The sequence below is a fragment of the Tetrao urogallus genome (assembly GCF_951394365.1).
Source record: "Tetrao urogallus genome assembly, chromosome: 7".
Classification (NCBI taxonomy): Eukaryota; Metazoa; Chordata; class Aves; order Galliformes; family Phasianidae; genus Tetrao; species Tetrao urogallus.
The window spans coordinates 8,657,484-8,801,662 of record NC_136820.1 but is presented as its reverse complement, the minus strand read 5'-3'; the positions used below and the strand labels follow the sequence as shown (position 1 = coordinate 8,801,662).

Below are 144,179 nucleotides of genomic sequence, written 5' to 3'. Positions count from 1 at the left end.
ACACCGCAACTTTCCGCCAGGACACGGGCAGCACTCCTCCTCCCAAACTCGCAGCAATACCCACTCGGAGCGCCTAACTTCCACCACCACCCCAACTCCCGCCTCGCTCGACCCCGTCCCCCGGCACCCCCGGATCGGGCGGGCCGCCCCTCCCGCGGCGGGGCCGGGCCATGAGGTAATGGCCGCCGGGGGTTGCGCCGCGGCCGCCCCTCGGTTGCCCGCCCACCGAAGACGCCGCGCGGCCCGGCTGCACGCCGCCGGCGGGAGGGGTTTGCGGCGGTCTGCGGGCGCCGCGCGAGCGCGGGCGGCCGGAGAGGCGAGGAGAGCCGGGAGCGGCGGAGGGCTCATGAGGCGCCGGCGGGCGGAGGGCGAAGCAGCAGCCGCAGCAGCGCGCCGGCCCCAGCAGCCCCCGCGCCCTGCCCGCGCCGCTGAGGGGCCGCGGGCCGCGGGCCGGCCGTGAGGGGCGAAGCGGCCCGGCGGTGGCCGCCGCCGGCAGCCGGGCTCCCCCCGCCGGCGGGGGCGCCGCCGCCTGCGTCCCGCCGCCCAGGGGGCCCGCAGAGGGGTGAGTGCGCGGGGCGCGGTGCGCGGCTGCAGCCGGTGGGGGGGGTGCGCGTTGAGCGCAGGTGAGCGAGCGGGAGTCGGAGGCGAGCGAGCGGGAGTCGGAGGCGAGCGCGCGGGGCCCGCTCCCTTGGCCGGGCGGCGAAGTGGGTCGCCGGGCGGGACGACGCGGCTCCCGCTCCCTGCAGCCCCCGGCGACCTTCACGGCCGGCCGGCTGGGAGCGGGCGGGAGCCGGGCTCTGTCGCTCGCGTGTGCTCTTTTGTCCCCTCCGGCCGCTGATGGAACGGGGCAGCCGGGTTCGGCTGCTCACCGAGGTCGGGGATCGCTCGCTAAACTGGATCTGTAAATTATCGACAGGTACGGCGCTGCTGCCGTCAGCCGGGAGGATCCCCCCTAGAGAGGGAGCTTTCCTAGCCGCTGAGGAGGACTTTAAATATTGACTTGGTTTCCTTAGTGTCGGGGATTACAGATAGCTTTCAGAGGTTCTGTTTAAAATGACTAAAATATTCCATTATATTTTTAGCAGGGCTGAAGTCTCAGCGTCCGCTGATTTGCAGCTGGCTGCTTTGAACTTCGTGTTTAGATAAGCTCGTGTTTTGTGTAAAATTAGGAAGCAGGAGGAAATGTACAAGGAATGAAGCATCTGTCAGTGGGTGGGAGGCCAGACTTCTCCTCCTGTGCTTGCATTTCTTTGTGAGAAGCTCCGTGTGGACGCTGCCTTGGCAGCTGTAGCCTTATTTGAACCGTTCAGTCCACTGAGATTAAATCACAGGCGTAAAGACCTTTGGAGAGCAACGATGACAAAAAACAACAGTTCTGATGATCAGGTGCATACTTTTACTGTTGTACATTACACAGTTTCATGTTTCGTGAGTGGGGCCCTTGCTTCTGTCCATACTGGAGTTGTTTAATGGCATGGAGCTGTGTCAGGAGAGGGTCAGGTGAGGAGGGTTAGGGACAGGTTCTGCATCAGAGGGCAGGGAGTGTGGAACAGGCTGCCCAGGGCAGTGGGCACAGCCCCAAATGCCGGAGTTCAGGGAGTGTTTAGATAATGCACTCAGACATTAGGTCTGAATTGTGGCTGGTGCTGTGTGGAGCCAGGGGTTGGACTCAGTGATCCATGTTGGTCCCTTCCCACTTGGGATATTCTGTGATCCTGCGTTGCTTCTGTTAACTGCTCTTCTGGAGTTTCCACAAGAAGTGTGGTGGAAGGTGTGTTCTTTCCCACCCCAGAAGCTGGATGCGCAAAGCTGTGCCTTCTCTTAGGCACTGTGACCTGTTACAATTAAGCCTGATGTCAACAGATAAGAATAATTTTAGCAGCACATATAATATTAAACCATGATTACAGCTGTTTGTCTTCTGTTTTCCAGTGAGCATCATTGTGGAGGAGCACATATTGTAAATATCGTAATGGAAGGCAGAGTTCTCAGCTCTTAGTGTGAGCCACTGTGTTAAGAGGAGCCCAGGCAGCTGAATACATGGATAGAGCTTGCCTTTCTGTTGAAGTAAAACAAAAGTTTCTGTCAGTTGCATGCATGGGTTCTCACTTAACAAAAGATTTAACCACGAGTTGGATGACAGCAGTAGAACTAACTCTCTGGATGTAGGGCGAAAAGCAAACCAATCAACAAAACTTCTTAGTGTGTTGAGACAGTGTTAACGTCATTTGGCGCAGGTGTAAACACCTTCGGTGTGCCTTGTTTGTGTATGCGTAAAGTCTCAGTAAAATGTGAAGCTATTGCTGCTGTGACCGATCATTGGACTGGTTTAATCCAGAGTTCTGGCTAGTGAAGCAATACTGGCATGTGATCTGCAAGTTTTGCCATGTATTTTAATGGATGTTAATTTGGCACTTTATCAGCTTCTGGAATGCATATGAGAGTTGGTGACGTTGCCTGTGGCAGAGAGCAAGATCAGATGGAAGACACGGTCAAGAGCATTTTGGATGTCCTGCCTGCAGGTTCCTGGTGTTCTCTGCTGCAGCTCACAGCTGAGCTCCTTGCTGCTTCATGTGTTCTCTGTCCTGTAGCAGTGCCAGCTGCTTTTGTAGCAGTAACTTGATCATAGCATTTCCATGTCCTCTAACAGTTCCTTTTGTGTTCTGAAATATCTAACCAATCCATGTAGGGATAGAAGAGTGAGATTAGAATTGGACAAATTAGTACAGGTTAAACATTTTTGGTCAAAACTGTGTTTTGTACTGTTTTCACTGTATGAGTATGAAGCAGTTAGAAGGAAAAATGCTGAAGCTTCCCACTGTATCTGCCATGGTAGTACATTAATGCAAGATTTATTGATTTTTAATAGTTTAGTAGAAAGCATTCTTAGAACGAGTGCTGTTGAGGCAGTATCTGCAACATTTAAAGGCAAGAAGTTAAAAACAAAGCTTTCACTCTCTGATAGCTGTATGTGTTTTTTCTTGATTATTTCCTATGTTCTTTAAACCTTCCCTTGGGAGTGGGGAAGAAATAGGGGGGAAGTAAAAGCGTAAGTTACATTTTTTTTTCTTGCTTTGCTTCCTTGTTTTTTTATAAATGCCTTTCTTTGCTGAGTCCTTAAAATATTTTTCTTTAACTTCCAAAATTGGGTGGTTTAGCACTCCTGCTACTAGCATCAGAAGTAGCATTTGTATCTCACCTTTTGTTCTGAGTTACCTGGATCTGGTACAGTGTGTGTGGTACTCAGGGTTAGGGGAGTGTTTCCTGTTTGTAAAAAACATTATTTGCTTCAAATTTTGGAAGAAACGTTTTTCCCTCTGACCCAGTAATACTATTCTGTTTACAAAAACTGCTTCCTCTAGTAAGTGTCCAATTCTAGGCCAGTGACATCACTGGTGTAACTTCAGGAATAACCCTATTTTAATTCTTACAAAACTTATCAGTAGCTTTTAGGTGCTGTTGTTTTTTTTTCATAAGGCAAGAACAGATACAGGAGGTCTCATTAAGCAGAACATGGAATTAGGAGCTGTATTTTAGTTGATCGGAGAACTATTACCTGTAGGCTTTTTTTTATAACTGATTGTTTCTCTTCTGAGCTGTTTTTGTTTTCAGATGTACAAGTTCTGCTGCTGTAGAAAGCTTAGCGATGCTACCACAATCACAGTTATATATAGGGAATAAATAATGCTCGGATTGCTTGTAAAGTGACCAAAGGCATAGTGCCATCTTCCTGTGTGATGATCGTACTGTTCCTCGTTTCTGCTTTGAATGAGACTCACTTCTGTGTTGTGTAAGGGCCATTAAGAGGAATAGACTCCAGACAAACAGCAGCTGTTTGCCAAGCATCTTTCAGGGCCATCGTAAAAATGTAACAGATAGGATAAATACTTTCTAGTCTTTATACACATTTGAGTTGCAGGCAGTGCACTTAATGTAGTCGGCTTTGTCATTCTGGGACTGTAGAACTGGTTTGTGATCTACCATGCCTGTGCAGTGAAGGTACATGTTTCTGAGTCATGTCTATGTCATTGAAATTCCATGAGCAATACCACTGCCTCCTTGGAATGCTGCTCTTGTGTGGAGGGATCAGCTTTGTGGATTCAGCTGTGGGATCAGGGTAACTGGGAGAGAGAAAAACATGGAAAACTAGCTTTCTGTTAATGTAGGTACCTCTTAGTGCCACGTGCTGACTTGAAGCTTGCCTGCCTGTCTGGATTGATTGAGATAACTAGGCAAGTTCACAAGCATTCTTATTTTACTTTATGGTGAGTAATGTGTTGTCAGCTAAATTAATTTCAGGTGTTCACCATTAATATTCTTTGTTTAAAAGTGTCCTTTATTTGAACTTTGATTCATCATTTATTTGCATTGATTACAGTGCAAAAAGTCATGCCCTATAGTCATCCTGCTTATGATTGTCTGGCTAAGAGGCTTATTGATAGCACGAACAGATTAGCTCAGAGTCTTAAATTCTATTATGTTGGCAGATTTGCTTGAGTTAAATTAGTTAGTGACTGGAGTCGATTCTTTGCCTTCTTACTGCGTCTCTGGACAGGATTGTTGTCTAACCTTGCAACTCGCAATCCATTAGATGCTCTAAACCCCAACAGTACTGTGACTTGTAGCTGTCCTATTTCCTTGAGAACTCTTTCTTTCCCTTTTTTCTCCTGCCCCCCCCCCCCCTTTTTTTTTTTTTTTAAAGTATTCTGATATATACTAGAGCTCTTTTGAGTCATAAAATCATAGAATAGCTTAGGTTGGAGGGGACCTTAAAGATCATCTAGTTCCAACCCCGGCTGTGGGCAGAGCTGCCAGTCATCTGCTCAGCTACCCAGGGCCTCATCCAGCCTGACCTTGAATGCCTCCAGGGATGAGGCATTCACAACCTCTCTGAGCAGCCTGTTTCAAATTGGTTTTGCTTGCATTTACGGCAGAATTTCAGAGCAGTGGAGGAGTCAGAGAAATAGAAGAAAATGTCAGAGGAGCTTGGTGTAAAAACTCTTGCAAAGTTTTGTTACCGGCTTATTGTGACACAAGACCATATTGCTGCCTATTGGGGCAATCTGACTGTAGATTCCCTTTCCTACCTCTTCCTGTATCACAGTGCTGGGAAGCAACTCCATGATTTAGTTGAGAACTGTTTTTTTGTTTGTTTTTTTTTTAAAGGTTAGTTTTTAATAGGATTGTCTATCTGATCTGATCCAATCCTTTGGGCAGCTGAGCACATCTTAGCAGTGAGGCAAAGGAAGCAATAAGTGGCTGAGGCTTTGGTGTCAGGTGAGAAAGCCTTCAGTGAGCATAAGCTGATTGTGAAACTGCTACACTCTGAGCTCTAATATAATCAAAACCAGTTACATGTTGGTAGGTAAGATTTTAGTTTTAGTGGCTGACATTAGCTAGCATGTGTTTGTGTGCTTATGAAGTAATCTTAGCTCCCAACACCTATCTGAACAGAAGGGGGAAATACTGAGCAGTTAAAGTTTTTAGGGTATACGTATGTATTTTCCTTTGTGATATGAAATAAGAACTTGAATATTTTAATTCCAGTAATTTTCGGTTCAGACTGTGTTTCTGAGTACCCTTTCCTGAGCAAGATGCCCACAAATTATATTCCCTGTTGTGAGTAATGTTGTCCTCTAACTTAATGTCTCAAATGTTTTTAGATGTTTGAAGTATATGCAAGCTAACTGAGAGACCAATTTCTTTATGCCTTCTTCATTTATTTGTTCTTAGCAAACTTATTTGGAAACATTTTTAAAAGTCAAACAAAACTGGCACAGCATTTTTCTTTAGTCTTATGGGGACGCAGCCAGCCCTGGGAACTAGCTGAAAGCAATTGCCCTGTGCAACAAGAAGGGATGGGACCTGGTCCCTCCCCTCGCTAAACCTCAAGTAAGGGCTGGCTGCCACACAGGAAAGATCCCTACCTGGACATCCTTATTTCTGGAGTATCTGGGGAGCCCTGATCCTTGGCATGGGTGTGCAGATGGTCACAGTCCAGTTAAAGAAAGAAACATCATCCTTTTTGGGGGTAATTTAGAACTGGTTATCTGCTATTGCCTTTCCTTACAAAGGTGTTATTGAAATCAGAGTAGACAATATCCACTTCTCTCTCATTATCTGGATTGTTTAATCTTAGATGCTAATCAAGTTGTTCAAGCGTGAGTTTCCCTTAGTGAATACGTGTTGATTACTACTAATGACTTTCTTGTTATTCATGTGCCTGGAAATGGTTCCCAGGATGAGCTGCTCCATCACCCTGCCAGGGATGCAAGTGGGGCTGGCAGGTCTGTAGTTCCCCACATCTTTCTCCTTGCCATTTGTGAACACGGGAGTGATAATGATCCATCAGAAATCATCAGGAGTGGCCTCTCTGTGTCGACTGCCAGCTCCTTCAGCTGCTTTGTTTTTCTGTGGCTGTTCAAAGTAATACTGGACTACCAGAAGCAGCTGTGTTTAGTCCTTCTGAAGTTAAGGGAAGTTTTCTGCTGATGGATTTCAGAAAAATATTATAAAGTGAAAGGCAGTCCTGAAAATGCTCCTTGAACAATATGTATAAACAATAGAGGGATGCAGAGAATGCCTAAGATTAGACTTAAAAATGTTAGTATTGTTCATTTATTTCTGTAGATAAACTTGTCATCTAGTTTTCTATCTCTATTACTAGCAGGAGAGGAACCACACTCCCCTCATCCTTCAGTGTAATAATTGCAGTGCTGCAGACAAAGCAGGGAAAAACCGCTTATTGTCAGTGTTCAGTGCAGTTCATAATAATGCTACATTGATTTATCTCATCCTTTATTAGAAACCAAAGGTTAGGAAATGTTCAGAAAGTGGAAACATTTATGGATTGTAGGGGAGAAACAGTGAAAACTGTGGATAAATTGAAATTCCCTATAATTCCCTGCACCTCTTTGGGGCAGTTGTGTAAATTGCTGTAAGTGGTGATCGCTCAGCACACGTCAGTGTTGCATGTTCATATCACCTGTCTTCCTTTTTAAATACAGGTGCTGGTAATGTCATACCGGACTGCAGCATCATGCAAATCAGGACTTTCCATGAGTTATGGTCACAGCAGCCATAATTTGTTGTCCTAGAGAATACTGAAGCGTGGTTGTGTTTAAGAGAAGGTTGTATTCTTAAAATGACTTCTTGTTAGTAAGTGTCCATGGCCTGTGGGTAATGGAGACTTTTCACTTACTGTTTGCAGAAGTGGAACTTGTGTTATTACTAATGAGTGCCATCCCAGGAAGGTTAGTTTGACTGTTGGACTCTGCACAGCCACGTGCTTTGCAAGAAGGGCACCGTCTGCCTGCTGCAGTGAACAGAAACACTGCAGTTCAAATCCCTAAAAGACATACTGCCCCAGTAGTACTTGCACAGTGAGCAGAGCTGGAAAACACCAGAATACTATCAGGATCCTCTAGTTATTTTTTGTTTTGTTTTGGACCTCTCTTGGATGGAATTTCCTTCTGTGCAGCTCTGACTGTCCGGAGTAGCTGTATTTCTGAGGGCTTATTGACATCGATGTAAGGTGATGGGGAGGAAATCAGCCTTTCTGATAGTGTCATTTCTTTTTCTGAAACTTCTGTAGCACAGTAGCCACAGATTGCTCTGCATTCACAAAGAGATGATAGACTTTTTTTTTCTTTCTGTAGTGATACAACACTGATGATCCTTTCCAGGAAGGAAACGAAGGCTTACTGCATGGAAGGGATGGCTATTGGTGTTTACCAAAACCATTGCTTTCTTTAAGGCCTTTAAGGCCTACATGATCCTGTAAGAAATTCTGTACACCCTCACATGTGAAGGTCGTAGCAAGAGCAGTGCTTTTATAGCTGCATTTCCTGAGTGTTATGTAATCTCATCAGGTGGTAGATAAGCACTTGTGGTTTGACCTGGTGACTTGTGGCTGATCTGAGAGCCATAAATTTCCAGTGTAAGTGATTTGAACTGAAAATATTTCTTCTGACTGTTTGAAATGTTTGTAACCTTTGATTATTTTCATATTCCTTCCTTGTATATTAGTCCATAGCAGCTCTCTTTGAAGTCATGTTTTGCAAGGTAACTTCTTTCTTAGAACAAAAAGACTGAGAAAGGTTGGATGCTTCACTCATGAGGTAGAATAAAATACAGTCCCGTCCCAAAGTCCAAAGCAGTTGCTACTGTAATCCTGTTGGGTATTTGTTATGCTGTCATTTTTTCTTTAGGGAACATGAAGTTCTCTGGCAGTCACTTGTACTGATTTTATCAACTAAAGGAGATTTCATTTAGAAACAGTTGCAACTTAAATACTTTGTCCTATTGCATTGTGTAAGCTACAAAGTATTCAACTTAAACTTCTAATGAATTGAGTTTTGTTTACTCACAGGTCAACAAAGTGAGTCTTCTCTCTCTTTGCAAAGAATGATGGGGTCAGCAAGATCAAAACACTTGACCAAGGTCATTCAGGAGTCAGTGCCAGTAAGAGATGTAAATCCGGTTCTTGTGAGCCTCTGTTCTGAGCCTACTAGTCACCTAGATCAGTGTGTTGGCATGTTCTGCTGTTAGCACTGCTGGACCTGTCAAAGGGGACTGTCTGAGCCAGGCAGCCTCAAGGGACAAGAGCTACACCTGCCTTTTTATAACACTAGTGAAATTGGTAGTGTGTGTTACTAATTCCTCCTACAACAGAAAAACTCTGGGTAGGCCAGGCTCTTCTCTGAAGAGCGTACGAGTTGTTCAAGCAATGGAATGCATTTTACAAAAGCTTGAAACAACTCATTTTCTTTGGGAAAAGGCAGTGCTTGTATAACAGTAGTGGTTTGAGTGAAATTTATGTGGGAAGCTAACCTGGGTGTATTGCTCCAAAAAAGACCAGTGTTCCAAATGAGAGGCTGGGATTTTCAGATGCTGAGAATGCAGCACAGCCAGGACAGAGTGCCATCTTGCTTTGCTCACTGTTGGCTGTTCTGTGTAAATCAGCCTCATAGCTTTTTTGGCCTTGTTATCTCTCCCCTCCAGAGTAAACACTGCACTCATTCTGCTCCATTCTATTTATTAGCTTCTGGAGGATACCTGCTATAAGTTGACATTATAACAAAGCTTGCAATTTTATTTCATTTAATGTCTTCCTGCACTTATGTGCAGCATAGGAGGAAAGAGAAGAAGGGATTTTGTTTTTCACTTGAAGTATCTGCTTCATGTAAAAAAGCTAAATGTCTGAGCCTTGGCTGAGCAGGCAGCTTGATGCCATTATGGGTGTGGATGCTAAATATAACCCCTGAAAATAGAGTGGACTTCTTAAATTCAACATTCATTGCTTTATTATGATCTTAGCTCATTCACTGGGAGTTATTTGGATTCTTATTCTGTTCCCAGGTTATTGTTGATACTTGATGACAGAAAGCCTATACTAGTATACACTTAAATGTGTTTTTTTTAATTGAAAAAAATAGTAGGGATGCAACATGTTACTCTGTGTGAACAGAGTAGGAATTAAGAACTGGAATCAATTTCACATATTTACAAATGTAAAATGGATTGCTCTTCAATATTTTTTTCACATTGCTTGTCATCTGGTATTTAGACAGAAGTTGCAAAATTAACATGGACAAAGAACAGTTCTTTTTGTTCATCATAAGAAGTTTTTTTCCCTTCAAGAAAGAAACTCAAAACACTTGGAGTTAAAGTTCATCTTTCTTCCTTTGTGCCAGCTTCCAACTGTGCCATTTCTTGAATCTGTAGGTCTAGCACAGCTTCTTTACCAGCACATATGTATTCAGCAAAAACAAAATCTCTCTCTACTTGTCAGCTGCCTGTCAGTTTCATGTGACAAAATCATCTGGTTGAATTGAAAGCATGGTCTCCTCGTATCTCTGGAAGAGGTCATTGCTTTCAAGCCTGGGCTTAATGCTTGTGTAGATCCTGTGAATTCTGGCTGTACTGACTCACCTGGTGCTTCCCCTCAGCCCTGTAGTGCCATATGTAAGCACTCAGAGTGCTTAACATGCATGCTGATGATTCCATCCCACCGGGGATTTCTATTCTCTTGGCAGTTAAGTGTGGAAGATAACACTGCAGCAGCACCAACATGAAAATCCTTCACATAAACTTTGGGAGGTGACTGTCTAGGAAAAGAAAGAAGCAAAGCCAAGAGTGGTTTAGACACTGGACTCTTAAGAATTGTGGTTTCCTGGTAAGCTATGGAAGCTGCAGAAGAGGGCTGCTTCTTTCTTCCCCATCCACACTACTCCTTTAAGCACTGGTTCCTGTATGGCCGTGCAGTGGGCCAGCTCAGGAAGCTGAGTTAGCTGAAAACTGCTTTAAACCAGCAAAAAGCATGGTTTGCTTTCTGCCTTCTTCCCATTTCAACCAGGTTCTTTCATTCACAAGCACTAGTGTTTGTATGGGGAAAAAGGAACAGTGGGAATATATGGCTTAAGGATAGGTGTTTGGTAGGGCAGGGGTGTGCCTTCAGGACAGCCTGAGATGGCTGGGGAAGCGTGTGCAAGAGAGAGGCTGTGCCTGCAGCTGGGTCAGCCTGGTGTGACAGCTTGCTGCCTCTGCTCAGGATAGTCCTGCCCTCCTCTGTCCCTTTACTGCTTCGTCCTCACATCGTAGTGCTGACTGTTACCAATGCCTGTGTGCTTATATGCACGTGTGTTTGAGTATATATACAGACACATATAAGAATGCAGTAAACATCATCTTAATAATCTTGATTAGCAGAATTCCCCAGGGAAAATTGAATACCTGGCCCCATTTCTGTTATGTGAGATAGTAGACTAGGACTAATTACCTCATCAAGAAGGCTGAAGAGGAAATTCCTAAGTACACCTAGCAGCAGGCTTATTGTTTGGATCTTGTGACCAACGGGAAGGACTTGATGATAAAGGCATGATATAATATCATAGCAAGAGAAATGAGTAAGAGGAAATAGGAGGGGCTGCATGGTCAGGATTGGCTCATAGTGTAGTCTGTTCTAGCAGGTGGAGTGCTGTGTTCTGTTTGTTTCTCAGACTTTTATCTGAAAAAGAGAGGATAAGCAAGCAGTTGTTTCAATGTGGGTAGTAAAAGATTTCTTTTGACTTAGCAAACTCTTAGACTGAACAGCTATAGAATACTTATTTCTAACTGCAGAAATCTGGAAAGCTTGAGATAAACGGCTTCAGCCTGTTCTGGTTCTGATTTGAATCAGAATTCTGCTGAATCCTGCAGCAGGTAATTCATTTTTTGTCTGAAGAGGAGTTGGTTGTTACTGATTGTCCTGATTTCTAACTGGAAACTGTTGTTTGTTTCATGGCAAAAAGCTAATAATGCAGTGGTGTGGCAACTTGGAACTGGCTGTACATGAAGCTAAGGAATAGACCTGTTTTTGTCACTGTGTTGTTCAGTGGTTTTTGTCAGTTATCACTGAAGATGTAAAAGGACTTTGAGATCTTACATTGTCTAACTGAATGTCAATTATGAGGAGCAGAAGACAGCCCTGTAACTCAGGAATGGTTCCTTGAGTAAATTCGAGATCGTGGGGTTGTGTATTACCAGAAACATTTATTTGTTTGTTCTTGATTTTTGAGTCTTCACGCCTGCCTTTTGGAAACTGACTGCAGGAGCCAACCAAATGAATTTGCACTCTAGAAGAGAAAAAGCAGGTTTTGAATCACAGTGAATCACTCGGTTGCTACTTGTTTCTTTTTATGTGGAGATCAACCATAATGTGCCTGCTGTGAAAAGGCTGGAGAAGGAAAAAGAAATGTAGTCAAAATTGGTGGTGGTGGGTTTGTTTTTTTTTTTCAGGGAGTGGAATTTAGGGAGATCTATTACATTATAAAGTTGTGACATTTGTATCAGAATGGTTGGGGTTTTGTCTAGGAAACCTTTAATGCATATCTGGGCTGTTCTACTTTTTAATTTTTTAAAAAACCAACTCATTTGCTGTTGCTAGATACAGTAATGCGTCTGGCTAAATATAGTTAGTATCTACTGTGCCTCAGCTGTGGAGGCAGAAGAGTCTGGAATCCCTGATGCCTTGGATGTATCTCTAAATTGCAGCGCCTTGGATCTTGCACCCTGCAATGCACGGACCCGATCAAAATGTCAGCAGCTGTTTGCACATTTGTAGCGCTGACAATATGACCTTCAGGTTAAGAGATCTCCACTGACCTGAGCTCTGCCCAGGGGATGTTTGTTTTGCTCTGTATGGAGCTTTTGTACTTGCGTTCCTCCAGGTGACCACAAAGCAAATGAGAGTATGAAACAACTGAAACAACTCTGCTTTGTGCACTTATGAATGGCTGTTGTAGGATTCCTGTACTGAGCTTGTGCTTTTTCATGGTGCCCTGGGCTATGGTAATTTGTGGTAAAGTATGCGGACAACTGAAATGAGAAGAAAGCATGAACAGGAGGAAATGCATTTCTTAACAGCGCCAACACTTGTTGGATCAGCTTCTGGTTGCACCTGGATGGGGGGGTTTGCAAACGTGGGAGTTTGCTTAGGAGATGGTGTAGATAGGAGGGCAGAGTTGGTCTGTCAGTCTGTCTCGTCTCATTGCTGGTAAACGCAGTTAAGCATAGCGATGCTGTCTTGGATATTTTGTCCAAGTTTTGCCTCTTGTCTACAGAGCATGGCCAGCTCAGAAATCAGTACAAAGCTGTAACAATGTGAACGTGCTCAGCACTTCTGTTAAATATTGCTCTGATATTTTTTCAAGATGATAGCATCAGAGAGCATGGACTCATAGTAAAATAGCTGATTAATAACTCATAGGGTTTGTTACTCTAAGTTTAGCCAAGTGACTTGAACTAGAGCCTATCAACTCTTAATGTAAGTGCTCAGCTGATGTGAATCAAACTGCAGCAGCTCTGAATATTAAGGTTCTGTAAGGGGGAACTTTCCTGTAACCACGCTTAGTTGCAGCTTGGAAGGCCGCTGGACTACTCTGGCTGCACATGCTTGTGATCTGGTGTGATTTATGAGCTTTGTGATTACAGCATTCAGACTGCTCCCACGTCCACCCTCAGTCATCCACGTGTGGAGGAAAAGACAACATTTTGGCAGTGCTGTTGGTGAGGTACGTTCACAAAAACGGGAATTGTGCCAAGCCGCAGTTATTGCAGGTTACGGTAACTCTATCTATCAATGACTGTACTTTGCAGTTATACAGTGTTTGCATTGTCTGTCTTTGTTCCCTTACGTATTTGTCTTGCATGCCAACCTTCTGATTTTTCAGTTTCCTGAGTAACAAATGGCAAGTTCTATCAGGACAGCAGCTGAATAAGGTGTATGTTAAAATACTTTGGAAGGGAAGCTTTTTTCTCAGAAAATGTAAAATCATAGAGATGGTCTGGAATGTGGGCAGGTTGAGATTCCTGGTATCTTCCAATCAATGCCTTCGTCCTGTAAGTGAAATAAAGCTGATATTTGTAAACTGTACAAAGACTTTGTTGTACTAAGTGAAATAATGCGAGTACAGTGTAGATGGTTAAGCGCAGTTGCAGCCTCTTTGAAATGTGAAAGTGCTAAACCACTTAAAAGGACTTCTTATTTTTACCCACCTTCTCCCACATGGGTTTTGATGGAGCTACTGCATGTGGTACCAGAGAGAAGGGAAAAGAGCTGGGACCTATTGGAAGCAAGGAAATAGTTGTGTCCACTCTGAGCCAGAAAGTGTGAGCTGTCTTAGAACTTTTTTTCTGCACACTATGCCTGAGACGTTATGGAATCATGAGTTGTTAGAGCTGGGAGGGACCTTTAAAAGTCATCTGGTCCAATTCCCCTGTGTCTGCAGTAAGATCATGTTGCTCAGAGCCCTGTCCAGCCTGACCTTGAACATTTCCAGGGATGGGGCACCCACCACCTCTCTGGGCAACCTGTTCTGTGCCTCACCACCCTTATTGGAGAAGAACAAAACAAAAACAAGCAAACAAGAAACTTAGGTCCAATCTATTTTTCCCCTTTTTTAGTTTAAAACTGTTTCCCCTTGTCCTGTCACAATAGACTCTACTAAAGAGTCTGTTCCCCTCTTTCTTACAGCCCCCCTTTGGTTACTGAAAGGTCACTCTGAGGTCTCCCCAGAACCTTCTCTTCTCCAGGCTGATCAGCCCCAGCTCTCTCAACCTGTCCTCACAGGAGAAGTGTTTCATCCCTTGGATCATTTTTGTGGCCCTCCTCTGGATGCGCTCCAGCAGGTCCGTGTCTCTCCTGCACTGAGGACTCCACATCTGGATGCAGTACTCCAGGTGAGGCCTCACCAGCACAGAGCAGAGGGGCAGGATCACCTCCCTCGCCCTGCTGGCCATGCTTCTTTGGATGCAGCCCAGGATACAGTTGGCCTTCTGGGCTGTGAGGGCACACTGCTGGCTCATGTCCAGCTTGCCATCCACCGGTGCCTGCAAGTCCTTTTTGGCAGGGCTGTGCTCCATCCTTTTGTTCGTCAGTCAGTATTGATAGTGAGGTTGCTGCAACCCAGGTGCAAGACCTTGCTCTTGAGGGAACTATTCAGAAAAATCTGCCCTTTACTAAAGAAGCAGAGTTGAAGGGCATCAGGTATCTTATTTGTGGTTACTGTTACACAAGCAGCAGCACAGCTACAGACTTCTTAAATGTGTCTGATGTCAAATTTATTTTTAAAAAGCCATGTCTGGTGCCAGACTATGCTCCAGCCAGACTCAACGCTTGTGATGCAGCTTTTGCTGCTGTGGCTCCTAATTGCAGTTTAAGATTGAGATGAAATGGTTTTCCCTCACTTGTTCTGTCAGAACTCTACAGTATGACACGTTCAGTGTTCTGTGAAGGTCTAGAACTAGACAGTGGTGTTGTGCGACTTCTGGTATTGTTATAAATGTTAAACTTTGGATGAAAAGGTAGGAATTTACTTAGTTCCTTGAAATGTTTTTGTTTTGTTTTTCAATATGAAGTCAGAAATAAGAGTGTATGTTTAATAAACTTACTTGTGAGACTCATTAAATATTAGGTAGAGGGCACATGACTGTCAGTATGTATGTCACAGCCAAACTGACTGCTGTAATGGGAACTGACCTTCTGTATTAGCCTTGTTCAGATCTCAGTGCTTCATACAAACCAAAAAGTAACTCGTTCTGTATTTTCAATTATTTTTCCCTTTGTTGTTCAGTGATGTGATGAAAATTAAGTTATCTGCCAAATGGCTCTTACTTTAAAATAAGCCAATATTGTTGGATAGTGTGGGAATATATCTGCCTCTGTGTTTGTCCCCTCTGCCCCTTCTGGGAAACAAGAATGAAAACATTCTTAAAGGAGGATGTTAGTGTCACATATGGGTGTTTTATAGTAAACTGATCAAATGAGTTAGACTTGGAATTTGGAGCTCGGTATTCAGCCTCTTGTTACTGTGGATACAGCAGTTTTCTTCTTTCTTTTTAACATTTTCCGTATGTCACCATTGCTAAAGCTGCTGTTAGTTCCTAACTTACAGCTCAGCATTATTTTATGAAACCAGCAGGGTAACAGGGGTGGCTTTTTTTGTTTGTTTGTTAATTGGGAATGATTTGCATCTTCAGCTTCAGTCTCTGGTGGGGAGGAAATGAATTTACTGAAGTGTGATGATAGCTTTGGGGTGTTTTTGTTGTTTGGCTTGTGTTTCTTTCAGGAAAAAAAAAATCAGATCACTCCAACTATAGGATCTTGTGCCTGTGTGCAGTTAGAGAATTCAGAGGGATACAAGAAGTTGGTGTAGCAGTGTGCTTTGTGAAGCCTACTAGCCTTTTAGTTTCTGATGCACATTGTATCAAAAAGTAGTTGCAAATTTTATGTTATGCCTAAGCAAAGAATCTAGAGCTTGATTCTTATAGATAACTATGAAGCTGGTGTTAGAATCGTTGCTTATGCTTCCTTTTGAGAGACAAAATGCAGATCAATCTGAGATGTCACCATTAAAGGAATGAATGAATGAATGACTAAAAGGACATGACAACTAAAAAAGTTAATGATTTAAACATTTGATTTCCAGAACCGTTAAATAAATAAATAGATAAAAGGACCTGAGAATGGAGGAGGTGTTTTACTCAAACATCTTTCCAGACCTGTCTGTGAGCTCCCAACTCATGAACCTATAACTGGTGCTGCCGTCCCCGCTGCCTGCAGTGGGTCCCACCTGGGGTGCCGGCCCGTCCCCTGCCTGTGCCCGGTGAGAGCTGCAGGTGCCATTGGGGCAGGACGGGGCTGCCCCTGCACGGCTGCTGCGAGGGATGAGGTGAGGAGGGCCCGAGGAGCTGCCGCTCTGCTGCCTGTGGGTGCTGGGGAAGCTCTGCTGCCTGTGGGTGCTGTGCTGGGCCGGGTGTAAATTTGGGACTTGTGTGAGGTGGAGGAGCAGAGGCAGCAGCTGAGGGAGGGGGCCAGAGGCTGGCACGTTTCCTCTGTGCTTCTGCAGCAGGTCTGGCAGGATTGCAGCAGCACTGGCGTGGATGGTGGCTTGAGATGCTGGGTTTGCTCTCTGCAAAAGAAAAGTGAGGGAAACATTTGGTTTGTTCGCCATCAGAAGAATCTAGCAAATCCTTTTCTTCCTTTATCTATGCTAGAGCAGAGTCCCAAATTGTTTCTTTTCATCCTGTGCTGGAGGATGAGGACAAGGGGAGCCTCAAGGACTCAAACAGATTCTCTGGCTCAGAAACAGAAGACCTTTCTGATTCATACGTCTCAATTTTAACTTTTCTTGTCTCGATTTGACGGAAGTTCTCACATGGAGGCACTTCTGTGAGCCAGTCTTTGCCCTGCCCTGTTCTGTAGATGGGAAATCTGTTTTCCAAGCAACATTAACGAAAGAAAATGGCAATGTCTTCCCAATGTGTCTGCATTTCTTGCATATGCTCCATGATTTCAATATCATGGTTTCCACAAGGCAGTAGCTGCATACCCAGGTGGTGCTCTGCCATGTCAGCTCTCCCAGAGGCTGCTCTGTAGGTGAGATGGGGGTTAGGGGAAGGTTCTGTACCAGAGGATGGTGGGCATGGCTCCAAGTGCTGGAGTACAATAAAGCATTTGAACAGTGCTCTCAGGCACAGGGTTTGAATTTTGGGTGGTGCTGTGTGGAGTCAGGACTTGGACTCGATGATCCTTGTGAGTCTCTTCCAGCTTGAGACGTTCAGTTGCTCAGGCAGCACTCCCTTGTACTTGCCCAAAGACTGAACTTGTCTGCAGAATGCTTGTGCTCCTCTTGGTGCTTGGTAGAGGTGGTCAGTTAATATGTCAGGTTACCCTTTCATGGGTGGACCTGCACACATTGTATTAATTAATAAACTGAACACATGCCTGTTGACTGCAGGAATCTACCAACATCTGTGTATATGAAAGAGTAACGAGGACATAGGGTGGATAGAAGTGTAATGCATGTAGCAGGCACCCCACCCCCAGCAAGAAATTGCTTTCTTTGTTCCCACCTTCAAGCCCTGCATATTATTTGCTAGCTGCACCCTTTGGCGTTAGCAATCCTCAGATTGTTCCTTATAGCATCTGCATGATAAATGTCTATTAATGCCCACTGCTGGCTTGGTGTGAGCTAAAATGGAGTTCAGTTTCCTGAGTTCCTTTCTGTAAGAATTTTTCTTCTTCCTTGTAATACAGCTTTTATCCTCTGTAAAACAGCTTTTGAACATCCTTAAAAGAAGGCAGTTAGAAATATTGGTTTTGAAGTTAACTGAATGTACAGGAACAGAGGGCAGTCTATGAGTTTAAAGGAGTGGATGGAACAGATAACAGCTCTGTAATACAGTTAGGTGCAATTAAAGCATTTTGTTTCTCACCCTACATCACTGAGATTGCAGTTGTTATCTTGAGTAGCTTCATTTTCTGCAATACGAAGCGCTCCATCAAACTGGAGCATAATGAAAGGAGCATGGGAAAATCCGATGGAAATGGTGGCTGTTGTTAAGCTACTTGAAACATAAGCATTTGAGCTTGCTTTCTGAGTTCATCTGTGAAATGCAAATTGAGTTGAGAATGAATGAAGGTGTCCAACTGTGGAGCATTTCTGGGCTCAGGCTGGGCTGGGGGCAGTGTCAGGAATGTCACATGAGTCTGTGCTGAGGTCATTAGACTGGGGACACCAGCTGTGCTATTATTAGGGGTTTTAAAGTCTGTGGCAGATGTTCCTAGGCTCTATTCCAGTCTCCAAATGAGGTGCAGTGGAATACATGGAAAAAGAAACATCCGACTAATTGTTTTTCCATGCAACAAACAGATTTTCTTCCCATGCCGCCGAGCAAGATATTTTACATTAACTTGCGTGTATCAAAAATAGTTTGAAGTGTTTGAAGCAGAGGAATGAAAAAAGTGATCCTACGAAAATAAATACAAGTGCTGTGTTTGGAGAGTATGACTCAGGGGACTAGCGAGGACTCAAGTTCTTAGGTGTGCATGATCTACCACTTGTGTTTGTTTTTCTTTCCTTTGGGTCTCCTGTTTAGGTTGGGGCCATTGTTGTGTTGCATTTTCTATTATGCATACGTGATAAGATGTAAGATGAAATGTAATGTGTACAGGGAAAGAGGTATTAACAATGTTGTGATTAAAATATGTATACAGAACTGCTGTTACGGTGATACGAACGTTTCCCTGATTGCTATATGCTGTGTTTGTGTGTGGTAGGAAAGCTATATGGGTGTCGTGTTTCATTTGTCCCCTCTGGAAGCCAGTTAAACAGTTTAAAAACCCTGGGAATACAAGTCCCAGGCTGCCATCCATTGTATGGATTTCTGATGCACTTGGTGTTGTAGAGAGTGCAAAAGGAAGGTATCTATCAAAGAGATAGGCTGATTAAATGGCAAAATGAAGATACATGAAAATGAAGAATGCCAATATTTTCTCATAGGTAACAACTATGTCCCTCTGTTTCTAGTATTATGGATTGCTTTGACCCTGTAGGCACGTTGTTACTAACCATGACAGTGTATGTTTAGAGAGTTCCCCAGCATCATCTTTTCTTTTTTATCTTTAGAGTTTGTGGGTATTTTTGAGCTGAAACAGCTCAGTGGTGTCCTGTGTTAATCATGAAATCTTGTTTTCTTCTCTTTGTATGTCTTATATATCCTATCTCAAATCAGAATTCTCTCATACAGAGATTTATTATTTTTTTTTGTATGATTACAAACAATAGTACTCAATGAAGTAACTTGGATTCTTGTTGAGGCTCACATGTTTTTTTCCATGTGTTTTTGGTAGGCACGTTCCTTTCTGGTTGTTGCAGGTACAGATCATTCAGTTGATCTGAATATCTGAATACTCATTTTCTATCTTTTATCTGATAAAAAACAATGATGCAAACCTAGTTTTTTTCTTTTTCTTCTTTAAGACAGTGAATTGGGCTAGGACCAGTGCTAGGACCATTTGTATATGTACATTTCTGGCAACAGGTTCATCTCTAGTTCTTGCCTGAATGTGATTCCTGCCCGATCCCTCCTGTCCCCAAACAGTTAGACTTCTTAATTTCTAGTAGTGATGTTTTAAACCACTGGTAGTTCTTTCCCACTGAACTGTGGGAACAGCCTGAAGAACAAAATCTCTGTTTTTTGTTCAGTGGGATCCGTGGGGGATGTGACCCCAGAAGTTGGTTGTTCAGATGGAGGAGTGTGGCTCTGCAGCTTACGCTCTTGTCATTTGAGAGCGCTGCTGTATGACTGCACCCAAAGTAAGCTGCTCTGTGCTGCAGCCTGGGGGCTGATTGCTTGGATTGGTAGCAGGGAGGAATCAGCTTCTTGTTGAGTAAGACTGTGGCCATCCACCCAGCCACATAGCTCCTGTGAAAAGAACAGTGCCTCTGGTGTTAGTGAGATTATAATGCAGGACTCAGAGGAAATTTAAGAGGATTAGTCATGGCATATTGCATTAAGCCTGACTGCTTAATCAGGAGGATTTTTTTTTTTCCTGAAAATTTTGCTGGCAAAACAGAGAAAATCAGGATCTTGATCTGCAGGGGCTTATTCTGAAGGCCTGGAGCAAGTGCAGTCACAGTGTGCTAACACAACTGGTTAGAACATGTCTTCCCAGGGAAGGGATGTGCTGTCAGGTCTGCACAATGGGAGGAGGCCCTGCTAAATGTGCTTGGGATTACTGTACTTGAAAGCAGTTCTTTGTTGGGAGTTAGTCCTTGTTTGACTGGAATCCAGTATTTATGTATCCTCTTACATTATCGACAACTTTCTGACTGGGAAATAATTGCTTGGATTAAAGTGCTCAAGTCTTGCACTGAGAATATTAAGCCCTAGACAGAGCCCCCTCCCCACCCTGCCATGTTCTGAACTTCAGCAGCCTATGCAGTTCCCTCCATGTGAGGTGAGAGGGCCAGGAGAAGAGGATTTGCTTATAGCAAACTCTAGAAGTTTCAGAAGCACGTTTTCTCTTTCATCCTTCTACCCTCCAAAGATGTTTTAGATGAAGTCTAAACCCTACATTCTGGGCTCTGTGCAGCTCCAGTGGTGCAGCAGTTAGGTCTTCTGGCAGAGGATGCTTCTCCTGCAATTAATCCAAGCTAAACAGCTGCCAGTTACATTCTAACTTGTCTGTAAATGTATAATGCTTTAAATATGAAGATTCTAATGTGAGTGTGCATCTTCCTGGGAAGATGGATCAACCTTTCACAGATGAAGTCTCGTCCTCTCACTGGGCACATATGCTAAATCTCTTCTGGGAGAATGTATGGGATTCTGCTGGCCAATTTCTCTTCCTCTTCAGCCTTTATCAATACATTGTAAATAGCATAGGAAAAACCTTTTGGTGGGTGTGTGTATTTAGTCATGGAAGGCTAATTTAGTTAACTGGCAGATTGATAAGTTAATACATATTCCTTCTCCTTGGGGGTATTGAAGGTGAGCTGTGATTTATTATTATTATTAATTTAATTTCTTTATGGCTGACACTTCTTTGTTGATATCTTGCTGTACAGACCATGTTCTTGCTTCAGGTCAGCAATAAGAAGATAAATTTAATACTGAATGAGTGAGTCTTGGGAGAAGCAGATCTCTTGCTCTCTCTCTCCTCCTAGGTTAAAATGAGAGCTGCTGGCCTCACAGAAGGGGCTTACATATTTTGCCCGCTTTCCAACTGCCAAGCAGAGGCTGTAGTCATGCTGAACAAAGCAGCAGCATTCCTGGATCCTTTTAATGATGTATTTAGGACTTCACTGCCTCCTGATTTAATGAGTACAGTGAATGTATTCATGACTAACAAGAGCGTGCTCATTAAACAGCAGTAAGTTAACTGTCCTATTCTCTTCTCGCAATCTGGTTCATAATTAAATGGTGCCGTGTCTGAATACGACACTGGTTTGCCAAATGGAGAAGGTAGATGTTTTGAGAGTATGCATGGCTAGATAGGATTGTTGTAGTCTAAGTAATTTAGCACAGCTTGCCTCACTGATAGGGCTAGTTTCCTTGGTGGGGGCCTTGTATTTATTCCAACCAATTGAAACATTTAGACTTAAGCAGTTAGCCAAAACATTCGTTTCAATAGCCTTTCAGTTGGTAAAGCTTTGAGTTCTGTATTCTGCTGTGTTGTACTGTTGCTGCTGTGTAAATCCAAGGTAGCATGTCTATACTAACTGGAATCACTAGGATGTGACTGAGGGCAGGGCTGGACACTTGGTTTGCTTCAGACTGATGTATAAACCCAGTATTAGAGTCATGATGGTAAAGCTGCAACATTTAAGAATAAAAAGACAAGCTCAGTGTTTTGGGTTGATGGGTGCAAGCTGAGTGAAGGGCTGTGCTGCCCAGAAGCAAGAAGGAGCTTGTTGGAATTGCCCTCAGTGGTGTTGAAATAAAAGTAAAATGCTTATAGAAGTTATCTTCCCCCCATAAGCGTACTGATTTTGACTTTCTTCATGGAACAAAACGTAAAAACATACATACAGCCAATTTACCTTGGCTCTTATTCTGATGCCTATTCTGAAATATTCTGGCTTAAGTAATGGTAAGAATTACTGAAAAAGAACAGAGGCAGAAGGAATGTGAGGCTGTGAGAGGGACAATGTGCATGTTCTGCTTTTTTACCAGCCACCTCCTGAAACTGTTTTGGGGGCTTTTAGCGTAATCAGAATGACACCAAGCCAGTTCTCGTCTTAGAAACAGCTTTCAATCCTAGTCTGCTTGTGCTTTCTTTTATCCCTCAAACTGGCTTCATAAGAAAAGCCTCTCAGTCTCTGGTACCTGTTTGCCATATGGAACAGCAGGCTCCCGTGAGGATGGGGGCAGATGTCTGATGCAGCCGGCTGCAGCTGCTGCCTCTTCCCTCAGGCAGTCTGTGCATGACTTGATCTGTACTCTCCAGCCAGGGAACACAGATCCCTGCAGGTCCCTGCCCTGGGAATTGTTCAAAGCCTAGCAAACATGTGCTGAGTTTTCCAATAATCATTGTTTTTGTCTTTTCATTTTTCCTTAAGAGCTGTTTTCATTTAGTTACTCTGAATAGGCAGCCTTGCTTCACCTTTGTATCAGTATCATAAGAATGGTAAGGTTCCTTTTTAGATGTAGACTTAATGTTTTTTGATCATGCGTGTGTATGTCACACAATCTATGTATAAAATAATCCAATGTAAAACGACTGATGCACACTCTGGAAAAACATGTTCTTTCCATCATCAGATAAGAATGAGCCACAGCAGTTGAATCAAGCTGGGAACCACTTGTTTACGTGGGCTGGTGTCATGTGGAGACATGCTCACAGCCACCGGTGGCTTGTGCAACTTGTGGAGGTGCAGTGAGTTGCTGTGTGCACAGAAAGAGCCGGGGGGGGTGAGGTGCCAGGGTTTCTTTGGGTTGTTCTCAGTCCCCAGTAGAACTTCCCTGCTGCTGTGTGAAATGGGTGGATGGGGTTGCGGGGTGTCTAGTGTGCCTTGGTGGTGGAGGTGAAGTGGGGTGCGTCATGGGGATGTCATACCAGATGGAGCATGGAGTGTGATGTTTTGTGATTTGTGGTGCTCTGCTTCTGGCCCCACTGTGTCTGTCCCTATTATGCAGATTGGCAAAAGGTCTGGGTGCTTTTTCCCTTGTGGCGTTGATGGTAGAAAAAGACTATTTCAGGAACAAGTAGCTTTGATTTTGTTCTTATTTTTGGCCTTGAAAAGCTTGAACTTATTTACTACCTGACCGCAAAGGTACATTAGAGAAGAGGAGGAAAGTGGAAGCAATTCCTGTAACTGTTTACAGTGCTCACTGCTATTTTTTGTAAGATCTTTCTAAAAGCATCCCCAACATGGCCTGCATTATGGCTTCTGACTTTCTTACAATAGCGTATCACTCACTTCATACTTCTGGTGCTAAGGCAGTCTGCTGCTCTGCCAGCCTGCTCAGAGAATCTGTTTACTGACTATGCCTGGGGATTGCAGAAGCTGGTAAACGTTCTAATTGTTCTAACTCTGAATAATAATTGATCCTGCCTACATAGAGAGCTTTCAGAGACGCTGCATTGAACTCATATTTGCTTGTGTGGGCGTGAAATGGCTGTGTAGGGGATATTCTCTGGAAAATGATGCATTGCTCTATCTGTAAGCTTTCTTACCACATCTGTTCTGTTTGGATCTTCATATCCACCATATCTAATAGCAGGACATAGAAGATATCAAAGTTACATTGCATTAGTAATGGTGGCACCAATTGTTGTTAGCACTGACAAGATACCACCTTCTTCAACCTCTCCTTAGGTTATTTTCAAAAGTCAAGGACCTTTTGCTTGCTCGCTGCCCTGGTGGTGTGCTGAAACAGTGCTGGAAGTTATACTAAAACTTACCAAAGGAAACAGTTTAGAAAGGTTGAGTTGAAGTACGCTGCAGGTACAGGAAATCAGAAAAGCTTGTGCTTTGCATGTAGGGCTTTTTAGGAAGATTGGATTATTTTTTTCTTTTTTCTTTTTTCTTTTTTTTTTTTTGCATTGCAAGTGGACTGTGAAAAAATCCATGTGCCAGAGAATAGATTTGGTCACTGCAGAGATATTTGAATAAACCCATGAAAACAGTCCTGAGAATATGCAGTGAGTGTAGGTCATGTAGTCCTGGATTGTTTCTACTGTGGTGGCAGAATGTACTGTGGGTAGGCAAGGGACAACAAATGAATCATTTGAAGATGAATGGAACAGATTGTCTTTATGATGTGAGGTGTACAGTTCTGGCAGTTCACATCCACAGTTGCACAAGCACTTCATGTGCATGGAGCTGCTCAGAGTACATAGGAAGCAAGGAATTGTATTTCAGAATAAACTCTTCGAAATACTGAAGCTTCTGTAAGTTGCTTGGATTTGTTAGACAGTCAGTTGTAGAGTTAAATTCTAATTTATCCTACTGAATATTTAACAATGTCACAGTCTGGCAAGGGATAAATGGCCTTATTGTCTGTTCATTCGTGATGATAGTGTCAGCAAATCTTCATGCTGTTAAAGATGCATGGGCAAGACAGATGGAAGATGGCAATTACATGCACGTGCTGGAAAACTGGAAGGAAAAAAAAAGCACTGGTTGGAAAAATCCTTATTCCCAGAAAAAGGTTTCATAACTGCAAAATGAATGAGAATAAAAAATGGCTTTTCGTTAGATATTTTATCTGCTGGGTTTTCAGGGAAATGTGGAAATCCGAGCTTGTGCGCGAAAGGTACGAACAGGAAATCTTTCTTCTTAGTTTTGCATGAAGATAGAAAGAAAAACATTTTTTTCTCTTAAATGTAAGCCTTAAAGAAAGAAGTGTTTCCTTCCCCCCCCATTCCCTGAGCACTGAAGTGCTGCATTTTTATATTGCTTATACAAATGGAGATAGGAAGATGTCTTCTTTAAAACTTGAAACAGCTGCATGAAATACTTTCACTCGTGGTGACTTTAAACCTCATTGCTTCACTATTTGGCTTGAATTTTATTTCTCCTATTTCAGGGATTTGCCTTCAAGCTTATGACGATGCATAGAAATGCTCAGGAGAACAAAGTTATGTTTGCAAATCTAAATTACCTGATGAAATCTACCATTCACCATATGGTGGATTTCAGTCTCCTGTAACGACAGTCTGATGCTTATAACAGCCCTTGCACTTCAGTAAAGCTGCATGAGTCAGGGCTGTCATGAAGCAGGAAGCAGTGGTGTGAGAAGGCACTTGGAATATCAGCAGCTCTGCTGACAAAGTAAGCAATGGCTTTCCTATCTTAAAGGCTGGACTTTGTCCAGGCACGTGGTTATGCTCAGTCTTTGACTGAAGAATAATGGAATGATTGTAGATCAGCCTGAAAAACATGTGTGAGTGCAAAGGATTGATATGGTAAGAAGACAGTATGAAATGAGGATGTTTTTTAAAATTGAAGTTGCATAGTCGGCATTCAAAGGCTGTTGTCATAGGAAGCACTGTAAATAACCGTCGGTGTAGGTGTGAGCCTTTTTGAATAATTACAGCTGAATTTTACCAAAAATGTGGATAGTGAGACAAGATGGGGGAGAGAACCATAATAAGCAGGCACAGTTCAGAAATGCTTAAAACTGGACTATACTGGGAGGGAGTTGCATTCCATTGCTACAGTGATTCAAATGTTTGTTACTTGTGTGGACTTCCCCTTGGACCGCCAAGTTTATGCATCCTTTGTTTAGAAGCAGAGAGCTGGACCAGGCCACCAAGAGAACTGCTGCTAGACATGGCTGCAAACTTGTCCTGGGCGTGAGCAGACAGGAGGTGGGCTGAGGTGAGTGGTTGTGATCCGTGTTGTACCCAGTTAAATTTGTCATTCCTGGAGAAAACTACAAAGCAGTTATTTCCAAATTCTTACAACTCAGAACTCGCTGTGGGACTGCTCACGCATTATATACAGATGGCATTTCAAGAGGGACAGGACTTATGTTTTCCTGTCGTTCGGAGCATAAATGCAGAACACCAGGGCTTGCTTTGTGGGAGTACTTGTGTGACTGCCAGATGAGCTCATGGCTCCATCGGTCCATTGGTGTGTCTGGACTTGCAGCAGAAACCTTTGTTGAAGTGTGTGCAGTTTTAAAGTGCTACTTGATTTTATTCTGTAGTTAAATGTTACCGCCTCTGTGAAGACTCTGGAAACTTTTTGTGGTGTGTTTGTGATGGTAGACATTGCCTTGATTTTGCTTCTGATGTTTATAAGGTGAAGACTGCTAACCTCCGTTCTGTTCAGCGGGTGTTTGGCACACAGCTGTCTGCACTACTGTGTGCTGAAACTAGAAATTTTGGACATGATTAAGAACGTAGATATTGTGAAGATCACAGTTCCAGTGCAGCAGACTGAAGAGAGGAGCAGTGTGAGCCTTTCTCTTTGACTCAGTTTGGTAGTTCGTTAACTGCTCAGCCAAGAGAGGGCGAGGAAACTTGTGCGGGAGCCAAAGTTACAATAGCATTCAAATGACCTTACAGCATCAAGAACTCCTCGTGTGGGGAAAACGCAAATAGAACCGGCAGTTAAAGCAAGTGTGCTGGCCAAATGGTGAAGTTCTGGAGTGGGAAAGCAGACTCGGGAAAGGAGGAATGCTACGCAGATGATCAAGAGCAAAAAGGGCACAAGAGCAGGTACAGCAGTGGCTGCTGTGGAGTTGCAGTTCTCTGATGCTGTTTGAGCTCAACTTTGAGTGTAGTATGCGTGTAATGTGTGTGCAGAAACATTGCTAACTATGTTTTCAATCAACTCAGACAGAGAGCATGCAAGTGCTGCTTTTGTGCTTTTCGGATTCCCTTAGTCTGCAGTTCAGCTGAATATTGTTTTTCAGCTGTTGTGCTGGATAACAATGCCTGGCCTCTTATTCCAGTAACGCTGAGCTGCTGTTGTACTGTCACACACAGCTTTTGTACTGTGGGGAAGGAGGAAAGACTTATGCTTTGGGATGCAAAAGTAGGGCATCAACAGTTCACAGGTGCTTGGAGGGGTCCAGCATTGCTTTTTATTCTTTTTCCTCCAAATTGGAGTTGTACTTCAGAGTCTGTTAGTCCTAGTAAAATGCCATTCTGCTTCAAATGCTGTCACACTAAGGTTTTTGGTTTTTTTTTTGTTGTTGTTTTTTGAGAATAAAACAGTAGGAATTTGAGTTACTTAAGATTTAAAGACCGTGAAAGGAACTGCTTTGGGCATCAGTTATCTGAAGTCATGTTGTTATTATTAAACAATTGCTGTGATGGCAGCAGATAAATCTGTGCAAATTTAGTCTTTGGGCTTCAAAGAAGTTGCAGTTATTTGGTATATCCACAGGATAATTTATTTGTCACATTCCAGAATCAGCAACAGAAGTGGAGGGCAGTAAACATGTTAATGTATGTGTGTGTGTATATATAAATATATATATATATATAATATTATATATATATTTATATATGCTAACAGATACATTGGTAACTTCAAGCCTCATTATTAAAGTAATCCTTGTCTGGCTGGTGTGCTGGGACTTTGTGCTGGTATTAACATGGAAGTAGAGCACAAGGTGACCTGTGCTGTACTGGGGTTTGCATCATTTTATTAAGCTCATTTGATTTTCTTGTCTGTAGTTAAATTTGAAACCAGAACGTTCAAAGAGGAAGAAAGGAAAAAAACAAAAAACAAAATGGTTACAAATTACTGCATGAATTTCAAAGTTATCAATTATTTTTCATAGAGCTCTGTTATTTTAAGAATAAGGGCTTAAATCTTGATGGATCTGAAAAACTTAATTGCTGTTGGAGAGTTAAGTGCCTGCATTCTAGTGACTGGAAGGTGGAGAAAAATAGAATTTTTTTCCCCCTAACAGTCATAGTTATTGTGAACTTTAAATACAGTTACTGTGAAATTTTAATGCGATAAATGAGGAAAAATATATATAATTCACTGTTTCTTTTTATTGCTCCCCAGTTTGGCCATCTGAACTCTGATGAAAGAATGGGTATACTGAAGGAATCTGTAAAAATGGGCAACTGCTTCTAGTCAAGTTAAGGCAGGAATTAAGTTTAACTTTTTTTTTTCCACGTGTTCTTTGTTACAAAACCCATTTTATCTCTGCGCCAAAACAATTTAAAGGGCCTTTGCATGTCTGGGAGCTTTTCAGCTTTGGAACAGTGCCTTTTAGTGCTGTTCCTTTCTCTGCGATTGGCCAACTTGAGGGAAGTTGAAATTCCTTCAACAAAAGCCTTACGTTTACCAGCCTTTTAGAAATGCAGCCGACTGGCATTACCTGCAGTGCTTCAAGTCCCCAGCACTCCCAAAATCTCAGTGCTGATCTTAGGCATCTGCAGGAGAGCAAAGGGAAGGAAATGAAGAATTGTCAAGTTGAGCGTCTGTAACATGACTTAGCAAACGATGGGAGTGCAATTGTAGTTGGTTGGAGACAGTTTGTATCAGGCAGAAATAACGCCTTCCTTGTTAGCTCCTTTTATGCTCCTCTTTCCCAGTCCCTACTAGTTCAGATAGGAATACACAGCAACCAAAGAGCACCTATATATTCTCATAGGATCCCTTGTCTACAGGGAGTAGACTAAATAAAAGGTGTTATTGAATGGAATACATTAGGCAGATTTACCTGATCATTTTTATGTGACTCACTTTCCTCTTGTAAATTCCTGTTTTGCTCCCGATAATGTTTAGGTATTGTTAATTCAGGGTTGCTATTTGCCCTGTGTACTTAACTTACCTACCCTTCTGTTCCTTTCCACTGACTGTACTTCCTTTGGGGCTTCTAATTCATCCTACAGCCATTCACAATTTGTTTTCTTTATGGGAGAGCACTTGTCTTGCACTGGTGTTCTGTGCTAAAATAAGAGATTTTCAACAGATTTTGATGTAAATCCTCTCCTCAATGTATTCTGGTCGTTGCAGTTTGATACATCTACATCTATGCTGTGGACTACTGTGGAAATAATATTTTCTGGTGAACTGCATCCCAGAATGTATCATTAACAGACTGTAGGAAGGCTGGAGGCAGAGGAAACCGCATGGAAGGTACTATTAGAAACTGCCCAGTGAGTGGGCTTGAGGTTTTGTTTAATGAGACTGGTTCTGGATGCGTGAAGGTGGCATGGATAAAAGCGGAGTAGGTCTGCACCAAAACCTGCAGGCTAGAAGGAGAGCTGAATAAATTTTAATGTGGTCTTTTAAACAGAACTGGAAATATTGGAACTAATTTATAAAACATTTACTAGCCTTTCTAATGAGGATTTTAATGTGGATTATTCTGGGACAAGTAATTTCAAATATGAAATTAGAGATGGATATGTGGCCTTTTAGAGCTTGACTTCAGATTATTGCTAGTCATTACGGGGCTGTACAGCAATCAATAGGAAAACGTGAGGATTCGAAGGGTTAGGAGGGTGTTTCACAGTGTGGTTTGTGGTGTTTTTAAATATTGATACTATTCTTCACCTGTGGTGCTGTTCCCTGTGATCACATCCCATCCTGAAAACCTTTCACTCTAAAAGAGGTGAAATGTGGTTCCTGGTGTCGTTAGGCTGCACACTCACAGGGTTTCATCACAGAGCTGGAACTGGAGTTGAAAAATGTAGCTGATGAAGAAACTTTCAATACTTCCAATCACATGCAGAGAGAATAGCTGCCTACTTAGGCTCAGAAAATCATGTGAACTTGAAAGCCACTCAGGTGCTTAATTTAGTGGAAGACTGGCCAGAGCAGCTTAATATAGATAGCTCAGATGTCATGTGGAAATTCTAATTTAGACATGTATTGATATGAGAGACCTTGGGATTATTTTCACTCGTTCCTGGCTGGATAGCTTGTGTGTTTCCTTCTCCTTACCCTACTCCTTATTCTCAGGAAATACAGTGTGCTGGCAACTGGTAATGCACAGCTACACCTAACTGTGCTAGGGAAGGTGAAGGGAATCGGGCCTACCAGCACTGATGCTCTTTCTGCATTAGCCAGTTCTCAGTGAATTCTTCAAGCTGTTTGGTCTTCAATAAACTTGTTTGGTTTCAACTCCCAGTAACTTTGACCCAGAAAGTAAAACAAGAAGAGACATGTATCTGGTAATGATGTCCTTCAGCATGATAAGAAGTATTGGTGACTTCTGAACTGGGCTTTTCCTTCTAGTAAGTGATGCTCCTGAAGTGAGGAAAGAGAACATATGTGGTAGGAAAAACACCCCTGAAAGCTGAGAGAAAAGTAGGTAAGTTTTGATGCACATCTCTCAGCCTCATCCTTCCAGTGGAAAACAGAAGAAATTTGAAAGGTTTATCCTGAAGTGGTGTGTTGGTTTTTGTTTTTAATTCTAGGTGGTTTACTTGCGTGCTTCCCAATGCTTTAACTTCACATCACAGCTACCAGCATCAAGAGCACAGTAATTTTTAACTAGGCTCTGAAAATTTTGTTTCTGGCATGGTTGTTAACATAACATCAATAGGAAGGTCATAGTGCAACTGATGAGACTTGCCCTCCAATGAAAATGTCATGGGAAAAACAAATGGACGAATGGGCTCCCTCTGTATCTCTTGCAGCCGTGGAAAATTCTGCTTTGCTAAAACCTCTTTCAGACTTTTGAAGAAAAAAAACACACTCTAAATCTTTACTTAAAATATCAACTTTTTTTTTTAATATTTTGAAGTATCACTTCAACTCTACACAGGAATTTATTTGTGATAAAACTGTCCTGTTGGTCTGGAAGCACTTTTAGATTTTAGATGCACAATTAAAAACAGAGCACATGTTCACTGTGGAGTTACTGCTGATAGCACTGCCAGGCTTCTTAAAATTAGAGCTCTTGATGCAATCTCAGCTTATGACATGTGACTGCTGATGGATGTATAGCTTCTAAAAGGGTGAGTTACTCTGGGAGGTGGCAGTGGGAAGGTTACTGTTGTTTTCCACGTGGAAAATTAAGATGTCTCAACAGTGGAGTAAAATATCTCAAATACAGATACTGAGTCAAGATGATTTTATTTTTTAAGACGCCTTGAACATTTTAGATGGCCCTTGGGCATAGCTGTGCAGTGCAGAACATGATTTGATGCAGTGTCTGAAGATGGCCTGCTTCATAGCATGTCTCTTGCATTTGTATTTACCATAAAATTGAACAGTCTGTCAGTTAACATAAAACTGACATTATGAAGGGGGAAACAGGGAAGTAGTTACATTATGGCTTTGCTGAACAGTATGTTGATGCTGATTAGAAATAGTTTCCTCAGATTACTGAGAACATCTATGTGGGGGGCAGCCTCCATCTCTGATTCATTTGCATTCGAAGTAGATTTTGTTCAAACTACCTTCCGAAATGCAAACCAGATGATTTTGTTCCATTAAATGCATGCTATTAAACACAACTCTTTTTTTGAAGGTAGAAAAGAGAATAAGCATTCTAAAATAACTATTTTTTGATGCTAATGCATTCTTACATTTTATGCAGTGCTGTGAAAATTTCCCATCCCCAGTTCTGACTGAAACATGCCCCACGTTGCTGTCAGTTCTGCAGCTCTGAACTTTGGGTGATGAAGGATCTCACGGTTTTTCCTTGGAGAAGCGATCATAGCATGCAATGACATAACACTCATGGCACATGTACCACACAGAAGTGACCTGGGCAAAACTTTGAACCTCTTCCTGTTTTGTTACCATTTTACAGTGAGGGAAATAACTTTGGAAATGTTGAGTGTTGCCCCTGGCCCATCAAATATTGTGTACTTCGTTACACAGTGCTTATATGCATCCAGAGACTCATAGAGGGCTGCAGAATTGCCATCTAATGTACATGTAAAGTGTACTGGAGGTGGTTGGTGGGTTTGAATTCCAAGTCAATTTATTGAGGTTGCTCATGAGGCATCCACCACCATGGGAAAAAATACATATATATTGTTCTGTCTGCAGTGTGCATGCAGTAAAGGCTTCCTGACTCAACAAACAATTCTTCACTGTGTGTCTTTGGTCTCTCCACCATCACGCTGAGCTGCAGGGCTGCTGTGAGGCCTGTGTGAATGTTTTCTGCTGATAATGCGTATGTCTTGTAGCTGAGGATATTTTTAGCAGTCTGGATAGATGCTCAGAGTCACCGAGGGACAGAGTCCTTGCAGAGAGCTCTGAAAGGGAGCTGCCCATGGTTTGCAATGGGAAGGAGGAAAGAGGTTCCTTTCATCCCTGACTGTTTTGTCTATTTTTGACTTTTTGTATTTCCTGAAAACTTGCAAAGAAAACACACATTTCTCAGGTTTGTTAGCTAAAGAAAGAGAGCACATGTTGAGCTAGGAATAATCTCCATGTTATTGAGGGAGAATTGCATGAAAAATTCCTTCTTGATTATAGCGAGGGGTTCTGGATCTTAAGAAACATAGACCTTTTAGCTAGAGTCAATCTCAGAGCTCTTCATACATTAGTGGAAAGGCTCTGACCTGAGGCATTTTGGGTGAAGTGGGAGTGACAGTCATTGGTGTACTGCGTTTGCTCATGCACAAGGCTTTTCTGGCTGCACAGTAACTAGAGAAGGGTGGTACAGATCGTGCCATCTCTGTCCTCCATTACGAACTTGAGTCAGGAAAGCTGCTGTTTTTTCCTGGTGGCCAAACTGCTAGTGAGACTCCCCTGAATACGTTGCCATGCTTTCCCTGCCTCCTGCCTTTCAACTTTTGATGTGTATTTTCATTTAAAACAGAGAGAATAAAGTTCAAAGGTTACCCCAGTGTTTTGATCTCCACGTGCATGGCTGAGTGAATGTGCTTGTCTTGGCTTTCAGGTTTATCTTTGCAAATAAAATGTGCAGGTAGGGAATTCAAAATAGAATTCCAGGCTGTTAGAGACTTCTCTAAATGACATACCTGGGAACGCTGCCACATAGCAGAAACATTTTGGTGATGTGTATTTCATTGCTTCGGGGACACAAAAGGTAAAGTAAAGTAAGCCATGTCAGTTGCTACTGTGCTTCGTAAAGTTCCATGAAATTGAACATTTATACGTGTGCTGAAGTAAAAGATTGCCTGGCTCTCTTTCTCTGCTTTATTGTTCATTACTCTGGTTTATGTGTTTGGGCTGTGTGTCATCTTCCTTCCTTCTGACTGGCAGGCATTGGCCATGCTCAGACTCCTGTGTGGGAGCTGACTTCTTGCTATTTGTGCTGTCTTGCCAGTTTTGTTGGGCCTAATCTAGTTGTGCAGCTCTGCCTCTGTAGGACATTTAATTCTAGGAACTTGAGTTTTATTTTCACAGCTATTTGTAATGTGTCTGAAGAGCCCAGACCATAGTTAAAACCCAGTGGCTATGGTGGTGCCTTATGCTTGCACCTAGAGGAACTGAGGATAAATGCAAACTGTACTATGGTAGCTAGACATTAAATATTGGGTTGAAGGCTGCTGGCATTCATATCTCTCACTGAGCTTGGTGACTAACTTGGGGAACAGACTTTCTTTCTGCCTTTGTAGGAGTGCTCTACCACTGTGCTCTGATGTGCATCTAAATTACTGGAATTGAGGTTTTTAAATAAATGAAGAGTAAAATTAAAATCACAGTAATCAAGAACTGAGCAGAACAGATCAGAGACTTAGTTGAGATATATGACTGTAAAAAGAAACTTTCTCATAAACAGGAATAAACTTGTGCAAGGGGAAAGAAGAAAAAAATTGTCAGAATCTGGAAACCCTCTGCAGCAGCTAAATATGCCTGTAAATCATGTGTGGGTTTCGAGAGCAAGAAAATAGTCTTTTGTGATATCTATCTGCTTGGGTTTTATATGGCTTCTTGATTGCACTGTAAGTTTGTGCCTCTCTATAAAGGCCTTTGAGAAGTTGATGAATGGCTCTGTTCTTTGCTTGTTCAGTACATGTAGGTCTGAACACAATGTAAAGCTCGAGGCAGAATGGAAACCTATGAAATTGACATATGATGCAAAAGTCAGGAGGAGAAAAGGTGCATGGATAACCCCAAAATGTGGTACCAGTTGTTAAATGGTCTCTTATCTGCTGTCAGATTTGTTCTGTGTTGCTGCTTTCCCTTCCCTCCTCACTGTAGATAGGCTTTGCCACAGCTGAAATGAATGCAGGCTTTTTTACAGCCTTCTGTTTGTTATCAACATTGGCATGTTAGCACTTGTTTCCCAGTAGGACTCAGTGGGAGGCCTTACAGGTGCATGCTGTATTGTTCCCTTGCAATTTTATGGTGTGACTGGGGAAACTGGTCTCGTATCTGGCCCTTTTGGCTCCTGTGCAAGCGATCTTAGCCTAAACCACGGATCCAAGTCAAATTGGTGTTCTTTCCTCTTCCAAGGAGGCTCCAGTGCAGTGAGAATCTTGCTACCAAAATGATATCTCTATTCTTAAGAAGGGCAACGAAGCTGTGAGGGTCTGGAGCACAAGTCTTATGGGGAGCAGCTGAGGGAGCTGGGATTGTTCAGTCTGGAGAAGAGGAGGCTCAGGGGAGACCTGATTGCTCTCTGCAACTGCCTGAAGTGAGGCTGTGGCGAGGTGGGAATCAGCCTGTTCTCCCAGGTAACAGCGATAAGATGAGAGGGAATGGCCTCAAGCTGTGCCAGGGGATGTTCAGGTTGGGTATTAGGAAGAATTTCCAAAAGAGCAGTGAGGCAGTGGCACAGGCTGCCCAGGGAGGTGGTGCAGTCACCGTCCCTGGAGGTGTTGAAGGACCGTGTGGATGTGGCACTGAGGGACGTGGGCAGTGGGCATGGTGGGGATGGGCTGGTAGTTGGGATCTTTTCCAGCCTTTATGATTCTCCATTTAATAATATAAGCAAGTATGTGCACTTTTTTCCTTCTTTCCACAGCGAAGGACAGGCATGTAAAAACTGAGCTTTTCTGTGGTTGGCGATGGTTCATTAGGGACAGAAGAGCCCATAAAAAAACACTGTAATGTTACAAAGCACAGTTCTGAATTGATGGCAGAATGCTCTGCTGAGAGGAGCAGAACATGATTCTTAGTGGTAATGAGGTGCTGTGTTTGAATCTGGATCCAGAACAGTGAGGGAGGTGGGGATGATCTAGTGTGCCAGGCTTCTACTTTGTAGTAGGAATAACTGTAATGTTTAATTTCCTGCATCTTATTAGGGAAAAAAAAGGCAATTTTTATTTTGGAAGATAGTCACTGCTTTTGCTAGAACTGGTGTATGATGGTTTGTACTGTGATATCTTTCTGACTGAAAGGATGCCCAGTAATTTGTTAAACAAATCCCTGGCTGTTAGTTGTTAGAGGGAAGCGATGGCCTGGAGATCTCTGCTGCTGTTGAACATGTTTGGTAATGGCAATTCAGTATTTCTTGTGGGAAATTCTCAATTCTTAGACCTCAAATCTCAGGGGGATGCTGTATGATATATCAGCTTGCTTGTGCTTAACGCGTGGCTGTGCTTGGATTAAAAGATTTTTTTCCATGTAAAGTGTAGAAGGAGTTAAATGAGTTGACTTCATTTCAGAGAAGTCAGTGCCTGTAGAGGATACAGAAGTATTTTTCTGAAAGTGCTGTTGCAGTGATGTGATGTGCAGCTGTTCTCAAGCTCGTTCTTCCCAGTCTACCAGGTTAGGTTGCAAGGAAGTGCTCCCCAGGTCCTGTTCAGTCAGACGCAGAGTTTCACATTCTCTCATCGAAAGAGATGCAATAAAGCCTTGATGTCTGTTTCTAGAATGCAGTAGACAGAGAACAGAATTAATGAGGGCTAAGTAATGAAATTTGGGGTTGCTCTCTCTCAGTGCACTTTTAAATGTTACTGGCTTCAGCTGTAAATCTTGGCCACATTTTTACCTGTTTTCAATCAGTGAAAAGTTTGTATGCCAAATGAACAACCTGCATGGAGAATTTACAGGGTAGGTAAAGTGATCTGTTCCTCTCAGGAAATCCTGTGTTTATGCTCAAGATTGAACATTCAGGCCTGGCTTTCCATTTTGCTTGTTGATCCTCTGATGGTTACTTGGTTGTTGGGTTTGTTTTTTTGCTTTGGTGCACTAGCAAAAGTTATTTAAAACAGTCAGGCAATTACTTTTTTTTTCTTTTTTTTTGTATTGCTTTATTCTGTTGTTGTAGATTATCATCTTCAAAGGTAACCTGTGGTCCTGAAAGTCTTAAAGATGTCCTAAATCAGGGTAAATGTAATCATACTTACTATTCGGTTTCCTAAAAATGAGAAATTTGCTTGTGATACAGTAGAATATGTGCATGAGTCAAGAATACAAATCCCAGTTGCTATTCTGCAGCTGACAGGGCTTTTGCTTTCCTTAGGCCAGTCTGCCACATGTGTGCTTTCTTTTCAACTGGGGGACAAAAAAAAGCATTTGTGATATTTTTCTATTTTTTTTTTTTCCAAACACTACTTTCTCTGAACTTGTAAACCTTCATGTTTTTCTGTACTTTCAGCTTCACTCTGTGTTTCTACTATTTTACTGCGTTTGTCCTGTTCCTTTCTATCACCATGCAAAGATTGTTTCTGCTGCTGTACTGAAAAGTGGGTTTTCAGAGAAATTTCAGTCTCCCAGTGGAGCTGTAAAGTACAGCAGAAGATGCTGAGCACAGGAATAACATGTCCATCAAAGAACTTCTCCTGGCTAAGAACTGGCTTGGTTGCTTGCCTGAGGCTATTGGTATACTCAGAATGCATTCTGACTGGGTGCTAAGATATGAATAAGTCATGAGGCATGCTGATAAGTGAGAAACTGGATTGACTGATTGGTGAGCAGTCAGCTTGTCTGTCCTCCTACAGCAGTTCAGTCCTTTCTCCATCAGCAGAGGTTCACCTTGGAGGTAGCGGGAGGCAGTTGGGCTCAGTGCTTGCCTGCTGCCTGTACTGTGACTAGTGAGTAAGGGAAATCCCATGTCCAGAACTACCCCTGGTGTATTCTGGAGAATATGTATGTGCATATAGGAATGTACCCAAGGATGTCTTCAAAAACAAAAAACAAAACCTCTCAAGTGCCCTATTGCACTTACTTTCCGAAATCAATTTCCAGACTTTTGGAAAACATGTGATCCTTCTCTAGTTAGTGACTTTAGATTCTTATTTTTGCAGTCCTTTGGGAAAGCCACAGTGCTGGATTTCAACGACATTACATAATTCGGAAAGATGATTTATTCTTGAAGTAAAGCAAAACTTACAACATTTAACTTGCATTTTTACCTCTTAGCTTGTGCTCTTCTGTAGTTCCCTCCCTAAGGAGACATACATAAAAGCTATATTGCATTGTTGCTATTGCTATGTGCATTTAATGCCCCTGGAATTTTCTTAAAACACTGTTCTGATCTTTGCTAGTGTAACTTTGACTTTAATGGCACTAAGCCACAGATGCATTGGCCCAGTTTCCTAAAATTCCACAGCCTGTTGTTAAGATAAACAATTCTGGGTTCCCAGGAATACAGATCCATGTATATGGTAATACACTGGGTATACAGAGCAACCTTTAAACAACCATCTGTTATTTGCTTGCTTCATTTTTCCTATTTCATTTTTGATGCTTGAGCACAAGCTTTGTAAGTAGGGAAAATGACTTGGGAGAGCAATTGCGCTAAATGATGTTTTGAGAACAGCTGTGGGGTTTCTCCCTTCTGCTGACTTGTGTGGAGGCTGAAGGAAGGCAGTCTCACAGAGATGGCTGTGCTGAGATGCACCCTGGTTAGTCAGCAGCTCGTGTCCCAGTGCCGGGAAGTCCACGCGACCAGAGCTTGGGTAGGAGGCCAAGGATTGCTGGTTGCTTGGGTTATTTGTGGTCTTGTTGTGTCTCTCCTCAGCACTTGTACCTAAAGAGGCTTTTAAGGCCTGGGTGTCCACAAGAGTTAGAAGTCTGGCTCTGTGCTCCTTCACGAGGGCATCAATCTGCATTTCTTCCCAGCCCACAGCTTTGGACATGGGCTGTAATTACAGAGCTGCTGCTGGAGCTGGGTTCGGTTCACACACGCCCTCTAAAACACGGTATCCTGTGTGGTTGAGAACACTGCTCCCATACCTAACTATGTGAGAAAAAACAACAAAAGGGGATGAATATGAGGCACTTTAACAGCCAGTTAGGAAGCTGTGGAATAGCTTCCCAACAACCATTTGCATGTTCAGGGTTATAGGGAAACCTCAAAGAGTGAGGGAGGTTTTCAGTGCGTAGTGCCAATTGCTGGAGCACAGGGAGAGCCTTGCTGCCTGTGAGTGCGGGCCTTTGAAGTTCAGCTGATCTTCTTAGTGTCCTGTGCAGAGCAGGAGTTGGTGGTATGGCCTGCCTTAGTGGTAAGCCTCTGGATTGGCACTGCCAAAATGGCTGCTGGCAGTAAGAAACTTCTGGTGCTCACTTTCTGGAAGAATGGGATATTCTTACTGAATACAGATTGGAGGATTTTTTTCTTTTGTGGATCAAGACACTTCATTCTCACTGTCTCTGTGCAGCAAGAAGTAGTGAAGAAAAGCAGCAGTCTTGGTCATAGATAAAATATTGCATTTTATGTAAATGTTCTCTGAAAGACAGCAATCAATTTGAAATAACTACCCTTCTCCAGTCTTGTAAAACAGTACCTTTTTTGTTGTTGTTTTTTTTGCTTTTAGTTACATCAACATTACATAGACTCTTAAATCACTGTGGAAAGCAGGAAAATTAGAAGAAGTAAAATAAAATCCTCCTGTAACAGGAGAAGAATGATTGTAATGCAAAACCAGATTAAAATCCACCCCCTCTGGTTTTAGATCACAATAAATATCTGGTTTGAGTCAGTCTGTTCATTGTGTAGAATTACTCGACTAAAACTGTGCCTTTGACTAAAGCTGTTGGCAGTTGGGTTTGTGGTATCTTTGTTTAAATAGGATCTGGCTGGGGGAACCACTGTTCTAGTCAGCTCTTTCAGCTGTTTTTCACTGTTTGCATTTGTGCTCTCGCATCCTGAGGAAGAAGGGTTTTGCCTTGGAATGGTAATGTATTTTAATGTGAATATCTCTACGTGCTGCTCTCTGTCCCAGGCCCAGGTGTTGCTCAGTAGGGTTGCTGGTTTGTGTTTGCTTTGCTTTTCCCCTTACTCTTAGCTAGTTGGTGTATATTTAATGTATTTGTGACTTTTGTGGTCAAGTGCTCTTGCTTCTCCTTCCTGTGGGGAGGAAATGGGCCCAGGCAGTGTTTTGCTCTTCTGCTGCATTTTGGACAGGTTGTGGTCAGCCTGCCCCTCTCTCCCGTGCCTTCTCCCAACTAATGGAAGAGGAGTAGCAAATACCTCTGTGGTCTTTGACGTCTGTGGAGGAGCAGAGAACTGGGAAATGTTACACTGCTGTGGTTTGTTAACAGTGCTTTTGGGGCTTCTGCTGACACTATTCCTATCTATATTTTTTGAAGACCTGGTTTGCTGCTGGTCTAATAGTTTCCATCATACATGAGCTGTTTGACAGGTCTTTGATATCTGTATTTTTTAAGTAGCACTGCTCCCAGTGTGCTGTTAGGCAGAATGTGTGTTAATGCACTGAAGCTGACATTCATGCAGTGTAGGTTGAGTATTGGTTGACTATGAGACAGGAGTTCATGCATGCTAAATATGGCAGCAGCCTAATCCCAAATGATTCAGTGTTTCTGTGGATGGTGGTGGTAGTGGATTTTTTTGTTTTGGAAGTCATTAGGTTCTTTCCTTCACCAAGCACTGGACTGTGTCCCTTGAGCCATGCCCATCTTGCCTTGTTGTACCCCAGTGAGCACACTGCGTATCCAGGAGTGTGAAAAAAAATCATGCATCCATGGTGTTTATGGCTTGCAGCGCTGTACCTCCAAGCTCTGTATTAAAACCTGACAGATCCTCCTCACTACGAGCCAGCTAGGCAGCATGTCTGGCTGAGGTCTCCCAGCCAGCAGCACGACGCATTGCAAGAAAGGAGGTGTACTGTTTTCTGTGCTTTTGGTTTTTTTGAACTGTTTTCAGTTTATTTGCTCACTGATCAGGAGGGGGAAGAGGGGAGGGCAAGTTTGGTGGCCTACATTAGATAAAAAGAGAGGGAGCCGGACAAAGCTCCTGATGTAACATGAGAATTAGACAAGGAAAAACTATTTATAGAGCCCTGCAGCATTTGCCTCGAGGAACTTTAGAGGGGGCAGCATGCATGAAGAGGCTGAGCACACGAGTGTGTGCTCTCAGCTGCCAAGGTCACAGCAGAGTTTGTCCTACCGAGCACTTCCACTTTCCCTTGCCCTGAGGGAAACGGGCTGATGGGTTCATTCTGAAGGCCAAGTCCTGGTGGTGAGAAACCTTGGTTTGTGGAGAACAGCGGGGGTTTTCAGTTATTTTTTTTCCCCTTTTTCTAGCTTTTTATTTGCAGTGTTTTAGCTTGAATTACTTTTTGAGAAAACATGACTCAGTCTCGGTGATTTATTAGTCAGACAAGGCCAAACAAGGTCACAGAAGCAGCTTTGAAGAGATAGAGATTAAGGTCTTACGCTTTACGTGCTTGTTTTCACTGAGACATCTTTTTGGTTATTGTTGATATTCTGGCTTTTGCTTCAATGCTTACTTATTTTTTTATTCTAAATGACATTGCCATATGATTGTTAACCAGATATTGATCTCTTTTTTTTTTTTTTCAAGCCTTCATATGCTTGATCCTTGCTTGAGACTTGTATTTAAAAAAAAAAACCACACACAAAACTCTAGATGCCTTCAAGACTTCAGCGTAAAGTTCTTTAGTGGCTTCATATGAATAGCCATGGTTGGCAGGTGAAGTCCCCAGCGACTGGAAGAATGACAACATTGCATCCACTTCTAAGAATGATAGAAAGGGTGACCCAGAGAACAGCTGACCTGTTTGCACTGCTACCTCAGTGCTGGTAAAGATCATGGAGCAGGGCCTTCTGCAAGCTGTGCTAATGCACGTGGAATAGAGGGAATAGTTAGGGAATAACCAGATGGCTTCGCCAAGGACTGCGTGGTGTTGGAGCAGCAGATAGCTTTGCATGGATCAAAGCCTGACACAAAAACCCTATTGGGGGCAGGGGGGGGAGAGGAGCATGGTTATCTCCAGTGAAACCTTTAAAAGATTTTTCATTGAAAGGTTCTCAAGTGGCTTTGACACTTTGGATAATGGTATAGTCTAAAATTTTCCAAGGTGGTTGTCCCTTTAATTTGCTGTAAAATGGATCAATCTATTCTAACATCAGATATGCAGAACTTATTTTTGTGTAAGTTGCTGGATGGTAAATAAACTGCTTGTCTCTTTCTGTCACTTACAAGTGACACTTTGACTGTGTCTCTCTATGTCTGAGCAGTCAGCATTCTACATACATATTTAAAACCTAGCTTCTAAGTGGAAAATAAAACCCATCTTATTATATTAGGTTATATAATAAAGCACAAGACTAAATCAGCTTATCAACAAATTATTTGGGATCAAATTCAATCTTTAACTAAAAGTGAGTCTACATCTTAAAGTCATTTCTGTTGCAAATAGTTGAGTTTTTACGGTCTGAAAAAGTGTGTTTAGATGGGTGTAGGCATTTGAGCCCACCCACACATTTAGGGAGGAAATAAAAAAGGAAATACTGCACACATGCAAAAAACAAAACAGCAAAAACTTCTGTAGGTGCTCGTTTATTTACTAATTCGTATTTTGCCAGCAGATTGCTTGAATTTTGTTAAGTTGCTTTGGTCAACACAGCCATTATTTTTGAAGCCCAGACCAAGGACTTCATTCTGAATTACAGGGGGATGTGAGCATGGTAATCTATTTCACGATTGGAAAGACATCAAAACTGGCTTTGATTCACTCCAGTGTCTGGATGGAGTATTTTGCATCAGAAGAAAGTTTTTCATGTAAATAAGAAGCTTGAGGGTTCTTCTTTAAGAACTTAGTAAAACTTAGCAGACTTAGTAAAATAATTTGTTTATTGAATTTACAAAACGATGTACAAAACAGGAGAAAACCTTTCTGCTAGGACTCGTGCAAGTACATGAAAGGGAGAAGTCTGCACATCCTGAAACCCTCTGAAGTATATAAGCATCAGACTTAGCCTGGAGCTACAGAGCTCTGATCCTGTGGGTGCTGAGTGTGAAACTTCCTTGATTCTGTGGTACCCAGAGGCTCTGTCTAAATTAACACCCATCAGCAAGGATGGGTGAGTAGATAGAAGTTGTTGGTGCTGAAACTTCTCAAATCTTTATTATAGATTTGAGGGGATTATTTTAGATTAGATTTAGTTTGGCAGCCTGCGCTGAATGCCCCTGCTATCTGTGCAACCTGAAGCTTTCTGGAGGACAGTATTGTAGGTATGTGCTCAGATGGCCTCACAATGATGTAGCCCATATAGTTATTTGTAGCCTTGTCCTGTTCCTGTTTGGTAGGAGGCTGCATCTGAAGCATGCCCTGTGGCGGAGTTTTCAGGTTCTCTTCCTCAGTTCCTCACATGAATTGAGTTCATGTGAACTGAAGTTGTTCTGAGAAACCACCTAGCTCAACAGTAAAAGGTTTTGCTTCGGAACGGTGCTCTTGCTCTAACAGATAAAGTGTGAGAGTACGCAGAGCAAAAGGATGACATGGGAGATGTGGGGAGATTCCGGCAGAAACACTAGAAAGATACTTCTCTCCTTTTTGAAGAAAGTATTTATCTGAATTTCCAGTTGTTTGATCAAGTTTAATAATCAGCACAGAGGCAGTCTGTGGCTTTTGGACAGCATGCTTGTGGTAGGTGTTCCTGTTTTGTGACTACAGTCAATTGCTGTCATTGCAATCCAAGGTGGTAATGAGACTGATGATACAAATTCTGCATGGCTGGCCTTGCTGTCTCTAGATGATCACAGCAGAGGATAATTCGATCTCTTTTGTGGCTCTTGGGGGAAGAACGATATTAACTCATTTGTGTCACTAGATTCAAAGCTAGGATGTGTTTAATCCTGGCTGCAGGAAAACTTGATGCCACTTGCTGTTCCACACTCATCTGATATGCTTCATTTATGTTTACTTTAAATACATGCTGCATGAGGCTCAACTGTCTTCCCCTAAAACACTTTGCAAATGAACAGATTTTTTTTTTCTAGCCGGAACCTAGAAACTGCTAACTGACAAGGAGAATTGTTTTTTTCTTTACACAGAGCTACCAAATTTTGGCTATTCTCTGATGCAATTGTGTCTCAGCTTTGAACTGTTTTGCCTTAGTAATTAGAGCTGACTAACTTCTTCAATACAGAGTGCAGTGCTGGCTAGTAAATCTGGATCTTTTCTTTTCTTTTGCAGTCAGAGCTACCACAAGTACACTACAGTTCACTTTTTGGTTAAGTCTTCATTGCTCTGCAGTCATCATCCAAACTATTAACGTAGATGGACTTACTGTTAGATGACAGTAGTATTTGGTGTATGTAGAATTCAAGCATTTCGTGGAGCTAGTCTTGTGAACTTTGGATTTTAAGCATTTATTGGATTAAGCCAAAATCTGTATGTGGTGCAGAGGAGGTCTACAGGAGCAAATCTTCATGCTTGTATTGCTGTTCTTCTGAAGTGCAGGTTTTACAGAGCCACAGAATCATAGGAGCTGGAAGGGACCGATGGATGTGAACCAGTCCCAATCCCCTACTACAGCAGATCCCCTACAGTAGATTTCACAGGAAAGCATCCATGTGGGTTCTGAATATCTCCAGAGAAGGAGTTTCCACAGCCTTCTTGGACAACTTGTTTCAGTGCTCGGTCACCCTCACACTAATGAAGTTTTTCCTCATGCTCAGACAGAATTTCCCATGTTCCTGTGGTGTGTGCCCATCACCCCCTTGTTCTGTCATTGTGCACCACTGAAAAGAGCTTGGCCTCCTTATCTTGATGCTTGTCCTGTAGATATTTTTAAGTTGTAAGATCCCCTCTCAACCTTCTCTCCCTCTGACTGAACAGCCCCAGGTCTCTCAGCCTTTCCTCATAAGAGGGATGCTCTAGGCCCCTTGTCATCTTTGCGTCCTCTGCTGGACTCCCTGTCTTTCTTGAACTGAGGAGCCCAGAAATGAACAAAGCATTCCAGGTGCAGACTCACCAGGACAGAGTAGAGAACAAGGATTGCTTCACTCGACCTGTTAGCCATGCACTTTTTAATGCATCCTGGGCTACCTTTGGCCTTCTTGGTCTCAAGGGCACACTGCTGACTCATGGCCAACCGGTTGTTTTCCAGGACACCCAGGTCCTTCTCTGCAGACTCCTTTCCAGCAGGTCAGCCCCTAACCTGCACTGATGCATGTGGTTGTGCCTCCCCATGTGCAGGGCAGGAGCTTGCTCTTGCTGAACCTCACGTAGTTCTGCTCTGCCTAGCTCTCCAGCCTGTCCAGGTCTCACTGAAAGGCAGCACAGCCTTCTGCTGTGTCAGCCACTCCTCTTTGCTTCATTTCACCAGCAAACTTGTTGAGGGTGGACTCTGACTTCCTCCAGGTCATTGATGATGATGTTTAACAAGACTGCACCCAACACCATTGCATCACTGCTAGTTATGGGCTTCCAATTAGACTCTGTGCTGCAGATTACAACCCTTTGAGCTTTACCATCAGCCACTTCCCAAACCATCTCACTGCCCGCTCATTTACCCCACATTTCTGACGCTTACCTACAACAATGTATGCGAGACAGTGTGAAAAACTTCTCTGAAGTCAAGGTGGACTACACTCCCTGCTCTCTCCTCATCTAAGCAGCTAATCATGGCATCATAGGAGGCTACCAGATTGGTCAGATGTGATTTCCCCTTTGTAAATCTGTGTTAACTACGATCGTAACTTTCTCTTTCAAATCATTTTGCACAGTAAGATGACATGGTTAAAAACATTTAAATGGTAAACTTTGGAGAACTGCAGTCATTCTGTAAACAAGATTACAATGAAGAAATAAGTTAACCTACCCCAAATTTAAGTGTTTTTTGAGACCCAGGTCTGTTTATTAACCCCAAACTGTCATTTTGTTTAGACTGGTGGAAATGGTGCAATACAGCCACTGACTTAAATCACACTAGGTAGAATAGAAGAGTTAAATTTAAATCCTGTATGCAGACACGTCCTATGCTGCTGCTGTTCACGTACATAGTAGAAGGAATTAAATGCATGGATTTTTCATCAAGAAAAGTTATATTTTGGCTTTTAAATCGTGTACTTGTTTGGCTGCCAGAAGGAGAAAATAGGAAGCACTGCAATGACATTTTTATGGTCTTCCAGTTACTGTATATGCTGTTGGGACTGATTGATAAGAATGTTAGTTTTTCATATTTCATGGGAATAGTAGTGTCTGTCTCCCTTTATGGCTGTCTTGGGAGTATGGTGAATACTGCTCAGCTGTAACTTGTTTTTTCTATTCTGCAATAGGAGAATTTAGATGAAAGTTTAAAGGTTTGGTGGACAGTGTGCCCTTCATCCAGTAGCTAAGATCTGCCCTGCTGGGGAAGGTGTGCAAGCAGTGCCTCTATGATAGATAGATAAAGAGCCCAAACAGCATTTTTCCCACTGTGTGTGGAAACAGAATATTCCATGAGGTCTGAGGGGGAGCAGGCATATGCATTTATTCCTGCTTTGTTCCCTTTGTGATACAAGTTCCTAACATCAAGGCAAATTCTCTGCCTTAATCTGGAATCTGACTTTCTCACATTGATTTTACATGGGTTTCTGCAGCAGACAGGGGGGTTGGGGTGGGTAAGGAGGGATGTAAGTTTTATTGTGCCTTTGTATTTGAAGCTCAGTTTGTTTATAGCTTCCATAAGTACCAACAGTGAAACAGCTTGTGTGAAGGAAGAGCCTGGATGGCTGTTTCTGAATGTTTATTTGCTCATAACAGCGCAGTTATAAAAGGCAGAAGCTGAGCCGCTGGGGTATAGCCTACAATGAAGGAGGAAAAGCTGAGTCCCATGGCATTTCCCTGATGTGGATGTTAACTTGAGTGAAGGAAGGAGACAAAACTCATTCGCTGCAAACTTCTAATGCAGTTTGCAGTGTTACGTTGGGTGAAGGTTGTTTTAGTCAGGATTGTATGGGATGTAACATCGTGAATCTGCAGGGACAATCAGGTATGTCAGGCTTGAAATGCCACTGTGTCCAGAAAAGTTTCAAGTGAGTTGTGAGAATCTGAGCTCTTGTAGACTTCTACACGCAGCTTGCACCTCCATTTATCAGCGTTGTTTCATTTGGTGGTATTTTTATGGTGCTTGCTCTCAGGGGGTGCCAAAGCAAGGCATGTGGAGGAGGGGAGAACATGGCAAGAAGAGCATGAGTGCTCCTGTTGACCTTTTGTTGCCACCTCCCAGCCATGTCCTTGTTCATGTCAGACTTAACAATTTCCCCAAACAAACGCGAATCGCAGCCATGCGATAGCAACTATGACAAAATGGAGCTCATTTAGTTATTCAGTCCTTGCGTTTCCAGAGTGTTTTCTTGTTTATAGCTTAAAGTGTTTCGATCATCAGTGCAGAGAAAATGAAGCTTTGCGTTTCAATTCCAACTGAATTTAAACAGCGGATTTCTCCAATCAGTCATCTCTCCTCCGGCTCCTACAGAGCCATTGAATGGGGGCCATTTAGCAGTAATCAGCACGAAGTGACCCCATTGTCCTTCGCAGCGTGTGCTTGGGTGGTGCACGGGTAATGGATGCTCTGCAGGGGAACTGTAAGATTTTCTGTTAGAACACTCGAACAAAGTTTTCCTTCCCACAGCAGCTGAGGTAGAGCAGCACCGTTTGTATGAGTATGGATCGTAAATCTGTCATTGGATTTCATCCTGTAGTTATTATGATTGTTAGAAAATCCAGGTTCTCTGAGTATGAGAATTATTTCCAGGTTATCCAGTGCCATGCAGAAATACAAATATATGTCACTGAGTAAGATCTTACAGGATGTCATTTTGTGCATGAGGTTTCTTTTTTTTTTTTTTTCCTACAGTTAATACTACCTTTTAGCTTTCCAGTTGCATTCAGATTTCAGTGCAAATGAGTCGTCGCTGAGACTCTCTGAGAGGACAATTTTGCTTTGTTGTTCCTATGCCTGCAGTGAAAAGGAGGAAAAAAAAGGTTGAGAAAAGGGAGTGTGAAAACTGCTATAATTTAGCGCATGATTTCCTTGAAACTTTCCCCCAGGTCTGGAATGCACAATCTGTGTCGTGGCTGATTAGAGGGAGATGCTTCAGTCTTGCAGAGTTTCTAGAAATAGTCATAGATGCTTTGGTGAAGCAATAACATTATTTACTGGGAATGCCAGAAGAAAAAGATGCCAAACTGCTCAGCATAACTTCAGAAATGCATCCAGATAATGTTATTTTACTGTTAGAGATGAAAGGGATTTTATATAATACCCCAGGCAACTGTTTTCTTCCTGTTTCTCAGTGAAGCACCAAACAGAACATATTATGTTGCTGCACATCCATATTGAATTGCATTCATACCTTTTGCTTGCAGACCAAAGCACTTCTGTGATCTTGCTGACTTGTCTCTGCTTTTCCACTGTAGTCTGAGTGTTCTTCCATGGCCTGTTCCTAAGACACCAATTAAGCTGAGGTTTTAGCAAAGAGTTGCTCCTCTTTTTTCTCTAATTTGATCTCACTGGGTGCATTGATATTCCTTTTTGATGGACTTTGTGGCCTGTTGGAGGTGGAAGCACTGAGGGGCAGTGATGAACAGACACTGTTGTAATGCACCTTTACTTCTGTTTGTGTAAAGGAAGAGCAGAGATAGGGACAGAGCAGGCAGCTCCAGGCTGTGCAGGGTAGATCAGTGGAGAGAATAAGCTGAGGGGGACGATTAGTGTGAGATCCTAATCCTTTCTGTATTGTTTGGTAACAAGCAGTTTTGAATGCTGATGTTCCTGAAATATCAGTAGATGTACGGCGATGTGCAGCCTGTCTGCTGCGTGAGGTGGCTCATGCAGGAGGCTGACCTAGTTCACAGGGTTCTCTTTTCTTGAGTGAGAGAGAGAGGCAGGTGGTGAGCCAAGGTGGCTGCACCAAGCTTACGCCAAGTTGGGTTAGGCAAAATTAGCTGTTGGGAAATAACACTGTACAAGGAATAGCAATTTTCTACACTGTACAACCCTGCAAGGTGCACAAATAGCTGCTCTATATACTGTACTTGGCTTTCAGTATTTGCTGAATTAGTCAGGTTAAATTAGCACTTAAGGAAAAGAAAATTCTTCTGATTTACGCTGTTTGGAATGGCTTGAATTAAGCACTTGTTCCTTTTGTTTTGCAGACTTTGTGAAGCCGACTCCAGCAAAGAGAAGGAGTTCTATTTCTGCCAGCCAGACCCAGTCTCCAGTGCTGGTCCCCCTGATGGCAGTTTGTACAACCCTCTGAAACCTGCCAAGCTGGACGCCACAGATTTGCACGACTGCACTTTGGCCGCCACTGTGCCTCCCTCGGAGCTGTTGAACCATGCAGTCCAAGCCTGTGACACAGGCATTCATGAAGAGCAGTATGTAAGCGAAGCAGTGGAAGATGATGTGCCAGACTGCAGAGAGTACAGAGATGCCTGCACCATTACTGGTAAGCAGTCATAGATTTTATCTCGAGAAGGCTGTGGAGATGTGTAGTTAAGCTTCCATTCTTAAGCTTGTATCTGGTCCATGGATGGTGTTGGTGCTGCTGTTTTGCATGTTTTTACTTATTTAGTAGGGGGTTTCACTGGTACCTGAATTTTCAATGTCAACTCTTTATAAGGCTTAGGGGTTTCACAGATGGGCTCAAGTGATGATAGCTGTGAAACCAGGATATTATACTTGCGTGCTTGGGAAGTTGAACCATTTGGAGCATGTCTGGAAGGCAAGACAACAGTCAGGAATGAGAGGAAAAGAGTACTGCAGCTTGATGTTATGTTCAGCATAACTGAGATTTTTATGTTTGTGGCATAAGAATTTATTTGTGGCAGAAGGGAACGGGAGAGACAATATGAAGCATCCAGTGTTTTGACTGTATATCTTTTCACTTTTCAAAACCATTCTGTTTTTTGTCATGTTAGTCCTGAAACTCTAAAAGTTTATGCATAAGGAGGAGCTTCTTTTGCATGTTGTATGAAAGATTAAATGCCTTTTTATCATACAGTTAATACAAATAAGTGGAATGTGTATTTAAGTATGACATTTTAAGCAGAACTAGCTTTTTAGTTCTGTGGTCAACTGACCCAATTCCTTTGTGGTTGAATAATCACTGTGGCTCAGTTTAGTCATGGATATGGCCATGAAATAAATGGCAGGTAGTTTCCATTCCAAATGCATGGGTTTTAGCTGAGCTGAACTGTGTTAGCTGCAAGTGACCTTGTCAGTTCCAGGGTCTTCTGGGATTGTTTGGGAAGTCAGCTGAGTTTTCAAAAAGAAGAAATGTGAGCACTGAAATAAACAAAAAATAAGACCAGGGACCTTCTAATTGGCTGCTGGATAGCTGTATCCCAGGTAACTTCCACCATTACTAGAATCTTCTGAGGTCAGAGAGAATGAATGGTTAATGAAGTTTGTTCGCAGGTATTTCTGTAGTATACCTTAACTTTACTCAGCCTATGTGCTGTGTAGTTGTTGATATTCTCAGAAGAAGAAAGTTAGGAGGGGAGTGATGCTCTGAATACCCCTATTCTTTACATTCCAGGATGCTGGAGTAGTAATGCATACATACCCATGCCATGCAGAGGGGAAAGTGAGAGAAGATGACACTTACTGCTTTGGATTGATGGCTTTAAGGATAACTGTCAACAGAACAGTGCAGCACTTCTGTGAACACTAAAAGGGGGCTTGCAGTGCCTGTTAAGGTGTTGCAGATGAAATTTGTGATGACTAGTCCAGAATTTAAGGTGACATATTAATGATGTGGTTAGAATAGCTGCTTATGGTTGAGAAATCTTCTGATTCACTCTTAGGGAAGGTTGCTTTTTGCAGCTAGCCTGCCCTCTGGAGTTGCTCATCCCTGCCATTATAACCTTTACTTGGTTCTCTTTAGAACACCATTACAGTTCTTTTTGCAGCACATCCCTTTCAGTCAGATGTGCTTCTATATAAAATTAAGTTTTTGGTAACAAAAGATAGCTCCTCAACCCTGGTTATTCCTGTATGCTATGTTTTCCAGCTCCTTGTAGAATTATCTTTATTGCAAGCTCTGTTGGTCGTGTCCTGACCCTCCAACTCTGTTTTACCTTTTCCTAACTTTTCTTTAAAGTAGTTTTTGTTAAATTGAGGTCAGTGCATGTCATCTTATCTCATGCTGTTTCAAGCATGATGTACTTTCTGAATCTCATCTTTTTCACTTATCAGCCAAATGTGGTTTGCTGATTGATCCTGTAATGTTTTTATATTGGTTACCTGTTCTGCAGCAGTAAACTGGTACCACTTATGACTTGGAGGCCGGACAGTAAAATTTACACTAGAAACAGTTTGTTGTGTTTTTGTTGTTGTTGTTGTTGTTGTTTTGTTTTGTGTTAGTTTCAACTCTGTTGTGCTTTGTAAAGGGGTCAAAGGGCAAAGACTGGAAGTTGGAAATTGGTCTTGTACTTGCTCTGCAAAATCTCTTCTTGGTCAGCAGTACATACATCTTGTATACATCTGACACAAGGAGAGGAAAAATTGTCAGAGCCTTTAATGTGAACTCTTTATGTAGGTCTGGCAGGTCAGCACCACTTATGTTTTAAGATCTCCAGAGGAAAACAATTGTTCATACCAAGTCTGCATATGCTGTATTTTTTTCCCTACTGCTGAGCCTTTGCTTAGCCAGGAGCAGACAGTTTCAAGTACAACAATGGTGGTGATCTGTTTTCTTTCAGTCGATAGTTAACAGTTGGATTTTACTGTAAAGGTTTTCTGCAAAAGTTGTTGTACATAAAGGCTTGTACACAGCAAGCAAATCCTGGGGAAATGAGTGGCAGTGCTCTATGGTGCTTTCTCAAATGTAACCAGCAAATGGCAGTGAAATTGGAGTTGGCCCCGATGTATCCTAAACCTATGAGGTTGTATGCTTTTTAATGTTCAAGGAGGCCATGGGTGCATGAAGAATTTTAAATTATTGTAGCTTTCTTTGGATCTGTTCTTTTTGCTGGCAGCAGGTGGGCACTCCAGTGCTCTGTCAGCAGTTCAGTCTTTGCTGCGCGGGACCTAGGGGAAGATTCAGTTACAGCTGAAGGTGCACTGTGCATTCTGATTGTACTGAGCATGCTATCTTGGATACAAATTTGGCTTAAACATTTCCTGTCCCCAGCCTGTCCCAGCAACACGTGTGTGCAGATTTTTGTGGCACTGAGATTTTTGAGGTATTTTAGACAGCTGCTCCAGATAGAATCTGCTTCTCATTTGGGCAGAAGGGGTGATGTGGGTGTTGCTTTTAGCTGGGTCACATCACTGAGCTGCTTCATCCTGTGGCCTAGAAGCAGCTGTGCTGGCATAGCCAAGGCAGTGAGCTGAATGAGGGCAGGCTGGTGGGACTGAAAAACAAAACAAAACAAAACAAAAAAGCAGAGGAAAGGTTTGCATAAGTTAATGTCAACACTGGTTGGAGGCAGCACCCTTGAAGACTTCTTCCACACCAGATTTGTTGGTGGTAAAGCAATCCAAAGCTTGTAGTTACTGTAACTGAAGTGTTACACCTGCACATTTGTACAGACTGAAGGTGTGCTAGTTTGAGCAGAGGGGCAAAAGAAATAGGACACTTGATTCCTTAAAAATAATTGGTTTTGAATGTTTTAATAGCCATTATATTTAAAAAAAAAAAAAAACCAACAAAAAAACCCCACACAAAAACAGAAACAAAACCAAACAAAACTGGTGGGCCACTTTCTAAACAGTAATATTATTAAACCTGTAAATGGATTAAGTATCTGCTACATATAATAAATAATTTGGAATTGTTGTTCCTTTTTTTTGTTACCACAGTTTGAATGAGAAGTTTCAGGTTCTGAGGCTGATGGACAGTGGGGCAGCACTGTATAACATGGAAACATCACTCTGCTACTACATGTGTGAAGCACCTATCTTGTCCCAGTTGGATTTTTCCTTCGAACTTTTCTTTTTCTTGCTGCTGCCATTCCAGAGCACAAAGATGCAAACACGAATATAGCACCATCTAGCGTTCTTTTTCACAGAAAAGGAACGAATGTGTTTCCAAAAACGCATTTCCCTGTAGCTGCAGTGCGGGCCTGGAGGCCTCCAGTCAAATAGATGCTGACAGTAACAATACCTCGGGGGTGGGACTTTCCCCTCCAGCACCTCTCACCTCCTCTTTTTGTAAAGAGAGAAGGGCTGCAATCTTGATAGGATAAAGCAGAGTATCACTGTGTCAGTTGCTAAATAATCCAATTATTACAAAAGTCTTTTAATCAGATTGCCTTTTCCATGTCCATCATCTGCTGTCAGACAAGTGCTGTCCTTCTGGAAGTGGAGAGTACAGTGCAGATGGAAATCTGAAATATTGTTGGAGCATAGAGTTACTCTTCTGGCATCTTGGCATCCATCACAATGCATTTCTAGCTATTAAATTTTTATTTGTTTCTCTTCATTCATATCTCACACAGGATCATAAACTATCTTCACTAAGTTAACTTTGTATGCTTTCTTGTATCTGAAGACTATTTGCAGTGGTTTTGGCATGGTGTACTTTGTAATTCAAGAACTAGCTGTTTAATATGCTACTCAGGCTTTCTTCATCCTTCTCTGAAAAAGAAGAGAATGAATGGACTATGATTTAAATTGCCTAGCTCCCTGATTAGTTTGCAAAATTCATTTGTTCATTATACAAACTACTCTTTCTGAATGTATGTGGGAGTGTATTCTCTGGCTTTCAAATACTGGGCAGTTCCCTGAGAGTTCTTGGAAAATGATTTATGGTGATAAACCACTTCTGTGTTTTGTTTATGTTCAGTGCTTCTCAGTAAGCTGTATTCTTACTGAAGAAAAAAAAACAAACATCACCAGATAGATCAAACCACATGATCTCTATTTTTCTCATCTGAGAGATCTCTCTGAGAAAAGTTACGTGACTTGGAAGGTCAAATAACAGTAAGTTCCTCCTTACTCCAATGGTGGGCACTCAGCCTCCAGAGAAACCAACTTTCTCTTGCTCCTGCCAGCAAAGATTTTCCCTGGATTTTCATCGGTTTTCCTTAGTAAGGCTTTAATTATGGTCTTCTATGAAACAAATATTCCATCAAATGTTGAAAAACTCTTTGTGGGAATGACTTGGTCACATGTCCTATGGTAAGTTGTATAATTTGACCATTTTTCTTCTGTAGTTATTTCATTCTAAAGGGCATCTCCAGAGCCTAAAGGATTTCTTTGCTGCTTCTCCTACCTTTGTGACAAAGTTGTGCCTGTCTCCTCCAGCAGCAATTGCAGTTGTTGGTATAGAGAGCCCATGTGCAGCTGCTCTCAGTCATCTGTTCTCAGCACATGTATCCCCATCACTGTTGGGGAACAGAACAAGAGGTCTGCAGGGTACAGCCCTGCCTACTTCTCTTTGTGTCCACTAACTTTGGACTCCAGCTGTGTTATTCTAAGTCCCTTTTGAATCTGCTGATTGTATTACCATGTGAGTGCATGGATTTTACTGGCTGTGTACAGTGATACTCAGACCAGTCTCCAACTGGTTGCTGTCTGTGTTTGTTCTAGTTATGTAGGGTTTGAGTAATCAGTTCTTCATTCACCTTACTTACCACACTCATGATAAGAAAAACCTCTGTCACTTTCACTCACCATCCTTCTCCTGTCCCATCTCTCAGTCTTTCCTTGAAATAAGTTTGGGAATTGGTCTCTGAACTCCACACAGCTTCTGCTTCTTTTACTTCTGCTTCATATCAGTTGTTTGCCAGTTGTTTGTTCCTTTCCAGAACTTAGTATTCTTCTTGACTTCCTTCCTGTCACTCTATCTCCTAACCTGTATCCCAGGTTTGTGCTTTCTTCTTTCAAGTGTTACACATATTTTTTTCCAAGCAGTTTTCTTCTCCTGTTTATCCAGTCTTTGTGCTGGCTTGCATCATACTAGCAAAAGGGAGGTTATATGTTTTTTAGTGTAAATTGTCAATTCTAGAGTCAGCATAAAAGTGACTGCAGGAACTGTTGAAATCTGGGGTGATGCTTTTTACTAAGCTCCTGTATTTGTTGTGCTTTGGGAAGCATACTTGTGGTTCTTAAATTTGGAATTTAATCAGGGTAGGGGAGAGCAGGAGGTGTAAGTATTCTTTGGTGCTCTGCATTTGTTCTTTGGAGAATTAACTCCTGAGGGCAGATGCCTGGTGGTGGTTTTGTTTTTCTCTTTTGTGGTGTACATAAATAGTTCTGGAAGACTAAAAAACTATTTTTGTTTATTGGTGCATTTAAATATATGAAAATACTCTTACTCCACTATTTTGTCTCGCTGACATGCAATCAGAGTGAAGCCATGCACTCCCTGGATACACATGTATGTACGCATCCTTAAGTTTTTTCCTGTTAAAGTCAACCTCTGTAAAAAGCAAGTTACATAAGAATTAATCCGTGTTTTTTTTCCTTTGTGATTCCAAAGCATTATTGACAGCTGTTGTGCAGGGGCTGACACATCTTGTAGCAGGCCTGAAAAACAAGCAAAAGCAGACAATTGCTTTTCAGGGTTTTCCGTGCTCAGTGACTTATCAATGGGCTCCTTTGCCCTTTCAGGACATTCTCTGTCTGTCTTGGCAGCGAGGAGATCCTGGTGGCTAATGAATGTGTTTGTTCTTACTGCTGCTGAGCACTGTGCTGCCAACGTATGTTTGATGCATGAATAGCTTTTGTTCTTGCTCTAGAAGAATGGCTGCAGTGGTAGAATTTCCTTTTCTGTTAAACATAAAAAACAAATGCCCTAATATGGCTGCATATATGTAGGGAGAGAAACATTTCCATACTGAAGCAAAATTCGTTTAAATTGACTCCGTTAAGATGCTGTAGAAGGGACCTAGTGGTTCAGTGGCCTCTCCTCACCAAGATCTGTTTCATTCTTTTATACTCAGCAGGAACGTGTGTTGGGTTGAAACCAAGCAGAGACATTCTAACCTAATAAACAATGATATTCTTCACAATGAAACTGCAGTTTGCAGAGGTTTTATCTTTGTTAGCTTTGGCTTTCCCTGTTGTTATCCGTTGTGTTTTGCTCAGCCAAGTTTTTCGTAGCTTACCTTTTCAAGATGCTTAAGTTGCTTTCTTTGCCTTAGAAGCTAGTGACACACTTTACAAACAGAGTATGTGAGTTCAGCAGCAGCGTTTCTAAGACTTCAGTATAATTAGACTTATTCTTGTCATCCTAGAACTGAAGAAGAATAGGAACATGGCAGACTTGGATTTTTGACCTGTAGCAGGTCAACATGCAGAGTAATTTGTTAATTTAAGTCGAAGACATGCTTGTAATTTGGACCCCAGTTAGTATTTAATGCCTGTCTCTGAGTTGGCCTTGAGAGCTCAAATAATGGACAACTGCAGGCTGTATTTCTTTCCTTAGCAGACCAGTAAGCAGCCTAAATGCAAGGTTCGAGTTTCTCTATGCTCTTGCTTTCCATTTGTGTGGATCTGTTCATGGTACCAATGAGTAGTTCATTCCACGATGATCTAAATTAGCAGGAAACATCTGAAAACCATGGTCCCATGCTGCATTGAGAGACCACTTTTCTTGTTTTATATCCCAGGAATACGATTGGACTTTAGGCTTGGTTCTGATGACAAAGGAGAATGCTGATGTAGCTATGGCCTCCTGGTTGGTGTCCAGCTGATTTAGGTGACCCTTCTCTGAAGGAGTTTCTCAAGCTGGTGGAATGGAATATCTGGAAACAAGTTTGATCATGGTGGCGCTGCGCATTACTTTACCTTTTCAAAAAGGAAGGGGCAGTACATTGTGAACCATAAATGGAGCACTTCCTATTTAAAGAGTAGAAAACAGCGCCCTGTTGTCTGAGGGAACACATAATACAGAGTTTTGTCATGTTAACATACAGAATTCCCAAGTGCTTCTTGATCTTCGGATTCTGAGAACTGAAAACCAAAATGGAGTTTGTGTTCCATGCATGCATATGTTATTTCAAAACTTGTGGTTGAGATTCACTAGTATTTAGCATGCAATAGCCTCAGGTTGGTGGACTTTAATTTCTTGTGTCACATGTGGCTGGACTTTAGTCTCCATGCAGCAGCCCCGTTCTGCAGAGAAGCTTCCTTGTACATAACCAGTAGGTAGCTGGCATTGGAGTTGAACCATTTTCAGGTATGGTGTGCTTTTAAAGGAAGAAATAAATAAAAATTGTTACATACTGTTGAGCTGTTTTCATACAGTTTTTAAGTTTGTCTGTTTAAAATGTTTGAGAACTGTATGTCAAGGAGGAGTACAGTGTGGGGGGGTGGGAAATGGGACACACTCATAGAACAGGGAGAGGAATGAGTAGATCCAGGAAGCGGTGACTTCTTCAAGCTTTCTCCAGAGAATTTCCTTGTTTCTCTTATCTCTTTTTCTTTCTGTTTCTTATCTATTTCATTTTTCCACCACCATGCAGAAAGGCTGTGACAAGTTAGGAAGTACTCATTCTCTTGCAGGAACTGCAAGAATGTGCCTGAATGCAGTTTACTGTATTCTTTATTCCAATTTTTGTATGATGATTTTTTACTTTTTGTTTGTTTGTTTTAAAATTATTTTTCCTTTATAAGGAGAGGAAATTTGGAGTACCCATTCCTGGCTGTGGGCTGAGCACCAGCAGATGGGAGGTATTGGGATGCAGTAGAGTCTCGTGGAAGATGTTTGGGGTGGGTGAATTATACAACCTGCTGACCAAAACTTGCGCTTTGAAGGCTGCCAAGCAGCACAGCAGTTCCCCAAGGCCAGACCTCGGTGTGGTTCTGTTCAGCATACTGCTTCTGCACAGCAGTTGCTCCCTGTTTCTCACAGGAGTCATTTCAGGGTAGCAGAGCTGCTCTGAGCTGTTTGCATGAAGTTAACCTCTGTCAGGGCCAGAGCTGAGGAGAATGGTGCTCCAGGAATGCTACGGTTTCTCTACAGTTTCTGTACAGTTTCTGAGTAGTTTTCTTGTAGTCTCAGAGCCTTTTAAGAAGAAAAAAAAAAAAAGTAATCCAGTGTGTACTGCACATGGTTAGTTTTGCAGAGCTACTGGTAGTATACGTGTGGAGACAGAAAACTCTCATGAGAAATGGCAGAACTGTCATTTTTTATGTGGAGGTTCCGGGTAATAAGGCCTTTCTTGCACCAGGTGGCAGTATCCACTGCTCAGAGGTGCTTTAGTGAACTGGAAAGCCCTTTCACCTTGACTCTGAGAGACTCTGCTTAAAAACAAACCAATTAAACCGTAAAGACTGAGGAGAGTTTGGACAAGAATTCAGCAGATTCTAAACTAAGCACTTTATATTCCGTGTGTGGGTTAGCTGTAGTGTACTGTTTCTAAAAACAAAAAATAAAAACCAGTAAGTACCAGCAAGTACCAGGCTTTGAGAATCACAGAACTTGTTTTCTGTGCTTTTATTCCTGTATGGTTTGTTTGTTTTACTTATCCCTTCTGTTATTTTTCTTCTCAGTTTATCAGTACTTTTGTGTGAAATTGATATTAAAATTGAAGACATACTCTTTGTAAATGAATCTTGCTAGGTATTATTTTTGCTGTATGATACATAATTGTCCATTCAGACAAAACTGTGAACAAGTGAAACTCAAAAGCCTGGTAGGGAATGGAGAATGACAGATCAGCTGCTTTAAAGTGTTGTTCAGAGTGACAACTTCAGATCTTTCCAAGTGTATTTCCACAGTCCCTCCACCACCTTTCTCATGTACTTTGTCCTTACTTTTGTCTTTGTAGCTATAATTAGTAGTGGAGAAGACAGATAATAAAAGCTAACTCAAGCTGAGGTTCAATTGCCTGGTGACAAGGTGTTGGCATAGTTCCTCCAATCCAGGATGCCCAGAGAAGTGGAGATACCCTGGTCAGTCAAATGCCAATGTCTAAGAAGATATGGAGCATGCTAAGAAAGAATGTTAATAATTACCTAAGGTAGTTAAGCAGGAAGAAAAAATGCAGAATCTAACTCAGCTGGAGTGTTCTGCCTGACTTTGAGTCTTCTTTATTGAATGGGAAGATTGGAAACTGAAGCAACAAAACATCAGCAAAAAATGAGGCCTCTGAAAGAAATTGGTTCAATATGTTTTAGAAAATATGCCGAGGAAGGGGAGGAGTAATGTCAGAAAATACTACAAAGCACACTGAGCAACTTCCTTGTCTTCTTACAAATAGGACATGGAGAAGTTTGTACTAAAAAGAGATGAGATGGGGTGTTTCTGCATGTGCCACGTCTCAGCTATGAGGATAGCAAAGCAGTGCAGCATACTACATGCAAAAATAAGAAAGATTTAACAAATTCACTGATTTTCTTTGTTTTTGCATAATTATTACTAGGGAGTACTATAAACTATAGCCTTCTGCAGTATGCAGGAGCCTTAGCAAACCTTTCTCCGTAACTCCTTGCTTTCAAAAGCCAAGGCTGTAATGACCCATGCTTTGGGAGGAATCGTGAGTTTGTAACTCCCAAGAGAAACATTCAGCTCTTCAGATTGGTTGTAATTTGCTTATAGAAGTTTCTGTTAGCCAAGGTTGTCCAGAAAATGACAAGTTGAAAATCACTCAGCCTACAGGAAAAAATACATCTGTAACAGAGCAACTTCAGCTGTAGTTTCTTGAATAATTTATATTAATGAACGTTTAATTGGTTTATGCTTACGACGCTGTTTAACTCAGCAGAATGAAGTTGCCCTGTAGGACGAGGAAAAGCTTCAGAATTATAAAGCTTGAATAATATCTCAGGTGCTCTGAGTGCTTATCTTACTTGTTTATCTTTGCAATATTAATCAGAACCATTAAAAAAAAACCAACACAACAAAACAGTCTGGAAGCCTTTGTACCTACTTGTGACATCAAGAGCCAGCATCTCAAAAAAGAAGGGGAAGAAGAATGAAGACTGCATGACTGGCACTGAGTGTACTGCCATGATTTAAATGGTGAACTAATGTTTAGTCATACACAACAATAATTGCTGTGTCCTGTTTTTCCTAAATAGGCAATTATATCAGAGCCTGCACCTACTTCCTGCTGGTAAATGGATTTTAAAATCACAATAGAAGTTAATAACAATAGCATCAGAATATGTTGCCTTTGAAGATCTATCTTTTTTCAGTTGTTAGGCTTTGAATTGTGTAGAAACGCTCAGGATTTATTATGTAGTAAAACAGAAAAAGTGTCTTGCTCCACTTGTATTGCACTATAATTTTTAATTCCCTACTGTATGTCTGTCTGTGTTTACATGGATTTCTTTTCCACAATAAAACTGTTTGGATTTCTTTTGTGTGTGTCTGTTTTTTTCTCAGATTCGAATGAAAACTTCTTTTGCTTTTCCTATTTTGCTACATGCCAGAGCAAACCAGCTTACTTCTCTGCACAGAACTACTTGCTTGAAACTGTAAGGTTGCTCATTTTCTTCTGAAACAGCAGCTGAAATTCTGACATTCTTTCTTTTTCAAACATTTTTATTTTCCTGTTTTCAAGAGGACCTTGGTAAGGTTGTGCAGACCTTCATACTTTTCACAAGAGGAGAAGTAACATTTCAGCAGGGAAAAAAAGAAAAGGCAAGAAAAAACAGAAAAAACAACCTTTCATTCTTGACAGTGAGAGCATTAGGTAACTCAGAGATATAGAAGACTGTATGCATGTAGGCTTTATGTTTGTATTTGTAAGGCTATATAGAAAAGCATCTTTTAAATGTTTAGTTTACATCAGCAGATGTTTCTTACAGTATCAGCTGGCTTCTGTGAACTTAGATGGTTACAGGCACTGAAGTGGGACATGACCAGCATTTCAGAAGCAGCCAGGCAGAAGAAAGGTTTGTACTCAGAGTTAGTGTGTGTGCAGGGGAATAAGGTCTTGTTTCTCTGTGTGAATTGGTACTCTCTTATTCTGGTAAGTTGCTGCAGGACCTCTTGAAGTGATGTGTGCGGACTGATTTGCTCTCTGCACAGAGCTCCACAAAAATGGCAGTGCTGCACATGAGTATTTACTTCTGCTAGTCTTTGTATATATATTTTTGCAGCGAGGTTTGGAGAATGCTTATGTATGTCCAAAGGTAGCAGCACAGTTTGATGAAAGTAAAGAGAATTTAGATTGGTGGGGACCTCTGGACCTTCTACTCAAATGCACCCTTTTAAACCAGGTACTCAAGGCCTTGGCCAAGTGTGTTCTCAGTCTCTCCAAAGATAGAGATTTCTCAGCTTTTCTGGACTCTTCTTCCCATGTTTTACCATCCTCACAGCAAAAAAGTTTTATGTTGAAGTTTTCTACATTAAAAAATTGTTGTCTCTTCCTAAATTTAAATTATCAGTGTAAGTTGCATCATTTTTGCAGTTGTTGATGGCCCTCAGCATTCATTTTTAAAACTGAATGTGAAGTTGATTTTCTTGTGAATGTGGAGGGTTGATTTCACAGGATGTATGTGGAGACAGTGTTGAAAGGTGCTCAAGAAGTTCTTGCAGCCTGCTTTAATGTGAGTCTTCAGTGCGAATTGTGACAGTTTGCTATTGCAGCCCTGGATTTCTTCTTCTGGGAAAAATCTGCCAGCAGTTGAAGGCAAAATTCAGCGATACTCAACTGCAATCAAGGAGGAAGTTAAGGAGAAATATAGAACTTGCAAACTAAAAATAATCTGTCAAGTAAAACTTAAAAATGTGAATTCCTGAATGCATTATCCTTTTTTTCCATAGCCACAATTTTACTACTCTTTTTGTTGCTTTCTTGCTCTCTATTTTGCCCCCTTCTCTAAACCATGTTCTTCAGTATATGAATCCCTGCTGCAGGGTTTCTTATCCCAAATAGCAAACCCTTCCATTCTGTGCTAGTAGACATTAATTTGTGGATAATCTGAGCTAGTCTTGTTTTCTGAATAATATCTAGCTGTTCACGAGGAAAAATCTTTTTGATATCAAATCAAACTGGCATATTTCCTAGCTTATACAGTGTATAATACTTGGTTTAAAGTGGCTGACAGGCTGTCTTCTCTTTCTTTTGTCAGATGTGTGCAATAGTACCAATCTTCCTGAAGTTGAAATCATCAGTCTACTGGAAGAACAGCTGCCTCATTATAAGCTAAGAGCAGATACAATCTATGGTTATGACCACGACGACTGGCTTCATACTCCTCTCATTTCTCCTGATGCAAATATCGACTTAACAACTGAGCAAATAGAAGAGACCTTGAAATACTTCCGTAAGTGAAAAATTTATAAATTTTACTGAGGAATAAGTAAAACTATGCTATTTTTGTTACTGCCTCTGAGATACCTGTAATTCTCAAGAGAACGGTTGGTTTTCAAGTTTTATGGTGGTTAGTAAAGAAAGGAAATAATCAAAAACAGCAGTTGCATTTGTTAATCTGTGCATGTACTTCGTCACAATATCAAATATTGGTGAAACTTCAAGACTTCTTTTTGCTTGTTATCTCTCTGGCAAGAGAATGAAATTTCTATGTTTATAAAATGTAAAAAGCTTGGGCATGTTGCCTTATTTGCTTTTTTTCAGAATATTCTCTGACTCGCTGTAATGCTGTCTGTGTTACTGTGTGCCTGCATCACAAAATGATGTCAAATCATTTGTCTACTGCTTGAGTTTTTAAGAAAGACTTGTGAAGAACCAAACACTGAGCATTTAGTGAAGCTGGTTTGTCCCCTTGTTCTTTCTTTTGTTCACATTTATACTATTGTACAGAAAGGTACTGTTTGTGCCTGGAGAGAAGGCTTGTAGTCCTGTGACCTTATGCATTTTTCATTCTTTTGTTTGAGCTGGTAGATCCTTTTATCGTTGTGAATGGATTCGTGTCTCTATGTTCTTCTACTGTGGATGTGGACTTAGCTGTACAAGAAGGCCACACAACTGTGATTCATCCTTTAGTTGCTCATCAATCATGTAGTCTGCGATTAAATGATTCTTCTCCCCTCTTCCCATTTTCATGTGAAAATGCAGTTTTGTTACACTTCTGAATCGTGACATGTTCAAATAGTCTGCAGAGCACCAAGCCAGTAGGTGACATACTAAACCTGTAGTACTTAGACTTGCATAGTAGCGGATTTACATAAGTTATAGTGGTAGGTAGTTTTAGGTAGTTACTAAGGAGCTGTGGGGCTCAAAAGATTTGAGTTACAGGGCTCAACACAAGCCTTTGGAAATATGGCTTCACTGTCTTGTCATGCACCTGGAGAATTCACTTTCTAGTTCTGTAAGCTGTTACAAATACGAAGAACTGAGTTACTTCAGTGCCTCAACAAAAGACATGAAATATAAAATATCTACCAGTGACTTCATCGAGACGTTATTGTGGCCTTCCAAGATTTAGTTTATAAACATGAGGGAAATCAAGTTTTTACACAGGTAGATAGTGATAGGGCAAGTAGGAACAGTTTTGATCTAAGGGAGAGATTTACATTAGGTTTTAGGAGGAACTTTTTTTTTTAACCAAGAGAGTGGTAAGGTGCTGGAACAAGCTGTGGATAGTCTTCCCTGGAGGTGTTTAAGGCCAGTTTGGATGAGGTCCTGGGCAATCTGATCTAGTACTTGATCTAGCAGTTGACCTCTTTGTCTGTGGAAGGGATGTTAAAACTGATGATCCTTGAGGTCCCTTCCACCCCAAGCCATTCCATGAATGTATATCTGTTCTCCACCTTCTCTCCAGTCAGACAAAAGCAGTGCAGAATGACAGGTGGTAATAAGCTGATCAGTGGAATCAGTTAATTCTTGTTTCATAGCAGATATTTAATGCAGCTGAAATGGTGGCAGTAGTTGGCTTGAAGAAACCTTCTGAAAAATCAGTTTTCTAATATCTGTGGTAACGGGATTAATTGATTAATTATGTCTATCCTTAGGATGGTCTTAAAAGGGGCTGTTGCATTAAGCACAGGGAAGATTATTTACTAGTGGGGAAAGAAGGGCAGAAGTCTCCTACCTAAGATGCTCGTGTAATGATTCAGTAATGATGCATCACTGTTGAGAATGGGTACTTAATGAAGCAACTTGCATCAGAGAAATCAGATAGCAGTAGCTGCTTTTAACTTGCATGCTCAAACAATTTTATCCAGCATTTAGCTTGCAAGCATAATGGGCTGCAAGCTTTGCTATGTGCTGCAATTTCAAAACTTCACCCAGTCAAATAGCCTGAATGGAGGGGGAAAAAGAAAAAAGAAGAAAAAAAAGTCATGTGTTTTCTGCTTTAATTAGTAATTAACTGCTTACAGAAAAGGGACTAAGCAAGGAGAACTTCTGTAAAGAAAGTTTGTTGCTTAACGCTAATGTACAAGCACGCGCTCAACAGGCAGTGGCTTAAGAAGTTGGAAGTGAGCAAAGTTAATCCCTAGACTGCTATCCTGCCAGCTGAGATCACTGCTTTTACCCTTGTTCAGTTGTGAACGACTCATGCAAAGCTGTAGTGCAAGATCATAAAACTTTGGCATGTTTGGAAGTTATGGCACTGTGCATAAACATTGCTTTATGAAAAATGAACCGTGAAAATAAAGATATTAAATAAGTTGTCACAAAAGTAAATTGTACCATTATCACTCTGCAGAGTATTTTCTAGGGTGTGACTTTTAGCACTGTGATTCATTTTCAGAGCTGCAATCAGGGCACTCCTTTTGTACATGTTTACCTTGTTTTATAAACCTTGATGGAGGAGGAGGGGGAAGGTCAATATATACTGTAGCTTGTCTATGTTAGGACTACATTACAGATTTCCATTTTATTCAGAACGTTATTCTTACGGTCTATGAATGGAGTTGCATATAAGAAATAGCAGAAGTGACATTTATAATCTGTCAGACTTTCTGAAGTAAAGGAAGGATTAATTAATTTTATTGCACCAGAAAAGAATTTCCTGCAACATAAATGCTATTATCAGAATTAAAATGTCCTACATGTACAGATTATTATGTCTTCCTAGGGTTTTTTAGAAGCACTTTAAGATGAGCAAACTATAATTGATGTTGCAGTCTGAGCTTGTGCAGAATATTTTAGGTATGAAATGAAGTCTTTTTATTGCTTATGGTTCCTAGCATTCCAGTATCGACCAGCTTTGAAACCACCAGTATTATGAATAGTTGAGAAGTCAAAAGGAAGGGATGTGTGGTGGCATTATTCAGGAAATGTTTGCAGACTGAGAAATATCGGACAGAGCCAGGAATGTTTGAGCATGTTTTAATATATGTAAATATTGTGCATAGTTAACATATGCAAATATGTATTTTGTAAGGCTTCCTGTTCTTTATGTAGGGCGTTTATCGGGAGGAGCAACATTTTGTTATCCGAACTCTCACCACACCGCTTAATTAGTGTGTTATTACTTAGTCTGGAAATAATCTGAATAGTAATTCCACTGTGATACTCTTGCAGTATCAGTCGTTTTAATAATGTTCAGATACCTACAGTGAACTGCTGGAATTAGGCAGAGGGAACACTTCTGGTTTTCTACTAGCTGTAAATGATGGCAAAGTGTTTCTTGTTTGACCATGGCGTGGTGTCATTTACTTATTTTGTTTGTTTCGGCACTAAATGAGAGCAGGGTTTTTTTTGCCTTATTCCAGCTGCAGGCTTTGAACACATTTGTGGCCAGTTACCATTACTCAGTGACTCTTTAAGCTCTGTCTTGGTTCTGATCCATGTCTCTACTCTGTCTTGCCTCAGTGTGTGAGTTTTGAACAGGATGGATGTCTGAACCTTTAAATCTCAATACTGGATTACTTAAAAGTACTTTGAGACCCATAGAAATAGGAAAGTGGGATGGGATGAATATATATATATATATATATATATATATATATATATATATATATATATATATATAATGTGAGTGTGTATATATTACAATAGACACAGGTGTGAGTAAATATATATATGATATGCATGCAATTGATGTACAATTGAATTTGTAGTTATCCTTCTGAAAGAACTTTGATATGTAATGACAGAATTTTAAATCTCTACTCAAAATGAAAGTAGTTCCTTAAATGCTTTTTAGGTTAAGCCTTATAAAGTGCCCTTAAGTTCTCCATGGACTGTCTATCTCTGAGAACTGCACTTCCAAAAAAAAAAGCTGTTTAAAATCTCATTTGTATATGAATTATAGTACTGCTTTTATTAGGTATATGCACACAGATTTTTGACATATCTGAAGTATGTTCTCTAATTCATTCTCATTATCTAGCCAGAATTCCCCTTTCCTATCAAACAGTCTTAGTACTAGGAAACTTATGATACTACATACTCATTTGACCCCGATTTTTTCATTTCTGAATAATATATTTAATAAGAGAGATTGTGTGGTTGTTTTGATAGATTCAAATGTCTCCAAGGACCATTATCAGTGAAGGAGCTTAAATCACTTGTAGTGACAGTATCCTCTAGTTCGAGTTCATCTGTGTTTGCATTTGGTGCCAGGAGAGGATGTATGAGAAATGCTACTTCCAAGAGTGATTCAGCAGCTGCCTTGCTGTCCTTTGAAGTAGAAGCATTGAAGTGAAGTAATGGAGCTTTTCTGAAGAGTTGGTGGGTGTTTGTAATGTTCTGTCAGGCTTTCAATGTATACAAATACGTTTTCATTCAGTTAAGAAGCAAATTAGTAATTAATGCTCACCCATACCAGTCCTGCTGTCACTGGACTGTTTCAGGGGATAGAGGGAGAGAAGATAGCATTACATTTGTGCTGTTTCCATTTAAAATAGGAAACATATCACAAAGAAACACTTGTATTTAGGAAAATAGTCTATCATTTTGAGTGATGGGAGAAATTGTCTTTTCCAGATTGTGAACTGAAAAGAATGCCAGTGCTTTTAACAGGGCCACTGTCTTAATGGATGTCTCCATTCGGTACTTGATCTCCACTGGTCATTTATTTAGGCTTGTTTATCCATCTTTTAATAGAGCATAATGGCATGCTGTACTGAACTTTGAAGGGCTCCTAGAGTACCACCTGCTCTTTCTTGATATTCAAAGAACACCATGTTAAAGAAGATAAGAATTTATCTTCTGTAATTTCTCCTTAAAAATCAGAAGGTACTAGAAGCTCAAAGCTGAAGGGAGGAGGAAGAGCTCCAGTGGAAACACAGATTAAGGAGGTCGGTATAGTATGGGCAGGTTTTCAGTAACATGGAAGAAAAATATCTTCTGCAGCTTGTTTATAATGAGAAACTTGGAATTAAACTACTTTGACTCATTTCTTGTCACGTAGAGGTCTGTAAAGCATCGGTACTTCTGCTACACTTATACAATGGTTGCTTGAGTGCTTTATGCCAGTGATATGTGCTTTAATAAGACATTTTCATTCTGCAGTCCCCTGAACTTGTTCGACCTAGTTTTCTAATGACATGGTTAGAGCTGAGTCAAGATCTGACCCATTAAAATAAAAAAAGCAATGAGATTTTGAGGGGTGTTGAATGTGTTTATGCATATGGTGGTGGTGGCAATCTTGCACCTCTCTATTAATTCTTTCTTGACTATAGAAATCAGTCTCATTTTGTTAGATGACATAGTGCCAGTGTTCTAGGTTGTATTCAGTAGGATTGAGAGAATACACTTCAGTATTTCCAGTCTGCACAAAGAGATCTTACTGAAGATTATTCATTATCAGTCTTGAAGGTTTTGGCTTGATTGGTATTTTCAAAAGCAACTTTTGTGCATTCATTGTCTGCTTGCTGAACACTGAAATGTTTAGCATCTGGATTTTCTTCCCTCATTGCAGTTTGGTGTATTAATCAACCTGCATCTTGCAGAGCTCTGTTAACAGTAGGAAAAATGGACAATAGTTTTCATCTTAGCATTGGGTTTTTGTGTGCATATTTTAATAAGCCTTAGCAGTCTTTTAGACAGATCTAACAAGGTAGGATTCTGAGCATTCACATTGCCCCTTTTCATATAAAGCTAGACAGGCAAACTCTTAAGCTTGATTTAAGTAGATATTTGCTTCTTTATATTTGGAGACATTCCAAGGCAAAAAAAAAAAAAAAAAAAGCAATTATCTGTTCTCTCCATTCTTCATCTATTTTTCTCTATTTTAAATGCATCTAGTAACTTTATTTCTGTGATGGTGCTGTTGTTGATTAAGATCTTAGATGATGCCTCATACAGTCCTCACTCACTGTTCATGGTGAGTGCAACCATGCAAATTCCAGGTGCCTGGGGCTTTTCCCTGAGCATTGGGAGAAATGGCCTTCTTCCCTGCAGGTTTGTGCCCTTTGCTGAAAGGCTGTGTCACCAGGTGAAGACATTAAAAGGAAGGTAGTAGCATCAGAGAGGATAGAAGACATAGAATCTGAAGAATGGCTGAGGGTTGTGCTGCAATTCAGGAGGACTTTGACAAGCTGGAGCAATGGGGTCAGGAAGAGCCTCATGCAATCCAACAAAGAGAAGCACCACATTCTGCACCTGCAGAGGAAAGCTCCAGGCAGCAGGACATGTTGACTGACCAGCTGGAAAGCAGTCTTGCAGAAAAAGACCTTTACTTGTTCTTGATAGGTGTATATACATTTGAGTATTCTTTTAAAAAGCGGCATCTTATGGAAGTGGTTAGGTCTTGCTATCATGGTCTCACAGTATTTAAGCATGACCAATGATACATTAATGAATACTGAAAAACAGTTTCACAGATATCTGTTTGAAGACAGCATGAATTTTGATTCATACAGATGCAAGTGTGTTACTCTCCAGGAATCATTCAGGAATCACCAAACATGCCACAGAGAGTAAAAAAGTTTACCTTGGTCCTTTTCATGGGGAGGGGAGAAATAATCCTATTACGTGGAAAATCAGCTTTTGTCCTTAAGTAATTTAATCTGTCTGCTCCTATCTCACATTAAATTGTCTTGCTTCAGTGGGAGAATACTTAAAAGACTCCTATGAAGCAGAGATTTTGTCCAGGTGAGGTCGTTGGCCCCTTATGGTGTTTGGAGTCCCTAAGCTCTGTCCATGTGTAGAAAGTACTTGTACCATTTTGAAGCCTTGGACAATAATTACATTTACAATACACTAAAGTGATCAAATCTGAAGCACTCATTTATTTTAAATGCTGGTTCTGAAAGCTGCTGATACAAGGCCTTCAGTATTCTGGTTCCACTCTTTTCGGGTGAAGCAGGCTGCTGTGACTTCTTGCTTAAGCAAAATACTTAACTGGAAGAGATCATTATCCTAAGATGCAGAGTTGCTTGTTGTTACTAGATGTGAATTCATGGAATTCCTCTTGCTCCATGTTATTTTAGAAGTTGAAATCCAAATAACAGTTCACTTCAGTAAATTCAGAAATAACAGAATGCCAGCCTGTCCTTGAAAATCAGTTGTACTTTTAAATATGCTCTGTTTTCCTTTTTAATGTTCTTCAATAATTTAAAAAAGAAAGAAAAAGAAAAAAGAAAGCAAGTGGAAAAACATCAACTTGCAAATGAACTGCTGTGGCAAAGCCTGATTAGTAGCAGTACACATTGCATAACGTGGGCTGTACAGCAGTTCCTCTGGCAGAAAGGAGTCCAGCTGATGTTAGTGGTATGGGTAGCTTTATCCCGTGTGTTGGTGGCTCTGGAAAGTAATGAGAGGATGTCGTGTTTGACTGTCAGGACCTGATTTTGTGCTCGAACCAATGGAAGAAATGCATCCCAGAGGTAATTAAATGGGAGCTAATACACGATTTTAGCCACTGTGAGTCCAACATGATGCATCCAGCTCTCATGTTCATTTCACAAGATTTTCCCAGAATTGGGAAAGTTTTGAATAAGAAGGCTGAGAATGACTAAGCATGGGGAGGCATGACTGATGAGGTTTGAGATAAAGATATTATTTGCTTTCTTTGCCAGCAGAGATGACTTATGGCTTCTTTGCTCCGTAGTAACATAGTTGTCCACCTTCCTGGGTGTGCTGCTACAGGTTTCTTGAGAGGCAAAGTTTGCAACTTGGGTTGAGGCTATCTTTGTCAAATATTCTCTTTAAAGAAATAAAAGGATTTGTATTGTTTTGTGACCTGGTTAATTTGGGCAGTTCAATTCGGCATTGAGCCTATGGCACAGATTCATTACAGCAAAAGGGAAGGAAGAAGAGAGCTCTTGAACTTGGCAGCCCAGTTTTTCTGCCTAAATATACTCCTTTGCAACTGCAAACTTGAGCACTCAGTCTATTTAGCTTGTCAATGTTGGCTGCCAGAATTCTTTATTAGTCTGGATATTTTGCTGTCTGGAGAACAAAGAAGTTTCTTTGTTTTGTTTAAACTAAAGATGAAAAATGGCATAAAATGTGGTACCTGGAAGACCAAGTGAATGTGAATAAACATACATGGATTTAGAATATGAAAAATGTCATTGCTTGTAAACACAATTTAGTACCTGGAATCTTTTCATAGCTCAATTATCTGATAAGTATTAGGCAATTATCGTGGTAATTCTTCATTCAAATACAGTGTTACAGTACAGAGGTTTGAATACAAAGAGGTTTAATGTTAATAGGAGCAGTCCACCAGAAAATCATACTGTTCCGGTAGATGTTGCTTACATAAAGACTGATACACATATCTATATGAAGTAAAACTGGGCTGCAGAAGTTGAAAGATGTTTCTGCTGCTATGTGGCTGCTCTGCTGGCCTGGCTATACTTTCATTTCCAACCCAACAGCCTTTCCAGCCTGACCTTCCTACAGCTACATTTTCTCATGTAGTTGAAGGGCTACTTGCATGTGGATACCTGGATTTATAGTATTCTGACTGGGGTGCCTGTCTTCAAGCTGGGAAGATCACAGCATCTTTCCACATCTCTTGAGTATTTCTGGTTTTCTCCACAGAAAGATAATGCCTTTCCTGATTATACCAGTGTGTTTTCAATTAGCTCTGCAGAATAATACCAATAAAGCTGAAAACAAGCAAAACCCACCACCAAAACCAAAGGAAGAAACAATAACAACAAAAACCAATACCAAAAATCTCATCCCACTTAGAACTACTTTTATCCTCTCTAAATGAAGTGTGTGTGTTGAGACAGGGAGGAAGGAGGAGTGAGAAAAAAAATTCCACCATGGTTAAAAAGATTTCCTTTGTTTAAATTGTCAGGAAATAGAAAGGAGAAAGTCCTTGCAGCAATTTTGATCTGGTAGCCAGCATCCAGTCTTTATATCTTAAATGCTGATTAAATAGAATTACCAACCTCAAATTACCTTTCAGACAAAAATAATACAAGTGGAACAAATTGCTTATGTGCAGAGCAATTGAGTTAATGTTGCCACAGAAACCTTTATTTTGTTCTGACAGTGTTTTAACAGCATAGCCTTAACTGCACTTAACAGCAAATCCAGCTCTCACCTTGTGAACATACAGAACTGAAACTGTAGGGCTGAGTTAGAGCTGGAGTGCCTCTTCACATTCCTCTATTTCAAGATGGCGTGTCCAACGTGAGGGCAGGTTGATCACATCTGGCAAAATTGCTCACAGTGTTCAAAATGTTAATTATTTTTTCAGATATGTGCGTGAACTTGCATGTCCAAATGCTGCTGGTGGCTTTTATATAATCCTTTACTATTCACTAACCTGAAATTGATGTCCACTTGTTTTGCTATAGAGTGTGAAATGTAAAAAAAATCTAATTAGCAATGTGAAGCCAAAAATAATACAGGCCCTGTCAAAATGAAAGTAGGTTTTATTTTTCAGAGCCTTGTTATCTCTTAGTGTGCATCTTGATTTCAGGAGGGCAGAAATAATCTGTGGAGTAGCGTCTGTTGGGAAATAAGAATGATTTTTGTGCCTTTCCTATTGTAAGGCTGGAAGCTACTGGAGCATGACTGTTTCTGGCTGCTGGTAGGAATGGAATGGCAGGAGCTGAAGGCAACAGGTTGGGGGCAAGATGCGAGTAAATGACTTGACTAATCTCAGCTCCTTTGTTTGGAGGTAGCCTCCCAAGAATGGCTGCTTCCAACCTAGAGCAGCATGGCTGATTTTGCTCAGGTACCACACCAGCTCAGCTGTTCATCAGCAGTTTCTAGTATACGGATGTTAGATCTCATTGTCTGGAGCCTGGCTGGTCCCCTGATTGAGGAGTGTAGGAGGGAGGATGAAGTACAGGGCCATAGGAATAATTTCCTTGAATTTTTACCCAGGAAAATCTCGTAGGTGCGAGGTAGAGCTGTATTTGCAGAGGAGCTCTAACACTTCAGTAACTTCGATGCTTTGAAATTCACAGTAGTCTATTTAGAAAGTTAAAATTAAGTATTTTCAGTCATGAAAAAGGTTCAAAGATTCTTAGTTTAAGACAGTACGACAAGGAAGTAAAAAATCAGAGGCACATGAACTACAGAATGATAACAGGGCTGAGGTTGACACAGATCTCCAAAACCACCTGGTCCGACTCCCGTTCCAGCAGACCAGCCAAGGGTAGATTGCCCAAGCCCATGTCTGAAAAGAGCCTGGATTCATCTTTACATCCTCTGTTCAGGTACTTATAGACATTGTTGAGATCCCCTTGAGCATCCTCTTCTCCAGGCTGAGCAGTCCAGCTGCCTCAGCCTCTCCTCAAATGAAAAATGAGGAGTCTCTTAACTGTCTTAGATGAACTGTCTCTCATTTGTCCATGTCTCCTCCTACTGAGGAGCCCAAAACTGAACTAAATCCTCACCAGCACTAGATAGAATCCTGTGCACGTTGTCGAAGAGGTCACATTATTGTCTTCATCTCCTACAGATTTATTTATTTTCAGACTGAGAAACACATTGTTTTCTAGTGAAACAATGTACTTGCGCTCAGAGTTGTCCTTGAGTTTGGCCCTGGGCTGAAACTTTGGGTGAATAACATAATTCATTGCTGCTAGCTGCTGACAACGTATGTGAACAAATATCCCAGTCTGTGATTCAGCAAACAGTATGCAAAAGAATGTGATAATCTCCAAGCTTGAAGTTACTGTAGTGATAATTACTTACACGAGTAAAACTGAATTACTAATATGGGCATTTTCGTATTAGCAGCTTACGTATTTGTGTCTGTATTGCTTGACTGTTCCTTATTTTAATTTTTTTCTTTCTAATGGTAAAGCTAAATTGTGACACTCGAGGTGAATAAGCAGTAACAATCTAGAGTATAACGAGTGAGGGAAATTTAATAGAAACCTGCAGTGACTGGATTAGAAAGGAGAGAGAAATGAGCATTCAGTTCACTCAGAGAGCAGTGAAGCCCTGTCACAGCTGCTCATAGAAGAAGCTGTGGATGCCCCATCCCTGGGGGGACTCAAGGCCAGGTTGGATGGTGCCCTGGGCAGATGGGAACCAGATGGTCTTCAAGGTGTCCCTTCCAAACCAAGCTGTTGTATGACTCTACGATGTCCAGAGCTGGAAGCATAAAATTCAGTAGGAGTGAATTTGAAACCAAAAGGTGAAAGTTACATATATCATAAATAATAGATATGTGGGTCTTTGCAGGAGGATGTTGAAGATGCTATAAATATTTCTAGGCTTAAGAACAGACAGGGTAAGTCCTTTGAGAACTGACAAGAGTGGAAATTACATCTGTGTCAGACTATCTTCAAAGCTGGAAAAAGTTGAGCTTGGCAGTGCAGCTGAGGGATAAATAGTCCAGGTTTCCCTTATCTATTCATGGTTGTTCCTGTGGATGAATGGAGTCTTTGCTTGGACAGGCAATTCCAAGGCCAGACACCAGCATGGCTTACCTTGTGTTATGAACATGTATTGCAACTCAGTCTATCCCAGTGATTCCACTAGTGTTCACAGAGTAATATAGTTGCTCAGAAAGAAGAAATGGTTTAAGAGTAAAGCAAAATGGATCAAATCCCTTGGCATTTGTACCTGTACAGATTCAGGCAAGCTCTTTGGATGGCTGTGCTTGCTGATGATTTAGGGCAATATGTTCCTCAGATTCTCTCTTATTAGCTTAAATGCATTAGGTGCTGCATAAGTAAAGTCTTTTCTTTCATTTCCTAATTGTTGAACACAAACATCATACTATCCTGCCTGAAGACCTTATGTATTTTTAGAAAGAGTGGTGAAAATTCATCCAGATTTCAGCTCAGATTCCTTAGGTAGAGGAGGGGGGGAAGGGTCAGTAGTTCATGGAGAAGGCAAAAGCAGAAGCAGATTAGCTTTATTGCAAGACTAGATGATCTTGCAGGTTGTTTCCGATCTTGCAGGTTGTTTCCAATCTTGCAATTCTGTGATTCTATGGTAAGAAATATGTTGCTCTACTGATTTTTCTAATTTCTTCATTTTTTGTTTGCCACTTTTTGCAGTAACAGTGTGCTTGAGGGATTCTGTTGTATCAGTCCAGAATAACGTAACGAAGCAATAATGTTTCATTTTCCATGGGGAAGGCAGGCTTTTATCAGTACATGAGGGACAGAGTAGTAATGGACTGGCTTTTCATTATTAATGTACAGCATGTACCCAGTGAATTATGATGGCAGGATGCTGTTCAGCGAGCAGCCAGCAGAGAATTGGATCCTCTTTCTGTGGAAGGATTTTCATTTCCAGCATGGCCACTTCTAGTCCGCAAAGCCAGAAGCAGCAAAATGCATTCTCTGCGTCTCCTCATCTCTTCTGGAGCCGGCTCATCTCCATGGCAACTCGTTAGGCTGAAGGGGATGTGGAGCCTGGGGAGGGATGGGTTAGAGAGATCCGGGTGGTGGTGTGTGGCCCCACGTCAGCGTATCCGCCTCTTGATAGGGCAGGCTTGGTAACACCCAGCCGAGGCTCCTGTGCAGAGCTGCTTTATTACAGCAGCCACCAGGGCATCTGCTTGAGATATCTCCCTTCTGCATCCTTCTAGATATCTCTATAGTACCCGCCACCCTCCCCCTGAATTACACCCTGTCCTCCCCCACCCCTTAGTTTAGTTGCAGCCTCATTGAAGATGTGCAGCTCATTTCTGGCTTCCCATGAGCTGCCTTGTGATGTGCCGTTTTGCACAGGCAGGAAGGCATGGCTGCGTTTCACTTGACCTTAGCAGCGAAGTGCAGTCTCGTCTGTTGCTGAAGGATACTGACTATGCAGAAATTTATTGAAGCAGATTACTATGAACTGGACTGGTATTATGAAGAATGCACGGATGGTAAATCTTTTTTTTCCTTTTTCTCCTCATTTCTTGGTGCAGAATCTGAAGCTTGTAAGACCGGAGCATTGTTATCAAATGTTTTAAAAATGAAGTACCTTTAAAAGGCAGCACCTCGGTGTGGCAGAGATGCCTGCATCACTGTTGCACCTCAGCGTCTCTTCTGAGCATGCTGCAAGAGACTGCTGTAAGGCTTTCTGTATTTCTAAGGGAGTGGCAGAGGAACACAGGCGCTGTACGAGAGCTCCTTGGGCAAGGGGAGAAATATTTGAAATGCTTGCTGTATGTATCATAATTGAGCTGGATTTGTATATGCATAATGTAAGATGCTGTATTGGTTTGTGGTTCAAGGCTTTGTATTTTTCTGCAGTGCCATAATGGAAAATCTGTATAGTTACTGTGCTAATAGGCAATATGTGTTTTCTCTCTGGCTGTTTCTCTGTGAAAGATGTTTGTAACGTGACTTCTCAAAATCGGTTTACTTTTGGAATTGAAAAAACTACAAACTGTTTTTGAAGGTGATGTTCTGAGCCCCTTGTGATCTGTCTGCTTTTGCCTGGGTGACTAATTTTTTTATCAGAGCACTTAATATTTTTATCAGACTTCAGATAGAATGTGTGTGAGGAAGATGAGTGCCCAAAATTTTGCTGTCCAGAGAGTGGAAAAATCAAGATTTTTCATCAGTGGCACGTGGTGGTAACCTGTAAAACAGCATGCAGCCTTTGGGAGGGCAGTAGTTGTATTTAGATTTTATTCTGGTTGGGGAGCTTGGCTTAAACTCACAATGAAACAAGGAACAGTAAGGAGTGTAGCTCCAGAGGGCTATGGGTTGTATGTATGTAGTACAAAGAGATATTTTATAGTACTTTAATAAGTGCTAAGAGGGGACCAAAATAGTAAAGGTGTGTGACAAAATTTGATTGAGTTATTGTGGTCTTGTGGGTGGCACATCGTCTATGTACTGGATTTCTGAGGTGAGTGCGGTGTCAGAAGGTTGTTAAACTTGAATTTCATTCTTTCAATGATTTTATTCCTGTTCAGATATTCAGGGGGTCAAAGAGCAAAGGTGCATATTTATTTGAAAGGCCTGACTACTTTTAGTAGGACTGAATCTATTATGTAACTTTTATCCTCTCAGTTTAACCCTAGTAAATACTGTAGCATCTGATTAATCTCTGTGATGTAACAGACTGGGTTGGCCTGCTTTGGAAGCTTAAGAAATATGACAGTTGTACTGTCACCAAAAACAGTAGCTTTTTTCCAGGTTAAAGACAGAAGGCCTTCTTCTCATCATTCTTTTTATGGTCTTCTTTCTGTCTGGTCTAAGTGTCGCTATGCAGAAGTTTGACATGTCTGAATAGCTGAGCTAAGAGCTCCTTTTCTCATCAACTTGGTCGTAAGGTGTGCTCTGTGCTGGGGAAACCATGGCAGTTCCACAGTGATGGAATACACAACAGGTATTGAGCAAGCAGTGCAATCCCGTGTGGGATCAGGGCCTCCAGCACCACGGTGCTTGGTCTGATCCTGGGCTGATGAGTTCTCATGTGAGCGCTGGGCCCCCACCCAGCACGTTTTCTGCCAAGATCTCCTACAGAAAGTCAGCCAGTGCATGTGCCAATGGGAGAGAGCAGCTCTCTGAGACAGCAGGGTTGGATGTCTGACAGCGAGAAGTCTCTCCTGTAGGTAAGGCATAATGCTGCTTTGTTTTTGTTTTTTTTTTAATTGAAATATTCCATCTGAAGTGGATGGAGTGATGGTGCTGTCAGTCTTATCTCAGCCTCTTAGGTGAGTGTCAGTCTTGAGGTTTAATGGAATTTCATAGCTTTTAGCTGTCTTCTCCTTATCCCAGTTAAATGTGTGAGAGTGTAGCAGAGGATTTGAGAGGTGCAATGGAAGCTCTTTGGCCTCTGCTGTTGGTATTTTAATTTGGATTTAAAATAGCATCAGTATTTTCCGTTGATGGAGTGAAGTATTCTGATGGCGGTGGGTGACAAAAGGCATTTTAAAAGCGTAGTAGAAAGCAGCTTTTTCGAAGAGCACGTGTGTCTTATGAGATGCCTGTGTCTTGGTGTTTGATATTCTTGCCATGTATTTGTCTTTGCCAGAGTCATCTGCCTGTGATTCCATTTGTATTCAGTAGAGTGATAGGCAGCTGCAGCTCAGCCAGCCTGTTTTGAATATCTATTTTAAGACAAAATGAAACATAGCTTATTTCTCTTCTGCACATGGACTCTCTGGAGCTCAGATTTGTATGTACATAGTATTACGAATCCTACCCATTTTGTCAGTTCTGATAAATATGTCATTGAAGGAGTCCGTGATACACTGAAAATAATAGAAGACCTCACAAGAAACCATCCTACAGTGTTACTGTTTTCTGATGAAATTGTGCATTTGCTTTGTAAAAGCTGGTGGGACTTGGATTTCCATCTAAAAGGTGTGATTTCATGTTAACAATTACTTGAGCTGTGTCAGGTTCCTTGTTCTTCCATAGTCATTCCATAATGATGCCAGCATATAAGGCTTTAGTGCTATTGCTCGACTCAATAGGAAAGGAAGTAATTCTCACTCTTAAGCTCAGATTTAATGAACTTCTGTATGGATTGATACAGTAATGATGTCTTCATCTTGCGTTTGGTGGTAGTAATTTTTTTTTAATACCTTGCAGAGGCAAATGAACAGATGCTCAAAATTGACAATTCAGAAATCTTTTGGAACTCTCCAGGGTTGAAATAATGAAATAATACCTTTTATGTAATGTCCTTTACAGAGTTTATTTTTGGCAAGAGTAAATGGAATTAGGCAAGAAGGTGTTTCCTTATTTGAATATTGGATCACCAGTATTAACTAACATTATAATAAATTGACACCTGTATTCATAAGAAATACTGCACCATGCTTTTTAGATACATTTTCCAACATAACGTTTTTGTATACTGTGACAGCTGCCATCTTATTTGGAATTAATAAAATACGTGTGTTGCTCCGTAAGTAATGCCTCCTATGTATTTCCATGGAAACTGCAACTGATACAAAGGGCATAACAGTAACACATAATCAAATAGGAGGCATTACTTTCAGAGCAGCCCTGCTAGAGTAGAGAGTGGAAATAGCTGAGTGTGTACTGGAGCAGGACATTCATTACTTTCTTAGCAGATTTTGAGATGGACAGTATTAATGATAGAAGAGGAAAAGGTGAAACGTTTGCAGGCATGTGTCATGAAGGAGAACAGTATAAATGCCTAGCTTCATCTCAGTTTCTGTGTGTTGTGTTTTGCAGAGGTGAAATAGATTCTTAAGGAACACAGAACACAATTGAGGTGGAAAAAAAAATAATGCAAAAAACTCCCACAGACTCCCAAACAGAAAAAAAGCAGATAGATACCTGTAAGAGTCTTTATGAATAGCCTTCCCCGTGCTGCTCTCTGGGGCCAGCCTCCTCTACCCTCTCAATGAGCAATGCAAGAGAAATCCAGGTTGACTATGGAATAAGTAATTTTTTTGTAGGGTTTCTCTCATTACTTATTTATTTCTAACTAAAACTCTCCACTTTGGTGCCTGAGAGTTCATTGCCTGTAATTCCAGGTGGCTTTGTGTATGTGTGTGTCTGTGTGTGTGTGTGTGTGTGTGTGAGGGAGAGAGAGAGATATTGGAACTTTCTTTTTTCTTTTCTTGTCCATGAACTTCAGCAGTTGCTTGTGGAGAAAGCAGCATCTTTATCCCTTTTTCTTTATCCTCACAGTCCCTCTGTGTCTCCCATTTGTCTCACAACAAACTTCTGTCCTCTTACATGTTTGCCCAAGTGACTTCATCTCCTTTCATGGTCATTCTGGCACTTCTTGCTCTGCTCCCCATCTTTTAACTCCCACCCATGCTTTTCTCCTGCTTGTACAGAAGTGTTTTCATCTCTTCTTCCATCTGCAGATACTCATCTCTTCTGTTTTTTATTCCATTGTAACTTATATCAACAAGTTCCTGAACTTTCTCTTTTAGCTGGGCAATAATTAACAGTGCTAATGTTTATTCTCCTTGACCTGCCAGCACAGTTTTACTTGTAGCAGTGTGCCTTTGCAGATGTGAGACAGCGTCCTAGTTGTCTTCTTTTGTGGCTATGTCTTTTTTTTTATTATTTTAATCACTCCTTAAAAGCAGCATTAGGAGAATATTTCCTATTCTGTGCCACGTTTCTAAGTGTTCTTGGATCTCCATGGTTCTTCCTCTATGCATCTCAGTTACAGGTAACCTTGCAGATGGCTGCCAGCTCTGTGGTGGCACAGTCAACTTTTAAGCCTGAAATATGGCTTGACTCTTTCTTTCTTACAACAGGAGTTCAGCTGATGGTTGAGCATTTCTGAATCCTCATACTGTCTCATATGTTTGCCTCTTCTATCTCCGTGCCTGTATCTCCATGCTCTGGTGTTGCTCGGGATGTCATCAGTGAGCATTCTGTCTACATCCATGAGAACCTTACAGATGTGTTGAAGGATAATTCTAAACAAACTGAGCTACCTTTGTGTTAGGTATCAGAAGAATGAATAGTTAATATCCTTAACTGGGGACATCCATCCCCACTGTATTAGGTATCAGAAGAAGAATTACTTAGTTTCCTTAACCAGGGTCTTTCCAGTACCCGTAGGCCTTGAAGGGAAAACTAATTGATCAGGAGACTGCCGACTTGGCAAGAAAACCATAGATCTGTAAATCTTTACAATTGTATGAAAAATAACCAATCATTCTGAGGAGAAAGGACTGGAAAAACATTAACTTTGCAACTTTTGTGTATAAATACTGTGTGGAGAGTTTCACACGTGTGCTTGATCTGTGGGAAGCCACCTAGCACCCAGGCTTGTGCAATCCTGAGATTAATAAGCAGTGTCTCTCCTGAGTGTGTGCTTATTGATTGCTGCACACTGGGCGACAAATCACTTTTCAGACAACACTTGTAGCGCATAGTCTTGGAAACAGCCCTTGATCCCTAGGTATGTGGATCAATTTCTTCTTTGGGTTTTTGCTTCTTCATCCTTAATAAATGTAGTTGAACCTTGCTGATATGCATGCAATCATTGAAATAATTTTTCAATTTCCTTCTTTTGCCATGTTGCTTCCTTTTCTTTATTCCTCTGTTGACTCTATGTCTATTTAGACCTAAGCTACTGCTACTTGTATATTGCCTTTAAGTGGCTTATTTTTCAGTGTAGAGGTATAATTTCCTCTTGAGTCTGCTCAACTGCTATATTTATAGATAAGCTCTTTCCTGCTTCGTCCCAGTTAAGTCTTTCCAGAGACATAAGATGCTGTCCTTTTGGCTGAAGCAAATTAATTAGGTGTGTTTTTTTAAGACTGGGAGGGAGGTGTGCAGAATACACAGGTGTACATTTGGTAAGCAAACATACAAATCTGTATGCATTTGAACAATTTAATTTTGTTTGATCGTATGTCCTAATGGAAAGTACGTATCAGTGGCCAATTTATGCTCACTCCCTGGAAAACCCACCCCAAAACACCCGTGTTTCTTCATCAGGGTTCTTTAGAACCTAGATGCTGCCATTTCAACCAGCGTTTTTAGGACTCATTTGCCTATGGAGAAGCATTTTGTTCTAAATCCAGCATTGTTACTACTGATTAATTGTGGTGATTGTGTGCAAAAGCCTAGATGTTTTTACTGATAAAGGAGGTTAGAATATTTTGAGCGCACCAGAATTGCATGAATAAGTCAGGATAAGAGAGTTACATGCATTGTGTCCTGCCCCACCCTTCTTAAACTAACTCTGGGTTTGTTTTTCTTTTCTGTTGCAAAGTTACCAAAGGTAAGGACTGTACCTTAGTGCAGGAATTGCATTAGAAGTGTGCACGTGTGTTTGGCATGCTTATTTTGCAAGCTTCCTGAAAGGAGATGAATGTCTTCTGCTGAGTAGCCTACGTGCTGAGTTGATTACAGCTATTATACTAAATTTACTTTGCAACAGCAGCCCTTAAAAGTGTGTATTTGTCCTGGTATGCTATATAAGTCCTTAAGTCTGTGTTTACAGAAAATATTAAAATCTCTTTTGAATTTTTCCTGATTAGAGTGTGTATTTTCAGAACTGTGTACAGTTTGGCTTCCGTCACTCCTTACTGTTTGGTACCTGCTGGAGACTTGCCTCTTAATCTTTGGCACACAGATATTCCTGCACCGGCAAAGGGGCTCAATACAAAGTGCCACTAAAAATGAGCAGATAGCCTAAGAGTGCAGTATTCATTATTTCCTCACCCACTATATATATATACAGATCAGCATATAGTATGTGCTTTAACAATATTAGGAGAGTAGATACTGCAACACTTGTTTTTCTTCTGGTTTCTGAATGTCAGAGTCCATGTTGTTTGCATTGCGAGCTGCAGTTCAAAAGTCAGCACGTGAGAATATTAATTATATTGCTGTCTATATTGGGCAGCAATATGCATGTTTTTGTGTGCCACGTGCTATCCTGTTTTCCTCATGAGTTAGCTGGCTAACTGTGGTTGAACACTTGGCAGGAATGTTAAAGCCACAGAATATCAGTAGAGTTGGCAAGGGTGGAAGTTTTTGTCTCTAAGATTTGAAAGGTGCTTCTTGCATTCAAAAAGGTGTGATAAAAAGGTGTTTCAGTTTGCTTTAGTATTTCCCGGAATTTCCATTCTCTACCTATTAAATTGGTAAATTACTTCTTGATTATGGATTATGTCTCTCCACCCTTTTTTTCCCTATTTTTTTGAGTAGCCCTGGTAATTGCAGTAGATGTGCGTCATGTCTTATCTGAGCCTTTGTGAATGATGTGTTTCTTAAACCATCCAGTCTTCTAAGCCTGCAAAATGGGGCATTTGGCTGAAATCTAATGGCAGGTGGATGTTCAGCTCAGTTGGACGTGTGTGTAATTCCCATTTCTGAGCAGTACCAGTTTTTCTAAGGAGCAAGTGAAGCAGAGCAGTGAACTGTCTGTAAGGAAAGGCAACCAAAGGCAGTGTTGCAGGGGAGGGGCTTGGATTTGTTGCAGGACCTGATCGTGGAAAGATCTGAGGTCTGACAAAAGGTATTGTCAGTTTTTATGTTTGTTACACACTCAGTGAAATTTGAGGATGATCACAAGTCCTGGAACTGATTTGAGGCCTGAGATGCTGGGGGCAAATGGGATTCTTACTGGCTGGTGATTGCTGTCGGTGGTGGTTTTAAATTAGATTTATTTTCAAGAGTTATGGTCCACTGTTACAGGGGAGAAATGGAGATAGTAAAGCTTTAAGAATTCAGATAAGGGAAGGAATCTACATGATATTACTGATAAAGTGACATCCTGCAGTCCCCCAGCTTGGCTGCTTCGCTCATGACGCAGGTTGAGGTGTTTTCTGTAGGAGGCAAAGGGCACCGGTCTGCCACAGGTAATGAGGGAGGTAACTTGGCAAACACTGAGTATCCATAGCTGCAAGAAGTTAAATAAGAAAGTTAATGCTCCCTGTGTGTGTCGTGAAGTTTAGCAAAAGGAGTTTTGTTTATTGTTCAAGTAGAGACATGCGCGCCCTTAGAGATGCACTGGCGGTGGTGTACGTGGGCTTGAGGTGTTTCATTTCCCGCAATATACAGTCAAGATGACTGTGGAAAACAAAGATACTTGATAGCCTGAGGCTGTGGTGTGGGTAGATGGCCACCACTGCCTGAAAGGGCCAGGGCTGAGGAGATGGCAGTGCCAGGCCTATTGGGGAGGGGCTGTCAACGTGTTCATTGCTGTGTCTGAAGCACACTGACAGCACCCCTGAGTACAAACTGCCCGCCCTCTGGGCTGGTATGAGGAACAACCTCAGTCTCACGGTAATTATTAGACAGATGGTCTCGTCACTCCTCCACCCTGTCTGTACCAGGCAAAGCTGCTGTGCTGAGGGCACACGCAGTCACTCGGGAGCTCCCTGGCTGAGCATGTGAGTGAAGAAAGATGGTACTCTGCTCTGTGGAGCCCTGCTACTGCTCTCCCCAGGGGTACCTCTGTGGGGGGAATGACATCCTGTCGCCTGTCAGACTGAGGCGCTGCACTGCATCTATCTGGGACAGCTTCAGCAATGTCAAGAAACGACGAGGAAAGCTTTGAATATGAATACAAGGAGGAAAATCAGAGCGAGAGCGCATTTAACAGGCAGAACCTTGAGATCTTGGAAGAAGGTACTTTCTACCTTTTTTTTTTTTTTTTTTAATCTTTATGGTAGTAATGCATGGCAGTCTGCAAAAGACTTGAGAAGTGTGAGTGGATTTAAACCTCCTGCATTTTTCGATCCTTTTTAATGCGTACCCACTGCCTTCAGGTGGAAGAGTAATAAAATGGTTGTGTGGGGGTAGAATGGATCTTAACTTGGGTACATTTGTTAAAGAATACATGCATGACCAACAGATGTAGGCTATGCAATAGGTTTTTACATAATAAAACTGGATTAGAGAAATTACCTTTCTTTAGAAATGTGCATTTTTTTTTATCTATGCAGCTCGTACATGTATTGTGAGTCTGAGTATGTCAGTTTGTCATTCCCAGCAGGGACTTCTAAAAAACGAGCAAAAGAACTGGGTAACAGTCTTGTGCTTATCCATGCATTTGAAAGCATGTAGACAGAAATAATCCCAGTTTTGGGCCATGTGGCTTTACCTTTTGACAAAACACATGGCCCCAAATCTTCTCAGATGTTGTGGAAATAATAGATATTTGTAGAATTGCAGACAGCTGGCCTGTTGGGGTGAGAGTGTGTAGGCTCCATCAGAAGAGAGGTGGTCAGCAGGGACAGGGAGGTGATTGTCCCCCTCTACTCTGCTCTTGTGGGACCCCATCTGCAGTACTGTGTCGAGGTCTTGTACTGTCCCCCGGTACAAGAAAGATGGGGAGCTGTTGGAGAGGGTCCAGAGGGAGGCCACGAAGATGATCAGGGGACTGGAGCACCTCCCCTACGAAGACAGGCTGAGGGAGCTGGGCTTGTTCAGCCTGGAGAAAAGAAGGCTGCGGGGTGACCTCATTGCAGCCTTTCAGTACCTAAAGGGAGCCTACAAACAGGAGGGGAATCAACTCTTTGAAAGGGTAGATAACAGCAGGATGAGGGGAAATGGCTTTAAGTTGAGGGAGGGGAGATTTAGGTTGGATGTCAGGGGGAAGTTCTTTACAGAGAAAGTGGTGAGGTGCTGGAACAGCTGCCCAGAGAGGTTGTGGATGCCCCGTCCCTGGAGGTGTTCAAGGCCAGGTTGGATGGGGCCCTGGGCAGCCTGGTCTAGTATTAAATGTGGAGGTTGGTGGCCCTGCATGTGGCAGGCGGGTTGGAGATTCATGATTCTTGAGGTCCGTTCCAACCCTGGCCATTCTGTGATTCTGTTGGATATTCTCTTGCTCACCCACTGTGTGGAGCATGTACCTTCCCATTCGGGGGCTGCTCCCAGCCTCTCTAACCATTTTTTTAAGGGCATTGGGCACTGAAAGCTGAATCTACCACGCATGTTATTTCACATGCTGTGAATTTTACTCTAAAATAACGATTTTTGCACTAGAGGACTGATACTTCCAAGACTGCTATCCTACAGATGATATAAAGATACTTTGAAAGATTGACCTCATGGGAAGCCTAGTCCAAAGCTCCTATGTGGACGTAACACTGTCTTTGAACCTGTTACACAGGACTTGCCTCTAAAGAATTCCTCAGCATGGAGTACTGCACCTGTATTTCAGTCATAAACTATCTGTGTTCCTTGTTGTGTCTCTGAAGGAATTTAAGACAACTTGTCTATCTGTGCATAGTAGAAGGGTGCTTGAGAGAATACTGGTGAAAGAGCAGCTTTAAAATCCGGGTTTGGGATGGAGAGGAAACTGTTATCTGCTTAGGAAGAAATACTTTGTTTCAAATTTGATTCTTATTTTTTTGTTGATGAAATGGCTTCTGAAACGCATGTAATGGTGTTCTTCCTGCTTATTTTACCTTTCATGGAGATCTAAGTGCATTCTGAGCCTGTTCTTGCTGATTTCAAGTGAAAAAGGAACATTGAGTTCTATCTGGGATAAATTTAGTTCTGTGTCTCTTCAGTGCCTACCACTCAGAAGCTCAGTATGTATCTGAAATGCCTCTTAAAGGTGCCTCTCTCTTCCACCTGTATGTTCAGGTCACCTACATACTTAATGTAGTAGTGATGTACATGCACAAAAATGATGTCTGATACTTCTAGGTATTTTTTCACATGGCACACTTTTTAATGACTGAGTGTTTTTGTTGGGGGTGAGCCAATTCGTCTTTAAGTAAAGCACATAGAAGCACTAGCTTGTATCCTTTCCCTGCTGAAGAGAAGAGAATCTGTAAGCCTAGTATAAGAGAAAACTGAAGAACGTTTCACTAATGATTTACAGTTTTTCTGTTTACTCCAAGTTTCTTAATGTTCTCATGGGAAGAAGGAGGTAAAAATTGTGCATTTAAGACTCAACTGTTCAGCCTATCCCCTGAAGAGATCTCACTACTTGGTTATTCTATCCATGGTCTTTTTGACATAGTGTTTTTTTCCTTTCACAGCGTTTAGAACTTTTCAGTCCTGTTTTTAAAACCTCTGTCACAGAACTAGTGTTACATTGGGTAGCATTACAGAATCAGTGCTCCTGATAAGTGTGGGAGGCACCTTCATATAGGTCCAGGCAGAACAGTCCGAGAGTCAGGATGTTGCTTTTGAGTTGTAGTTTGTTCAACAGTAATGTTTGCTCTACATTTGATGGTTTTTGAGCTGACTGCAGAAAAGGGATAGTTGTTGATAGCATCTGTTCAGTTTTTGTTGGTTTAAAATAAAACCTTTCCACCCTTCTTGGTTCATGCGCTGCTGGGTCAGCTAATTTTGAGATGAGACTGGGTTGTGTTGTGAATCTTTCTTTTGCAGGTAGGGCAGGAAAAGGCTATATTCCTTGTTCAAGACCTGTAATGGTACCCGTCATTATCATTTCAGTTTACTAATTAGATTAAAACCCCTCTATCTACCCAAGTTTAATTTTAAAAACTCTTATGATCACTTCTAAAATCTCAACTTCAGGTACACCACGGGTCTTAATTACAGAAAGTATGAATTGCGCATTTTCTTACAAAGATGTTCATTAGAATTGAGCTCATAAAAGAATCTTTAAATACTAGCAGCTGACAGTACATGGCTTTTAATACAGCCTTGTGACTTTGTTTTAAGATTTTTGAAAAGGTTTCGAATCCAGATTCTGGTTTAAGCCCTATGCACATTTTCTCATTTACTAGTTGTAATGGCCGTAGTCCAGATATTTCTTGACAAGAAGTGAATGAAGGAGGAGAATGTCAGGACAATAATTCAATGAATAGTAGATGAAAAATCCTATTAGGGGGAAAAATAGAAGTTCGCAGAAGAGCTGTGATGGATTCTATCAGTAAATGATAGGCATTAAGGTTACAGTAAGTCATGGGGCCCAAACATTGGGGCAGTTTCCTTAGTTTTGCTTTCTGGCTGTACTTGCCAAGGTACCACACTTGATCTGTGTTTGTATTAATAGATGGAACACCTATATGATATTCTTGTTGGGGGTGGAAATCTGTTGGTGTTGCCTACTGATGGTGTTGTTTGTCACGTTGTTGTGTAGTTGCTGAACGAGCCTGTATTGTTCACAACAGTGTCTGTTCAAACTCCTTGCTCACAGTGTGACTGTGAGCTGTGGGGCAGCGGCTGTCTACCAGGGCTGCACAGTGACCTCCCATCTGCCCTGAGTGCACCTGCCTCCTGCAGAAGGCTGCGCTCCTGCCTCAGGAGAGGAACGGCATGGCCACAGGCCTGCAGCGTGCTGTGTGTGAATTAGGTGTCCTGGCAAGTCCTGCCTTGTTTTCCAAGCACGTTTTCCAAGCTCCTGTGACAAAAGTCTCTTAAGATGTTAAGCTGCTCAGGTGTACGTTCCCCGAGGCCCATCTGGGATGTGCCAGACCTCAGTGGCCAGAAGCCTCTGCTTTGATTTAGCCAGGGCTGCTAGAAACTTCTCTTTAGCAGGGGAGAAGTTAAACCTCTCTAGCTTGAATGATAGCAGAACTGGTGGAATATTTTATTTCTGAGTTCATTTGAAAGGAAATACATATGCTGTGACACCATTCCAGGATGGCCCTATGCCCCTCACTTGATCGAGGTAGTGCTTACGGGTAACATGTGCCAGAGAGTAACATCTAGTGGCTCTGGGACTGTGAATGTGAGTTTGGGTAATTCCTTTATGCACAGAATGCGAAAACTAAACCAGTGTGAGCTGAGGAGTCTGAGCCTGCCACAGAATGTCTGCCAGACTGTGTTACTATACAGGTCAGTATTACCTTCCCTAAAAGTGGAACTTTATTGTCTTATCTGCCTTCTGTTGACAGTGATGAGAAGTGAATAGGAAGAGGAGCAATGAGAGCTGTGCTTCCCTCTTCAGCCTTGGTTGCTCTCTTAGTTCTTCAACACAAGGATTAGGGTGGGATGTGTCACAGGTAGGAAGTGCTGGTTCTGGTCAGCTAGTACAGCTGGGGCTGATGTCACCTACGACTGCTAGCTCTGGTGTTGTTTTTCCACCTGCACCCCCTGTTTGGAGAAGGTGGCTCAGTGCAGCAGTTCTCAATAGTAACGCTGTTGCTCCCCTTCCACTCCTTGGCTCTTTCCTGCTCCTGGAAACAGACTTTTCTTTTAATCAGCGTAATGCATGGCTTTCAGGGCACAGTCCAGGCAGGCATGTACTTTCTTTTCTGGGCACCTTCAGCTTGGTTGGTGCTTTAGGCAGTGCAGAACTCAGAGCCCAAAGGATGCTTCTAGTCAGATGCTGCATTAAATGAGTAATGAGAAACAAATGCAAAGTACATCTTCTCAATCGTAATCCGATTGAGAAGCATCACAGTGTGGATAACTGTAAATCTACAAGCCTTAAGAGAGAATGAAGATGGTGCTAGGTACTTTAGGTCAGAGGAAAATCTTGATCGGTCCATTTATGTGCTTGACTTCAAAAAAACAAAAAAAAAACAAACAAAAAACCCATACCTCTGCTACCAGATCTGTTTGTTTTGTGCATTTAATGCAGTCTTGAAAATAACGATAGAAGCATTCTTTGTTCTTTGTTTTGTTTTCTATCTGTGACAGTAATTTCAAAGCTCAAGAAAAATGAGTGCTTGTGAAATTCTATGCTCTACTTTCTAAGGATTATTATTATTTTTTTATTTTAGTGTTCTGTCTTTATTGCCTAATGGCTTTCTCCATAAACAGTGAGGTGGAAAGTGCATTGGACTTGGATGTATGCATGCATGCATTTAGATACTACAGTCCTAATCGTCCTCAGGCAAAAATAATACTAGGTTGCAAATGAGCAAAAAGAGGTCAGTGAATTGGCACTGCTGGTTTTGCATTACAGAGCATTGTCCTTCATATGCTCTTGTTTTATCTACAGTTGTGTTATGAGGCTCTCTTATTTATCAGAAAGCAAAGCAGGCTAGAAGCCTAGGGTGTTTTTTTCCTCTGTTTTTCACTCATCAGAGCTCAAAATAATGCATCTTTTTCACTTGGTAGATTTTTTTGACTACTAAGGAAATCAAAATCCCTGCTCTAGCAGTTGACCTAATGTTAACTTGGAAAGATTGACTACATACTTAAACAGTTCTGAATTTTTCAAATGCTGCTGCTGAATTGCTTTCTCTCTGTTCTTTCTACCTTTTCTTCCCCTGCTGCCTGTGTTTCAGAGGGGGGGAGAACTGTACCTGTTTTTAAGCTTGCCCTCTCTCCAAAAGCAATGCTTTCCTCTCCCTTAGCGTCAGTCTGTGCTGTTTCTGCTGGGTTGCACCTTGTGTGACTGTAGGATGCAGCTGACAGAGGGTTTTATTGTATGCAATCTTTTGAAGTTTGTTTCCACTTGGATCCTGAGAAGGATGAATAATGTATCATTTTGGCTTTGAAACCGTTTCACATTGTCAGAGTAGTTTGTGAAGACCTCTGTGTTAACTGTGACAAACAGAAGGTCAGTGTTAGCTCTGAAACACAACTGCTGGTGACCAGATTGCTACTGCTCTACCAGTAATACGTCTGTTGTGACAGTTTCTCTGGTTTGTCAGCAGAAACTGGAAAGAAAATTAACTTTTATCTTATATCTGCTTGTTGGCAAGGTCGCCTTTCCCTTGAAGCTCAGAAATGTTAATTATACATAAAAGTGTGTGCAACTCATTCTAGTGTTCCATGTACTGAAATGGCTGTTTAATAGCAGCAGATTATCAAGGCAGTCAGATAAAGATTAAGTGGTAAAATCAGAAGGAATAGCTACGTGAACAACTACTGCATGGTACCAACCTTGATTTCTCTTTCACTGCCCAAGTGACCTTATTCTGTCTGTGGGAGCACCGTGCTTCTATCAGCTAGGGTACATGTACACCTGAAATAGAACGGTGTGGAGTTGGCATGGTCACAATTGGTGGTGACTGTCAGTATTTATATCTCAAATGTAATTTTATGGCAGTAAGGGAATGCAGTAACCAAGGGAACTACTTACTGTGCCATTGTTTTGGAAAACAAACCCTTGATGTCAAGGCTTCTGATAGGTGTTATTGCACGACCTTTGAACTTCTCTATTGATTTGCATCACCACAAAAATGACGTTTTATTGTGAATTATCTTTTGTAAGCCCCTCTGTTTTCTTAAGTAGTTTCTATGGGAAACTTCTTACCTCCTTTGGTTAATACAGTTGATGTTCTCCTCAAGATACTACAGGTTATTTTCCTGTGGCAATCCTGTTTAGTCAGAAGCAGATCGTAGAGCTTTTAGCTTACAGATGCCCTGTTATCGTACAATACTATGGTGATTCTTTATATTGCTGTGTAATTTTGGTCAAGTTACTACTTTGAAGTGGACCTTCATCCCCTTTCCACTTTCAGGCATAGTTATTTGGATAAATGCAGTTATTTTTTGCGTATACTCGAATGATGTTTTGTGGAATTCCCTGGCACTGATGTGTACTCACATCACTGAAATGTTTTCAGGATTTGTTCCTCAAAATCGGAGCTTGAGAAACAGGAAAATAAACAAAATAAATGTGATTCTTGCTCTAGCTCAGTCATTATTCTTATGTTTAAGTATGGAAAAACAAAACAAAATGTTTCAACAGATATCGAAGTACTGCTATACTTGATATGTTATTGATGTGCCTTAGTGCTGACGGACTGCGTATTTATGTGCAAGTATCCTATATACTTGTAATTGGGCAGCATTATGTCCTTACTGCTGCACCCAGTGCACTTTATTTTTTAATCTTATTAGGCCTTGTTTTTGTTTCTCCCAACCCCCCTTGATGCATGCTGAAGTGGCATTAGCCAGTCTATCAGGCTGAACTTTAACTGACATTGCCAAGGGTAAATCCCCTGAAGAACAATTGGCATTACAGCAGTCTGCTAGCCAATAGTCAATACAATCAGCTCAACTTCAATAAACAATCTGGTTTGGGTTTTTTTCAGAAGTACAAGGTTTGAGCAGCTGAAAACAAAAAAAATATATATGTGTAAGAATGGAGCAGGAAGGGCTATTGATTCTTGGGGTTATTTATGAATTTTTTAGAAAACTTGCAGATCTCTGTATAATTTTGTGCAGGTTCCTAAACAATTACTTACTTTGACATACATCCTTCAAACTAACAAAGCTCCCAGTTCCACCTTCGCATTTGATCACCAACACCCAGTTTTAGTAGACATTTTTACTGTGGCCGTGGTGTTGTAGTCCGAGTGTTATAAAAATGGGCTATTATTTTGCATACATTTTGTGATGGCTTTGCTGTCTCATACCATAATGCTTGGATCTTTTCAATTTAATATGATGTAGTATTTATGGTGAACAATGTTATTAAAGTTATTGGAGTTGCTTATTCATGGCACAATTCTACTGCATACAGTACAGTGACTAGCTGACACGACAGAATCCTATTCTTGTGTCTAAGAACATGTATTCACTTCTTCCTTGATTTGTTGGTTTTTTGTTTTTTTTTCCCCAAAAACTTGAGGCATTCCTCTTTGGAGAAGAAAATTTTAACATTTTAGTGACTTACTCTGCCACCAAAAAAGCAGATTCCCATTACAAAAGAGAAACACCAGTGTTCTCAGTTTAACTTGGAGCTTTGATATTGTATTTTTTTATGTTTTGATACACTAACCTGAAAGATGAAATAAGTTTTCAGCTGTAAACTTATGTAAATGCATATTCTTTAAAGGATGTATTTTTCTCCAAGTGGTGTTGCCAATATTGTTAACATTTTACCTTATTTTCTTACAGTTTTATGTGCTGAAAGAGTGGGCCAGATGACTAAGACATACAATGACATAGATGCTGTTACACGTCTGCTTGAAGAGGCAAGTACTGCATCTCATTGAAGACCTATACACAGTATGAGAAAATAGTACAGAAATTGTATGGTACTAATAGTGACTGCTGGTAGATGTTTTTCAGACAGGGTGGAATAAGTGCCCTGAGTGTATGTAAACCTCATCTCATTGCTTCCTAATGGGTAAGGTAAATAATCTTTTTAAGTAAGGGCCGTTTGTTTACATCAGTCATACGGATTCATTACTTGTGCTTATTTTTCAAATTAGACCATTTATCTTATTCTTGGCCAAATATTTGCTCAAATGAATGAGAGGAGTACATGTAAAGCCAGTACTATTGGTATTGCTGGATTATTATTACAAAAATAAATTCACAATTACAACTGTATTCATAATTATTATCTCACATAGTGTCTTTCCAGAGGAATGCACAGACCATTTTTATTTTTTTTTTTAAATTTGTAATGCTCCATTCATCTCAAAGTCTTTTCTTTGTAGCTTTATGTCGGTTTTGGTGTTCTACCACTTCTATATATATCGTCATGACTGTAATCCTTGGTACTCGGAGAATGGCAAAAAGCAATTGTTGAGCCACAGGGATGCTTATGTTCAAGAGTACCATGATAAATTGTTTGACTGGAATTAGATGTTTTTCTGTAGTAAACTTGAATGATAACTTTCCAAATAACATTTAGGGAGATTTATTTGGATGAGAATGGTTGGAATTGTTGAAATATGTCTGGGCATAATTTGCTTACTTATTGCAATTGCCATGTCAAAAATGGGGTGTGTTTGTGATCTGTTCTTCCAGTTCTGCAAGGGGACAGGCACAGGAATGCTCCCATTTCCCACCTGCATTTTTAATAACTCTGATCTCAGTATACAGTTTCAGTTAAAACAGATATTTTTCTGAAAATCCTTGTTCAGGAATATTCTAGTAACTTCTGTTAGTAGAAGTAACAGAAGTTAACAGTCTGTTAACAGTCTGTAACCTTTCTGCGTCCTGCTCCTTTCTTCTTATTTGCCTTGGATTTACTTGCATTTGTTTACATGGCTTTTTCCAGCAGTGATGCGGCCCTTTGCCAAATTGTTTCCTCCCCGGAAATCACAGTCTATAGATCTAGAAGTTACACTCATGGGAACAGTGCTAGGGAACTCATGGGAACTTGCTGAGCCAACGTTATGAAGCATTTGATTTACTTTTCTGTCTGGTTATTAGCAAAGGGAATATGAAGGAACATGCAACAGTTGAACCTTAAATTAAAAGAAAGTATTTTCAGTGAGATTTTTGTGTTAGTTGATGATTGTTTCTTTTTTAACCACTTTTCTAGGCAGATGTATACACTTGCAGCTCCTTTTCCTATTCTGTAAATGGTCATCATCACAAGAGACTGCACTTGTTGGCAGAAGTTAAGGTTTAACTCTTTCTGCTGCCATGACATAAACAAGAGAAAACCAAGCCCCAGAGCTTCCCCTGTCTTCCTGTTCTTATTGGCAAGCTTCAAAAGAATTTATCATGAAGTTGGCAGGGTGGGAGGTGCAGCATTTTAGTGAGGGACAGGCAGGAAAGAAAAGGTATCAAAACAATATGGGCATGTAGGCATTCTGAAAACCTGTGTCTGTTGCCCTTGAAAGTGAGCAAAAAGGGAGTGACACCAGGTCTATCTGGATATCTGTTAAGACTAGATAATACCAGTGAATTTAATGCACATAGAAGACTGACCTTCAAAAATCATTTGAAAAATGCTATTTGTTGATACAGCAGTGATCAATAACTCATCTTTTCTATTATTACGAAACTTCCTTTTCTGTGTTGTGAAAGCCTCTTCATTCAAATTCATTTACATCATGTCAGCTGTCCTTATCAACAGCAGCTTTAGGTTTTGTAGACTTTGTCATGAATGTATGCATGTCACAGGGTGGGTGGGTTTTAGTCGTGTAATCTGTATGCCTGTCAGATGAAATAAATAAGCCTCAGGTAGTATTTTCAGTAGATATCTGAAATGGAAAAAGCTGTTCCTCAAACAGTGTTGAAATAAAGGTAAGTGGTGAGTCGACCAGTATTCTATTTTCCTGCTACTTTAGAGTTATAGTAATTGAAGAAGAAAATCATCAGTGAAAATGCTCAATGAACATTTCTATGCAGGTTTCTGGTATTTATCATCTTGTCCTAGGCAGATTACAAGCCAGTGTATAGGTACATGTCATCAACACGATAGGTCTCTAATTTGTATTGCTACATTTGTATGGTATTTGTATTGGTAGAGTCCAGGTGGGTTATTTCCAGTTACCTTGTAGAGATGTGTAATGAGTGGGCAAACATGGAATGAGGATAACCATTTTGGGCAAATGTGGGACAAGGTGGTGGAATGTTTCTGTCAGTAGTCTCTCAGAGCCATAGTAGAGAACCAAATCTGGTTTAACTTGCATTGCCTGACATTAGACCTCAAAGCTGTGCTTTCAGTGTATGGTTCAATACTGTATGTGTCAGTCTTTTCTGAATAATGTTGGTGTTCTGTAATAGAAAAAGAAAGTTAGCAAAAAAAAAAAAACTTTACAGAAGTGAAAAAGGCTCTTTACTGCCTTAAATAGTTGTTTCTTCCTTCTGTTCCTTCAGAGAATAAAAACAAAAATATATTTGCTTTCTTTTCCTAATGCTTCACAGAAAGAACGGGACTTAGAATTAGCTGCTCGGATTGGCCAGTCACTTTTAAAGAAGAACAAATCACTGACAGAAAGAAATGAGTTCCTTGAGGAGCAAGTAGAACACATAAGGGAGGAGGTATGTTTTTTCTTTTTGTCTGACTGATGTGTCTGCAGTGATGGGAAGATATTTTTTTTAGTCTTTCCCTTGTCCCTACTTAATTTTCCCATGCATCCTATCTGTAGCTGGTCAACCTGTATTATAGCAGTTCAGTCAGCCATTTTTATAGCAGGTACACTTTTAGACCAAAAAAATACTTGACCCACTGTGTCAAATCAGATGGCTGGGGGAAGAAAGCACCCAGGACTCTGAAACTTATTTTGCCACATATTTTATTTTCCTCTAAATTCAGCTGCTCTTTTGGTTTTGAGTCACTTTATCCACTGTTTTCTTCTACTGATTTTGTCCTTGTTCTCCTCTGTGCCTTATATATAATTCCCCTCACTAATCTCATTTCCTTTGTGTGCAGCTCGCTCTTGTGTCACTCGTGAATCTTTCTCTGTCCTCTGTTTTCCTCTCCAGTGAATGTTTAATTCCTTTTTGATGAACAATTTTCCATTTATACTGAATTTTGACATTAAGGCCACAGCGTTTGAGTTCTGCCAGTGCTTCCCTTCTCAAATGGAGTATGACCGGTCTTTTAATTTGTGGAGATTTCAGCAGTACACATTCACTGAAATGATGTGCATTCTGCATTTTCCAAGCTTCAAACTGGGCCAGTTTGGAGATAAATAGGTCAGGTTGTATTTCAGTGATTGGTCATTATATTCAGTGCACTCTATATCAACTTATCAGTGTTTATAAGTGTTGGGTTTTTTTGGGAAGCAAAGGGTGGAACTTGCTACCTTGTCTAGATGGGGAAGATCTTACAGCTTCTTATCATTTTGCTGTTTCTCTTTTCAGGAATTATGGTAGGATCTGTTGAAACATGTATTGTTGGCCTGCTGCAGTACATAACTTTGAATTTTTGACTGCACTTGCCTTAGATTTTTGAACATGTTTAAAATTTAATGTCAGAGTGCATGCACTTCTGAATTAGTCTGATCTATAGAAACATAACTGAAAACTTTGGTTGTTTGAAGTAATGGCTTGGCTCTTGCACATATTGTTGTATTTCTAAGGAAATGTTTATACGGTTGATGTTTCTTACCATAGGAGTTGAATGTTCTGTGTACTGGCAGATAGTGGATGAATCTTTATTGGAACCATACAGGATGCTTTAAAAATGTTTTATCTATAATTCATTGTCACTGTTTAAATTCTACTGTCTTACTGACTGTGCTAGAGGCAAATGTTTCTTGTGTCCAGGAACAGTGATCTTAGTTTGTGAATCTTGTTCGTGTGCAGCCATGAGCAACAGGGAGCAAAATTCCACAGTTGTAGGACAAGCAGTAGAACAGCAAAACAGAGTGGATTAAAAGTTTTTAAAGTGTCTGTTAATAAAATGTTAGGAAAATATGGTATTGAATTATATCCAAAATATGCTGATGAATGAAGTGTGGAAGAAGAAATTCTAGATGTATGATGGTGGTGGAGCGTGCCACAGGGAATTAGAATCTTTGAATGTGGCCCATGCTTTATGGTGAGGAAAATGAATTCTCTTCTGTCCCACACTGTCATCTCATTTTGTCCAAGTCCTGTAATATGGCAGACATTTATTTGTGTGTTGGTTGATAGGCTTTTACTGGGTGAGGTAGCGAAGGGCATTCATACCCCATGCATCCAGAATGGAGGATTTGATTGAAGAAGGTGGGATCAGGGAATGGCTTCCTCTGACAGGACTAACTTTATTTAGAGGGACTCAGGAGCAGCATTAGGAAAAGGAGAACCAAAAATAAGCTTCTTACCAGCTTGCTTGATATATTTGGCCATATGTTTTATCAGCATCCATCTTTCACACTGTCATTTCGACTCCTTCAGAAATTGATGCTTTTGAGGGAGAGCTCATGCTTTCAACTGATGGCATTTGTTTGTTAAAAATCTTCTTTTAGTAATTCCACATCTCCTATTAATGCTGAATTTTGTATATATGAACAAAACGGTAACTAAGACAACTGTCTCTACAAACAAGGGAAAAGAGAATTGAATAGGAGCTTTTAAAATTCCATGGAAACTACTTAAAATGATTTGTTTGAGAGGTATGTATTCGTAATACAGAGACAGTGATGTGTGAAGTTAGGTTTTATTGGTGTTATGTCATGGCACCAGTAACCAGGGTGCCCAGGAGGGAGGCTCCAGCAGCAAAGTGGGCAGCCTGTGCTAGTGCTCTGCCACCCACAGTGTAAAGAAATGCTTCTGATGTTCAGAGAGAACTTCTTGTGTGTCATTCAGCCTGTGCCCATTGCTTCTTCTCCTGCTCCTTTAACAGGTTACTTTCTCTGGCTGTTAGCCTTCTTTTGAAGAACTGGAATGCTTGAAAATAGCAGCAAAATTAGTGGGCTCAGTTGATTTGATTCATACAGGAAGAGTATAGAAAAAGCTAGAGATGAACTAGTGCCCACCCACGGAAAATACCTAATTCCTTGCTACTTGAAGAGGCTGAGCTGGAAGGAGGTAGATTTGTTACTTTAGAATGCCTTTTAACTGTCCCTGCAATGGAGGAAAATGAATCTCCCCAGATGAATACGCTGAATTTGTTTCATGGCTGAAATGTGGTTTTGTGTTTTTAGAAATGTGCAGCTCCTTTTAGAAGCCATGTCTCAAGAGGACTTTGGTGCCTTTCATGGAGTGTAATTCTGCAGACTAGCCTTTGTCAAGTAGATGATTACATTAGCTTAAATTCCTGCATGGTTTAAGTGCTTTATTACATTGTTTCAGCTTTTTGTTGACAATAATGCAGCATAAATCTATTTTATTGACAAACTTTTTTTTTTTTTTTTTTTTTTTTTACTAATAACTGGAAGTATTAATCTGTCTACGATACAAAAATAGAAGTCCAGTGAAAACAAATGTGCAATTTGTGCACTGCAGAGTGGAAACTGAGGACCAAATCTTGCAAGGAAAGAGGGAGGAGACATCTTTCTGATCATCTGTGTTATTTATACCTGTGCAAGGGAAAAAGAAAGAAGCTCTTAACGCTAGAGTCTTAAAATGCAACTTTACAGTTGCAAAAGTGTTCCTGTATAACTGAGCCTTTAAACCAAATCAAAATATGAATTAACCGAGGTTAACTTTGTGGAATTACAGGAAATAATAACCACTTAATTAAATTTTGTTCATTTTAATTTCATGGATGAGACTGCCTCATACTGTTCTGCTATGCTTATGTTTTGGAGTCACCAGTGACCCAAACTATACCCAGAAACTGGGTGGAAGCCACCACAGAAGGGCGCCTGCCACTTTGTGTTGTGCAACTCAATAGGCAACTGAGTCCCAAAAGAACCTTGCTGCATAAGCACTGTAACAGTTTTATCCACGGTCTGCAAGGTCTGTATCTGATCCAGATGGTGACAGTCATTACGTAAAGTGGAAAGTAGCGTCGCTTGGTTTGATTGTGTCACGTTCGTTTCTTGCTGTTTCATTTCAGTTAATTTATTTCTTTGTGGATCTGGACTAATGCATTAGTGATTCAGGATTGCTCATCTTCCCTTCCTTGTTAGCTGCATTTTTGTATATTAAAAAAAAAAAAAAAAAAAAAAAAAGGCTATTCTAAGGATGTCCTTTCTTTCCTATAAATAAAGGAATGGTTTCCAGTATGTTCCATTTTAGACCACTTGATTTAGTCTGAAGATGGTGCTTGGAGGATGAATAACTAATTGATTGTGAGTTTACTTGACAGTGTGTCTAGAAAAGGAAGGTATTGATCTGCAAGCTATTTCTTTGTGCAGGTTTCTCAGTTACGGCATGAGCTTTCCATGAAAGATGAGCTGCTCCAGTTCTATACCAGTGCTGCTGAAGAAAGCGAGCCAGAGTCCATCTGTTCCACCCCGTAAGTTATCAATCTGCAACACCAAACCTTTGTCTGGTACTAAGCAGGCGTAGTTCAGACAGTTTTCATAGCTTTGAATGGTAGTTTAATGATCCCTGTATAGGCTGGACCTGTAAATGGAATTCTGAACTCAGTGCATGGCACCAGCTGGAAAGATTTGCATTGCTGCTGTACTGGTGCAAATAAGTTAGGTGGGGAAAGTAGATAAGAAGGCTGCTGAGACAGCACTGTGTCTTTCACAGGAACTGTATCACTGTGGATATGAGGCCAACACTGATTCATTCCGCCTACAGTACTCTGCTGCTCCACATCCCTTTTGCACACTGTTCTAGAACGTTCCGCATCTGTGACCTTTGTGCTTGAGGAACCTGAGGCCACAGTGAAAAATGCCATGCTGTTTTCAATAGCAGAAGGAAGAATTTGAGCATGGCTTACACTTCGTGTTCCAGGCAGTTAGTTGGCTGAACAACATTGCAGGCTTTGAGGGGCTGTCTACCCTTGCTTGCAAAGTTTTGCTGCATTTTGGTGAAATGTGCAGCATTCATTGTGGAGCTATTAAATTGCTATGGTAAAGTTGTTTTTTTTTCTCATAGTTTTGGTGTATTTCATGTGGCTGTGGCTGTTTGAGACCTCTGTTCAGCCTATTTTCTTGTGAGGTTGGCCATGATGCCAGTAAAAATGAGTTAAAACTTGCTGTTCTTTTTTCTTTTCTCAAATCAAGGCTGAAGAGGAATGAATCTTCCTCCTCTGTCCAGAACTACTTTCACTTGGATTCTCTTCAGAAGAAGCTCAAGGACCTTGAAGAAGAGAATGTTGTGCTTAGATCTGAGGTGAAACTGCACACTTTATGTTTCACTTAATACAGTCGTTCATTTAAATGCTGGAATGCAGGTAGTGAGAAGTGTGTATTAAAAGGTTTGGAAGCATCTCATTAAGAGTATGTAATTCCATGAGTGACAAAGATCTCCCTGTAGTAAATCACTGTCCTCTATTCTTCCTAAATGAAGGAAAGACTGACACATAGGAGCACCATGAAGCTACATACCTAGCATACTCTGTTGGGAAGGAAACTGCTAGGGTGTACAGCATGGATGTCTCACCTTTTGTCTTGCCTGGGCTGTAATGAGTGAAGAGGAATTATCTAGGACCCTGTCTAGGAAAGTTGCTCTTAAAGTAGTGCCTCCAAACTATTTCCATGGAAACTACAACCAGCACAAAGAGCGCAGTAATACTATTTGATAGAAAATTCTTGGCTACAAAAGACTTTTTGCACTATAGTCACCACTGTTAGCTATGCATTTTCACCAGTGATGAACAAGAGCCTGCATGCTGCACTTGTAGCAGTAACACCAGCAGAGGTGACCCACTGGTGAAATGTACCACTCACTGTGCTCACATCCACTGTTCAGTCTCCAAAAACGGTCAGCAAGTGTCAATGAATGTCACTGGGTGCATTTTTTTTCTGCATGGAGGAATTAATTTTCATACATTTGCTTCAGACACACTTCCATGTCAGACACCATTTCTTCAGACTGCCCCTCTTGCTGCCATCTGTCACATGGCATCAACATGTAATGGGGTATTGGTGGAAAGGTTCACCTTTTACTGCAGTACCACCAACATCCACCTCTGACATTGTGGTCCAATGTCATAAAACAGGAGCAGCCCTCATAAAATAAATAATATGCTTAATTTATGTAAGTAACAACACTTATTTTAGTTTTTAATGTTCTTTATTAAAACATATCAAAGAAGAGCAACAAAAACATATAACTAGTGGGGTATTAGACTTTGTTTTTGTGTAATTAACTCTGAAGTATAAGAAAGTTCTCAAGTATAGCGCTGTGGTTTGAAATCTGCCTTAAAGAGCTCACCCGATAGCCATGGATGACCTTTGCTGTAGATCTGAAGTTTTCAGGCTGACTTGGTCTCTTTGTTAAAAAAAAAAGTTCAGTGTTTGTCAAACAATAAATTGCTAGGCAAAATTTGCATTAAATATCTTCAACTGTTTTTCAAATCAGGCTGTTAATATTTTAATATTGTGGCTTTCTTGCCTTTTGAGTGTGATAGAATTGATATCCCTATTTATCAGAAATAACACTCCCTAATTGAATATCTAATCAAGAATTTTATGTTAATTTTTTAGTACAACCTTTAAACTTTGGGAGCCTATTACCATTTTGCAAACATGTAGCAAAGTATAGCAGATGAGATACTTTTGGGCTAAGAATGAATGTATGAAAACATAGTATCTTTCCTGTTTTGTACTGCAAATGTAGGGCCAATTGGAAATAGGTAGGTGTCACACCTTTGGATATGACATCACATATCAGAGAGTGCTGCATTGAGATGTCACATAAGGAAGATGAGCTGTAGATACAGTAAAGGTAGGCTTAGGATTGAGAGGATCACTGCTTCAGGATGTAATAGGAGAGCCCTGTTATAGAGTAACTTCTCTTATGGAGAAATGCAGTCTGTGCCAGTGAGGCAGTGTGCAGCCAGATCCAAAGCCTCTGCACAGGGCCTTCTGTGTGTCTATGCATTGGGTGTACATTACAGGCTCATCAGGGTGGTGCCAGACAGAGCCAGCTGGCTGGAGGGGAAAAGGCAAATCAAGAAAGGAGGCAACACTGAGGTTTTATGTGGAATATACAGCTACCGTGTTAGGAATTTTCAAGTATGGTCTGATGGTTTTCTTTTTCATTTCAAGTATTTAAATTGTGCATTTCATCAGGAAGCTACCTTTGTTAAGGTGACCAGATAAAAGCTTTGCATATGTGGCTTTTGTATTCTTAGGGCTTTTTATTTTTTAAATATGAAGTGCACAGGTGACATCTTGTGGAGATGAGGGGATACTGGTGCCACTTTATGCAGTAGCATCTCTGCAGAATGTTCACCTGGCCCCTTTATCCAGAACATAAAGGAGGGCAGGCAAATGCTGTTATTTTTTTCAGTCTTCTTGGTGGAGTGATTAGGAAAGCTTGTCTTTCTGAAGCAGATGGAAATGCAACAGCATGCTGGTAGAGAACAAACATGCTAATGTAGCATATTTCTTGAATAGGCCTGTCAGCTGAAGACTGAAACAATCACTTATGAAGAAAAGGAACAACAGCTTGTCAATGACTGCGTAAAAGAGCTAAGTATGTCTTTTTCTTTTTTTTTTTTTTAAGATCTTATGTCAGGTTGTTTGGTTTTAAAAAAAAGGGAAAAAAAAAAAACCCCAACCACATCATCAGATCAGTCAGTCATTTATTCCTGCAGCTCTTATTGTCATTATATAGATGGTTGTGGGAAGAAAATTTCAGCTGGCTTATTACAGCCAGAATTTTCTGCTGTAAATAAAATGTTTCTCAGGTGCAAAACAGTTTTGCATAGAAATTGTTGTGCTGGAGGAAGGACAGTCTGCTATGCAACATGAGCACTTTGTGTCTTTCTGGTTTTCTGTCCTACCATTTTTTCCAAAAGTGTTACTGTATTCTGGGGAAGGATTCTGTCGAATCAAGTGACATTCTGAGAGAACATCTTTCTTCTTACTTTTCTGCCTTTGCATGTTGTAATGGTGATTGTAATCACTTATCTTAAAGGGGATGCAAACATACAGATAGCCAATATCTCCGAGGAGTTAGCAAAGAAAACTGAAGATGCTGCCCGGCAGCAGGAAGAAATCACCCATCTGCTCTCCCAGATTGTCGATCTGCAGAAAAAGGCAAAAGCTGTAAGGAATCCAGTTACTGGATCAATGCTGTGATTTGCTACCATTGTTAACTGGAAGATAAGTTGCAACTTAAAAGTGCTGGAGCCTGAAAGGGATTTTGAACCTCCTTATCTGGATGTCATTGTTTGATATTTAGTATATATCATTCTTGACTAGAAAGCATGTGAATGTTTAAAATGCATATGTTAAATACCAAATACAGTACGTGCATTTATTTTCAGTATTAAATAAAATTCTGCACTGAACTTCAGTAAAACAAGAGTATCAGTACAAGTATCTCAGTGAGCAGGTAGTCATTAGTACTGAGGTCTTGAGGGGTTCATTTTGCAGAGTATTAGCTTATGCTGGGTACACTTGTGTTAACATTTTGTAATGTTGTGTAAATGTTTTTTAACTAAGAGTTATGGGCTAATATTGTTGCAAAGAGAGTCTTACAAAAAGAATTTTCCTATTTACTTGTAGTATATGATGTAAACATTAGAACTACTGAGATGTTTTGACCTGCAATAATGTTTCTTGCTATATTTTAGTGTGCAGTTGAAAATGAAGAACTTGTTCAGCATTTGGGAGCAGCTAAAGATGCCCAGAGACAGCTCACAGCAGAGGCAAGTACACTGCTCAGTATTAAAATAGTTTAGTAGCAGGGCAGTGGGTGTTTGCTTTAACATGGGAGTTTTAATGTAAGCTGAATCAGAATGTTTCATATATATGTGCATATGAATGAAGTAGCTTATTTTTATGAAACTTGTAGGACTGCACTATTTCAGGCTTCTGCCTCTTTGCCCAACTTTGTTGAAGTGGCTGGTGAACTGTATCTGCACACAGTGATTGCATGTGGTGTGTTTTCTGAGAAGGTCAAGCTATACATAAGGCATGGTGTTAGGCTGTTGGAAGTTATATAAATATATATATGTAAGTCTTGGTTTAAAAATCATTTGGTCTTCTGGGATGCTGTGCAATATCTTGCTCTTTTTTCGTGCTGTTTGCCACTGTGGTCATCATGATGATAGTCAGGCAAATAAGAACTGCTGCAGATGATTGGGCTAAACACACGTTTAGTTCTGTATCTTCTCTTTGACAATGACTTCATCTAGATAGAAAGGATAAGAATTGGAGCCACAAATTCCTTCTCCTTTGTTAATCATCAGCCTAAAACTGTACATATTCCCCTTCTGTTACTAATCAATGTAATTCATTTTTTTTAGTGATAGTAAGTTCACTCTTTGGACTTATTTTCCTTTATAGTGGGATATTCTTCCTTGAACCATTATCCTTCTATTGTTACAGTATTTTATGGTCTTTTCATGACTATAGTGCAGATCACAAGGTCTTAGACTGTTTTCTCTATGTTGTAGTTGCGTGAGCTGGAAGACAAGTATGCAGAGTGCATGGAAATGCTTCATGAGGCTCAAGAAGAGCTGAAAAACCTTAGGAACAAGACTATGCCAAATGCTGTTTCACGTCGGTACCACTCCCTCGGCCTCTTCCCTATGGTAAGCAGATGCAAGGAAAAAAAAATTCAGAGAACAGCCAAACAAATGTGAATGTTTACATCTGAATTACTGCCCCAAGGATGAGATGCAGACAGGAGCATGGGTGAAATATGTATACGCAGTGTTACAGGATACCTGAGTGCTTGATTCTGCATGCTTTTTGCTGTGGTATTATACGAAACCTTAAGCTGGCTGGGCTATAAGTCATGGGTAGCATTAATATATTGTTTAACAGTATGCATCTTGTGTATGGTGGGGCCTGGTTTTCAATAGGAGCTTCCTGGTTTTCTTATATATCCTTGGAGATGTAGCTTCTTGATAACATAACTGATGGCCCGTGGATGTGGGGCATCCTTCTCATCACTTATGCTGTACCCTCTAGCTCTTCAGTAATTGTATATGCTACATAGACACTCTTGTTTTAGTGATACTGAAAATTCATTAAAGGAATAGTTGTTGTTAATGTGTGTTATGACAGTGCCAGTTATGGAGATCTCACTGGTTTTATCAACATTATTTAATTAATTGCATATTGTACGTTTAAAGGGAGGAGAATATGCAGTACCCTTAACCAAATGAGAGAGTGGATAAAAACATCTAGGAATGTTCAATGCCTGCTTTTATTTGCCTATGTATCTCTAAAACAGTTTCATTACTTCTCAAGGCATTGGTACCAATGAAATTTCTTTTGAGTTTCCCTAATGTAATTAAACAACAGAATCTAGTCTGTCCTCCTTGTTCTTAGCCATGCCTCATCTTAACTGCTGAGAAAGAGCACAAATAGGTTGGATTATGCTCACAAGCAGAAAAATGCCTTGCTTTTTCACTGTCCCTTCTGAGGTAGAAGATAGGCCAATTTAAAGTGCAGACCTTTAATATTGTAGGTTGTCTGCACCAATACAGTTGAAAGCTGAGAAAAATATGCTTGTGCTCAGATATATTTGTGTGTTTTGTATAAAGACGTTTTCAAATGCTGATTCAGGGTAGCTGGCATTTAGACCCTGTACTTCACTGCTTTTAGGCAGTGAATGCATACTGATATTAATGCATACTGACCAGAGGTGGGGAACTGAGAACCTGAGAAACTTCAACCCTATGGGGGAAATTTATTAATGTTTCATTTCAAGGACTCTTTTTTGTGGATCAGTGGGTAATGCTGTAAAAGGAAAGAATATTTTCCGGTGGTTTTAAACAAAAAGAAATTAAGCAAAACATTTTACATGAAGGGAAGGTGTCATTGCGAAGGGAATTTATTCTTAAAAGCTGGATGGCATGGAATCTGTTGTTGCCTGTGCTGGTTTTTTAGAATTTTTGTCAGGTTTTATCATGTCTCCTCAGATGGTGAGCACTGTAGCAGTATGAAGCTAAGCTGTAACTTGTCACCTACTTGAGTATATTCATTAGTCTTCTAGCTTTCCAGTCTATTTTCATTTTTAAAACTAATTTTTTTTTCTGGAATGTCAGTTCACTATTTGTTAGGTATTTTACAGAACTAATCAATTGTTTTCTGCAGTGACAACCTGTTAATGCTAAGACATTTATTCTACTTTTGTACTTGTCTTCACCAGGATTCTTTGGCAGCAGAGATAGAAGGGTCAATGAGGAAGGAGCTGCATCTAGATGAACCTGACTCTCCTGACTTGGCGTATGACTGAAAAGAATTGATTCCTAATTGATTGTTTATATCTGGAGCTAACTAGTTTTTGTTAAGAAAGGAAAAGACAAGATGTAATTGAGCTGGAGGTTTAGAACTAAATATTTCTGGAAAAGCATCAGTGACAGAGGGAAAGAAAAACAAATCATCTGGTTATTGGGATGGTTATGTGTTTTTTTTTGTTAAGCTTCCATAAGAAAACTTCCAAATAGAGGATTTTCCTTGCCTCATGAAATTTTTATACTCATTCTTGAGTGCTGAAAATGTGGTTCTGAGAATGAAAATGATGAGTTTTCTTGTGTGTTACCATGCTGGGTTTTGTCATTTAATGTTCAGGGGATGAGTTCAGTTCCTTAAGTTCTCTTTTTGGGTGTTAGAGCAGAAGGTACAAAGTAATTACAGATCTAATCCGATTTCTAGAGAGAGAACATCAGTGTAGACAGGGATTTGGAGTGGTTGCATACTTACAGTCTGATGCCAATTACACCTGTGTAAATTAGTTAGCTCACATTTTGCTAATGCTCTCTTGAATTAATCAGGAGTGGTTTGAAACAAGTTAAGCACTTACTAAGGTCCAAAAGCTAAAGTTAGCTACGGCTTGTCAGAAAAGGCTTTATTGACGTCAGTTGAATGTGTACTCCAACAGGTTTATCTCACCTAAGTGAACAAAGCATGGACTGGTTAATTTGAAACAATTTAATCCTAATTAAGGGGGTCTTTTGAAGCTTATACCTTTTTTGACCTGTCATTTTACAAAGAAAGGACTAGCCACTTCCAAGAAGCCTTCCAAGTATATTTACAGACAGTCTGACATATGCTTAATCTTTTCGGAGAAAGAGTCTCAAGAACTATGAATGAGGCTTTGACAGGGAAGTGTTGGTTAGAAAAGTGTAAGGTGGAAAAGATGTGAGCGTGCTCAAACTCAATGAGATTCTTTTGTCCTTCCAGACTAATCTAACTTCAGAATAGTTTCTTCAGGAGTTCTTTTATATTGCTATGGATTCACCAAGGAACCTCTGTTAGCTTTAATAGCTTTCGAGGGTTTCATTTATTTGCTCAGCAGTGAAAACTCTGTGGGACATTTTATTGATAGATGCTCTTAGCTTCATCCTCTTGCAGACAGACAGCTGTAGACTTGGAGCCTGCACAAGGATGCACCTGTTGAGCACTCACAGACAGGAGAGAAATTTGAATGACATTGAATAGTGAAAGGCGTGATGTCATTGTTATACCACTGCAGTGTTACCTCTAAGCTGGAAGAGATGGGCTGATCTGTTGTTCAGCCATTGTTGAAACGTAAAGCAAAGCAGTAGTACTGCTGCACCAGGATACAGAGAAAATTCATTTTGTCTGCTGAAGTGTCATCTGATCTTTATCTTGAAGCAGATAACAGTTTGTGATATCAGGATGGTGGTGATAAAGAAAAAATTCCATAAGTAGGTCAAAAGTTATATTTTCAGCCTTGACAGCATCTAGTTCTTGCTGTGTTGTATTTCTGATTTGTTTTTTTAATGCTGCTTAAGGAGGTGGGAAATTCCTTACAGAATGGAAAGATGCAAGACTTGTTTGTCACAGAATAAATCCAGACTCCCTTTAGAAATAGATTATCCAGCTCATAGTTAAGAATTCAATAGGTGTTAGTTTTGTTTTTTAAAAACTTATTTCCACACAGTGGCTTCAAGGTTTTTTAGATAACGTACTAAAATGCTCTTTCACTTACTTTGTGCTAATATTTGAGGATATCCATGCACGTAATTCTCCAGCAATCTGCCTAAAATATTCTAGCACAATGTGTTATGTTGATGGATTGCATGTAGTGGCCAGACTGTAATGGAGATGGGCCCCTACACATATTCTTTTACAGACACTATAAAGGAAAAGTAGTTAGTGGAGCTGTGGTAGGGTCATTGACAAATTGTTACCTGTAGATCTCGTCCTTTTTAAAGTATTAAGTGATTGTTAACTTTGTGTGTATGTCTTACCAGCCATCAGAAGCGGGTCTTCGAGACAGTGAGAAATGTAAACCAAGTTGTCAAGCAAAGATCTATGACTCCATCACCAATGAATATCCCAGGCTCCAACCAGTCTTCGGCGATGAACTCGCTCATTTCCAGTTGTGTCAGCACTCCACGTTCCAGTTTCTATGGGGGAGACATCTCTAACATTGTGATAGACAACAAGACCAACAGCATCATCCTAGAGACAGACTCTGAGAATGGGTCAGTACTGCAGCACTTAGCTTTGTGGGTTTATTTTGTTTTGTTTTTGTTCTTAATTCTGACATAGAGGCAAGGAGATTCTATTTTCCTCTTTTCATCTAATATTGTGCAACTATCTTCAAATGTTACTTTTTGTGCTTTTAGTTCTTCAGCACTCATGCTTTTTCAAAGCACTGTGTATCAGTTTCTGCAGTTTGCACCTGTTTGGAGATATGTCTAGGTGACACAAAGAGAATATGTGGTTTTACATGGATCAATACTTATGTTTATGTACATTTTCACAGTCATACATTCATGCTATAGAATTCCAGCCTTAGATGATGCAGCTGCATCCAACTTTGGATCTTAAAGTGGTGAATGTATAGGAAGATGTTGAAAACCTACTATGAAAACTTATGCAGTAAACCAGTCAGTTAAGTTAGGATTTTACTTTCCATCTACTTGTCTCTTCCCTCAGTGTAGCTCCAGCTTATGCTTCATATACGTCATAGAAAAAAACTACTTAACGTCTCAAAACAAGCAATGAATGTTTATTATCACTGTATGCTTGTGTGACTTAATGATTTATTCTTGCAGTGCTGTCCCTAAAAGACTTGGCCTTCTCACTTGAGTTTATGTGATCATAAGAGAGAGACTAGTAAACATCTCTCAGTTCTTAGTAAGAGGAAGTTCTTAGTTAAAGCACAGCTTTTCCAACCAGGAACTAGGATTCAAAATGGTTTTGATGGTAAAAGAGAGAAAATATTGGCATTTGCCTTCGAGCAGCTCGCTTGAAGTGTGGCGAGTTGTTTCTAAGCACAGTAATGTGAAGTTTGAATGTCTCAAAACTGTCGCGTGAATATGGTTTCTCAAATAGTCTTTTTCCCACCCCTACCTTTTTCTTTTTTTCTTTTCTCTTGTCCCGTTATGCTCTAGAAATGAAGACAGAATGAAGAAGCCTGGAACTCCAGGGACGCCAGGCTCCAGTGACCTAGAGACTGCCCTTCGCAGGCTGTCCCTTAGGCGGGAGAATTACCTCTCGGAGCGGAAGTTCTTTGAAGAGGAGCAGGAGAGGAAGTTGCGGGAGCTGGCAGAAAAGGGTGAACTCCGTAGTGGTTCCGTTACTCCCACAGAAAGCATCATGTCTCTGGGAACTCACTCCAGATTTTCAGAATTCACTGGATATTCAGGAATGTCTATCAGCAGTCGCTCCTACCTACCAGAAAAGCTTCAGATTGTGAAACCACTAGAAGGTGATAACAAAGGGCCTCGGCCTTTATCTGTTCTTCTAAGTGACTCTTTGTGGTCTCTTATCCATTATCAGAAAGCAGGAAATCTTTGCAATACATATTCTTTTTACTTTAGGGACAGTAATCCACGCTGTTGGTTTGAAATCTTTTAGCTGCTGCATTTTTCTACAAGCCTTAAAAGTGTTAGGAAACAAATCCAACCAAGGGAAGAAAATATTACAGGCTATACATGCATAAGCAGTCCACCCTCACATGTGAGCTAAATCTCAGTGTTGCTGTTTCATACTTAGAAAAGGAAGGTGTTTGTGTATCTGAAAATGAGTAACAGAGTGTTAGTTCATCCGCTCTCATTTCTGTAGATGTCTGCAAAGACCTTTGCTTTGAATAGACCAGTTGGTTTAATAGGACTACCTTTGTGATTAAAAGTGACCTTTGCACTTTTATTGACTGAGTGGCCACACGAGTCTCTATGGCTTTGGTTTCACATGTGAAATAGGGTTTCTTTAGCCAAATTTTCTCTACGTATTGTTGTCAGCACTAGAGCTTAATTTCAGAGCAAAGTGCAGTTCTGTAATCTGCCTAACAAAGCTGGTGGTACACAAGAATAGCATAGTCAGACTGGTTTTCTTCAGAACTCTCAGGTTGTTGCTGGCAGTGCAAATTGAATAAATTCCTCCAGATTTTAAACAAAAGCCTATAGCACTGCAGAAATGACAGTAGTTATGCAATGTAGCTTTGGTTTCTTTCTGTTTTGGTCCTTCCTCCCCTCAGACAGAATTTCTCTGTTATATTATGTTGTCTGTGTCATTTGTTCATCTTTTTAGAGGTTTTTTTTTTTTTGTCTATAAAAAGCCTGTAGCATAACACATACTCAGAAGCTAAATCCAACCCTTTTTGTGTCCTGAAGAAAGTATGTGCTGTATCTGCCTATTCAAATGAAACTATAGCCATAGCCACGAGTCCATGCTGTTTTGCAGATTGTAGTAGTTTGTTTACATGATTGCTTTTCAGTGGTCATAAAAAGCATGTTACATCATGAGAAAGGGGATGATCCAGCTTCATTTAAGTTACTGTTTTTGCTACCGCTGTAATAGATTTCTGTCACCATCCCATTATATCTGCTTTTTTTTCTTCCAATAAACTCTTTAATTCCTTATCATCTTTCTATCTGACTGTTTTGTTGGATTTTGTTTAAATAATTTTGTTTATTATTCCCACTGGGTGATTTTTTTCCTTAAAATTATCTGCTGAAGTACTTCCAGCATTTGGTTTTACATCTCATTTATGGTATGCTTGTGTCTGCCTGTTTCATAGGTTTACTGTTTGTTGTCTTTTATTAAACACGTTTATTATTTTGTTCCTCACTTCAGCACAGTTTCTTTCCCGTGTGTTTTTCATGAAGTTTAATTCTGTTTTTTGTTTTTGTTTTTGTTTGTTTTTTTTAAACTTCATGCTACTGTGGCAAAATAGTACCTGCAAACTGCTACCAGTAGTTGTGGTTTTGTTTTGTTTTCCTAAGGATACTCTTGCCCTAAAATGGGGTAAGAAAAGGTTGGTTCTGTATTATTCAGGTTAGTGCCTTCTCCTTTAAAGCAGTCAAATCCCACAGTAAAATAAATTGTGTGACAGAGGCCCTAAGGAGTGAATTATTTTTTCTTTGCATCTTTTAAGAACAGAATGTCTGCTCAAATTGACTTGCTTTAGTTACACTCTGGTGAGGTTGGTTTTTTTTTTTTTGTTTTGTTTTGGTTTTGGTTTTGTTTTTTTAACTAAACAGCTGCATTTGTAGCTTCTTGTACCTTAGGCACAAAATATCACTCCCTGTGGACTATAAGAAAACTAATGTAACTTAGAAAACTGTCTAGTGGGAGTCTGGGATTGAATATAGGACAAGGACTCCTCCCTTCATTTGGCTTTTTTTTTATTTCTTTAAGTCAGTTTACAAATGAATGTTCACAACTATTAATTGCTTTTTGCATTTGTGTTAATTTTCTCTGTGGAAAAGTTAAAGCTCGCTTACACACGTAGTATGAGATTGATGTTAAAGTAATAGAGGTGCATAGAAATGCTGATGTCCTCCTTTCCAAAAGAAATTGATGACATGTAGCATCATAAGAAGTGTTAAAACTCGAAATACAGTTATTCTGCTGAATATATTTCCTCAGGAAAGATATAAAATATTATTAACCTGGTACATTTATTCTGCAGAGTTTCTCTCAGTTTTTGTGACACATGAAGTGAAAAAGTTTACATCTTCAGAAGCTTGTTGGTAGAAGTTCATTGGCAACAGGATTTTACACTTACATGCAGTACAGGGTTTTTATTTGTTAAAGGGCAATGTGAAGGAAAGAACTTGACCTTTCTGACAGTTCAGAAATAAGAACAAATTAGAGGAATGTGGTTTTTTTACTGTTATTTATTCTGGCACAGTAAAGATCTGTGTCTCTCAAGCCTTAAGGGTACCAATCAGTCTGAATCCTCCATAGTCTCTCAAAACTTGCTAAAAATAAACAGGACCATAATCCAAAGTAGCCCAGCAGATCCAATTATTCTGTACTGTGGAATCTTTTCACGTTGAACTAAAAATTACAGGTTTTAAAAAGTGACATAGATAGACATCATTGCAGCACTACCCACTGAGCTCAGCTATTGCAAGGGAAGATATTTTCTCAGTTTATTTCCTATTTACAATAAGCTTCCTGCAATGCAGTACGCTTTTTGAGAAATTATTTGCAATCAATGGGATTTTTCTTTCAAATGCAAAATAATGTTCCTCCCCTGGTTATTTAAGTGTGTTAGGGTTTTACATATACCATGCAACAAATTGAACATCCTTAGTCTTTTAATGGTGGCGAGACATTGTATGCTTGTTTATTGAATTGAGTCACTGTTCTGTTTTGGGGAGAGAAGGCAGGAGCAACACCACAAAAAGCGCTCTGATTTGAACTGACAGAGATGAAAATGAAGAAGCCTTGTTAATAAGACCTGGAAAGAATAGTTTTAAGCTACATGTTACACAGTTGTGACTAATAGGCACATATGGGAAAATGTTGGCTTTTGCAAGTGATGTTTAGCTGGTGTTTGAGGAATCAACCAAGGCCTTCCCTGATTTCAGTGGGCGCATCTTGGTATATCAGTTTAATCTGATGTGTGGCTATTTGTGACTCATTGTCTCGTGTTGAACACTGTATGTTGAATGCTTTTCTTTGGAAAATGCACTCAAAACATTTTTTCTGCCAAGGATGAAGCTGCAGGTATGGTAGCATTTAGTTACGTAGTAGCCGACTGTGTGTAGTGTAGAGGCCCTGATTAGGCTCCATCTGAGTATTTGGACTGGATGTATAGCCCAGAAGTCTTACTTGCTTACACATGCTTGAAGTTGCTGTGGCTTTCTAACACATTAGAATGCTGACTTTGCTGTGTCCTCCTGTCAGCGACCAGTAGTAAATACTAGCATGTTTCTAGCACCTTTCTTAGTGTGAGCTTAATGCGGGAGTATGTGGTTTCTGTTCTTAAAGCTTTCAGTTCGACTCTTAAATATAATTTCTTCTATTCCTGCTTAACCCTGTGAATTTAAGGAGATGAGAATAATGATGGGGAGGAGATGTGCATGTGCACAAGTATGCTACATTCTGCCACCAGGCTTTGCCTAAGTGCTGATGTGATCAGTTTATTTCCTACTGATCTGGAAACGCTGAAGCAGCTTTGCCTTGTAGCATGTCTTTCTAGAAGTATTAAGACTGGTTCTTGGAAACTCCAAACTATTAGTGAGTCTGAGGTTTGGACTTCTGGATAAACCAAGTGAGATTTTTGGCCTTTTGGATTCTGGATTGGTTACTGATTTATTTGTGGTTGTCTTTTTGTTCCCTTTCAAGGTTCTGCCACTTTGCACCACTGGCAGCAGCTGGCTCAGCCTCACCTGGGTGGGATCCTGGACCCGAGGCCCGGGGTTGTCACTAAGGGCTTCAGGACCCTGGACCTCGACCTGGATGAAGTGTACTGCCTTAATGACTATGAGGAAGATGAGACAGGTGACATTTCTTACAAGGGCCTAACTACCTCGACGCCAGTTCAGCACACAGAGACCTCAGGTGAGAGGTCACAAGCACAAGTGACTGTTTCAGACAACAAGAATAACCCCCGCCAGTCTCAGGCTTTCACAGAGGAGGTGCCGGAGTCCGCGGCTGACGATGATGAGGGGTCTGGTGAGGGAAACTCATTAAGTCCAGTAAAACTGACGTCTTTACAGGATTTTGATTACTGGGCCATTCTCACATCTCTCCAGAACAGCATCCATAATATCGCTTTGTGTGTAGCATCTGCACGGTAACGTGTGCGGTGGTTAGAACGTAACCATTCTAACATTGGCTCAACAATCCTTTCTTAAATAATCTTTTATTTTGACACTTTTTTTCAGTAACAGAATCCGTGGTCAATATTTTACATTACTTTGATAAGAGAAGGCTGCTAAAAGAAAATGATTTATTCACAAATCTCTGTGTGGCACGTGTGGGACTTGTATGTGTACTGAGTGCACGCTCACTTCAGTGTGTATTATGTATAGACAATATGCATTTTGTATGCTTACAGTGTAGATATTTTCCCAACTATTCATAAAGGGTGATTCCATACTTCAGATTTTATATTTGGGGAGGAAAAACAAAAAAGATAAAATGATGACAAAAGGTGCATCTGAATTGCCCTTGCTGAAACAAATGGAAGTGCCTTAAAATCAAGCAAGGAAATTCTTGCGAGTTTAATTCATTTACCTCAGATACAGGTATCTGGTTTTAAATTTTCTTTGGGATAAAACTTAAATTGAGATAAATAACTAACAGGATGTTTTGGTGCCAAAAATGATGTTTTCCTCACTTCCTGGCCATCACACTATTCTTGACTTCTATCCTTCATATTTATACCACATAAAGACATTTTGTAATGATTCAGAGCAACATGGATTATTAGGTGGCTCTGAATGGATGTTTTCAGTCCATTATTGTATGAAGTTGCAAGTTCTCAGAGTATAGATGTGTTGTGAGTTTGCATGATTTCTTTCTTTGTTGGTTTGGTTTTGATTTAATAAGCTTCATAAGATTGCTCGGTCTTTAAGATTTCCACTGGTAAAGAACTTTACTTAGTCCTGAACTAGAAAATTACCAGAACTCCCTTCAGTCTTCTTAATTCGTAGCTACTTTAAAGAAGGATGCTTCCTTCACCCTCTTTTTTTTTTTTTTTAGAATAAATCATAATTTATTATTTGACTGATCTTTGAAAGATCAGATGATTTCTCAGGGCTAGACAGCAATATTTCTGTTTTTTTGTTTGTTTATTTATTTGTTTTTAGGGTTGAATATCCATTGCTCTCATTAACGGGGCAGTTCAGTGTTGTCAACTACAGAACATATCAGTCAGTTGTAATAAGGCTAAACCTCATCCAAACCCTTCAGCTTCCCTTTCCATTTGCAAAAATTGGCTTTATTCTATGAAACTGTTCTGGTATAACAGAGTTTTTAATTTTTTATATTAATATGGATATAAATAGTGCCTCCACAGATTTACAGTTGTACAGTTTTGTCCAGGTATTTATTTTTCGAAGAGTCTAAATAATAACAGCAGGAAAAGCACAAGATCTAGGAAACATGGACTGAAATAATCAAAGACCAAAGTAATTGAACTTCTTTTTGGTCTACAGAAGAAAATATTCAAGAAAAGATATGATTTATTTTAAAATGTTTTGCTACAGGGAGGAAGGGAACAATCAGTTTTTCAATGTACTGAAGATAAAATAACAGTGTGAAAGTCTGTTTGGGCAAAGAATCTTCCAATAACAAAAGCAATCAACACAGGAACATGTCAAAGGTTGTGAAACTTTATTGTCATGTTCTCTATATAGAGAGGGGTATAGGTAACAGCTTTTTATTCTTTTAAGAACAGATGAGAAAAACGTCCGTGTAAGGATTTGGAAAAGTTGTTTATTTGGAGGACAAATATGAATTTAGGCCTGTGTTATAGTCACAAATTGGCAGAGAAAGAGTTGTGTTCATCTCCATTTCCTTTCTTGGTTACGGTTTCAGTGCCAGTCACTGTAGAACAGGCATTTCCTAGCAACTGCTGATTTTTCCTGGAAGACTTTAGTTATCTCAGGCATTTAGGCATATTCCCTACATTATAATTTGTGAATAAAATCTTTGAAGTTATGCTTGTGATCTTATTTGGATTGTTTGCTGAGTAATTTTGATACTTCACAGAGGTTGGTCAAAATGATTAACTTTTGTCTAGGACAAACAAATTGACTGCAGACTTCCTGTTCTTTTTCCTTCATCCACATTGCCTGGCTGCTTAGGATTTCAGAGTATCCATAAGCTGCCATGTTACCTATTTCATTGCTCAGATGAAGTAAGGATACTGCTGTGTCTGCTTTTTGTTGAAGCAACTTGTCAGGTGGCATACAAGATACACTGGATGTTTTGAGAGTAGGCACTTATTAATGTGGCAGTGCTCTTCTGAATCCACTAGCTGTCCACTGAAGAATAATTTATGGAAGCAGAAAGATGTATTCCTAGCTTGTGGCTTGATTTTGTATTTTAATATTGAGCAGCCACTCTCTTGAAAAGTCTCCTCAGCATTCTTTGTGCCTATCCTATCTTCTATCCTATGTAACTATCCTAGGTTTCTTGTTAAGAATTGCAGTGCAGGCAGGGGTCTGTATGGACGTGTGTGTGGTACCCCGGAAGGCTGTCAGAGCCACTAGTCAGCACCTCATTGCTTGCCTGGTTCCAGGAGCCGTTCTAGGCTGTGGTGTACAGAATGTGTAGAGAATTGGAAGTAAAATAAAACAAAAAGGGAATGAGATAAATTTTTTGGATACAGTGCTTGATTGCTTATGATGCAAGATAGATCCCTTGTGGAAAAATCAGATGTAAGTGATTCATGGATGGCAGAAAGAAATTTCTACAGATGCTATTGGAAGACCACAGAAGGAGTCACTGCAGAGCTACAGCTCTACTAACCTAGAAACAAAATATCTTCGGAAATAAACAGCCTATCAGGACCATTTCTAGCAGTTGTAAATCATCTTAGCCTTTTGGGTAGTCACCTGCTCTGTTTGTGTGTATGCTGTGAAGGTTATATCTTACCCTTTTGTCTTCTCTGGTGGAGTACTGTGAGGTCCTGTTCCTCTTGTGATGTTACTATGTAGAGAGCTGCTCTGGGTGAATTTGAGAAGAAAACAAAGTCGAGTGTCCAGAGAGAAGAAATTCCTGGTAGTGCCAAAGATGTCTTGTAGCCAAAGTAAACATATTCAGAACAGAATATCAGTTGCATCTTGTGGAGTGTTAGAGTCAGAAATTAGTGTGACTAAATAAGAAACGTTATGAAAGTTACAATCCCTATTTATTTATTTTTTTTTGTCCCACTGTTGAGAAATGTAGTATTAATTGACATGTCAAGTAACTTCCTTACCACCATATACAGATTGTATCCTAATGATGGCACTGAATATTTCAGAAGAAATTAATATGCATGCAGTTTATGATCTGTATTCGGTCTGTTGGAACTACATATTTTGTGTGAGCTCAGTAACTTGACAGAGGATTGATTATAAATTCCTGAATTGCAGATTTAGCTACTACCAGAAATAGATTGAAATTTGTATACCACTTGAATGGAGACTCTTCAGCATTTTTGGAATGGTAAAGAAGTTACAGGACAAGGCTATGGTAACACCATCTAGGAGGGTTATCTTCTTCAGCACAAATTTTTATTAACCTCAGCATGTTTTTTATTCTTTGAAACTGTAGTATATTTTAAAACTGTATGAAGTCTGTTGTTTGTTAGTTTGTTGTTTTAAATTGCTGCCTTTCAGGTACATGTTTCCCTTCAACAAAAAAGAAAAAGCAACAAAGCAAAACAAGCCATTCAAGCACTTAACATTCTTCAAGTTGAACTGTTGTGACTGTTCTTATTTTGGAATTAAAAGGACTACTTAATTAAATTTTGGCATGTATGTAATTGAGTGTTAATCTTGGGTGCACAAACTGATCTTCCAGTACTTGAGTTTGCTAGGTGCACTGATGGGTTGCTTTGCTTTCAACAGAGAGTGTGTACATAACATTACAGGATCAGCCTCCTGTACTTCATTTTTAGACATAAATATTGGAGATCTTTTCAAATAGATGCCTAAAAATCACAAAAACACATCATGAATGTCTTACATTTGAGTTGTTTTAAGAAGGGTTACTATATATGCTTATAGTAAGAGGTTATCATTGTATAGAAAAACAATAAATTGTGTTACTCTTAGAACTAAGATATGGATGCATATTTAAATATATATTTTTTTCAAATAGCATGAGTATGTCACAGATTTTTTTACTTGATCAGCATTTGCTGTCTGTGCCGTTGAAATGCCAGAGTTTCAGTTTGGGGATGAAGTCATCATGTTGAAGCCATATTAAATACGTCAGAAGTCTTTTTACATCTGTATTCTGTGATTATGTGAGAAGGAGACCTGAGCCGAAAGAAAGCTAAGAAAATCCTGTCAGAAGGATATCTGCCTTTTCTGAGGTTTCAGTCTCTCTCTCTTTCCAAAGGCAGAATAAATAGAAAGTTTGAAAAGTTCAGGAAGAACTTTTGACAGGAGTAACGTTCCTGATAGAGATACATGTATTCTCAGAGGTTTAGAGAAGTCAGGCTTATTCCCAAAGACAATCTTTACCAAAGTATGTCGTTCTCAGGAGGCATTTAAACCACTTTAGCACAGCACTACGCGCACATTGTGGAGCTTTTAGTTTACCACCTAACTCTGTTGTGTTTCAGTACTTAACCCCTCTATCAGATTCAGCATATCCTATATTCTCTCTGTCATATCAGCCAGGAGATTTTGGTGCAGGTTTTTTTTCTTTGCACTGAGCAGATGGCCCATAAACCCTGAATGTACTCAGAGTGGATCTGAAACAGCCCTGAGCTACAGAAAAATCAACTTTGTGTTTTAAGTAGGGAAGGTTCTATTTCACCACAAGATGGAGCTCTCTGCAGACAGGTTCTGGATTAGTATCTGGGTTTGGTTTTTTCTTCTTTGGTGTTTGAGAAGACGTCTTTACTGCAGTGTTTGTGCTTATGGGAGAGTCGCTGTGAGCTGTAATGTTTTGCATTTTTTCCCAAATGCCTAAGAATTTATAGAATAAAGCTTAAAAAGGTAAAGCATATTTAATTACTATAAGGCAAAACACAATACAGCTGCAATCTAGGGGTTAGTTACATTCTTAATTCAGGGGAGAAGTGTGTGTGCTATTTAGTTTGGAACTATTCCTAATGGACAAGATTACGTGATTTTTCTATACATTTTGTTAAACAATTATGTACAGTTTGTTTTTCATGCAGATATGGAACTTGTGAATTGTCTGCTTTTTGGAAGAGGAAGGTATAAATAAAACAGATTTGTTTTCAGCCACAGTCACGGGAAACAGATTTTCCTAGGATCAAACCTGTGCAAAACAGATGGAGGAAGAGTCACTCAGATACAGTCTCTTTTAGCCATTGGTATTACAGATGTTTACTGGCAATGCTAGCTTTGTACATTGAAAAAAACAGTTTATTCTTAAACCCCTACTGCTCTTTTCTTTATTGCTCCATGTTACAACTTTTGCTGTGTATGTGAAAATAGAATTATGAAATTACATATGACTTATTCAAAACTTTATACCAATTCAGATTATGGCCATTCTTATGAAAAATTACTGGGTTAGGAGTGAATCGTTCTGTTTCTATTTTATGAACTTTGTTCATTTACAGCCACAGGTTCTCACTCTCTTTGTATTGTGCCAAAAGGATGGAAAATGCAACAGCAGTATGATTCATCCCATTGTTGACTGTTGGAGGATGCAGCTGGTACAGAACTTTCTTAGTGGTATTTGCGGATGGAATACATCCTTGGAAATCGATTTTCATTGATTGTTTTGATTTGCTTCCTCTTACTAGAGTCAAGTGATTTCTCTACTTTTAGCAGCCTTCTCCTATCTCTGACTCATTAATAACAATGAGTCTTGCTTTTGCTAATGCAGCTGCATATCTTCAATGTGCCTGTTTCCAATCTGAGGAGATACCCAATGGATATTATGAATGAGGACGATTCACTTACTGTATTACAGCTATGTGCTTCTTTGGGTTGAGCTTGCAATCTGAACTGGCATTGCTTTATTTTGTTCTCTATTCATCATCCAGGGATAACTTTGTTTCTACTTGATTTATGTCACAGTCCTTCGTTTCCTCTAAATAACCAATTTTCTTTCATGTCTAGTTATTTGAGCTCTTTCTCCAGACTTTCTTTAAACTCTCTACAGTATGGAGAGAATCATGATTGCTAGGCTGTGCTCCCTTGTAATAACTTTATAGTGCTCACACTAATCTCTAAAGCAACTGGATTCCTGAAGCGTCATAATTACCATCTCTGGAGGTGAAGTAGAGCTTGTTGTTATGTTATGCTGTGCTAACATTTGAGTGCATTAACCTGACACTCCAGTGGGGTTTGTTTTTTTTTTTAAATATCCTTCTTTAATGTACAGCAATCATTCTGGTACTTATTACAAGTTAGCTTGACTCACATTGTCATATGCTTAGCCACTTCTGCTTCCACTGTTCACACTCCCTGTGCTCTGCCCTTCACACAGTGCTTATGTGTTCCTAAGGGACTACCTAAGCGTGCACACTATTTTGAGCTGTGATACTTTGTACATAGAAAAGGGAACACAGCCACAATTTAGACCAGCCTTGCTTCTGCTAAGCATCTCTGGGAGTTGGGGATGGTGTCTGATCTAGTTGGTCTGTCTTGTCTGTCCTTTGCAATGTGTTGGATATTTGTTACTGTGGTATTGAAATGTGGCTTCCTTGGGGGAATGGCTCAAGAGGATTGGGTAGAAACAAGAGGGAGGGAACTGCACACAGTTTCTGTTGTGCATGTCTTTTGACCACTGCTAAGTTTGGATATTAACAGAACCTATGCAATCATGATATCTTTGATGTAATACTTAACTCTGGGTGTTCTTCAATCAGCTTTTCAGATGCATGGCTCTTAAATTCTCTAGTTATTTTGCAATGACCATGGCTGCATTATACAGCAGATTAATGCATCCACAGAAGTATCTCTACTAAGAGGAAGGCAATTGGACAAAGTCCATCAGCTTTTAAATTGTGAGCTTCTTTTCCCAGTTAATGATACATTAACAGAGGGAAATCTTTACAGCCACAGTTACAGGGGAAAGTGCTTTACTACTACAGTTTAAAAACTGCTGTATTGTGCAGCTGAGGACATGCATTCTTAAAGAACCTAAGCACATGCATAGGGGAAATGTCAAGATGCACAGTAGTGGATCCAAAAAATTATCACTTTCCTTACCATGGATGTGAGAAGAGAGAAACAGCGCTGTGTGTCCACCCCTCACTGCCCCGACTTTTTGATCTGTTCCTGTAGCACTAGCAAGCTGGATCCATTACTGAAAAGTGATGGGGATACCTCTCTGTGGATCAATCTCAATGCAGAAGTGCATGAGCATTCAGCAAATCTTAGTGCCCTTTAGCTGCTGGTACTAGAGAACATTTGTTGTTATTTCCTGCCGATGAAAGTTGCTGGTTTAGATGAGGGCTAGCATTTCAAGTGTTGCCTTGTCTAAATCTGTTTTCAGCAAGACTTTTCTGCAATGGTATTGATCATGGGGAAGCTTCAGAAGAACATCTTAGCATTGGCCTTGGAATCTTAGATATGTTTGGAGAAAAGTGTGTTATAACACCATAGCAGTTGTATATTTCACTTCTCTTGCATTGATCCTGCCTGAGGTATCTCATCACTTTTTGCATCTGTCTTATCAGTACACAGAAGTTTGGTTTTTTGTTTTTTGGGTTTTTTTTTTTCCTGTGTAAAATGCAAAGAATTTGCTTTTTTTTTAATTTAGTACCTCATCCTGGGAAGTGCATGTCACAAACCAACTCCACCTTCACCTTCACCACCTGCCGCATTCTGCACCCTTCTGATGAGCTCACACGAGTCACACCAAGGTAAGGGTTTCCCATGATGGCAAAGCCTTCAGCTGTGTCAGAGAGTTTCCCTATGAGGAAATGCGAAGTAATGGCATGAGCAAAAGCATCAGCCACACTGGTGAATTAGTGCATTTCTGAAATTGTTCCTCCTCTTTTCAGTTGCCTCAAGCTGATTTTATTTGGCAGGCACTTATAATGTTTTAGACAGCCAGTCAAAGCAGCTTAAATTTTATTATCTGCAGTTAAAAATATTGCAGGTTGACAAATAATGTAAGCTTGTTTCCAGTATCCAAAGCTAGCTATCCCAAACTAGCCACAGATGCTATGCACGAATGATCAGAATGTGGTGTTGACCCAAGTGTGCATCTTCTGTCTTGTCTAAAATAAAAAAAAATGAAGGAGATTTTTCTCTAAAGGACAAACTGAAATCTGTAGTGTGGGACAAAGAGAGATATGCCAGTAAAGAAACATAGAGGTAGATGCTTCAGTAGTACCCAGGAAGTACATGAGGAATGGGGGAGGAAACACAACTTAAACCAGGGTGCTGTCTACTCTATCCCTTGGTTAACTGTTGGAAATAAGATCTTAGCAGCCAGACTAAAACCAGTGGACTGGCTTGATAATAGTAGTTGGTATGTATGGGAAAACCCTTATGGAAGGCGTAGAGATGAGAACTGAGGAGGGGGAGTGAATTTCATACCTAGAGAGGACAATTTCCTTCCTTAGCAAATCGGAAGTTAAAGTGTGTTTTTCTGTTTAGAAGGACAATGCCTCATTGCTTTCTCTATCCCTTTCAGCTCCTATGGGGGAGTGTACCCCTGTGTAGGTACCCATTCAGAGATGGTGTGTCTAGACTTGTTTAGACATCAGATGGGCACTGGCCACCTAAGGAACGCGTGAGAAGTAAGGGTATTAAATATGAACACCTCTGAGGTGATAAATACATGTAAAGGAAATAGGTGATGATTAAATGTAACTTTTCTGCTTCCCTTTCCGACTGTAGTGAGCTAATCGTGGCCTGGCTCGTTTTTCTTCATTCTCTCTTATCTTTCTCCTCAACTCTGCTGCTGAAGAGACCCCTTTATTTGGCTGCAATTCTATTTCATTCTTTTTATTGTTGAATTGCTGTTAACTGTGGTTGTAATAAACTCCCTGATCATGCTGGTTACTAAATCTAACAGATCAGCCATAGCTGACAGCTAAATTCAGTACATTGCCAGGTCACTTGATTACTCCAAAATTCATAACTGGTTCGGGAGGAAAAAGACCAAAATAAACGCTGTGATGTATTCAATGGGCACATTGAAGGAGCTCCTCCTTACCGACTATAAATGATTCTTCACAGGTCATGTGAGAAGGATGAGGAAACTGCATTATGTCACGTTATGCTGAGAGGAGATGTAGGGCAGACTCTAGGACCCAGCGTGCAGGGGGTGAGCAATGCTGCCTGTGCTGGCAGGGCCATGTGGAAGGAATGCCCGTGTCTGTGGCACCAGCTAACCCCAGCAGTTCAGATACTCTCCTGACTGGTTTCATTTGAACCTGGCCTCTAACCCAGGCTCTGCTCTAACCTGACTAAATTTCAGCCAGCTCCATGAGTTGCTCGTTTGTTTGTTTCTTCTCTCAGTCTAACTCTGGCACTGTCCCTGGGCTCATTTGCTGAGCCTAGACTGAGCCTGTTTCTGTGTTGTTCTGCAGTGTTGGTCAGTTTGAAGGGGAAAGTATTTCTCGTTTTAAGTAATATTGAAATGATCAACCAACCAAACAACAAAAAAAGCCCAGCACCTACATAATACCCACTTCCTTTCAGGGATGTGTTTTTTTAACTGCACTGTAATGAATACCAGTACTGACAAATGCGTATAGATGCTATTCTAACTGCTTCTGATACTGAAATCTGGGGCTGGGGGGGGAAGAAAGCAATTCAAGTGCTGTAGTTCTCGTCTCATAACTAGGACATCTTAGAAGCTTCTTGTCTTGAGTTTCCAAAATGCACTTCATCCTGTCCTGCAGGAAGTCAGTTCACAGAGTAAGCTCCCTTCCTCTTTCTGCTCCCTCCGTTGTGCTTCTCAAGATTTCTTTTGTACTTGCATTAGGGGAGATGCATCACAAACTGCAGTTGCAGCTGTGAAGATGTAGCTTCCATCAGTGCTTATAACAGGAGCCGTGAGCTAACTCTTTGTTTCTGCTCAGCCTTACCTTCAGAGTTTTGTGTGTGTGGGTCTGCGTGGTCTTAGCTTTGCTGGGAATCCTCCCCTGCCAGTGGCAGTTCTGGCAAAGTGAAGAGGATTCCTAATGATACTTTCCTGTAGCCCAGCTGCTGCCTGTACTGACTGCCACAGCCCACAGGGTGGTGTGAGACGACAAATTTGGGGGCAGCTCGGCGAGGCTGCTTTTCAAATTATGCTATCCTATGTATAAATTCTCTCAAAACTGTTTCACTACATTTTACAGGTAGGAATATGTGGGATTCCTCTTGCTGAATTGTAGGAGGGGAAAAAAAAAACCTTTATAATTTTACTGCTTTTAGTAGAAGTTGTTGCAGTTCAAATCGTGGTAGAGATAATGTTGGTTAGATCCTATTTAGCCAGGAAGACAAGACCTGAGACTTGCTAACATCAGGTCAATATTTCATCATTTAAGGAGTACCACAGAGATGTTAGTGCTGCTGATTCTTAGGAGATCAGTGGACTAGAGTTTGTCAGCTGATAGCTGTATGTGATTAGACAAAGCTCTCATCAGAAACTCAACAAAGCCTCCTAGGATTTCCCATTTCAGCCATAGTAGTGTTGATATAAGGTTAAATTTGTCTGTTATTATATAGGCCCTTTTGTCCTTATGGAAAAAAAAAGATGCAATTATTTTGCCTGAGACGTAGCTACACCTGGAAATCCAGCCAGATTATTTCAGTATGGCTGTTTGATTCATTCCTTGGTGTGGAGAACCCAACTGCAGTTGAAGTTGCATGCTATGGCTGAACCAACACAACAGCTTGGCTCTTTGGAAAAAAGAAATCCCACCCCTATCTCTGTTCCCCCTCCCACCTGCTTGGTTTATCCCTCTCTTGCTTTGGCTTTGGTGTTTGTCTGACTCTTTGCTGAGTGCTTTCTGTTTGCTAACCTGGCAAGGTAATGAGGAAGATTTCCATCTTTGAGCAGTGATAAGCTCTCAGGTCAGTAAATTCTTGTTAGCATCAGCTTTTGCATTGTTAAAGACTTTGAGAATGCCACTAGAGGAATGAATCAATGCTTAAGGTAATATTACTGTGGATTTTGCTTTTTTTGTGTGAACATACATGGCGAAAACATGGCTGATATCCTCAGCATGGTTAGAAATTGCCAGAAAACTTCTTTTTAAAGCTCCATAGCACCCTTGGGATTCTCCCCAAAAGAAGTGAACTTGAAGAGTTATGGGTGACCTACGCACCTTATTTCTGCAGTGACTGAGTACACCATGGCTTGTTGGTGAACGGTGTACCTTGGACTGCCACAGATTTTGAGTTGGGATTGTATGCAGGTAGATGTGTCTTTGCTGACCAAATCTGTGACTATCAAGTATTTTTTTTTTTTTTTTAATTTTTTTTTAAGAATGAGTGGTGTCAGAAACACTCAAACTTTCAGCATCTACGAGATGTCATACTATGGTACAAAGGATTTCGAATGCCTTTGTACCGATAATTCATTTGAAATAGATGCTTGCATTAAGTCTTTGTTCAGATAGTTGACTTACTAGGAAGAGGATGATCTAACAAAATGATTTTCAATGCTATTTGATGTGCCTTGAGAAATTTCAAACTCTAATAACCAACTTAAGAAAGAAATACTCAGTAAGACAGCAGTAACCATAAGTATGTAATGTTTGCCACTTGTTCTAAATACAAATTATCAGTGTAACGTTTACTTGCCCTCTGCTTAAACAGATTATTTTGAAAAGAAAGAACTAGATCTGGGAGAAAATTTAGCCATGTTTCAAACTGTAGAAACCACTATTTTAACTGAATTAACAGTAGAACGGCTCTTTGTCATGCTTGGCTTGCTCTTAGTTATCAGCTACGTGCTGGCCAATCGATGACCAAGAGTTTGACTCTATTTTTTTCATTTTGATGGTTGTTCACACTGCTCTGTATCACCATCAAAAGTCAGGTCCCACATCCCCTTCTCCTTAAACACAGACAAATTCTACATAAGAGAAGAAGGGCTAGACCTTGCAGAAGTGCATGTTGGTGGTAACAATTCCAAATTCCAGAAGCATTGCTCACAAATGCTTCTATAGCTAATATGTTCCCTTCTTCCCTTGGCTTTGCTGTGACCCAGCAGTACCAAAATGCCCAGCAGTTAGGTGCACTCAGAAGCCACACTAGAAGACTGTCCCTTTGTTTCCTTGTCTCACGGAAGCAAGTGAGAGCTTATGGCTAGTGGATAGGGAAGAAAAGCCAAAGAAGTTGATCACAGACCTCTCAGTTTAGTAGTTTATCAGAAGAAATGTTGGGGTGGGTTGTTGAGGAATGCACTAATCCCTTGAAACTGCCTGCATAGGGGAGAGATGCATTTTGTAAGAGGTGTTTGTGTTGCTGACATTTGTGAGGAGCTGGGAAATTTACATTTTCCCATGCACTCTCAAAATGGATAGAAGTCCTTTCTCAAGGCTAAAAATCTTGCTTACAGTTTTAATTCCTTAACGAGAGAATAATTTGACTGCCTCTTTGCTTTCAGCCTTAACGCAGCACCTACTCCAGCTTGTGGCAGCGTTAGCAACTTGAAAGGCACCCCTGTGGCTACTCCCTGTACTCCTCGGCGTCTGAGTTTGGCCGAATCCTTCACAAACCTGCGGGAATCCACGACGACAATGAGCACATCTCTGGGGCTGGTGTGGCTGCTGAAGGAAAGGGGCATCTCGGCAGCGGTGTACAATCCGCAGAGCTGGGACAGAGCCAGCAAAGGCACCCTCCTGAACACGTATTCCCCTAAGATGGCAATCATTCCTTCCACTCCACCAAACTCACCTATGCAGACACCTTCTTCTTCCCCTCCGTCTTTTGAGTTCAAGTGCACCAGCCCACCTTATGACAACTTCTTGGCTTCGAAGCCTGCTAGTTCCATCTTGAAGGAGGTGAGGAATAAAAAGAACATCAGGAACAGCGAGAGTCAGACCGACGTGTCTGTTTCCAACCTTAATCTTGTGGACAAGGTCAGGAGGTTTGGTATTGCCAAAGTTGTGAGTTCAGGGCAAGCGCCAGCTCCTCCTTTAACTGATGACCAGGGACCTCTTGTCTGTGGGGCACAAGGACAAGGGAGGGCACTTGTTCCCAGAGGCCTGGCACCAGACACTCTCCCGCTGGGCTGTCCTGCTGTGACCAGTGCCATTGGGGGCATCCAGCTGAACACTGGCATCCGAAGGAACCGGAGTTTCCCCACCATGGTGGGTTCCAGCATGCAGATGAAAGGCCCGACATCCCTCACCTCGGGGATCCTCATGGGAACCAAGCTCCCAAAGCAAACTAGCTTACGATGAAGGACTTTTATTTTTACAGCTAGTCTTTTTAAATGGAAATACTCAGATTCTTTCTCCGGTCCTCTTTTCCTCTCCCCACCTCTTCATTGCCTCTTGAGTTTGACAAATCAACTTCGTGCCTAACGGGAGAAATGTGTAAACTTTGTACAAATGTGTAAATACGTACCAGTTCTATTGTAACTAATTGGATTATTTTACGGTTTGATTGAGTGCAAAAGGCTCTACATTACGATTGCTGTATTAGGGTTAACTTGGTAACCTTTTGAAAAGGTTTTTTAAGATGCACTGAAAAAAAACAAGTACAAAAGAACATAACCAAGACAACTTGACTAGGAAAAACATGAATTCTGTAGCTAGCCTAACTTGAGTTGAAGGTGCATGGGAAGCTGTTGAGTATGTTATGTGAGAACTCGCATTTCATCACTTGAAGCATGGGAGCATTTATGCTTTGATAAAGCACTCAGTTTAACACTTGATAGTTTTTGATTTTGCTTTTGTAGATGAGTTGAGCTGAGTTATTGGAGTGCCTGGCTGTTATGCCTGAATGGATGAAACTTTTCTGTTCTGCATTCTCCTCCTCTTTGATATGATAAACTTGAACTAATACTGTGTAGAGGTCAGCAGGCCTACTGGGTACCTGGAATATTGACATATTTCTACCACTGCTGTCTCATTTGGCATGCTTACATTCTGTGTGACTTCTTTGTAGTTTTCGTTTTTCAATGCTGCACTGGGTTGTGAAAGGGGAAAATGCTTTACTATGTGTTGCTGCCACTGAAACACGCTTTGTCAGTGCGCCCAAAGAACAGTTTTCACAACTCATGAGGTAAACGTGGCTCTGACTTGCTAGAAGTTGGAGTTGCGGAGTGGATTGACAGATAAGAATGTTAAAAGAGAACATGTAGCAAACCAGTGTTAGGAAGAGGTGCGTCCTTGGAACCTCGGCAGAGAACCACGTAAACATTTAGTAATGGAATGGTGCAAGATGGGAAATGCACCTTGCAGTCAATAAGCTGATCTTCAGGTTTTGTGCTGCAGAGGAACACGGTCTTATAAGCAGTGAGAATATTCCCTGCCTAGTTTCTGTTTTCTTTTTTTCAAAGAAACCTTCTTCCAAATTTTGACCCTAGCAGAGTATGTGAAATGATTTATTTTGCAGTGGATTTAAATTGGAAAAACAACAAAAAACCCAACTCCCAATGCCAAATCTGTAACTTCAGTTAAGAAACTAAAGACATCACCCACCATTGAGTTGTGGCCAAATGATCCTAATTTGACTCGCAGTTTTCTTCTCCCAAACCTCTGCTGGGTGTTTTACAGGGAATTGAAAGGAATGGGAGCGGACTGGAGGGAGCTTGTTTCATTAGCTGAGCAGACCCCCAGCTTCTTTTTGAAATGGGTGGGGGGAAAGGAGCCCATGGGGCTGTTAGCTTCTGCTTTCTTCTCCTGGCAGTTCTGGTGCCATCTAAACCAAGCTCCCTGTTTGTTGCCACCATAATCACACTCCGTGTCTTTGCCGTGAATTGAATTTGTACCAGACTGTTACTAAATTATTAGCACTGATAATTTCTTGTATAAATGAAGCTGTCTTTTAGTCTTTGTGACAAGAGATAGGTGATTTTTCTCTTTTTTTTTTTTTTCTTTTTTTTTCTTTTTTTTTTTTTTTTTTGAATGAAGTAGTTATTGCAGTAGTGCTATGGACACTAAGGATATTTTTTGAGAAAGAAAAAACACATCGGTCAGTTACTGCATGTGTTTGGAGACTTATATTTATTCTATGAACTTAAAATGTTTTAGTAAAATGTCATCAGCTCTCTTTGCTGTTGTATGTGTGCACTTATTGCAAGTAAATTTAAGTACCTTTTTATTTGAATGTATCTTAAAACAGTAGATAGAATAACAGTTGATTCTGGAGGATCATGAACTCAATGGACCATTTTATATACCCAGAGGAAGAAAGCAGTACTGTATGAGAACTTAAATTGTAGAAACTAATCATACAACTGGGAAGCATTATTCAGCCTTTAAATAAGCAGTCAGAGCTGTTGGCCCACCAGAAAAAGCAATTGTACCACATCAGAAAAATGAAATTTGAATTTTCTTCACTAATATCAATAAAATAACAAAAACAACAACAAAAAAAAGTTGCATTGTTGTGCATTATTCAGCTTTTTGCTGTTCTCTTATGGTGATAAATATTCCACCTTCTCCTCCTGCTTTCATCTCTCAGTCAAAGCAAAAGGAAGAGGCCATCGCTATGTTTGGATTTTAAGTTCCTAGTTATAGAAGTGGCTGCAAAGTTCTGAGACTGGGAAACTGCCAGAACTGATGAACATCAGGTCAAAACAAAAACCAGTGAAGTAAGTGCTTTTCGTTTCTATTAGAATTCCAACAAAGAACGACCAGACATGATGTGGCTTATGCATATTAACTGGGAGAGGGATCTGAACTCTTCTCCTTAATATGATGCAAAAGCCATAGTGCCAAAATGTGCTGGATGTGGCTCTGGGCAGCCTGGTCTGGTGGTTGGCAACCTTGCACATAGCAAGGGGATTGAAACAAGACTGTCATTGTGGCCCTTTTCAACCCAAGCCATTCTATGCTAAGTGCAGTGATGAGTAAGGAGGGACTTGCCAGGTTCTGCTGTTGGCTGTGGCACTGACCTTGGCACTGGGAGAGAAACAGCCCACTGAATGAACTCCAGGTGATGAGAAAGGGCTGCCTTGTGGTTGCACAGTTGCTGTCAAATGATTGATCAGAGCTCTTGCTCCATTCTCTCCTCTCAGCAGCATTCCCATTCGCACACAGCTCACAGTTTGCCTCCCTGCCTGATCCCCTTTCATGTCTCTCAGCCACTGTTGCTCCTCGCAGGGCTGTGCAGGTGCCGTGGCTCTCTGGTGACAGCTGGGGCCCTGGCTGAGCTCTGTATCTCTGTATAGCACAGGAAGCATCTTTTTGGGGGTATTGCCTTTTCTACATCTTGTCTCCCTCCAAAAATAATAACTTTTTTCTTTCTTTTTTTTTCTTTCTTTTTTTTTCCCCTAACTCATCTCTACTGGTGCAAATGACAGCTTCTGCAGTGACCTAAATCCCTGGCTTTGGAAAGAACAAATGCATGGGTTTGGCTGCTTGTGCTGTATCATTATTTTCTGACTTTTTACCTGGTTACAGGACAGTTCTGCTTCGTGGATGTGTCCCCCAGTGACTGCAGTGGATTTTGCAGGATATGGGGTATATAGAACACCACCCAGTTTCTGCTTCTGTTAACAGTGCTGGTAATGGGAAGGTTTCCTGGTTTCTCACTTCAGAACCAACTTGTGCCATGGGGTAATGAAAACTGCATGAACCACTTGGAAGCTCAGCCCCTGTATTTAATGTACATAGGTAATTTCAAAGCAGAACAGAACGAGAGCATGAGCTCACAAGGCCAAATGGGTGAAGAATTGCTGCCTGTGCACAGCAGCGTTCCTCGTATTTGCAAGATCCAAATATCTCAGAAACTTCACTAGATGCATCTTCACCACACCACAGCAAAAACGTGATTTTCCACCTTGGGATGGTGGGTGGGAGGTAAGAGGAGGGTGTTTGCTGAGAACTGATGGAGACAGGGCTGTGGGCATGAGAGATGTTCTTTGGGGAACATGAGTGGTATGTCAGCCTTCTGGGGTTCATTTCTCCTTTTGCATGTTTCCAAAGCACTGCATGTGGTGCTCAGGGACATGATGTAGTGGAGGCTTAGAGGTAGGGTAGCATGGTTAGATCATGGTTGGACTCAAAGATCTTTAAAGTATTTTCTAACCTGAGCAATTCTAAATTCTAAAAAATAACACAGTGGTGCACAGATTGAATGCTAGTCCTCAGCTTTCTGAATGCTTTGGTTTGCAGCTTCCCTCATTGCATCCGAAAATCCAGCACTGCTGTGAGCTGCATCCTGCTGGTATGGTCAGGACCTGATGGCTGCAGCTGCATTTGTGCTGAGGGCTCAGCACTGCCCAGCTGTGTGTGCTCTGACATCTCACTGCCCTGCTCAGCCCTCCAGTTCCTGACAACAAATCAGCCAAATGAGTGCACAGAGCATCTAGAAAATAACAGAAGAGCTGAAAGTTACCTGTGCTGTAACACAGGCAGTGAGCTTTTATGTGAGAGAGTCACACGCTGAGGAAATCAATAGTGTTTGTATTTAAAAGAGTATAGAGGTTTTTGTCCTGCTGGACTAAGCTTCAAGCTGTGCTGCTGAATTCATTTGCTCCTCTGTTGACACAAGCACTTAGGAATGATTAAAGCTCTAACGAGCCGACAGCCAGATTTCTGCTCTTCAAGAGGAATGTAATGAACTCAGAGGATACAAAAATCAAAGAGGAAGAGAAGCCTTTCACCACTTGGCTAGGACATTGCTTTTCTCCTGGCCTGTGAATTCCTGCATGGGCAGGGGAAAGGAGTGCTTGTTTGGGGCTCGGGGCTGGAGCTGGGCCCTGCAGTGCTCCCCTCACTGCAGTAAGGATGGACGATGGGGGCTGAGTCTCACCTCGGCTGCCCCTTTCATCCAGCCTCTTTTCAGCCCTGAGCAGGCAGGGCCCCAGGCAAACACGGAGTTTGCAAAGAGCTGCTCTGCTCACAGTGATGTGCCTGGCACCTGTTTGGAAACCTAATTGCTAAAACTGCAGCAGAACCAATTAAATCAAACCCACAGAGACTTTAAATGCAGAAAGTTATTGGTTTGCTATTTAGCCGGTGTCCGTTTAGCCCCTATGCAAAGCGTGCTTTCCTTTGGTGGTTACATCTCAGCACTCAGCGTGGGGCCACCATTCACCTGCACTGAGTGGCTGAGGCCCTCAGCCTGGAGACAAGAAAAGAAAGGAAATGATCCACCCCAGCAAGGACCCAAATCAGAAATACCACTGAGCACTCGGGGGGGATCCTAACCATCTGGGCTGGAGCAGCACACCGAGGTCAAGGAGAGGAGGTGCAGTTTTTTAAGAAGGCTTCACCACCTTCTGTATGTCTCCATTTGGATGCCAGGTGAGTCACCACAGGTCCCTTTATTCCCCATGTCTGTCCTACACCCTGCTGCAGCACAACCATTCAAACAGGACGGTGACTGAGAAATGAAATGAGGTTTCTCTGAGGCTCCCCAGCACCCAGGCAGTGTGCTTCCTTACAGCCATCATGCTGCAGGTTGGCTGGTAAGCAAAATAGAGCAGGGCTCTCCTAACTGCTTACACAACCAAACTTGGAATGGTATTAAGAGTAGTATCAGAGGCAATTTTGCTAGTGGTCTAGCAGGGGTGGAAGCATTGTTTTATACCTGGAATTTGCTCACCTGCTGGGGATCAGAAGGGTCCAACTGTGGTGTCTTTCAAAAGGGAGAGCAATGGCATGAAACGTCTTTATTCCTCCATTCTCCTGCCTGTAGGAAATGAGACAGGAAAAAAAAAAAAGGAGGTGGGGGTTGTTTGTTTGTTTATTTGTTTCCTAATAAGAGCATCCTCAGCAGTAACATAAAATCTGTACCCACTCCCCACCCCTGGCACCTGGCAATACGACAGAGCTCAATGTGCAGGGGACAGAAATGTTTGAAATGTTATTTGAATGCCCCTGTCAATAAGTTGAAAGACAGTGAAGTTACTTTTAAAGAAACAATCCCCTGGGAAATGCTTTAATCTATGCATTTTTAGATTATTTGTCTAAATTTGATCTTTCTTCAGTTAAAAAAAAAAATAAATATCTTGCTTGAGAAAAAGAGGTGGTACAGATTGTTTTCCCACAGGCAGCGAAGAAGACGGGAGATGATGCAGCTATTGAGATTTTTAGTGTTTGGAGAGGAGCTGAGAAAAGCTGGATGAAGGAGGTTGGCAAGGGGCTGTCTGGAAAGAGCTTGAGAGGAGGAAAAACGTGTGTGGGAAAGCAGTTTTGTACTTTCAAGATGAGATCCACAGAAAGGGAGAATTCTCTGCTACCACTTGTTGCAGTGTCTCTTACACACAGATCTTTGCAGTGCTGTCTGCTCTCCCAGCTTCTGCTAAGAGCAGCTCCTTGAAATGTTATCGCTCCTGCTGTGCTCGGTGCCCTCACCAGCACCCCTCTTTAACACCCTGTGATCTGATGGCTCCGATACCTCGCCCCTTCTCCCTCAGGGTCATCCTCTGTACAGCTCTCTGTGCCCCTCCCCGAAGGAAGGCCTTGCACACCACACGGAATGTTCTCTTTATTCCATCAGCAGAACTTCCACATTTAGTTCACGGTACAAAATAAATACGCCGAGGAGGTGAGACACGTTGGCGTCCTTCCTCTTTTCCTTCTCCCTTTAGCCCTGATGGGTACAGACTGCAACCACTCGGCTCTGCACAGCTGGGTCACTGTGAGGATAGCAGGACTTCCCTGGCAGTGCTGTGCTGCTGGGTTGGTGTTTGGACAAGCGCTCCTTAGAGTGTTCACAGCTATTGTGAGTGTCACAAGATCACCCTAATTGTCTGAGTATGTAACACCTGGAATATAATATGCAGGATGAAGGTGTTCTCCTGCCTCTCTGTGTATTGAGATACCCAGCGACACGCGGCCACAGGACAAGAAGGGGTAAGTGAAACCATTTTAATAGAATATCGGCGTATGAGAAACCACAAAAGAAAGAAAACATTTTTCCTGGAAAATTCTGCATATGTATGTATTGCATTGTCTTACAGACAAATTTACATCAAATACATGATATAGTTTAAAACACTGATTCAAAGAGGACAACAAATTAATTTTTCTCGTTCTGTACAGACATGGGAGTGTGATTTCTTTCCTGTTGCTATCATTTGCTGTTCTTTAGGAGGAGTACTCGTATTCTTCAGCACTGCGGCGTCCAAAATCCATCCAGCCCATGTAGTCTCTGTCATTTATCCTGTGTGTGGGATCAATGCTCTGTACCCTGTTTCCTAGGACAGAGAATCTCCCAGTGGAACCTACAGGAAAAGAGTGTGCGAGAGGAGAAAGTAAGAAAGCAGACACATTTCCAACCATTTCTGATCTGTTTTGTATTTGTTAGCAGATGCCTGCATGATGCAGTTCAAACTGCTTGACTTCATATGACAGTGGATTTACGTGGGCTGTATAATTGGGGAAAACATCTTAGAAACACTGTGGCATTGTCCTGAAAGCGACTTCAATGTTTTTAAATGTAAAATATACAGACCATTTTCTCTCTTCTTTGGCGCCTGGGAAGGAAGAGCCACAGATGCAAGCTTGGGAACTCCTACAGTGCAAACTAAGTAACAAGAGGGGTAGAGTTGAGAATAATGCTTTAGTAAAAGGTGGGAATAGCCCCAAAATTCATGAAGTTGTGTCTGGAATTCTCAGCTGGATATGTCTATTACTGCAATCACACAGGGTTTCTTAATAGGTCAGCGGCCTTTCCACTGCTTTTTTAAATTTTCATAGTACTTTTTGCTGTGGGATGGGATGCTGATCTTTGACCTCGCTTCAGCCCTTCACCCACCCCTGCTTAGGGCATCAAAGAGATACAAATTATTTGTGGGGAGGATAATTTGATATCATCACATTATGTAACTACAATTGCAGTGAAAGGTAAATTATTTTTCCTTATGCTCCATGAAGAAAGCCAAAATGGACACATGCCAGTAATGAAGTTGAGCGTGAGCCTTGAGTGAGGAAGAGGGACAAGTCCAACAAGCAGCAGTTAATGAGGACTGAGGCTTGAAGAATATTTGAACTGAGCAAAAAGGAAAAGGAGACCAAACCTTACAAATCCAAATCTACACAGGTCATTAGTTTTAGAGGAACCCTTGGTGACAGTGTAATGATTTGTAATAACCATGACTCATCTAAAAACAAAACCAACGGCATCATTTTGTTAATGGCTTATGGAGGTAAAAGTACCAAAGAAACAAACCAAGCATGCTTTAGGCATTTTAAACAAGATAGCAAAAAAATAAATAAAATAAATAAAATAAAAAAACCACCACAAAACAAAACACAACAACAAACTATGAAAATATATTTGTCTACCATTAAACCCTCAATAACATTAACCTCTATGTAAATTCACATGCATAGCTTAAAATACTAAGTTATATTGATGAAAATGGTTTTGTGGCACCAGGCAGGGCTAAGACACTGCAAAAGCATCACTTGGATCTTGGAGCCTGCAGTGACCTGAGGGCTGTAAACACTCCACTGATGCTATTCTGGTCTGGCAAGGGAGCAAGGGCTCCCTAGGGGACAGCAAACTGCACGTGTCACTGACTTGTCAGCCACACTTCTCAATGACATGGAGCCAGATTTATGCTGGAAGCCTGCAGAAGATAAGTGAAAGGTAGAGGTTACAACTAGCCTAAGAAATTCCCTAGGGGCACCTTAATTACTTTCCCTTAAATAACCAGAGATGTCCCCGTGGATACTTCAGCATCAACATACAATGAGCAGCTCCAGAACGGTAGCATTCTGGCTACAAGGCTGCCATCAAGCCCCAGCCTCCTGGGAAAATTTAACTCTCACTGTCCAAAATAAGCCTTCCTATTAACCACAAGAGCAAATGCCATCACTGCTGATTGCTAATGCCAGCAAATGCCCAGCCTCCGTGTCCTCTGAGATGGAATTTTCTAGTGAGTGTTCAGAGAAGCTAAAACAGCAGATGTAAATGTCCTGCAGAGATTTCTGAAGCATTGCTCTGAACTTTCATGTGAAATGAGAACATAATGTTTTTGATGGGAAAACAATTGATTGGCATTGTTATAAATTAATACTGCTTTGTCGTAGTGACTCTCTTCCATACCAGCAAGTACATCTACACACTGGTGCCCAGCTAGCTCAGTTGTGCCACAACAATTCCATCATCCTCTAAGAGTCACTTTATAGGGTTAAAAATATACATACGTGTATGCAGGCAATTCTCCTTCATATCAGTGCTCACCAAAAATACATCCTAGGTCTAAACTCTTTAAGCTATTTGGAAACAAACGTCAGCCAGGTATTCAAAGAGAATGTAGTGGCTATACAAGAGAAAGGAAAGGAAGACCTTGTAGGCTTTTGTCTCCTACAGCAAGATTCTTATTTATTAACGGCTTTAACTGTAACAGTGAATCATGGAATTCACACAATTGTGGAATTGTGTATCTATATTGTCTTTCTGTTAGATCATATGAACTGCTAAAATACAGCACTGTGAGAATTCAGTGTGAGAAGTCCCTCCAAATACATCAGAAGTGCTTTTCTGTTGTTTCCGATTCAGCCCTCCTCTGCATGAATGTGTGTGGCAGCACATGTAATGCATAAAATGCAGGTGGCAGCTCTTTATTGCAACGCTCCACCAAAATACAGCTGAGATGCTGCCTAGCACAGAGCTCAGCAGCAAGGCTATGGAGAGAAGCAAATGATGTGCATTACAGTTGTGTGGAGAGACAGGAGAGGAAGGCTCTCACTTACCAAGTGAATTCCATCCTAAACAAACTCCAGGGCTGGTAGTCAATTAATTTGTCCCTCCCTGTGTGCCCAAGTAATCCTAACTTGTAATCTCTTTCCCTGCTGTACAGGGGATACATGAGAGAAGCTATTGCAAGCAAACAACATCTGCATAACCCCACAAGCTGCACTACCCTTTTTTCTTGTGGTTTGCATCACATTCCTCCCTTGGTGGTCAGAGCAATTAGGCTGCCCATGGTGTAACTCAATTCAAATACATAACACAACTGTTTCCTCAAGCAAAGAATAAATCACATAATAAAGGTGAAGCTTTGTGATTCCAGTACCCTACTGGAGCTTCACGATCCCATTACTGAATGCTGGGGAGGTTTTAAGTAATTTCAAGATTCTGTCCCAAGGCAACTGCTATGTAAAAACAGGTTTGGGTTTTTTTTTTCCCCCCCCTTAGTTTTACAGTAAGTGGGAAAGAAAATGATCTCTACTTAGGAATAGCCAGGCAAAATCTATTTCTTATCTCCTATAAGAATGCAGGAGTTAGTGCTAGATGACGGCAGGGTTAGGATGCGGGCATCTCTGAAGGAAACGCCGTGCCACAGAGGCAGCAGCCGAGCAGTACCTTTCCGGGCTTGCTGCAGATACTTGGCCAGCAGCGCTCCGATGGTCGCCCTCTGCTCCAAGCTGCCGTCCAGCCGCGGTGCGGGCTTCAGCGGCCCCGCCGAGGAGGGTGAGCGGGAATGCCGGCGGGGTTCTGTCAGGCTCTGCTGGAGCTCGGCAACCAGCGGGCTGCCATCGTGTGAGCCCGCGGGCTGCTGGCCGAGGGAGCTCACCGACAGCGCGGCGAGGAGCACGCAGATGCAGATCCCGCCGTACATCGCTGGGGAGAGAAAGGCACGTCAGGCGCTCGGAACGACCAGACGGAGCACGTTGAGCCTTACAACCAGCCCTGTCTTCTTCGGAGGCGCTGGGTTCTGAGGAAACTTTGAATGCTAGTAGCTGCGGGATCTGCACTAAGCTAGAAGGTACGCGTTCGCTATCTGTCGGGAAGAAGAGATAACACCCCAGCAAACTGGTTTTAGCCTTCCTCGTGTATGTGCCGTGCCCCCCTTATGCAGTTCTTTTCTGTTTTGGAAGCTGCATTCCAGCACCAACTAAAGGAAACCTATGCAGCTCTGTAAAAACTCGCAGGGCAGCCACGTGCTTTGCTGCTGTACTGCAGTCTGCTGTTATCACAAATAACCAATTTTGACACGTTCTGCAAAGAGCCTTTACTCTCCCACCCCTTCTTGGTTTGGAATTCAGCACTGAAAAAGCTGTCTGGTGCAAGAGAAGAAGGAACAAAGTTGTGTCACCACAGAAGAAAACCCCAAAATCTCACACCACCCCATCACCCGATTTAACAGCACCACGATTGATGTGCACCAGAACTGCACTCTTCTTCATCTAAACCAGAATTCAAGCAAAACGATTTTTTACCATCTCCATAAAGAAGCAAAGATTGGATGAGACAACCCGGAGAAGCAGCACAGTTTGAGCACGGCACCTGAAACAGTATTTCTGGAAATGGGGCTGAGAGGAGAAGCGGTGCTGAGGAAGCCAACTTCCCGTTATAAAGGACGCACGAATTATCCCGCGTATGTGAAACGCGGCACCGAGCATCGCTTTTTCATTTCGGAAAAAGGGGGAAACGAAGTTCGTCCGCCCGCTCGCAACGCACAGCAGCGAAGGGCGGCTGTCACCTCCCCGCCACGCCGGCTGCTCCCCCAGCGCCCAGATGCCGCTCCCTACCTTCCTTCTTCCCTTCCTTCCCCGAGGCGGGAGTGAGGAGGACCGCGGGAGACCGGCGTGCACCCAAGCGGGATGTCAGGGGCTGCTCCGCCGCGGCCCCTTAAATAGCGGCGGCGGTGTTTGCACAGCTCTGACGCAGCGGGGCCGCGGCCGGGCCCCGCCTCGGGGGGAGCGGGGCTCCCCCTCTCCCTCTCCCTCTCCCTCTTCCTCCCCGCCTCCCGGCTGTACGCTGAAGTTCGCACGGAAGCCGCTTACCCGGACGGGGAGGGCGACGCGGGGCCCGGCTTGTCTATAAGACGCCCCTGCTCTCCTGGGAGCCACGTGTGCCGGGCTGGCGATGGGGGGTGTCCGCGGGCAGAAGGGGCTACCATGGATGGAGCGGCCATTCCGCCCCACCTCGTCACCACCGAGCTGCCCCGTCGCTGCACCATCCGTGCCCCGTCCCTGCCCGCCGCCGGCCTCGGCTCGAGGGGCTCCGCTGCTCTTCGCGCGGCGGTCAGCAGAGGGCGATGGGGTCCCGCCTGGGGCCGCCCAGCGCGCCTCCGTTGACCCGGGGTTCCCGCAGCCCCTTAGGGCGGCCGGGCGGCTCCGGAGCGGCGGGACGGGGCGCGGGAGGGCTGGCTTGTTGTGCCCCAGCCGCCTGGCAGAGGGAGTGTTGGAGGGGATGGTGCTGTGCGAGCGTTCTCGTCACGTTTCAGCCTCTGAGCAGGGTCTCTGTCGCAAAAAAGGGGGGCATAGCCGAGCAGCAGGCTGCTTGTCCTCACAGAATCGCAGGGGTCAGAAGTGGCCTTTGGAGGTCGTCTAGTTCAACCCGCTGCTAAGGCAGGTTCTCTGTGGTAGGCTGCACAGGAAAGTGTTTGGGGGGGTCTTGAATATCTCCAGAGGAGACTCTACAGCCTCTCTGGGGAGCTTGTTCAGTGCTCTGTCACCTGCACAGTAAAGAAGTTCTTCCTCATGTCCATAAGGAACTCCCATGTTTCAGTTTTTGCCCATTGGCCCTTGTGCTGTCGCTGCACACCGCTGAAAAAAACCTGGCCCGATCCATTGACTCCAGCCCATCAGGTATTTATTAGCACTTACAAGATTCTCTTTCAGCCTTCTCCACACTGAACAACCCTCAGTTCCTCAGCCTTTCCTCATAAGGGAGATGCTCCAGGCCGCCAGTCATCTCTGTGGCCCTCATCTCCCACATGAGATGGCGTTGGGTGAAGTTGCCATCCTGAGGCAGTTAGAAAAAAAAGCAAATCCCAAATCTCCTTTGAGAGCAGGAAATTAAGTTGAAAGCACATTTCCAGGGGAAGGAGCAACACTGACACTGTTCCAGCAGTACCTATCCAAGAACCAGTTTAATGGCTGTCTCTCTCTCTGGGTTAAAAAAAAAAAAATAAAAATAAAATAAAATAACCTAAACAACCACAAAAACAAAACAAAAGGCAAAACAAAACTGTTATTTCTGATAACTCAATTTCACTCTTTTGTTTTAGTGGAAAAAATGCTCTCTGCTGTTAGACCATTAAATAGTCAACAACGAATTGAGCCACAGGAGCCTGGGAAAAGTATCACCATCTTTCTGGGAAGGGTGCAGTGCAATAACAGTTCTGGTAGAGTCAAGACTTTGTGAAATGCACTGGAGATAATGAGTTCCCAAGGGGACAGCCCAGAGTTTAATAGAAGCGAAAGACAGAGCGCTTGCTAATGTATGCATATGCATAATTCATGTCAGAGAGGTATAAATATAAAAGCGGCCACTTAAGCCAACATATTTGTCTGGTTGAACAAGCACATGCTATAGGAGTTCATTTATGCCGAGCTGATTTTGAGTATCGGTTCCATTACCGATACAACCAGAGCTGCACAAATGGGGTGAGGATTTGTGTGTGTTGATACGTAGGTGGCAGCCGAATTTACTGTATTTGCTCCCATGAGCATACAGAAGGGAAGCAACATACAAAATCAAGCAGAGAATGCAGGACTGTCTCTGGACTTTTAATTACATGTATTTCTATGAGAGCTCTGATGCGCTTATAGACCGTGTTCCAACTTTTTCTTGTACCTCTGAACTGCTCAAATCACTATGTTTTTAGTTACAAGGTCAGCAAATATGAAGTTTTCTGCTTCATTCTGCCTACACGATCTCATACAATGACTATAAATGGTATTTTCCCATCTAGCCAACTTAGTGAATGAAGAAAACTAGTGAGGCTACAGCATGACATTAAAGTCAGCAGCAGTGCACTGTCCATAGGTCTGAATGTATGTTTTTGAACACTAAATTTTCCTCACCATGTTCTTTAATAATAACACACACAGTTCTTGGAGATCCCTTTCTGACTCACAGCGTTTTCTTTGGTGAAAGATATTTGTAGCTGTTTGAAGTTGTATGCAGCTTCCAGTCCGTGGTAAATAGTTATTAATTATTGGCGTTTTTGTGTTACTTTGGGCAGAGATAAGAGATGGATGAAAGCCTGTTCAGTGATATGACAGCAGGACCCTGAGGCGAGTTCCCTGCATAAACTTAGGCTGCATATAACAATTCCAACAGGTAGAATTGGAGTTTCTTTATCCTTTGTTCCACTGCAATCAAAGTATCTCTGCTTTCAATTGTTTTCTCTGTTTTTCTGCCAGAGTTTTTCTCCCTTGCAGCGCAGGTAGCTAAAGTGTATGGCTGAACATTTGTTATGTGTTCCAGCACAAAGCTCTGAGCTGGGCTTGAGCTGAGAAGACAGCATGAGGTATGAGGGATGCACACATCGTATTTTGTGTCTGTTTTGTGTGGAGGTGACCAGTGCCAATAGCAGAGTGCAGCAGGGCACTGTGAGCACTAACGCTTCATTCCTTTTCTGCTGTGAGATGGAGCAGAGCTGGTCTGAGTGTCAGAGAGACAAGGTGCCTGGCAGTGCTCTGCTCTTTCCTACAGTGGTGAGCATGCATGTGCTGTGCAATCCTGTTTCTATAATGTGGATGTGACTTTTGTCTCTAATGCACATTTTTTCCTGGCCATATCACACACGGTTTGCAACTGCACGGTTATCATGTGGACAGCACAGCAACTTATGATGTCTGTTTTTGATGCCTCTTCTTCATAGCCAAAAATAAAACATCCATATGGATATTACTCACTTTGCATTGTTGTGAGGCTTTAGGTTTCATGACATATTAAATGAGGAGCTGCATACTGCCAAGTGTGAGTATATTGGGAATGTAGACCCCAAAGCCAGGCTATCCAGTGGTACTGAGGGGCCTCATGTCCAGGAGGGTAACAAGAAATACTTACTTTTGTCTATCCAAAGTGTACTCCTGACATGAACTGTGTGCACTAATGTCAATTCATCCATTACCTTGGGATTACACACTGCCTGCATTTGTGTGAAGAAGGAAGTAAGAGGAAAATCCTATTTCCCTGGAGTTGGGTTGGATTGTTTAGGAAATCAGATTTCAAACTGTGTCCCGTGTAATTCAGACTCTTGATACAGAAGCTCCCTACAGATCAACTGGAAAACTTACTTGTGTAGCATTTCCAAAATTGTTTCCCTGTGGTTTCAAGAGTAAATGGTGATGTGGAACAGAGAAAACTGCAGAATCACCCAATCCCGAATTGCTTGCTTTCTGTAAATATTTCTATATTTTTTTCTCTGAAAGACCAAATTGATCTTACGTGGAAGTGAGCTATCTATATTGCAAATCTGACCACAAGATGGAGGCTTTTGTGCAAGCAGAGCACTAGAAAATGAAGTGAAATTACTAGGAAAGAAATGACGAGGTTATGTAACGTATTTGCTCCTAATGAATTCTCTGTGATTCCAGCAATACTTTGAGAAGTATGGTAGAGTTTGAAAAGATGAAGGAAGATAAAGGCAATAACACTGACAAGCAGAGAATGCAAGTGCAGTAATTGGTGAAGAATGACCATTCTGTGTAACCTCTGCTTTGTGGAATAGTCTGCTGTTTGGTCCTCACCTTTCCTTTTCCTTATTGGCTGTAACATACTTTGGTTATTTTGCCATGTGCATTTCAACTAGAAGTGGGTGAAAATAAATAATGTGTAACATATCAACATAGAAGGAAGAAGCAAAATGGTAACCTACTCTAGCTGAGCCCAAGGCAAATGAATTTATTCACTGCAGTGTTCTTCTGCTTCCTGCTCCTGTTAGGCATGCGCTTCACCCCTGAAAATACAGCAGTTATATAAACTTATGCAAATGTGGTTTATCAGAGTGGGCCGACACAACTTGAAATACCTCCCTAATGCTCTCCTGTGACACTCATGAAAACCTCTTGTTCTTTGAACTTGTTCTTTCGCTATTTTGAGACCTCAGGGCTGTGATCTTCCAGATTTTATGGCACTTTCATGTTTAAAATTCAAAATTTCATTCAGCTGTCCTTGCTTACTGTTGCTTTAGATATGTATAAAGCATCTCAGGAGAATCCTTGCCCTTCAGTGCAGAAGTTTTGAACAGACTTTTATTGTCTGCCATCAATGCAACTGCCACTTGTGTTAAAGCTAACATATGTGTTCACAAGTACTGGAAACTGTTTAATATTATTGGGATTGTTTATTGTTTTAAATAGTTGTACTTTAATCCATAACTAATGTTTCTTTTTATACAGGAGAAACTAATCCAACATGCTTCAACATGTATATTAATTCATTTAATATCAAAATGGCTTAGTAGACACAAATCATAGCTTTCAAAATACTTTTTATTTTTCAGATCTGATCTCTGCTTTGCCATCTGGATCCAGAGGAAAAGCATCTTCTCTTTGTAGTAACAACAGCATACTGCAGAAGATACTGTTTTCCTCTCTTGTGAAAATGGAACTTCATTCTAAGCAACATTTATCAACCCATCTGAATCCCCAGGAAGGGACTTCTGTAGATGACAGGTATGATGTATTAGCTTCTTGTCTTCCAAATATCTGCGTGTTTCATCTCTGCTACAACCAGCACTAGAATTTAAAAGCAGCAAACTGATTTGACACTAGTCAGACTGGAGAGCCAACGGGGTGTTTTTAGTGTCCTTCAGAAGAAAGGGAAGCTTTCTGCTGGAGACATAAGTGGATAGGATAGCTGGAGACTTGTTATTCCACTTCTGCCGTGAAATTATACTTTGTAATATGGAAAGAAATGGAATTAACGTGGATGTAAAGTACGAATTGTTATTCTGACTATTTCTATTTGAAAGGAAATGCCAGAAACATCCACAGAAGGCATAGAAACTATATAGCTATTTTCAGAAGCTAAAATGGGGTGAAAAAAAACAGTGTTATTTTTGAAATAGCAACCTTAACTGCACTGCACTGAGCCTGTGGAACTTGTAGGAGTGCCATAAACAAGGTCCTAGGGATTTCCCACAGGGTGCAGCCAGTGCTCCTTGCATTTAACAAGGCTGCTCTTCTTACTGATGGCTTGGGAAAATCTCTTACAAGTACCAGAGGAGCGTTACCTTCCATGCAGCAGAAAACAGGACGAACAAAACCCATTAACCACGCAGCTCCGCAGTGTAACTCTTAATTTTTTGTGGCCTGTTATTTCCATTCTCAGAACGGCTGCACCACGACCATAGCAACTGAATTACAGACTCTCGGAGATCAAATTAATTAAATTTGCTCAGCTTATTCAAAAGCTGAGAAAAAAAAAGAGACAGTTAACTCAGAGCTTTGCTTTAAATGCATCTCAGCTGCCCCTCGGTGACTGAGATTTCCCTTAAATGCAGAAGGAAGGTTTCTAAATTAAGCTAGTTTACTGAATCATTAGGTATAAATGCATTTTTAAAGCACTGGGAACCACGAACTCACATGATAGAAATGAATTATCACCCAGATAGCATAGCTAAGTCTAAGGGGAATAATTATTTGGAAGCAAACAAATCTTTCTATATTCTGCTCACTTTATAAAATTGTTTCTAGCTGTTCATGTCTAATCTAGGATTTTCTAAAAAAAAATAAATATTAACCTTATTCAGAGTGGAGTCTGGAATTACTTCAAATCAGCTGTTTTGCACAGTGCTGTGTCTTCCATGACACATTTAATGAGTCATTTAAATTAGTATGTTTTCAGGTTGACTTCCTAAAATTAACAAGGCCAATTAGTGGAATTGTCCTGCATGTTAACAGTGTCACTGTTCAATAGTACCAATGTATATGTTATTTATCAACTCATCGACATTGTATTTTATTTAGCATGCTCTCAGGGGAAATAGGTAAGCTCTATCAAAAGACTTCTCAGGGTCAGAGCTAACATGAGGTCCTGGTAGTACTGACCTTATTCCTTACTGCTGGAACCAGAATAAAAGCAGTTGGAATGGAATGGCTCTGAGGTCTCTGGCTCAAATTTTCCCTTTTCAAGTGGGAGAACAAGATTACTTCAGTAATGCAACATGCTGGCTCATTTACTTAAACAGTCTACTGTGAAGACCTCATGCAACAGTGAAAATGTGCTGTGAGGTGTGAAGTATGCAAAATGAAGCAGGGGTTACAGTGTCTGCATTTTCTTTTCTTCTCTGCAGTATTATGGAAGTGTACCCTGCTTCCTTCTGTTTTCTCTTATTTCTCTCCTTCATGTACTTAGCCTGAAATAAGCCACCTAAACTGAAGGTGATGTCTGCCATTTATACAGTCACTGAGCCAGTGGTTTATGCTTTCAGTATAACCTGGTTCTGGCAGGAGGGCAGTAAATATGGGCTGGCATGACGTGGCCGGTGAGAATTTCCAGCTCAAAGCCTAAGCTGAGTGTGGTGATAAAGGAGTGATAAGACTGGAGATGCAGCTTCAGGGAACAGGTGGGTTCTGTAGGGAGCCAGCTGCTGCAAGTGTCCTGGCATAAGAGGGTTAGGAACCTGTTGTGATTTGTTTTTAAAAAGTGGGCTTAATGTCCTGTGCCCTACATAGAATCATAGAATCACCAAGGTTGGAAAAGATCTTCAAGGTCATCCAGTCCAATTGTCCACCTTCCTCCAATATTTCCCCAGTAAACCACATCCCTTAGTACAACATCTAAACGTTTTTCAACACCTCCAGGTACACTGATTCAACCACCTCCCTGGTTCCAGTGCCAGACCACTCTTTCAGAGAAGAGATTTTTCCTAATGTCCAACCTGAACTTCCCTTGGAGCAACTTGAGGCCATTCCCTCTCATCCTATTGCTGTTACCTGGGAGAAGAGGCCGACCCCCAGTACCCACACCACCTTTGTCCTGTCCTTTCCCCACCTGACTGACAGTGGTGGTGGTTGCCTGCATGGTGAGGTATGTTCAGTACTCATTCACACTGCTCACAAGGATACCAGTGTTCACTATATGGTCTGTGTGAGGACATAGTCATATAAACGTGTTTTTGGGGAGATAACAGCAGTAGGAAGACAACAAAACAAACATGTTTTAACAGCTTTATAAGCTTTATAATTACCCTCATTCTGACAATATAACAGTTCATCTGCTGTTTAGACCAAGAGAGGTTCTGCTAGGTAGTGTTGGCTATAGTAAGAATAGAATAAATCAGAATAATCCTTACTCGAAATATTCATACTAAATGTGTCCGTTTAGTACTGGAACTGGTGAATATCTTGATGAATGTACTGCTGATTGCAACAGATAGACTGGCATTCTGTAACATTCTCCTAATAGAATTTTTTGTTGTTGTTATTTGAGATCACGAACAACATACTCTCAAATTCTTACGTGTGTCCAGTAAAATTGTATTAAATCTCTTCGGGTATGGCTGGGGGGGAGGGCAAATATTTCAAATTCATTACTACTGTATCAGAAAACATGCAATTTCACTAAGTAATATAAGCTGCTTTATCAATGCATTTTTAAGCTAAATCAGCCACCTGGTTCTTAGGACTCTACTGAAATTATGGTTAATACCTTACATTGATCAAAATCTGATACTTCAGGCAGATTTAAACATAGTGAATTCAGTGTAGTTTATTTCTTAAAAAGCTCTTCCGTCTTATGAGTTTGAATAACTGCCTAAAATTTATTTGAAGACAATCAATCCTTTCTTTTTTAAATAATACTTTAAAAGTTAATTACTATATGTGCAAATGAAGTTGAAGCAAGTCTTTGTGGATTTATTTTTTGTATTTTGTATTTGGGTGCTTTGCACTTCTACTTTTCTCCATGGAATATGTCATTTTTTTAATTCCTTTGATAGGAAATCAAGGTTCATCACGTGTATCCCAACTATGTTTTGTCCTAATTGAGACTCTGAAGCTCAGAGGGAGTGTGTAAGTATGAAACAACTAAACTACAGATGTACTGAAAGTTCTATTTGCTAATTATATGCTCCTTAAATATTCATATTTCTAAACTGAAAGACCTTTTC

The 144,179-nt window shown here is 41.2% G+C and overlaps 2 protein-coding genes across 4 annotated transcripts; one reads left to right on the top strand and one right to left on the bottom strand.

Moving 5' to 3' along the window:
- Window positions 1-26,414: 26,414 nt before the first annotated feature.
- TRAK1 (trafficking kinesin protein 1) lies at window positions 26,415-124,650 on the top strand (the record flags this gene model as incomplete). Of its 3 annotated transcripts, XM_079538561.1 has the most annotated exons (17): window positions 26,415-26,500; window positions 47,990-48,282; window positions 60,813-61,007; window positions 90,118-90,194; window positions 92,833-92,949; window positions 96,699-96,799; window positions 97,521-97,629; window positions 99,861-99,939; window positions 100,384-100,514; window positions 101,045-101,119; window positions 101,870-102,007; window positions 103,576-103,652; window positions 105,647-105,880; window positions 106,796-107,112; window positions 110,985-111,314; window positions 119,055-119,157; window positions 123,852-124,650. In XM_079538561.1, 17 exons carry the CDS (start codon window positions 26,415-26,417, stop codon window positions 124,648-124,650), a joined length of 3,261 nt encoding a protein of 1,086 aa, XP_079394687.1. The 3 variants fall into 3 exon arrangements, with proteins under 3 accessions (XP_079394687.1, XP_079394689.1, XP_079394688.1); XM_079538563.1 differs by lacking the exons at window positions 26,415-26,500; window positions 47,990-48,282; window positions 60,813-61,007 and adding an exon at window positions 73,787-73,850; XM_079538562.1 differs by lacking the exons at window positions 26,415-26,500; window positions 47,990-48,282; window positions 60,813-61,007 and adding an exon at window positions 73,787-73,850 and having other exon boundaries at window positions 105,647-105,904.
- Window positions 124,651-131,457: 6,807 nt separating this feature from the next.
- CCK (cholecystokinin) lies at window positions 131,458-134,942 on the bottom strand (the record flags this gene model as incomplete). Its single annotated transcript, XM_079538507.1, has 2 exons — window positions 131,458-131,594; window positions 134,687-134,942. 2 exons carry the CDS (start codon window positions 134,940-134,942, stop codon window positions 131,458-131,460), a joined length of 393 nt encoding a protein of 130 aa, XP_079394633.1.
- Window positions 134,943-144,179: the final 9,237 nt, after the last annotated feature.